Source organism: Gymnogyps californianus, chromosome 13 (genome assembly GCF_018139145.2).
Source record: "Gymnogyps californianus isolate 813 chromosome 13, ASM1813914v2, whole genome shotgun sequence".
Taxonomy (NCBI): Eukaryota; Metazoa; Chordata; class Aves; order Accipitriformes; family Cathartidae; genus Gymnogyps; species Gymnogyps californianus.
This window is the reverse complement of record NC_059483.1, coordinates 12,028,762-12,159,193: the sequence shown is the minus strand read 5'-3', so window position 1 is coordinate 12,159,193 and position 130,432 is coordinate 12,028,762. Positions and strand designations below refer to the sequence as shown.

General features: G+C 43.9%; 4 protein-coding genes across 5 annotated transcripts; 1 reads left to right on the top strand and 3 right to left on the bottom strand.

Annotated features, from left to right (window-relative positions):
• Window positions 1-19,230: 19,230 nt before the first annotated feature.
• On the bottom strand, window positions 19,231-31,407 carry KLF15 (KLF transcription factor 15). The gene is made up of 3 exons (XM_050904883.1): window positions 31,229-31,407; window positions 25,699-26,806; window positions 19,231-19,586 (listed from the first exon to the last, which is right to left on the bottom strand). Exons 2-3 carry the CDS (start codon window positions 26,739-26,741, stop codon window positions 19,418-19,420), a joined length of 1,212 nt encoding a protein of 403 aa, XP_050760840.1. The 5' UTR covers window positions 26,742-26,806; window positions 31,229-31,407; the 3' UTR covers window positions 19,231-19,417.
• A 23,913-nt stretch (window positions 31,408-55,320) lies between these two features.
• Window positions 55,321-68,025, top strand: CFAP100 (cilia and flagella associated protein 100). The gene is given in 15 exon segments (XM_050904816.1): window positions 55,321-55,393; window positions 55,793-55,879; window positions 56,238-56,335; window positions 57,728-57,920; window positions 58,546-58,613; window positions 59,278-59,441; window positions 60,067-60,147; window positions 60,678-61,100; window positions 62,645-62,693; window positions 63,288-63,439; window positions 64,259-64,394; window positions 64,870-65,072; window positions 66,659-66,714; window positions 66,717-66,751; window positions 67,740-68,025. Coding segments are annotated over 15 exon segments (1,929 nt in total). The 3' UTR covers window positions 67,851-68,025.
• Window positions 68,026-68,435: 410 nt separating this feature from the next.
• Window positions 68,436-81,421, bottom strand: ZXDC (ZXD family zinc finger C). The gene is given in 11 exon segments (XM_050904783.1): window positions 68,436-70,644; window positions 71,711-71,812; window positions 73,118-73,290; window positions 75,113-75,197; window positions 75,930-76,615; window positions 77,193-77,363; window positions 78,321-78,451; window positions 78,569-78,647; window positions 79,621-79,773; window positions 80,321-80,632; window positions 80,635-81,421. Coding segments are annotated over 11 exon segments (2,766 nt in total). The 3' UTR covers window positions 68,436-70,557.
• A 1,279-nt stretch (window positions 81,422-82,700) lies between these two features.
• Window positions 82,701-129,748, bottom strand: UROC1 (urocanate hydratase 1). 2 transcript variants are annotated; one of them, XR_007767226.1, is made up of 21 exons: window positions 126,774-126,969; window positions 122,731-122,861; window positions 119,907-120,000; window positions 118,722-118,781; window positions 115,453-115,581; window positions 114,720-114,781; window positions 113,669-113,735; window positions 112,953-113,096; window positions 109,088-109,176; window positions 108,541-108,603; window positions 107,665-107,844; window positions 106,070-106,167; window positions 105,749-105,821; window positions 104,225-104,346; window positions 99,533-99,603; window positions 98,460-98,558; window positions 96,630-96,729; window positions 93,680-93,761; window positions 88,316-88,415; window positions 85,995-86,245; window positions 82,701-82,753 (listed from the first exon to the last, which is right to left on the bottom strand). XR_007767226.1 is itself a non-coding variant. In XM_050904589.1 (20 exons), the coding sequence occupies exons 1-20, from the start codon at window positions 129,746-129,748 to the stop codon at window positions 86,105-86,107; spliced, it is 2,031 nt and encodes a 676-aa protein (XP_050760546.1). In that variant the 3' UTR covers window positions 85,839-86,104. The 2 variants fall into 2 exon arrangements, 1 of the variants encoding a protein (XP_050760546.1); XM_050904589.1 differs by lacking the exons at window positions 82,701-82,753; window positions 126,774-126,969 and adding an exon at window positions 129,623-129,748 and having other exon boundaries at window positions 85,839-86,245.
• Window positions 129,749-130,432: the final 684 nt, after the last annotated feature.

Here is a 130,432-nt window from a genome sequence, read left to right as displayed (position 1 = left end):
TGCAAGAGCTGACAGTGGCTTCCTCCTGTCTACAGTATTTCAGTTAAAAAATGCCTTGTGCTTCTCACTGAGCTCTCTGGAAACTGATACTTTAAGTTAGTTCACACTAGAATGTGAGATGAGGCCTTCGCATCCTTGATCTTCCTTTTATTCCCCCATGCATGGTTTGGGTTTTTTTCGATGCTGCTCTTCTACTTCGAGGGATATATACCAAAAGCCATAGTTTCCAGGAGAAGAGGCAATGCATCCAGACAGGAATCACTACCTGCAAGCAACCTGGGCAAAACATCCTTCCTGCCCTGAATGGGAACTTGGGATGCACCCGGATTTTTTTCACATGTTAAATGCATGTGAGGATTGTTCCACTGAAAGGTGCTGAAGTGGCGGAGACTGAAGTCCTGTATTGATCTCCCTAACAGGCAACAGCAATGCAACATGCGCTGGCCCTGACCCGCACGACCGGCTGCAGGGGTAGCTACTCTCTCTTGAGCACTGGGCCTCCCCATTGAGAAAGCCAGCACAGAGGGCAGGTAATGTCACTGGTCTGATGACCAGGCAGAGGACGTTTGTCTACTGGGTATGTGCGCTTATTCCCATCAGGAGATAGTCGTGTTTAACACTGCTAAACATCTCTGAAGTATTTTTTACGGCTCATAACCTGACATTACAACCTACAGAGGAAATCTGCAGGGTGGGTGCTTCTTATAGAAGGGTGGTATTAGGGCCTACCTCTGGCAATTCACGCAGCAGCACCTTGCCTGCTCCAGGGATGCTGGAGAGAGCAATACCTGTTTTCTGATCACAGACAATGGCGCAACTAGTCCACAGAAAACCTTACCTTCAATAAAAGTTAAGGCAATTAAAAGCTTACTCAAAGGTTTGGTGATGAGATACAAAGTCTTTTTGCCTCTAAATAACTGGTGCTAATTATATAGACTTTATTTTATGATGATGTTGCAAAGTTATGATAGCTCAGGTAGTTCCCGGGTGAAATGAGCGCAGTTATCAGACAGGGCTTCAGGCAATGAAAGCCCAAAAGCGGTTGACTTCAGCCAGCCCTCCAGCTTGTGATCTCAGCTTCAGAGCCAAGGCTTCGCAATCCTGGGACAAAGACTGGCTTTCAAAGATGGCTCTTCCCTGTTGAGAAGCAAACCATGTTTCTGCTATCCTCCAAACAGCACAGTGGTAAAAGGTGTTTTACAGGCAGTCTTGGAGACAAGATCCCCGTGATGAGGGCTTGCAGTCAAAATAAAGAGGCAGAGAAATAAAAGAACACAAGAGGAGAAAAAGGGAAAAAATTATAAAGCAACGGGAGCACACTGATTGGGGTCCTTTGGGATACTCTGCTGGAGTTGTCCTGGGGACTGACAGATAATCCCAGGGCTTTGACTCCAAAAACTTTTGCCAGCAGCATCCTTTGGTCCTAGTAACATAATAATCAAACACCTCAAAAGGGGCTGCCGGGGACATTTGGATTCCCTTGTGGCTAATTGTAGATTTTAAAGCTGTGGAGGGAATGGGTGTTTCCCCCATTAAAAAAAAAAAAACAACTATAATTATATAACTCCACACCCCCTTGCTTTCTAATGCGACGCACATAGGGAATCTCGTACACCAACTACAAAGTGCATATTGTTCTATGTCAGCAGATAAATAATTTACCATCTGAAGTCTTGGAAGCTTTTCTCTTAGTTCAGGATTATTGTTCCACTTGATGCATGAAGTTGGCAGCTTTACTTTCTTCTTCTTCCCGAGAGAACTGGATCACTCTAAGACTTGAATAACTTCCAGGCTAATAGCTCACCAAGATATTTTTGTGTGTGTGTGTATGCGCACACGCAAGCATTCCTATGGAAGAAGTTAGGTGGAGAGGCGATTTCATTTGTCTTTTGTTGTCGTTCATTCTTAACTATATACTTTTAACAAACAAACAAACAACAACCCATGATGTTGCAACTGTTGCCTCTTGAATTTCTTCCAGCCATCTTTAAAATCTATGATGTTTTATCAGCCAAAAATTTCAAGGGAGAAGGAAAGGGCTGTGTTGCTGGTTGAGGGTTTGGTTTGTTTTGCTTTAAAAAAAGAAAAAATTATCAGAGTGAATTTGTATTAACACATGTCTGACCAGGGTATCGCTATGTGGTCATGGCTGTCCTTTATGGCAGCCTATCCCTTGCTAGACTATTCCAGCAATCAAAGAAACACATGCTTTCTGGCAGGCATGAATTAGTCTTTTATCCCATTTTTCAAACCAAGGGGAAGTCCAGATCTTTATCCAATAGCCCCATTCGTATTTTTCATTAGTGCAGAAAAAACAAAGATCAATACAGGCCTCCATCAATAGAGCAAATTCCTAATGTGATTATGCTTTTATTCTGGTATTCTTAATAGTAATTAAAATTCTCTTGAAGAGGAATGTTCTTCATTGACTTCAGCAGGCTTTGGATGAGAAAGAGTCTGGAGGTTTTTGAAAAAAATGTTATTTTGACAGAAAATGCAGACTCACCGAAATTGAAACAGTTCCTAGGAATAGCTTTCACAGTGACAGCTCAGTAAAAATGCTGTTATCTCAGGTCCACGGTGTACTTTTCAGAACCAGAGCAGGAAGAGAAAACATGAAGTAGCAAAGTACTGTTGGCCAGGCCATCCACCCTGATACAGGAGACTCAGAGTCAGGTTCAGACTGTGGATTTAAACACATCTCAGCTTCTCCAAGAGAATCTAGATTACTGGGGCTTTAACTAGTTTCAATGTGCTGCTTCTGCTCTCCTGTTTGGGAGCTGTCAGTCCATCTCAGCATGGAGCAGGACTATTTTTGAAGGTTTCAAGTGTTCTTCAGGATAGGAAAAAACATTTCCTGCCAGCTGTACTTTAAATTGGGCCATAAAGCTTTACATTTAAAAGCAATTGTGAAACATGACTCAAACAAAATGCCCTCAGGGCTGCACACTAAAGACAACAGCAGCTTTGCCATCAGCTTTGATGAGCACTCAGCTATACATCTGTAGCCCTACATTTCATTAAAATATTTATACCTCTATAAGAGAGAAAGGGAGCATTCTACCTAGAAAGAAAAATGTGTGTAGTGCTCATGCTCTCATTCTGGACCTCTGTTCATATCAGAGATGGAGATGCAATTGCCCAGACATAGAAAGAATTCTTGTCCTTGAAAATTAGAGAGAGCGAGCACTCAAACAACAGTGTTAAGATTAACATTCAGAGAAGTAAACAGAACTGAGGAGGTTTCTACTGCTGCAAAGACAACTGGCCAAAACCTCATTTGACATTAAATGGCATACCTGCAGTGAATTCAACAAGGTGATATTGATTTACACGAGCTAAGAAGTCATTCCAGAAAGCATTTGTAAAATAGGACCAGCATTCAGGGGAAATTTTGAATGTTTTAAGTCTGGGAGAGGTCCAAGAAGAAAAGAAAGGACCTTCTAGCCAGAAGTTGTATTTGAAAGGGACAGAAAAGAAGCAGCTGAGATCTGGCATGGTGCTGTGTACAAGCACATGCTGGAAGCAGGGCACAGATGAACACTGTCCTTCCAAAAGTCAGCTTATATCACACCTCAGACACTCCACTGGTACACAGCACATTGAGGGCACACACATTCATGGGCCAGAATTACATTGTGAACAATATTCTTCAGCAAGAAGAACAAACAAGTCTGTTTGCTTTCTTAAAACAACATCACTGAATGGCTTAGTGCATGTCAGAGGAGGGCACAAAATTTAAGGTTTGTTGGGGTTGTTTTTTTTTTTTTTTTTTAAACAGTGCGCAAGAGCTGATGGATTGGGATGGGGTTGCGCAAGGATTGCATTAAACTCTGTGGTACATTTCCAAGCCTTGTTTGTCGGAACAATTGACTCTGAGCACAGACACTTATCAATAGAAGCCTAAGCAAATTTCAGGACAAGCTTTATTTTAATTTTTTTTTGCTGACTTGAACATCAAGGTCTTCCAGGGCTGCAGTTGCTGTAGCAACAGGAAGGAGCTCATTAAATGATCAACCTGAAGGCCAAAGCTATCAGAGTTGAAATGACCAAAAGTTAATATTTAACCTAAATCCTGTTATTTGTTTAAAAGCATGCAGCTCACTTTGTATTAGCAGTTGCCTCATGGACCTCCTTCAGAAATAGCTGCAGAACCATGACACCACTGCAATTTTCATACGTGTCCCAAATAATGTCCAGTTCCTCAGTGGGGCAGGCTCTGACAGCTGCCTGCTACCAGACATCATGCAACAACATACTTAGGTAGAGAGCTATGTCTTCTGATCTTTTGTGTCTGACAATCACTTAATATGCATGTGTCTAAGCATGTCATTTTTAATGATTTCCACACTCTAACAGCATTATACTTTTTTTTTTTTTTTTTTTTTTTTTTTTTTTTTTTTTTTAAGAGCTAAGGAGAACAAGTGTGATCCATTTTTAGCCTCATTAGATTCTGTCCTTTGGACAACCATCCCAGGGGCGAGTTGTGCTTTGCCTTGGGCCCTGTAGGCAGAACCAAATGGAAATAGATTGCTGCGGCAAAATTATATGACCCATCCCCTACTATTGCTTAAACATGTCTAGCCTCCCTCACTGCTGTTTCAAGTGTCTGGCAACCCACTCTTCCACAGCTTTCAATGTTAACTGCTATTTTTCATCAATGAAATAGCAACTGTGGACAGTCAGGAGGGACCTATTAACTGGGGCTACTTTATGCTTGTCCACCAGTAGAACAAGGACACGCTAAGGAAGGACCTCACTTGGTCAGCTTCTAGTTTAGTAACATAAACACAACTTCTTCAGTACATGGATGCCAAAGGACCTAAGTAGACCATTGCTTTCAGTAATTTCCTGTGGCTATGATATGGCCAGACTAGGTCCCACGTGTCTCTGACAACACCCATCCCAATTAAACATAGCTTTCAATGAAAATACTAGGAGGAAAAATGCCTCTCTACTTCCTGCTACCAATCCTGGCTCAAAGAAGGGTTCTGTCTGCCCTGGAAATACTCCTCTGCCTACAGCTTCTATTTGGGAGATCTCATTGCAGGTAGTAGCTGCTGACACAAAACATTTGGATACAACCAGAAACTACTAGGATAGTAATTTGTCAAGTCTGTCCTGTCCTAACACAAAGGCAGAGTTTCTCTAGGAGGGATAGGGGATGGCAAGTCTATTTCACAGGATTTGTCCAGGCTATTCAAGGCTTTTAATACACAGAAGAAATGGCAGTTCACTGCCATTTGTGACCTAATTAAACATCGTTTTGTAATTCTGATTAAACAGCAGCAGATCTCAGGCAGAAAATGCAGGTCATGCAGCCAAATGCAGAGACATACACGTCACTGAATCATAGCACTTTCTAATACTTCTGATCCTCCTTCACCTAGATATCAAACCCAGAGTTAAGACCGTGCCAGTAATTCAAACATTCAGGTTTTGCACATTAACGGTCAGCAAAATCACCATGTAAACATAATCATGCTTCACAGCTTTATTTATCCAACAGCTTCATAAAACAATCTTTATTGCCACTGCTGATGGAGTGAGGGAACTCAAAGCTTTATAAATACATTAGAGGAGCCAGGCCTAGGTGCAACTGCCTGTCATGGGCTCAGACCGTTTTTAGCATGAACCTGACATCTCCTTTGCACCACTACAGCTGGAGGCAGTTAGATGGGAGGCTTTGTGTTAATCCAATGCAAGACTATTTGTTTAATTATAAAGAGGTATCATCCTTAATTGAACTGTTGGGTCTCTTACAGAGCTAGAAAACAACATAGAAAGACCTGAGACGCCCAACCACACAGCCCCAGATTTGGCCACGCATCTTAACATGTCCCAGTTAGACAGTACCTTGCTTGGGGTTTTTTTGTTATCCTTTTGCCCTTTGTTCAGCATGTTTCACCCGACCCTGTGAGGGAGCAGAAACAGTAGTGTGGCTGGGAGAGCTGTACACCACAGCTTGCAAACAGGAATGGGAAGGCAAGAAAAGGAGCCATCACGATGGATGCATCCACTTGGGGTTTTTTTAGCTACCACACACGAACGACACTTGTCATCAGGACAGCCTGATCTTCCCTTCCCAGGGACCCTATGCCAGGCCCTGGCATGCCCTGGGCACACTCTTCCCCCATCTTCCTCCTGTGCCTCCTTCGTCCTTTACCCCCATATTACAGCTCTGCCAGTAAATGACCATGAGTCCAACCAGGAAAGGTTTGCCTTGAATCACCTCTACACTGATGCTGTGAAAGGACTGCTCTGCAAGTCATCAGAGATATTTCTGCAAGGGTAAGGATTAGAGCATGCGCTGAGCCATCCCGAGGAACAACCCTCCAAGCAGTAAACCCCAGAAAAAAGAAAAAAAAGAAAACACAAAAACAAAAACCAGCAACACACCAAAGCTCAGCTTTGCTGTTGCGCTATCTCCTGGCTGCTTTCTGAAGCCAGACTCCAAGGAGGAAGTGCACTTGGACTTTACACGCATACGGTCAGCATGGAGAGAGGCTGGGAAGGATGCCTGCGTGTCCCTTCTCTCAAATACTCCCCCGGTATGATCTAACGGCAATCTGCAGATCTGCAGCTGTCAGAGTCGTGTCTCTCTGTGCCTGGTAATCTGAGGCTCTGCAAGCAAGCGGTAGCTGCTCGCCTCGCCTGCCTTCCTAAGGCAACACTTGCTCAAACACAAATATGTTTACTGTGGAAACTTTGTACTTGCCTTACTGCCCTTGCTCTTTGCCAGGTGTTTTTCTTTTTATACCCACAGGAGATGCAGAGCCATGTTCTAATATAGAAATATAGGTTCATGTGCATGTGTTTATTAATAAACAGGTGGGCAAATCTATTTGCTTACTGCCTCATTTGAGTGATTTATTTAGTTATTTTTAGAGCTGTTAGACATACAGACTCAAAGCAGCAACATCAGGGACTGGCTATTGTAATATAACGAAGCTACATTCACAGACTGATTTTTCCAGAGAGAAAAAAAGATACGTAGCTATAAGGGCACCCAGCACCAGTCAGCCCTTTTTTCCTCTCACCAGTTTTAAGCTGGTATCATTATTGTCTTCCATGATGTTGCCCTGGGGATAAGTTGGTAAGAAATTCAGTGTCCAGGTAGATCAGGACCCCCTCTAAGGGCTGCAGTACAGAATCATGCCTAAGCATCCTGATAACATTGCTTAGCGCAGCATATTTTTGTACTATCTATGGGAATATATGTATACACACACACGTAAGAAATAATGTTTTTATCTTCTGATATAAAAAAAGGAGCTTGAGATACTGCTTTTATAGCCCCAGCTTCAGGGAAGATCAGAAACAGACTGCATAGCCCCTTGAGTAAGGCACACAATACAGAAGGGAATGAGAAGTTGGTGCCAACGTAAGACAAGGGGCTACAGCCCCTGGTATCTCCCCTTCTTCCCCCACAGGAAACCTGAGAGATGCTGGGCATGCAGCCCAAACCAACCCTGATCCCACTGAGATCAGGCTGCTTAGGGATTCTCCCAGCCAAAAGTCACCTTAAAAAACCACTAATATAATTCGCAAGTGAAAGAAGATAAAATGCAAAACCTCCTTTCCTCAGGGGACTGCTTTCACTTCTGAGGACACAGTCCTACCCAGATCCATGAGGACACACCACAAGGAGGGGACCTAACACAGCACAGCCAGGCAAGAGGCAGCTCACGAGATGGGCCACAAAGCAAGAGCTTCTAACCAGTTACGGGTCAGTCAGGGTCCCCCAAAAGCTTTCCGACAAGACTGTTCTTGCTGGTTCCTGGGCCCAGTCTCCCTCTGAAAATTGCACAGGGCCTCCCCAAAGCGGCTGCCATGGGTTTCATACCCCTCTCGGGATGCAGACACAGCTGAACAGGCACTTTCGCTGTTCCTAGCATCCTCCCGCTACCCTGTTGCAATAAGCACAGTTGATTGTCAACTTCAGCCAAATAAGCAAGCATAAATGCCAGTAAAAGAAAACATTGCATACATCCCTCATCTGGAAATTATTTTTGTTTGTATTTATGTTCCCACATGTTGTCAGGGTGATGTCTGGGCTCAAGCCCACATGTGGAAAATCTGGACTGTGCCCTGTACTAGGAAACTCTCTAGCTCAGGGGCTAAACTGTGTTTGCTCCTTCTTGCCTCCCAAAAAACAGCCTGTATGCTTGCCTTTATGTTTCAGAGCACAGCCTCTTTTATCCAGAGAAGAGGAAAATAAAGAATTGACAAGAGGTTTATTTTTACGCTAGGACACTGGAGCAGGAGGAAGCCCTCTCTTCTGTGCCAGGAGAAGAAAAAGAACAACAGGTCCAGAAAGGAGCATGATCCCCTGAGTCACCCTTTGTAGCACAGCCTAGGCCCAGCCACCTGAACTGAACCAGAGACCTAGTCTACATCCCCCTGAGTAAGACCAAACACAACCAGGACCCTAAGCTCAGACACCTCAGTTAGGGAGCACCTCAGCTTCCTCCCAGCCAAGCACAATTCATCACCACCTGGGCTTAAGCACCAGCAAACAGTCTTTAGCCACCAGCCTTAAGCCTCTTTCACCCCTGAATGGACCCTCTTTCCTCAAAAAAAACCCCCAACAACCAAAAAAACAAACCAAAAGGTTCAACCACATCAATCACAGCCTCCCCAACATAGTACCTGCTGAAGGTTCATTCCTCAAAGCATCTCACTACACATGCCAGCTGCTCCTTGCTGTAGTCTGCACCTAAACCACCTTCCTGACCAACAATAAACACCCCATCACCATCCCACCCACTCACCTGATCTCCTCCCCTTATGAGAGCCTGGAGATGCCCTCAGCTGAGACCTCTGATTAGATCCAGACCCAGGTGAGACTCCCAGTTCCCTCCCAGATCAACCCAGCAAGCAAAGTTGTTAACCCTGAGTGGGAAGGCTGCTTGAGTAAAAACTGAGAGTGAAGCCATGGCTCTGACAAATTCAGTAAGACTTTAGCCTTCACTGACAGAGCTGAGGCTTCACCTGGGCGAGAGACCCAGTTTTTGTCTTGGTCTCTGCACCCAGAGCCCGAACATGAGAGGTTCCAAATCCATGTGCTACTTATCAACCTGGCAGCCACAGGCTCGCAGATTAAACTTGAGGCAGGACATCAAAAGTTGCAAATCATGTTTCCACATCTGCCAAGGAGGTCTGCCTCTGTCCTTGTGCCCATCCAAAGAATTAGGGGAGCTAATACCTCTGCATTGCCTCAACAATACTGCTGACCAGAGAAAGCAAAGCATGATGAAGAATGACTGAGCTTAGGAATGACTGAGAATATGACCTTGAAGATCTAAACATCTTCTCTCTGCTACAGCTTTTCTCTTTTCCCTCATGATGGTTGCTATCACATTGCAACACTAGTCAGAAACATCATTCTGTTGCTGCTGCCTCCACTTGAAGGCCCTAAAGACTTTAGTTGAATCTTCACTTCTCTTCACTGTTGCACTTCCCTAGAGTATGCAAACGGCCTTGAGATGGTCTTCATGGGTGGATTCTGTGTGCTGATGCCAGGCAAGGGGAACAGCAAATGGCTTTTATCATATGATTACATTTAGAGGTTGCAGCCATGGGACTCTGAAGTGGATATTTTCCAAAGACAAGCAGGAAACGGTGGACATTGTCCCATGAAAATGTCTCCAAACATGAAAGAAGTCTGTTCCAGTGAGCTGTTCATGCATTGGTCATAAAAATCACATTTCTGGGGTTGCTGCAAAGTGAAGGAAAAGTCAACTTCAAAGAGAACTGCTGACGTTCGAACAAAAACACATAATTCTTGAAATTCGCATTTGACAAAAAAACCCCATACAAATCTTTTACAAAAACTGAAAAAATCTGAAATTCATTTGACAGAAAAGTTTTGACTGGTGGAAGACCTTGGACTAGAAGCAGAAAGGAGGTGCCGACAGCAGAGACAAATGGGTTACGGAGAGCCCTCCACTGCCTTCGCACCCCGTTGTCCCAGGGCTCCTCTGTTAACGTAGACACAGATGTGGCCTCATGAGGGGTCTTCAAGGACAAACTAAGAGAAGATTCCACTCCTCATTCTCTCTGCATAGCTGCGTGACTGCAGCAAGTCTCTGAACAGCGCTTCACTTAAATAAACCCCCAGCTGACTGTGATGTTTTGCACTAGAAACTTTATTTGTCTTTAACATTAGCTCATCAATAGAGTCTTTCTGGTACAATCACAGCATCCTCAGTTCACAAGGGAAGCCTCTGTGGAAAGAAAACAAGGAAGAAGGAGCACCACTTCAAAACACCCAACACTGGCAGGTCCCCGCATCGCTGCGAGGGACCAATCCAGCAGCTCTGGGAACTGAACCAGCACAGCCAGCATCCCCAGTGACTGCCTGCCACCACATTAGCAATTCTGCTGTCTGTCTTGCTCCCTTGCTCTCTCACATCTTCTGGTGAACACTTTCAATTTTTTTCTAATGAAAAGGAATTATTTTTTTCTGAGCAGCCCCAAATGTGCTTTATTTGTCCTGTGCATCTTGTTAGACTGCCAGCTGACTCAGGCTATCTCTTACTCTGCAAATATACTGCATCTATGACACAGAGACTCTATTTGCAAGATTTGTTTGTGAGTTACATATACCTACTTATCACTATAAGGCAGGTAGAAGCCTCTCAACAGCACATCGCTCTAGTTAGTGACTAGTTATTTGCTGATCCAATAAACTGCCTTGAAAGTAATAATTAGAACTTATCACAGCAAAGAGTAGAGTATATTAAATCCCACACAAATTATTTAGTTGCAGAAGTTGAATAAAAGATCAGAATAAACAGCAGAGATTACATTGGACTAGATCTTCTGTACTAACTTTCAAAACGGGCACTCTTATGCAATCTAAAATGTTTGTGTTAATAGATAACAGCTAGTGCATCAGCAGCCGGTCATTTTCTTTAAAACAAATGTGTTTGAGAAGAGTAAGCAGAAAGTATCAAAGTTAAGGAAGGAAAGATTGTAGGTAAATGTATAGGAAGGTACTGCAGCTGAACTTCTTGCCAACATGGTCCCCACAGAAGGTGAAGAATACGAACCCATCTGCAGAGGTCACCAAGGGCCATTGCAAGGACTCAAAAAGTCACAAGCAGATATAGCCAAGTTGTTCCCCTACTGCTCCCCAGGTCCTGCAGCAGCTGCAAGGGCCACAGCACACCTGTGCCAGCATCACTTATGCTACATCAGCAAAATGAACACACTTGTCATTTCTTGTGCTTGACCTCGTGCAGGTCTTAAGCCTATCCAGAGGGCTAAAAAGCATACCCACTTCTCCTCCAGTGTGCTTCAATTAATTGCATCTATACATCAGTGTGTACACATCTCAAAATCACATCAAATAATTAAGCTGTGATTAACGCCTGGGTCTGAGAAGGAATTGGTACCTTTGGGTTTGCTCTACAGCTCTGCCACAAGCTCCCCAAGAACTACTGGTCAAATCATTTAAATCCTTTTTCTGACTTTGCACAATGAAAGTGACAACTACTCTTCAGGGGGCTTGAAAGGCTTAATTCCCTATTGGGAAGCACGTTCTGCTCCTTAGCTGGAAGATGCTAGAGAAGTGCCAAATATTATTATTAACTTAGCACAGCTAATTTGTTTCACTGAGATTAGCAAGAAAATGCAGGAGCAAAGCAAGGAAGGTGGCTCCAGCTCTCTGTGGATTCATGGTCCTCCACCCACCAGGGATCTGTCACAGGGTATCAGGTGACTAGCATGAAGTCATCAGGACCAATTCTAATTTGCTAATCATTCCTTTAGGCATGATACAGATTGATTCACATTAAACTTTCATGGGTGTCACTGATCTCATGCACAAGCCTGGATTATCTACAAGGCAGTGCCAGCAATAACGAGTGAGGGGTAAGCGCTCAGGCACCCGGGCAGTTCTTGAGAAGGGCTGTTGTGAGCTTCGGTGCCAAAGAAAATCCACACTCTCTTGAAGGCAAATGTATTACTAATGTGTCTTTATTTATCAGTTGTTGGAATACCCTGTGAGGAGACTAAAGGTCCTGGGTAGCAGGTAAATGAACACCCTCCAGTTGTGCCATTAATTCCTAGGGAGCAAGAGGGAGAGTTACCAGCAAACTTGTCAGCTGTAACTAACTCGATTTTCTGAGAGAGGACAGATTGCTCGTCACCCCATGCTCCCCTTCCAGCCAAAGCTGACCTTCCCCAGAAGGACTTGTCACTTCCAGAAGGGACGAGCCCATACCAGAGGCCATTTCCACATCAGCCAAGTCAGAGAGGCCTCATTTACAGCAAGGGGCTCCCCACATCAGCCCTGCCCTGGGTGGCCCGCATCCGTGTCTCAGCTCCACGGTACCACAGTGTCCTATTCAGACCTGAGAACAGGCACAGCAGAGCCGAGGTCCAGCACAGGCACTGGTCCATGAGACCACTTGCTACGGCACTGCTGCCGTCAGCGCAGCCCGGGTGTTTTTCCAGCCGCTCTGGCTGCAGGACGACCATTCTGACATAATGAAATTTCCAAGCCCTTTGCCCTCCCCGATGCATTAACTGCCACTAGGGACACCCGGTCTGAATGAATCTAGCTCCAGCCAGCTCTCTGAGGTCCAAGACATGTTGTCCATGGAAAAACAACACACACCAGAGAAACAAAAAGTGAGACACTACCTGGCTGCCATTTATAGACTTCTCAGAAAAAGTTAGCGGTCAACAGCCAAACTTGAACGTTTACGTCACTCCTTCACTTATGGAAGGTGAGTTTACTAAATGCCTGGACGCTTTTCAGCCCAATAGCCCAATCCCTGTATTTGCAACCATAACGTTGGAATAACTAACAGGGCTTAAGCTGGTGCCCGTTGGACTCAATAGGAGAGGCAGATGCCAGAGGCTTTTTTAGATACAGAACAGTAATTCTTTGTACCTTTCTTTTTGTGGGTTGCTGAACTCCACCCTCAGTCACATGCAAAACAATTCCTGGATAGGTGTTTCCACTAAAGATCTCAGAGTGCCTTGTAATTATTGAGGTTCCTGGTATCTGGGTCATATGGATAAATAAAATTTCTGCTTTGGGAAGTGCTAAGACTCACTCGAGGCCACTCCAAGAATCAGCTACAGAGTCAGGAGGAGAAAAGCGGTATCCTTATACAAGGAAGGCAACCTGAGGGACTGACAGCGAGCAATCCCAGCCCCTTCTTTTTATGATTGCCAACTGTCCAAGGCACAACCTGCTCGCTATCATTCACTAAACCCCCTGCCACAAAGCTGCTGTTGCCCCAGAGCGCTGTACACCAGCTGCTCTGATGCTGGCTGCTAGCTCAGACCACCTTCCTCCTGCGCAACAAGCAGAGCCCTTTCTGCAAAAAGAGCCTGTCACTCTATTTGTACTGGAAAAGAGAGAACAGTGCCTGTTTGTTACACCATAACTTGCTTCAGTTTCTCTTTCCCTTCTTCCACTCCCTTCCAGAAAACTATAGGCCACAGTCACCTCAATTTTCTCTCCCTTTCAGGATGGTTATGAATCCAACACAAGCGGGGGAAGAGTTACCAGATGTGCACCAGTGCGAGCAAGAGGAGAGCTGGCTTTCCCAACAGTTACTTGACATTCATGTATTTCACTCCCATTTTACCTAACGCCTCGGCTTGCTGCACTCGGCAGAAATGCAAACACTGCCCTCTGCTCATGATGGCCAGAGCCTTGTCAGGTGTTGCTCTAAATTGCAGGACACTTGAATAGCGAGCTGGGGCTCAGTGGGATGCTGGCCAAGGCATATACGCTCCATAGGGCAGGATGGGTGAGCTGATGAAAACTCTCTGCAACAGACTTCTCCAAGGGCTAAGAGGTTCATCCAGCCTCAGCTCTGTAGGAGATCAAGTACTTACACGGGCTTTGAGTCAGCCTAACCACAAAACAATTCAAAAAGTGATACTCGGGTAGGGAATGCAGCGAGAGATGAAGGATGTGCTCCAGCTCCAGCTGGAGGAAGACCTGCACTGAGCTGGCAGAGCAGATTGAAGCTCAGACCTGTAAAACACTGAGGAGCTACAAACCGCACGATATAGGAACATTTGACCACAAGAGTCATTAAGTCCCATCCTTCTAGCTGTATGCAAACACGCACTAGATGTTAAGGGTAGAAGATTCTTCACAGTATCTATTTTTCACACACCTTCAAACACACCCCCCACCCCCAAAAAAAAACCAACCAAGAACAAAACTAAAACCTGTGGGATAAGAGATTAAAAGCCACAAAAACACAGATGTCCCAGAAGAAACGAGCGAGCCAAGGACCGCCAGGATCTGCAGTCCCTGCCTTAGCTTGGAAATTTTTTCCTTGAATAAGCCATGGCGGTCACTGTCCTTGGCTTGTGCTGAAGTCAGTGGGAGCTTAGCACAACTCATTCTTTAAAAGCAATGTCTCTGAATAACAAGCAAGCAAAGCACGGCAATCGCTGAACCGAGTGAATAATGGGTTTCATAGGTGCTGTCAAAAGGGGAAAAGGAAAATCCCAGCTAGCTCCAAACAGCCTTCTATGTGTGTTAGCAGGTCCTTGGTATTTCTCCCAGATGGGGAGGGCAGGTCCGAGCTGAGCGCCCGTGGTACAGCACATCCAGGCTTACATAACCCAAGGGGCCCAGGGTAATCATTAACGCTGGCTTATTGCCACTGGCTTTGTGCTGGAGTCACCTGGTTGTTTGGATTAAATGTATAGTGGCCATTTAGACAAGGAGAAGGCTCCCGGCACAAGGATTTAAGTGGAAACAACCCCCCAGGGAGGGCGGGAAGCGGGGGACTGTTGCAAACATTGCAGGGTCTAAACCCAAGCACTCCTCCAGGAAGCCAGATTTGCCACCTTTCATCACACCACCGTGCTTGATGGGCTGGTTTGGTTTCCACAGGGGTGCAGCTCCCTGAGCTCCCCCCAGACTGCCAGGGGAAAAAGCCTCCACATAACACAGGTCGGGGGAGCAGGACCCTTCTTAGGCAGTTTTACCTTGGTGACTTCCAAGTGCAACACACCAGCAAGCAAGCTCTCGTTCCTCTCTCCTTGGCATCCTTTCCAAAAGTAGATGTTATCAGTGCAGCCTGACTTTCTCTCATCCCCTGTCTTCACCTTTCTTTGCTTATCTGATGTCTCACTTACGTGTCCTATTACTCTTTGCCTTCTGTAACCCACTGTGTGTTATCGATGTGTGGTCTGTGCCACTGTCTGGGGCAAAGGAGATTTGGTTCTGTTCCCATTTCCCCTCTGCATTGCTCTGTCATCTTGGACATATCACTCCACTGCTCTGTGTTTAGCCATGGGTCACACAAGTCAGGTCACCTTACAGAGATACCACTTTACTCTTATTCCTTATGCTTAGTCCTTACCTCGAGTACAACCTTCCCAGTTGACGGCTCCTCACCTCTCATAACACTATTCCTTCACCACTAGCTCTGACGAAGAGACTATTAACAGCCAGAAATTGCCGGTAAAACCTTTTAGAAACATACAGATATCTCGCAAGTGTTAGGAACCAGATCACGATCATTATGTGAAGGCTCTAACACTGCACACGTGTCCATTCACACCTCAGAAACCCAGTTATAGATGTTTTAAGTCAATGAGACTTAGGCATATGTGTAACCATGCCACGCTGTGCTTTGCCGTACAGAGTTGCTGAAGCAAGGACATAATAAACTTTACACTTGTGGCATCAAAGCAATTAAATATATATTTATCTTCAGGTGAGTAAAGAGTAATCAGGCTTAAGGCAAGGCCACATTTTTCTCATGAATCAGCAAGGCCCAGGCAGGCCAGTAATTCCATATAAAACAAACATCAAAATCTCTTTTGGAAATTTCTACTCTTTTGTGACAAACCTCTGAAAACATCATTAATTTTCATGCAGAACTAACTCTCCTTTTACAGCAAACATGGCCCTACTCTTTTGAGCAAAATGTTGCAACTTCTACATAAACTTAAATTTCCTTACAGGTATTAGCCAGAAAAACCCACACAATCCACACTCAGAAACCGTACTTAAAACAGAAAAGAAAAAAGACGAAAGAGAGAATAAGTGTTTCATGGAAAATATTCCAGGCTAAAACATAGCTTAGATCTTAGATTTCTGCACTGCTGTGCTCCAACAGCAGGTATTTTGCATTACTCCAGCTTTAAGTATTGCCTCTTGCAGAAAAATAATAATTTCTGCCCTGAGTGTCTTGCAGGGTGAATTGCCCAATGTTACAGCAATATCAGAACTCCAGATGAGATGGGGAGGAGACTGAGACGCTGGTTAAAATAAAGCAGCTGGTTTAATGCATGATGTCGATAGGGTGAGAACAGAAGGGAATCGGAGATCCTCTTGGTGCAGGCTTGCTAATTAACGCGTGTACGCAACTAGCACTCTTAAAACAGCTGTCCTTAGGACTCTGGTCTTCAGGCTACATCTCAGGAGGTGGTAACAACGTGGAGTGAACAGAACTTAGTCTGCCTCATCCCTCGGTCCTCTTGCCAGACTCATAGGGGTTCTCTGGGAAAAATAATCAGGAGTCTGGAGAGCCCTGGCTCATCAGCTGGTGTTTTTTGGTGGCTGTTCTTCAGGGGGAGACTTTAATCCCTAAGTGCCCATTAGTCTCAGAGTGATTCTTGCTGGGAGAAGATCTGGACCCACTGCACCATTGCTCCCATGGACACTCAGAAGTGATTTTAACACCAGTAACGTTGCTGGTTTCTTCTTCCAGCGGAGGCCAAGCAACCAAAAACACAGTGCAAGAGATGTCCCAGCTTGCAGATCACAAGAGCATCACATCCATGCCCCTGTTGTTACGAATGGGAAGCAATGGTTGTTGCAGAACAGGGCGTCTTCTCCTCAAGCCTGAGGCATGCTTCGTACCACAGATCCTTCACATCACTCTTTCAGACGTGGGATTTACAGAAGAGCCAACTGACCTCCGCTGTGCCAAGCCTTTCTTTCACAATCTAATCTTGTGACTACTGGTCTTACTGCTTGCTCCTTCCATCCAAGGATCACACAAACGTAAATTAAGTCCCACAATATCACTATGATGCGTTATTATCCCCACTTTACAAGAAAGGGAACTGCGCCACATGGCAATTGAGTCCTTTGTCCTGGGTCACACAGTGAGTCACCGTCACAGTCTCAAGCAGACTCTGAAGCCCTTCCTCCTTCACACTAACCACTAGAGGCTGAATTTCCTCAAAACCTGCTTGCTCTAATTTATTAACCACAGTTTTACTGCAGCTGCAGACCTGTTCCACAGTGGTCAGAAACCACAGAAGGCGTTCGGGTCCCAGCGTGGCTGCCAGGTGAGGCATGAGGGCTCCAGCGAAGGGAGAGCTGAAACATCTCGCACCTCCCGAGAACTTTCTGAGATGAGAAAAACTTCTGAAGACAACTTCAGATCTGTTCCATCATCTCCCTGTTACCCAGCATCTGAAAAATTACATCCAGGTGAATAAAAATTTCAAGCGCTATTGTCCTGATTACAGAGCTGGCTACAAAGGAAATTAATGAATAATAATTTCAAGAAGGGATTTAAAATTTCCATTTTCATTTTATTGTCAAAGTAAATATATTTTTATGAAGAACAAAAGAAAATATACAGAATTGTAACTTATGTACACTGGCTTTATAGGTATTTTTGTTCCAATTTACACAAATTTTGATATGTTATTAAAAGATATTTTATATAGATATGCATCTATGTACAGTTTTATTTACATACATTCATAGGATGTGATATAAACCAGTCAATAGATGATAGTTCATTTATATTAATTTCTAGAGGACAAAAGGAATGCATTCGCTTTAGCTAGATCTGCTGTTCTTGCACAGCGCGGGCTCCTGCTCTGCCTAGCGCTAGAATCGCAGTTTCCTATTTCCCATTTTGCCAACAAAAAGACAAACAGATGCCACCTGCGAATGGAAAGGAAATGCAACATCTATTATAAAATCGTTCCTAATTACTGAATTCTATTTTCTTCTAAAGCTTCTTACAATCGCCAGAGTTCAAAAGGAAAAACAAAACAAGAAGAAACACAAACAAAATCACTTGCCTGCTACCATCTGATTATTTGTTTAAATTCCCTTCTTAGCCAGCTACCACACAAATTGTTTCTTTTGGCTACTGTTCTCACCCATTCGCCCACCCCAGCTGCATGGAGCTCTGACATGGCTGTCAGTAAGGAGGGGATTAGCACTGAAGATCACCCTTGGACAGAAGATCTCACAGTGCTGTCCCACCAGGCCACGATGCCTCCCACCCTCCCCTGGGTACAGCTACATCCTGCAAGACCCTGCCGGCCAGCAGACAAACAGACTTAGCTCCAACCAGCGAGGCACTGACTCGCAGTAGATGCTCGGGATGCCCGGTGCTCACAAGGACCACCGGGCACCTCTGGGGCTGGCGCTCTGGTTTCTCCCCCAAGATCACACAAGAGGACAGGAGCAGAGACAGGAACAGAGCTCAGCCGCTCTCACAAATGTCTTCCTGCTGCTTTACGTGCTAGACAACAGCTCTTCTGCTAAAGACGGTGGATGCCGCGAACCATAGTCAAAGGAACGCAGTGTTTCCTTCGACACATGGGCATCCTTTCACACCCATGGCAGCACAGGACAGGAGAAGCATGCACACAGTACGCGCTCAGCCACACCAAAAGGCTCCACTCCAAGCCATTTCATCCAGCCTGAGCTTCCGGGTTTGCTTGGGATATGCCTTTGCTTAAATATATATATGTATGTATGTATGAATATCTATACATAAATATTTATATATAGCCCTAGCCAAGGAAAAGGTAAATGTGAGCCGGAGAAATCAGAGAGGTGCTGAGGCGCATTCCAGCACTCTCCATGCCTTGCCTCCCCCTGTCCCCGACTCCCACTGTTCCTCCTCCTATGGCCAGCCCCTACAAATCCTTGGCTCAGGCAACCCAAAAACAAAGGAGTTGTTTTCATTTCAAAAGGAATTTGCTGTTTCCAAACTGGACAAATAGAGCAGCTTAATAAAAACTCACAATGAATGGCCTGTACATGAGCAAAGCCCTCAGGAATGCCAGGGCTATAATTAACTAGCAGCAAGCAACTCTTACATTTTCCTGTGCAGCAGAAAACAGCTAAAAATAAAACACTGTAATTTCCAAAAGCAGCAGCAGCAAAGGAGGGAAAGATAGAAAGAAAGGAAAATAACATCCTTAAAAAAAAAAAAAAAAAAGACAAAAAGGAAGAAGCATCCCCCTCCCTTGACCCAAAAAGAACTTCATTCTCAAATCAGCTTTGAAGGACATGGGATACTCAGACACGGTGGTATCACGTAACAGCATTGACTGTTCTGTGGAGACAAATAAATTATCACTAGAAATATAGTGAGCAAAGTGCTGTCATCAGCTGTTGTAGGATGGCTGGGCGGGAAGGGGAAAGCGGGACCAATCAGTTCACGGAGCGGACGGAGCGGTTGCTTCGTGGGAACCGATGCACCTTGACATGTTTGGACAAGTGGTCACTTCGAGCAAACTTCTTCTCACAGACAGGACACTGATAGGGTTTCACCCCTGAGTGGGAGCGCCTGTGCCGGGACAGCTCATCTGACCTGGAGAACCTGCAAAAGAAGAGAAGCCTTTTCAGAAAAATGGGTTTTTACATTGCTATGTCTCTCACAGCAGGAAAAAAAGTCCCCTCAGGCCACTGGGAGACTCCGCTTGTGGCAAAGCCCAAACGCGCAAACTGAAAGGGACACACAACAGGGCCGGTCTGGTCCCAACCGGCGGTCAGCAGCAGCGATGGAAACACACAATGCATGGAGGCAACGTTTGTATGAACCTTGCCCTAAACCCAATAACATGGGTACAGCTGAACTAAAACAGCGCTGCTCTCGATCCCTCTGCCAGTCCCCTTCAAAGCCTGTCCCACAACCTCTCTCCTGCAAATCCAAGCATGGACCATTCTCAAGCAGAGATAACAACCGGCGTCCCGCAGGTGAGGTCTGCTCCAAGCTCCCACTGACACCAGCACAACGGACATCCAGTAATTGCACCTAGTTTGAGATGGACTCCAGATAGCAGCCAGACATAACGACCCAGAAGCTACATGGCTTATCAGATCCAGCTGAAAAATTGGCTTTTGTACGTGCTCCTGCAGGCTAAATAAAGCATCATTAACATCTCAGTACCAGAGATGCCCAACATTGTAACAGCTGAAACCCAGGTGGGCCCCAATGGCCATTAGCATAGTTACTTCATGGGTAAATTGGAATCAGGACTGAGCCTTTAATTACCAAAATTGTCTCCCAGAGTCATTTCAATTTTAGATATTTCCCACCTTCCATCTCCACAGAAAAATCCCCAAACAGCCACCGTGAATCCCACAGGCTTTACTGAACTCAAATCAGCTAATCCTTTGGTCTTAACAGCGGGGCTGGCTCTATTTCCAGCTTGGACCTGACTGGGAGCCACAGGGTTAATTAATAATGTCACACTAAAACAGCCCTGTCTGGATGGGTACAAAAAATTTGCTGCCTCACAAAGGGCAATTAAGTGTTTTGTTGCCAGAGCAGTAACAAAGAGCCGCACAGAAAGAGAGCTTGCAAGAAATGGTATCAGCTGTTTATTTACAATAAATAAATGAAGTCATGGGCACTAGCTGAAGAACATGTAGAAAAATGTGCCCTTCTGGAGCAAAATATCACATCACCAACAGAGTGAATACGCTATTTTTATGAAAGGGGGAAAACAAGACCGCTGGGCTCCTATGAATAAGTCCTTCATGCAAGAAAAATAAGTTTCCACATAAAGGTTTTAATTAGCTCTCATCTCCCGCCACCAGTTGAGGAACAGGGCGCAGGCAGTGGGAAAGCTGGGAATGGTTTCCTCAGTTCCCACAGCTCTTCAGTCCGGTGATGCTACCCAGAGAGCATTCTGTAGTCAGCGCAAAGCAGATGCAGATACTACTCACTGTGGGTAAGATATGGTGTGGACACATCTCTCCCAGAGGCATTTCTAGGGGAGGTTTCACCCATTCTCTTGCTTTTCTGCCTTGTCCTTGCTTTGGTATCGCCATGGTGAGAGAGTCAAATTCACCATTAAGAGCAATAGGCAGATGCCCTAATGGAGCCATCGACCTGTTCCTTGCCTGGGACGCTGCTTCTTCGTAAAGGCTACGACAGGGGTTTCTCTTCGCCCCTAGTACCTGCACGTTTGCCTTCTCTAGCAACCCTGCTCCTTCCAGCCACAGCTTCCCAAAACCACAGTCTGGACCTGGGAGCAGCAGGGCCAGGGATTTCTCCCAAGTCCTTAGCAGTGAGCTAGGCGCAGCTCCACATCCCTGGAGGGATGCTCTTGTGGAGTTATGGATGAGCGGGACTAAGCATCTTTCTGGAGAGGGAGGGATGTTGCCTGTGCAGACTGCCTCGCGGGACTCAGCACTGGACAGGGAACGGACCTGTTGCCAGTGGTGGCAACCACGTCCAGGGAAAAGAGGGAGCAGAGAGGGAAAAGTGCCTTTGCAAAGAGCCATCCTTTTATATACAGGCTTATCACTCAGAGAAGGAGTAAAACCAGATGTGGCCGGGTTGCCTTGTCCCATGTCCTTGGCCATTAAGATCACCATCTGCAACAGAAGTGCAGTAGCGCATGGCTAATCCTGCACAAGAGCTCTGCAAGTGCATTTCAATGGGGATTGCATGGATGGTGGGGGAGAAAGAGGCGCATATCAGGAATGAGCAGCTCTGCTCATACCCTGGGAGCTTGGATGAGTTCATCCGACAAAAATACACTCTGCCTCATAACGATGTCCTTAGCTGAAGAGGCAGGAATGTTGCAATACTGTTCCCCAGCAGTCACGGAAAGATCAACTTACAGAGCCCACAGAAATAAACCTCGAGCTGTCAGTGTGTTTACAAAAAAACAACGCAAAGGCTAGGACAAGGAAGCCGGGAGGATCTGGTGGCCTGGCTCTGCAGTGAAATGATATTTGCAGCATGTTCTGGCACTAAGATCACCCCAAGAAAACTGCAAATAATCCCCAGTGGAACGCCATATTCAAACAAAAACAAGGTACCCCCAAGGAACACCTCACTATCCCAAGTCACTGCCATTTCCAGAAGGATTCCTCCTTCAAGAGAAGGACGGAGGGATCTGGGCAATCCCACAGCAACTAGAAGAGTCTCCTTCATCCTTCTATCTGGTGTGACCCCAAAGGACCTGTAACTACATCTCCCTTGGAGATAAATCCCAGAGCTCCCTGATGTGTAGGATGTGTCCTGTGTCTCCTGGCCAAATGAGGACATCACTATGTGGCTCACAGGGCAAGAAAGTTCAACAGCTTCAGCCTAGTACTCCATGGTCCCTATCATGGCCACCAGCCATTGAGACTGACCCAGGCTGTACCTCTCCTCCCCAGCGGAGGGGAGGCTCTGGATTCATCCTGCCCATCCCCAAAGCACCACTATGGTAAACCAGTGCTCCTCCTGCACACCTGCAAATCCCTTTGCACAGCACCAGCAAAAAAGGCCACTGCGAGATGCCTGCCCTGACCTGTCCCACGTGTGGTCCTCCCCATGCTCACCTGGTCCCATACACGCTCCCGGCCACATGCATTACAGGCCTTTAAACCCTCCCTACCAAACCAGGCAGAGCTTGCTTTGCACGCTGTCACCTTCAGAGCCGGCTGCGGGGAAGTGCCTCCAGCCCAACAACGTGGCAGGGCATTTAAACACGATTGCCTAATCCCCTAGGCCTTACAACAACTGCAGCTTTGTACGCTGCTGCACCAGGGGAGGGAAAGCGAGAGCTTCTCCTGCTCCATGCCATAACACGGCTGCTGGGGACCAGCCCACGCTGCAGCTCAGCTTTTCGGTCGAGGCTGTCTCAGGAGCAGCGCTAACCAGAGGCTGCCGTGTGCCAAAGGTATAAGCCGGCATGACACGGATCAGCGCGCCGACCGGTACAGCGGGGTATCGAACGCAACGGGTCACCAGCCACTTACGAACGCCTCTCTGCAGCCTGCCGAAAACAGCTCTTGCCTCGTGCCAAGGAAGGGCACAAGCAAGAAGGGTTCAGCCTCCTCCAGGGAGGTGCTTGGGGCTCTCCAGCTCTCCTAGGAGTTAGCAAAAGTGTTTGCTCTGTGCACACCCCTACCTTGGTGCATTTAAAGCAGGCAACTTCACCATAGCAGGGCTGCCCAGAGAGCTGGGAAAGCTTTAACCCCCCACAGCTCAGCCACTGTGTGCTAGGCAACACTTTGTTTTGTTTTTGAAATTACTATCTTCAGTGAGGTCAGATCTTAAGTGTCTTCAGTGAAAAAATAAATACGCAAGCACAAGAATGCAGGGAAAGGAGGGGGAAAGCAGAGCCCAGCAGTGTTTTAGTGCTTAAATTCATTTGAGATGATATAAAACTGGGAACAAACAGAGAGTCCAGATGCATTCTGGAAAAGGTAAACATGCTTTATTGATGAAAGGGGACTGAGTAATTCAGTGCTCAATTGGGTCTGGCCTTTGATGTGGGAGCAGCACGTAGGGGATGTGCAGGAATCTCAGGCCAGTGCTAAGGATCGCCGTGAGCGCAGGAAGCAGCTCCCCAAGCGCTGCCTCTCCTGCTGGCCAGAAACCTCCCCCCTCAGAGCATAGCCCTTCCAAAGTTTGGGGGTGTTCGGGATTGGGGTACCAGCCTGGGCTGTGAAATGCAACAAGACAAACAGCAATAGAGAGTTTGACAAGCCCTTCCAGCAGCTGTTTGTGGACAAGACACACGTTCCTCGTAGCTAAGGTGATTAATTTCTCATCCCTGTTGGGCTCCTTATCTTTAAAAAGTTGTGGCTGGCTGAAAGTGAAAGTTCAGGGTGCTCCCGGTTGCAGGACCTGCACTTCTCTTGGCCCACCTTACATCTGCATCCTGCTTTTGATCCACACCATTCGCTGCAACACTGGGAGAAGGCAGGCACCCCAGTGTAAATTCAATCTCCATCCCCTACCACTTAATATTTTTCCTAAATGTTCCCCTTGGTTTTGCAGCCTGGGAAACACCAGCTCTGTAATAAGACAGAGCTGGAGAAGGTCACCCACAGGCAACACTCCAGGCTCCTGACCTTGAGCCACAGAAGTCACTGGGAGCATTGGTTTAAATCTCAGCGTGGAACAGACAAACCCTCACATGCCACATGCATTTGTCACAAAAATGAGAGTTTTCCTCACATCCCAGCACAAGGAAAGCCAACATGACACCCACAGACACGTTCACAGGCAGGAGACACATGCGCTGCCTGTGCGCACATACTCTGGCAACCAAATAAAAAGGAGCGGTGCCTCTACTGCAGGTCAGGAGCAAACCAGCCTGCGGCTTATGGGACCAATCAGCTAAATAACATGGCTTTAATTTCAGTGCATCCTGAGCAGCAAGCCACTGAGTCCGGCTCATGAGAATTGCCACCAGTACAAAAGGAAAGAAAATCACCACCTGTTTGTAGAGCCACCATAAACTGAAACGGAAAAGAAAATCACCACAGAAATTAATTGCATTGATCTCCTCAGTCCTACCAAGAGGCAATCTTCAAACTGGTCCAATTGGGGAGCAGAGGATTCAGCCCCATTCTGACCTTTTCCCTCAAACCAATCCAGCCATCTCTAACTGCTGCATGTCTCACATACTTGCATTTTTATACAAGCCTCTCCTGTTACTTTTTACCTTGTCTGTTCCCCATGATCACAACCCATTTCCTCATTAGACATTGCTCGCTGAAGCTCTGCAGAATATTCTTTGAAAGAAATCCGGTTTAATTTAATACAAGGGAGTTAAGATTTTGGTTTCTCCCATCATAATTTGTGGTGCTGTATATTAACACTTGCCAGCAGGCAGGCTAGTAATACAGCTAATTGGGAAGAGAAGGAAGGCTTCCGTCAAAGTGTCCTTAAAATAAAAAGTTGATTTTTTTTAACAAAGTTTTAATTTTGCAACTAGTATTAAAAAAAAAAAAAAATCTCAAGAGATACCCTCTGCGAAACGTTTTGCTCAATCAAACCTGCAATCTTTCATTCAAGCAATGCTTAACTCCACCTCAGCCTTCTGGTTATGTTGTTACATCTGACAGCTTTTTGCAACTTTGAGTGGCACCCACACATTTTTCTGAATCAACGCAGAGAATAAAACCCAGAGCATGCTGGAGTGTCACTGCCAGCATTTCCAGAAGGAGTGGGATGGAGTGCATTTTCTATGAAACTGCACAGAATACTGCTGCTCTTAACCACACTCGCTTATCACAGCCCTTCAGTGACCACGTTTAGCCCCATGCAGTTGCAGCCGCACACAGTGATTCTGCCCTAAACCGTCCAGTTCACTGACAGCCCTCAGCTGGTACCAGCCAAGCATCTGCTGCAGCTGGTGTGTTGCAACCAGACCAATGTGAACGCAAGGTATTGCCTGCGGTAACAAGCTTAATCTGACCCTCTTGGAATGAAATAATAATTATGATGGACTACTTTTATTTTTTTAAGACACTTAAGCAGCTGGTGCCAGGAGGTGATGCTCTGCTATTTAATTTATCAAAGCCCCTGGATTACTTAACAGGAAGAAAAAGGTCTTAATTCTCAAACCAACCGAACAAGTTTTGGGAACAGAAACAGTTTATAAATCAGAGTGCAAACCTACTTGCTCGGCAAGTTAGGTCAAGTGAGCAAGAAGAAGAAGGGCGATTGGACAGTGCTGCACCCCAATACTAACCTCCATCCGCAACCCGGCCATGTGCATGCAAAAGGCTTTTCTCCTGTATGCCTCCTCAGGTGGGCTTTCAAATGGCTGCTTTTCGTGTACATCTTGGTACAACCAGGAAAAGAACATTTGTGCATTTTAATGAGTTCTGCTGCAGGGTTCTTTTGAAATTTCTGACCCATGATGATTCCCGTCTGACCCTGGATCATGCCTCCTGGCCCAATTGGCTTGGCGGCGATGGGGACGGGAGCAATGCGGACAAATTTAGAGGACAAGTTCAAATTGGACGACTGAACTATCTGAGGCACAAGGGCAAATGTCTGTCCTTGGATGTTGACTAGGAGCTGTGCAATTTTAATGTTCTCTTGTGCTGGTCCTTGGGAACTGGGGCTCGTGTTGGACTCCTGTTTGATCTGTACAGGCTGAATTTGGAGCATAACCGGTATCCCATTCTCCAGGGACATTCCTCCATTTGAAGCTTGGCCACCTTCTGTTGAGCTGCTCAACTGTTCATTTTTACTCTCTTTTAAACTAGCGCTGGGTAACATATGGTCTTTTTGCTGTAGTGAAGCAACAGAAACTTGGCTGCAAGCTCTCAAGTCCTTGGTCTCACTTTTAGGTCTTTCTTTGAGCTCCAACTCCATGTTCTCCTCCAGAAATTCCTCAATTTCCTCAAGCGTGGGCTGAAATGGTCCTGAGTCTTCCATATCCACGGCAAATTCAGGCAACCTAAAGTACTCCTCTTTCACTATCGGCTGAAGTCTCCTTTTGTCCCACCATGATGCAGCAGTGTTCCCCAAAGATGCCTGGGACAATAAGTAGTCTAAGATACTGTCCTGACTTTCCGCACTGGACGTGCTTCCATAGCTGGAGCTGAGAACCTGGGAGTCAGGGCTGGAACAAGAACAAAAGCTGGACGAGTCGCTGTCATCTTCCGACAGGGGAGAGGGCAGCATTTGGTAGGACCTCACCCCTGCTGTCATGTCCCCAAAGTATCCAAGAGAAGATCTTGTAGATGAAAAGGATTCATCAGTAGGCAGCAAGTGATCCACCATTCCTGGGCGATCTCTTATGGATATCCCAACAGCATATACCAGGCGGCAAAAGTTCAGGTGAGAGCCTGAGTGTAGGAAAACAAAACAGCAACAGTCAGAAGTTGGTTTAATCATTTATCTCCATGAACTAAAGCTCGTAAAGCCCTCTAGCTCACAGGAAAGTCCAAAGCATCCAGTCTCACTGAGTACACATGCTGCTACACGCTTTGATACGTCTGTACCACCCCCTAAGGACTGTCAGGGCCAAAGCATTTTGCAGGATTGCACCACGTATTTGCAAAAGAATTCTTTCAGAAATCATTTCCCAACTGTGTGCGCTCTAGATTTACAGCTCCCTTCCAGAATATTACTGGCAAGAGAAAATAAATTATGGGCTTTCACCTAACAGTGAAACCTAGAGCCAAAGAAGGGAATGGGGAGAAAAAATAAAGTGTCGAAATTTTTACCACCCAAAAAACAAATTAAAAAAGTTTATTGCTGGTGGCTATAAAACACAAATCCTTTCCTTATCTTGTAGCTTTCCACCAACCTTATTTTTAACTTCCTCCGTTCCTCAAATATAGGCTAATCAGCATAATGCAAGGATCAATCTGTCAGGAGCCAAAAATATTTACTGTGCTTCAGCATTTACTAGGCGGATTTTCCCCTCCAGATGCAATGAATCAGTGTGCCAACGTCATCATCACCTGCACTGCCCTTAATAAGGCTGGCACTGCACTGAGCTAATTACCGTGTCCTGGCAAGCCAGCTGCTGGCTGGTTTCACCTTATCAATCCATACTCCTCTCTCTCCGGGTACAGAGGTTGAGGTGATCTGAACCTCGTGCCAGTTGCTAAACTGGGAGGGCTTGTACGGACCCCCGGCATCTCAATCTGCCGTGACCCACGGCGGGCAGCCATGCTCCCAGTTTCCCCCCACGTTCAGGTGGCGAGCGGGCAGCATCCCGCAAGCCCCTACTCACATGAGCCACAAACCCGCTGCAAGCCCACGGAGGCACAAGGGCAAAAATCCATCCTTTCTAGCGCAGCCCACCGCAATGCTCGCTGACAGCGGCGACCGTCCGGGCTTTCCCAGTTAAGCCAAGCAAAATTCCTAGAAAGGTTTCTGAGGAGGGGAAGGCAGGAGAGGCATCTGCATATTTGTTTTCTTCCCCCCTCACCCCTCCCCCGAGGAAAAAAAAATAAATTGCTTACGGACAGAGACTATGCCTCTTAGAGAGCAAACGCAGAGACCTCCGGACAGAGTGAACACTGGCCCTCAGTCATTCGCTCAAGGTGACTGATTGAAAACAGAGCTGTATATGTGCATAATAAAACAACTCTTTCTGTGGAAGGTATGTGGACTGCAGAGATAGAAGTCATTTGATCAGCCTATGAGGTTTTGTGTGTGTGTGAATTAGGAGGCATGTGACCCAGCGCGAAGGAAATGCCAGTCAATCTTGTTACACGCTGTCATTTTCCACAGGCTCTGCTGCTGCGCTTTGGACACTTTGCCATGAATAGTCAATAGCTCCCAGTTTTGTGCAGGGAAGGGGATGGTTGTTACTGCTATTGCAGAGCATCCTTGCTCATAGATCTCCAAAATTTGCCCTGTCTTTGCCTTCTCTGGAGAAAAATCAAAAGGCGTCTAGGCGCTCAGTGCTGCAGCGAACGCAGAGTGAGATATTTTACACAACACCCTTAAAGAGCTCCATCCCATTGGCAGCATCTATTAATATTTCACAGGAAACAGGGGGGAAAAAAACCAAACATATTTCTTAAAGATACAGCTTCCTCTTTCATACGCACATGGAGGAAGTAGGGGCAGGTTGAAAGAAAGACTTAAAAGTAAGATTGCACATTTTCCTGGTATGCATGGCCTGTCAGTCAGCTATGCCTCTGAACAGATAATGAAATACCCACATGTGCTGAACACGAGGAAGTTCAAACAGAGGTTAGTGGCTCTGTTTTGTGACCTTAGCCTATAATCATTTCTTATAGTAAAAGTGAAGAGTCAGAAGAGCTGAACTATTTCTAACACAGGACTTTTTTTTTTTTTTTTTTTTTTTAAATCTCTGCGTTGACAGAAAGTTCCTCCAGCAGAAGTCCCAGAGCTGAGCTATTCCCAGGCTTGAAACAGAAAACAGAATCTGCTTCCGAGAAGTTTGTATTGGCTTCCAGTAAGAATTCACCCAAGCAGCTTGTTTCTATCTTGCACCAAAAGTTGGTGACTGCCTTATGAAATGTGGGGCAGAAAGGAGGACTTGCCCTCACATGTTTTCTGATCCTCCCTCCTATGTCTGCATTATTCCAGCTTGAACTTCTGAAGAATGGTGCTGTAAGTGAAATCTGGACTGCAACGTGGGTTTTCTTCTGTTATTTTTCTAAGAAAAGCTGGCATGCTCTGCGTGCAGGGAAAGAGCGTGCACCAATAGCAGTTGGTAAAGTTCTTTTTAAAAAAAAAAAAATTCATGTTTTCTGTAAATGCCTGTGAGAACTAGGAAGCCACATATCAAAATATCCATATATTTCACCGGGAATAGAACTAAACCCTAACTTGAGTAAGGGCTTAAAGGAGAGGGGAAAAAAAAACAACAAACCCCTAGCAACTGCTGTGAGCAATGTATCTCAGCAGAAGACAGCCAGCACGCTTATTTCCCCATCTCTTTTGACAAGGAGCAATGTCACTTGATGTAATGAGAGTCATTTTAAGAAGAGAGGGGACTGTCAGAGGCAAATAGATCCAGGCACATTACGGGCCAGATCTGCTTTCTGTGCACTCTCAAAACTTGCAAAACAGCCAAGAAGATTTTGGGGAATGCCTGGAATGCAGGATCGGGCCCAGGCTATATTTTATCCTAAAGGCCAGACTAACAACCAAAAGGCTTTCATCCCTAGTTTGCCTGAAGACACAGCCAAAACCAGAAAATTAAAAAACAAAAACAAAAAAAGCCAGGGCTGCGCAAGCTATGAAAACTAATGACGCTGTTTACATAAAGCACTTTCCTCTCTAGGAGCCCTGAAACCACGTTAGAAATGTAAGCACCTAGAGAGGGACCTCAGCGCCTGAGCCACTGAAAACCAGCCACTTCTGGAGTGAAATACAGCAGCTGTTCAACAGCACACGGCAGCACGATGGTCTCCAACTTTTAAGAGTTCCCTGGGTTGTTATGATGTCCTTTCTGCCAGAAACACGTTGTTCTGTTTAAAACCTGTCCATCTAATCGCCAGCTAAAAAAAAAAAAAAAAAGGACAAAAAAAAACCCCCAAAAACCAGAGAAGGCATATTCTGACTCAGAGGAACATTAAAATGTTAAGTCCTGGGAACGTGCTGAAACACGGGGACATATTTCCCAGCCTGTCATTTCTGGACGGTCAGTCCAGCGCAACCGATCACACAGCGGTATATGGGCTCAGATATGCTGACAGTCATTTCCTATGTATACTGCTACAGCTTTTTCTAGTTTAGGACTGACCTCTTTAGGGTTTTCTCTTGTTCCCTAGAAGATTTTAAATCTGTTCAGGCTGACTCCTGCTCCACAGACAGAGCCATAAACCAGGCAGTGAACCAGGCCCAGCATTTCTAAGAAATTAAAATAGAAATGCATGGGGGGAAAAAAACTAAAAAAAAATAATAAAAAAAAGAAGCCAACAGCCAGGAGGAAACCCCTTTGCTCTCATCCCTTCTGCACAGTGACTGCGCTGCTCCCCGGACCCGGGGGGGAAGACTGGGGGTTGTTTAGGGTCTCCCTGCTTTTTTTTTTTTCCCAAACCCACCACCTCTGGGAAGCTGCAGAAACGTTCCCAAAGCCTTATTTTCTGGAAACTACTCCCCCTCCACCCCCAAACTTTGGCTTCCACAAGAGGAAGCACTTTCTCTGCAGCCGGCACTGGCGGCCGGCCGGCCCCCCCCCCCCCCCCGCACCCCCCGGCTGACCAAAACAACGTGCGGCATCAGCCGCCCGGGCAGTGAAAGCGGGCCGGGTGGGGGGAACACACAATTCCCACCCCAGCACAAGCACAGCCAGGTTTCCACGGCTGCAAAGCACTTGCTTGTTTGTTTTTTTTGGTTTGTGTTTTTTTGTTTTGTTTTGGGGTTTATTATTATTTTAATTGTTTTCCTGCTCCCTCCATCCCTTTTCAGGAGGCTTTGGGGGCCCGACCCCCCCCCCGGCATGGTCTCCTGGTCGCGATGACCGGGAGTAACCCATACCCCCCCTCCTGTCACACCATGGCACGGCACAGCTCCAGCCTGAAAACAGCCCCCCAGCCCTGGCCGCAGCCCGGCACCCCCCTGCTGCACCGTCGGGGGGGGGGGGGGGGGGAAGGCGGAATTTAACCTTCCACACACCACCCCCCCGCTCCCCCCATGACCGGGCAGCAGCGGCACAAACACCACCAGCCGCCCCCCCCCCCCCCCGGCTACGGGTGCTGCGGCAACGGGGTGCAGGGGCACTGCTAGCGGGACGCGCACCCGCGCAAACCTCCGCGCCCCTCGCACACCCTTACCTGAACTCCTCTGCAAGCCGGGGAGCGGGGGGAGAAAATGCCAAGAACGATGAGAAGAGTGCAAAAACAACAATGAAAATAATAATAAAAAAAAAAACAAAACCAAACCACAAAAACAAGAATAAAAAGCAAAAATAATTATAGAAATGATAAAAAAAACCCACAATAAAAATGCAAAATTTTAAAACAACAACAAAAACAAAAACCTAGAGGACCCCACGATAACCAGAACAAGCCCCGGCGGTGAGCAGGGGAGCGCGGAGCGGCCGGAGGCGGGCGCAGCTCCCCCGGGAGGCGGGTGCGCGGCTGCGGAGCGCGGCCCCGCTCCCGTAGTACTATATCCCCCTCACATGACGGGCGCCCGGCGGCGGCGGGGGAGGCCGGGGAGAGGCTCGACCGCGTCCGCCGTCCCCATTGGCCCCGCCGCGGCGGGGGCCGGCCCGCCACCGGCCTCAATGGGAGCCGCGGCACCGCCCGGCCCGGCCCCCGGGGCGGTGCCCGGGAGGGTCAGCACATGGGCGAGCCCCCGGGGGCGTGCAGGAGCCCGGGGCGTGCGAGCCCCCGGAAGTGTGCGAATCCCGGGAGGGGTGCACGCTCCTGGAAGTGTGCAAGCCCGTGGCCACGTGCACGCTCCTGGAAGTGTGCAAGCCCCTGGCCACGTGCACGCCCCTGGAAGTGTGCAAGCCCTGGGCACGTAGAGGCTCCTGGAGGGGAGCGAGTGCCGGGAGGGGTGCAAGTCCCCTGCCTTTCCCTGCTGCGCACCCTCGCTCCTGCCCCGCGCCCGCATACCTGCCCCTCTCCTGCCTGCCTGCTGGTGGGGGGATTTCCAGGATGCTGGAAAGTATTGGGTTTTGGGGTGTGTGTGTCCCCCAGTGTTATTACAGTCATTACTGGTTTTTCGTATAGATACATATACTAGCTTTTATATATACATGAATATATACACGCTGTAGTTATGCAATGTTCGGCATGGATCAGGATCCATGTTTAACCCCTGCAGAAGTGAAGGCCAGCTGAGGAAGCTTGCAGGGGTGCCAGCTGCAGCAGCAGTGAGTTTTTCTGCTCAATCAGTGGTTTTTCAAACTCAGTTTTTCATTTTTCAGATCCCTGGGAAGGTGCAGTCCAGGATACCAGGATGCAGTCTTGTGACAACAGGTCTGTGCACCTTTTTCAGGGCTACATGGGACAGAGCACCATCCCTACTCCCCCACTGCGGGACTGTGGGCCCTGCGGGACTGCGCTGTCCTGCAGGGAAAATGAAGTATTATCCCATTTTATGACTTTCTGGGGAAACTGAGGCACAGAGGGTTGAACCAAACATCTGTGGCAGAAGCAAGCCGCAGTCTCTTCTCTTTTCAACTCCAGCTCAATGCCTTAAACTGGCAAAAATATCCTCCGCCTGCATTGCTTCAGAATTGCTAGTAACATGTCTCACAGTTTGGCAAACGTAAACCAGCCTCTTCCCAAGACGACGTTCAGCCTCGACCAGTCACGGCAGGCACGGCCCCGCAGCAGCGCAGAGGTGACCCCACAGGTGCTGCCTCACCCCGGTGGGTATCGCCAAAGGACCCGGGGGTGCTCAGGGCTCTGCTCTCACGCACAGACCTCGCTCTTCCTCTCCACGTTATCTCAATGAATAATGCATAAATACACGCTCATCAAATTCCTAGATACTATATTTATACGAATACATCAGGGCCAAATTCTGCATTAGTGTAACTTCACTGATATAAAAAGCATTACATTGGTAAAAATGCTGGCCTTAAATATTTTTACCCAAAATAGATTTTTGGCAAACCTTGCTTTACTGTTTTCTGTCAATTAAAAACCCTTTGTTCCCCGAGTAGGTGAAGTTTAGCTTGATGCAATGCAAAGCACATGAGATTTAGATATAGCTAAAATCCCAAGCCCTCAAGACTGGGCTTAAATGGAATTTGAATTGTTGGCTGTACAGATATGAAATTCCCTTACGATGTTTATTACCGTGAAAACAACCAAAAGTTACAATGTTAATTTTATCATTATTATAACCTACATATGCATTGGGACACATTAGAGGTTTCTCTAAATTTTGTTTTTCCATATGCAAAAGACAATTTCTTTATATATTAGTTACAGTAGTTCCCAACGTTCTCTAAATTGCTGGAGAGGTAGTGAAATCCCATATTTACCTTACATGGAAAAAAAATGGTATGTGTCCCCGTTCTGCTTCTCAAGTGTCATCCATTTTACTAGGCCCACAACCTTTCTGCTTCCCTAAAAGCACCGCTCAAGGCTGGCTGCGTTGCCCACTACACAGCTACAGGACCACACCGTTAGCTGTTGCTGAAGGTAGCGATACGAAGGCGAGATGTTTTCAGTGGGCTCAAGCAGATCCAAACACGTGCTGCTGACAGAGGAGATGCCCAGCCACCTTCCCTTGTGCCGGCGCCAGCCCTTGTGCGGCTGCGCACTGCGATGGAGGAGGGATCCGATGCTTTTTCACATCTGAAGAACCCTACAGAGCATCTTACTCATTCAATGTAAGGCAACAGGGATCACTGTGAGGTGAAATGCAATGGAAATAATCAGGCAAATGTACCTAAGGCGTCTGTATTTCTCCCCAAAATTTCCTTGGAAAAAAATATTAAAAATGCAGGCAGGCAGTGCACAGTGCCTGGGAAGCAAGTCCAGAGCATCTAGGATGAACCCCTGACCTGAGCTCACTCACGCACTACGTGACAAGTGCTGGATGCACCAAACCTTTTGCATATGTCCAGACCCCCTTTGCCGTGCACATAGGATCAGCTGTGCTGGGAACCTTCAGCAAAGCCCTTGTGCACGTGTCCAGTGACTGTGCCTTAGGCATTTCTGGGCGTCCAGCACTCTTGTAGAAATTACTGCTCTGACCAGGCTATTGGACATCAGGACACCCTGGACAAATATCCAAAGTCCTCTTTTTCTGCCCAGACAAAATTTCTAGACAGAGACAAAGGACACATTAAAAACAAACAAACAGGATATACGATAGCACGAGTTCTGATACCTCACTTCAGTACCAACCCATCATTGTACAGCAGAGAATAATGAGAAAACATGCAAAAGTCACTGTCACTTGGAGCCCCGATCTGGGGTTGTCCTTGGTGAAACATGTTCACACCTTCATCCTCTACAGTATCTTTTCTGAGCAGAGATTTTATCTGAGAAATTTTCTTTCCCAGGATGATCACATTGGTTTACCCATGAGTCTGCTAGGAGGGCCTCGAACTACAGTCCTGGTTTTGGGGTCCATAGGCGCAATTTGGGCCTTAAACCCAAAATTGAGAATTACAAGCTCCAGTGGCAGGTGCCAGCCTCTGGACAGACTCAGCCACTTCTCCATCCCTCCACGGTATCTGAATGCACTTCTCAAGCTGTGAACTGATTTACTGATTAATTCTTCAGAGCCCCGTGACAGTGAAAGCGTATTGACACACATCTAAGTTTTGCTCAAGGTTTTGGAAACACTACCAGCCTTTATTAACAGCAGGAGAAATGCACAGATCTAGACAAATATAATGACTTTTGATCACTTTTGGCTGCTAACTTTTCATGAGAACCAGGAATGACTGTTGGGCTGGGACAGGCTTTTGGGGATGAGTTTTTGTGGAGTTGTCACTGATGTCTCACATCAGCATCCTTCATTTGGTACAGCAGCAAAACCGAGCTCTCACTCCCTGCTATAAAATACATTTGTCTTTTCCCCTGCCTCATCCTTTTTGTGCATCACTAAGAGATTTCCTTCCCTCTGTTCATCTCTTCACCAAGTCCTTTTAAAATCTATTATTACCTCTGTCCCTTGATCCTGCTTGGGGATTTTCCATTCTCTCTTTTGCCACCTTTCAGGAGAGAACTTCAGTCAAACTGGTTCCCCTGCTCAGACAATCTTTCTAGCATTCCTACAGCCCAGTCAAACACTGGGGCTAACATAAAGTTAAGATCCTTTTCATTGGCTTTTGTCTGATGGCTGTGTGTTAAAGATCCAGTCAGGAAAGGCAAATAAACCTCGGTATTCAAGCCTTTTAAAATTTTCCTGGAGGTAGCAATAGCACTGCATAATAAAGTTAAAAAGAAACCGTAGGCTGAAGTTGTCCCTGAGTTGTTATGTCACGTAGCACAGACCCATTAAAGTTGGGAAAGGCAGCAAAAGGCTCGTCCGCTCCACGCTCAACAGTTTACACCTACGAATTGTTTGGCTCTGCCTACACTTTGCCTTTCCATATGTGGCTGTACAGAGGCTGATTTTTCCTGCCTCAGGTTTTCCCATCTTCTGTACGTTTTTTGCGCAGCTTTGTGTTACAAATGACTTCTCGTTTTTGCGGGGACTGGAAGGGAAAGTGTTTGAACTTCATGGATGGGCAAAAAGAGGGATTGTGCTGCACAGGGTAAGTGCTTTGCTGTCTTTAGAGGTCACCTGCGGTATTTCTGCCCCAGCCCCTGCTATTCCCCATTTACTGCAGCAGCAAACTATTAGTAATCTGATGAGCCAGCCGGCCACTTGGCAAAACAAGGGTTAGTCAGGCTGAATTGATTACTTGCACATTTCCATGTGATTTACGAATCAAGGCTGTTCTTTTCCACTGAAAGAAGCAAAAATAATCAGGCAAAGAAAAAATTTAAAGGAAGTTCAAATTCTATTTTGGGATTTTTTTTTTTTAATTAGCCTCCTGCAGATGGATCCCTTCCGTGTGCCACAAAGCCGATGGCTGTGTCCGACCAAGCTCCGCTGGGCTGCAGCTTTCAGCACCAGAACAGTTACATGGACACAGAGGGAACAAAAAAGCCTGTCAGACTCTCCAATAATGTTATGATCACTTTAACTTAGCAGTCCTTGACACTTGCAGATAAGGACTGCAAGTTCTCTCAGTACTACAGAAATATTGACACAAAGAATATGTTTATCCCTGACTGTGGTTCTGCAGGACAAGGTGGAAACGGCAACAGCAATCTCAGGACTTAATTTCTTTGGCCTTGCAAGGGCATCTGTGCTGCAGGGCCAACAGTTTATTGGTTTTTTTTTTTCCCTTTCCTTCACTTGTTTGGAAATGATGTTGTCTTTTCAAGTCAGTCATAGGTCCGGGGGGAGATAAGTTGGAAGAAACTCATTTTAGGATTTTTTATATTAATACTCTTTGGACTATTAAAGACAGTGGGGAGCTGGGGAGAGTTTCTGATTTTCTCCCAAACTTTCTGTTCATTAAGATACTGAGAGAGAAAACATCGGCTGACTTTCTGGCTGGTATTTCTCTAGGCCATCTTTAACCAGGTCCAGCTCCAACCTCAGGTTTCCGTGCACAACCCCTGCTTTTCAATCTATTGGCAAAAGCACCCACAAGCAGAGCTGCACCTGCAAACATTATGAACGTCTGAGGGAATCAGACCACCTTCTGCAGGGATATGGGTGCGCTGAGTGTGTGACAGACAAGTTGTCCCATCACTGCCTCCCTTGGCTTGATGGTGAGATGAAGCAGAAAAGCTGGGGCTTAGCTGTTTAAACCCTGGTCCTGAAGCTGCACAGAAGCCGATGTCTTCAACATGACACATGAGGCTCACCGCGAGAGGTTCAAGAGCAAGGGGAACAGCCTAGTCCAAACTATCCCTCCGGAAGACGACTCAGGGACAGGCAGGTCTGTAAATGTGACAAAACCCCCTGACTCACTTCGAGGAGATTCAGCACCTACCTCTGCTCATCCAAGTTTAGGAAAGAAAAATAGACTAGAAGATGTACAGGAAGATCTGGGACATGACAAATGTTGGCTCCAGTTCAGGAGTGGATCTGCAATAAACTGTATTCCCCTGCCCTCTCCTGGAAGGAATAGGCCAGAGCTGGGTGTGTTTGTGCAGGATCCTTGTGCTGAGCCCTCCAGGGAAGTGGCTCAATGTGGTGAGAGGAGATAGTGATTTTGAAGACAATGTTTACAGGAATGAACAACTATGACTGTGTTGTGTCCATCGTGCGTTGCCAACACCACATCTGCCAGAAACTGGCACACCTCTCAAGAGAACATGAATGTTTTCAAGGAAGAGCTGCCTGCCTTCCTGGCCGTTTGCATTGAATTGGGAAACAGAGAGGATGACCCAACCGATGGAATCCAGAGCCTCTCGCTCACCTTAAATAGTAAACACAGAGCCTACATGGAAACACCAGTAACCTTCGCTCAGGTCACAGTGGAGCATCGCCAGGTCAGAAATGCAACATCGTGGCACCAACAGATGGTGATCCTGGGGGTACCGGTGCAGAACGGGCAAGTGGGACCCCATCACTTGGCCAACGATATGGTGAGAGCCCAGCAGGGAGGTTGACTCCATCTCTTTAGAGGTTATAGAGTAGAGACAGCGCCAAAGCACAAAGTCCTCAAAATTGGGAAGATCCGGGTCTGGAGGTCTGGTCCTGAACCTTCAGCTGTGATGTTACTGTTAACCCTCCAGACACACAGTTCAATGAATATGACCCATTTACATAGATTCACACCTGAATATATTAGATGTTTTTGCAAAGCTTTTTTCTTCTCCAGAGCCACATGAATTACATTCTTCTTTTTTCTAAACACCAAACATCCAAAGCAGTACTAGTCCTGTTCTACAAAGAGGACTGATTAGCAAATTGCTGCTGTTGAGATAATAATGGGAGCAATGAACCACAAAAACCAAGTGTAGAAACTCTACAAATAAGTCTGTAGTTCAATAGTTACAGCACAGGACTATGAATCAGGAGCTCTGGAAGGGCAAGACCAATCACATGTGTACTATATTACCTCAAAAGTGTCTCACATGCTTCGAATTTTCTTTGCAGTTGTATTTCATCAAGTCTTTGTAAACCCAGCAAAGAGGTATGCCAAGATCCTCCAACATGTTGGGTAGATGAATCACCTCCTTGCAGCTGGGGTGCTGCTCAGCACAGGGGAAAATGAGACCATGCGTTGTAGACAGGCTGTGAGCAAATGTTGGCGGGGCATTATCTTTTAAACCTTGGCTAATTGCTCTGTCTTCATGATGCAGGAGTCGCTGAAGACCACAACAGATACTACATAATATTTCGACCAGTTCCACAACTGGTTTCTTTCCCTGCTCCACCCGAGTATAAGTCCTGTTTGCTGGGTTTGCAGTATGTTCAGTACATTTCTTTACCCTCTCCTTCACCCTCTTATCAAAGAGATGAACTTCAATAAAGCAGTTCCAGCTGCCTTAAAAAGAGAGAAGGTTCCTATTTCCTGCTTCAGTACAGGGGTTAAGAACAATGTTTCTGTTCATCACAGAAATAAACATTAAATGAAAGTTGAGTTATATCCCTCCTGTGACTAATGTTCTAGCTTGTTTTCTAAAGTTAATTCTTCATACACTTTTTTTTCCCCTCTTGTTCTGTCTTACATTTGTCCAGACTCCCGTGTTCCTGAGGGACTAATTACCCACTCAGCAGTTACTCTGAAGTCCAATTGTAATAGTTGGCAAAACTCCGTTCTTCCATGCAAGCTTTCAAAATAATTCCTCAATTTATTTCAAATAGCACCACTCTCTGGAGCTTCTTCCCAATTTGCGTTGTCCTGGACTGAGACTTAATTTCGCTGCTGTTGAGAGCTGACTGCTTTGCCTGTCACAGGGCAGATATTCTTAGCAGAATAATTAAAAACAAACAAACAAACAAACAAACCACCCAAAACAAATGGATTGCTCATTTAAAAAATCATTGTGATGTAATCTTCTATTTTCTCATCTAATAAATCCTTAGCAGCAATGTAAGCAATGAAGAAAACACTGATTCAGACCTGGATTATTCTTCCTCAAAATACAGATGTGATTATAGCAAGTGTTTTCCTTCACACCAACCTTGGACTTGTCAAAAAGTTTGGGGGAAATTTAGTTATACATTCTGAGATCTAAAGATGCACATTTTCTTATTCTGTAGGTGTTTGGGAGCAAAATATTCACCCCTACTGGTGTCACAAGAAATAATGGAGAGCTAAATTCAGATTACTAGCATATATTTTTTCCCACAAACACTGCTTGAGAGGAAACCATGTCCTTTCCCAATTCTGCTACTATTTAATTGTCTATACGGCCAGAAGCAATTCACCTCGTCTCCTTGCTCTTTGGTTTTTCCACCTGTTCCCTAAGGATAATAATCTTGACATTGTACAATACTGAGCAAACTGATGTTCATAAAATGCACTTCGATTGTTTGGTGAAGAATATATAGAAAAAAGATGATGACAAAGCCTTTTTTTCAGGATGTCTGAATTGTGCCAATGGCACAGGGAATATGGCAGCTCCTATGAGAAGAACCTGTAATCACTGAATGGGAGAGAACATCACATCTTATTTAATGATTTCATTCTTCCATAACCTCTACTTAATGACATGCTAATTCATTTTTTTCCTAGAGAAAAGATATGTCTAAACATCTGCACATCACCCAGTATTTGACCAAGTGGACTTGGGATGTGTCTGCTGCAGAGGCACGGCGCAGCAACTGCCCTTGGCTCTAAAGCTGATTTACCCCAATGCTTGGGCAACATTTAGATCTGGATTTTTTTTAATTTTTTTTTTAAGTTTGCATTTAGTTGTGATCATCCTGTGAACTAATGCAGGCAGTAGGGCTTCTCTAGATAGCACTACGGCTCCTGTCAATCAACAAGTATCAACTCTCTTATTACAGTTAAGCATTGGTCATGCAAACTTGTCAGAGTTAGCTGATGTTCACTATTGTAATTCTCTTTGGAATTCTTGTCTAAGTATCACAGCCCCTAAGGTAAATACTGGCTAATTTCTGACTTGCAAAGAGCAAAGTATTGTCGTGCCAGCCCTTCTTCTCACAACCTCGCTAGCACAACCAGTCAAGAAAACAAATTTTGCTTTTACACCCAGAAATAAGACAGTTATCACTATCAGAGAAGACAGAAAGGATGTTGGTTCTGGGATGTCAAGTTTCTCACTTTTAGCATGCAAAATCAATTATGATCACAAGTGTAAATTATTTGCTGATGGGACCCACAGCAACACCAGTACTAACCAGGAGTTTACTGGTGGGCTCAGCAGAGGCTAAAGAAATCAATTACAAACTCTGAGTCTTTATCAAAATTGATCCGGTAATTAAATATTTACTTTCAAGACTTGTCTCAGCCCTATTTCCAACTCAAAATTACAAATTTTTTAAAGATACCTTACCTCTGCTTCTACACGTTAAAAAACAATCTCTCCCATTTTTGTAAACTAGCAATTCTTTTTAATACAATTTTCTACATCTTACAGTTTCTTCACTTAATGAGCCATCAAAAAAGTTCCTGCTAACATTACAGATCGTCTTTTTTTACTTTCCCCAGGGTATTCACCATGTGTGGCAGCGCCCAGGGAGCAGCTACCGCTGAACAGCACTGAGCTGCCTAAAGGAGAGGACGCTGTGCACAGCCACAGGCATGCTGGAACTCCTCCTGCTGGATTTACAACTTGGAAAATCCCAGTATTTCCAAAATCAAAACTTGGGAGCTGTTCTTAATCTGTCAGCACCTTTTTAAGAAGAACCTAAGAACTGCCTGGGCATTCATATAAAAAATTGAAACAGTCAAACACTCCTTCCTTCCCCCTGACCTATGTGCAGAGCTGTCAAAATGGACCGTAGCTTAGGCCAGCGCACAGCCGACCGAATCAGAAACATCGTTTCATGGATCTAGGGCTGGAATCAGCCCACCTCAAACTGGGTCTGGCAGATGTGAAATGTCAGCAGCTGCCTTACCAGCGGGTAGGTCCGGCGAAGGGCCGGTGAGGCGCAGGCAATGCTTGTAATGATGCCAGGAGGTCACAGTGAATCACGTCCTGCTGAGCAGCACAACGGCATTTCACAACTCTCCTGCCCTGCTGTAGCCTCTGGGGAGCGCAGCAGGCTGGGGTGTCTCGGGGCGCAGGGAAGTCAGTCTGCGCTGCCCCAAGGATGTGCCGGTCTCTTCCTTCCCTGCAGCACTGGGAAACCTTCCCTGTTGCAAACAGTCAGATGTAGCAGTGTATCTGTCACCCTTATTTCACCACGGCTGGTTGGGTGCAGGCTGAGGCTGCTGCTTTGACTGTCACTGTTGCCTTCAGCAGACCTCAGCACCAAGCATTCAGAATAGCTGCTTGTAGATAACGTACTCCTATTCTCCTAATCAGTGCCACGGAGAAGAGCGCCAAACCACAGCCAGTGATTTACTGGCACCCTCTGTTGTGCTGCCTGCTGCAGCTCTGTGATAAACGGCATTTGCTTGTGCCAGCCTGAGTCCCAAGCACGGGAAAGGCTGTGAGTTTGCTGGAGTTTTATCTGCTCACAGGTCAACATCGGAGGATGCTCCTTTTAAAAGCAAGTTCCATTTGCGTTCAGTCAGAGGTTTCTGGAGCAGCAGGAATTTGCAGGGAAGAGCCAGGCGTGTACACAGATCTCCACCGTGCCAAGCAATGCTGGCCACCTGTGCTGCCATTTGGTAACCTATTAATTGCGCTGCACGGGTCGAACCGGCAGCAGCCGCGCGGCCTCAAGCGCGGCTGCAGCCACTGCAGTGGTACCTCGCCAGGCCGGGCTCTGCCAGCGCTGGGAAGAGGTACAATATTGCAGCCTTTGACGTCATTCCAGTGGGATCAAGCTCAGACGTCTGTCCCAATCGGAGATTGCGCACGGCCCCCCTGGAGAACAGACACGTTGTGCAATGCTGAAACAGACTTTCCTGAGGAATCAGGCATAACCATGCCTCGCAGCAAATCGGCTCAGCAGCCCCAGGATCTGGCCTTCAGTGTGTAGAAACGGCAAGAGTTTGGCAATGAAATCGGTGCAAGTCTGCTCAAAAAGCTGTTTAATAATTTACCTTCAGGCAAAAACATTTTAAAATAGAGGGGACATCGCTGTGCAGCAGCAAAATGATGGACAAAAGACCTGTTTGCCCTCACAAGCGGGGCTGTTTGCATGGGGTGGAGGAGAGGGTTTGAACAATCCTTGCATTTTTTTGTTTTGTTTGGGCACTGCTTAGTACAAATGGGCTTGGGCAAGAGAAAAAAAGGCTACAAAAATCCCAGGGACCCATCGGTCAGCATGAGTGCATGGAGATGTTTAGGTCTTCTCTGGGATAAGAGAATCAAGGAGGGTTCATGGGGAAGCCAAAAGACAGTGACAGTTTTGGGGGTGATGGGAGGGAGAGAAATCAGAGCACACAATGCAAAAAGGCTGTGAGGCAGCCAAAGGAGCTGGACACAGGCAGGAACAGAGAAAGCCCCGAGGGCTCCCAGGCAGCTCTGCTGGCTGCTTGGGGCAAATGGTTCAACGCTGGACTCAGGCATGGGATGTCACTTCCAAGGAGAACGCTGAGGGCTAGCATTTCTGTTGAGACAACAGAAGATGAGCAACGGAGGAGCCACTGGGTTCAAAGATGAGCCAAAGAATCGAGAGATGGAGGCTTTGCAGAAAGGGAATGAGAGTCTGCAAAAGTTTTCCCAGAAAGGGCTGAGCTGAGCTGCCGGTGGAGCTGCAGCCTGCCGGGGCAGAGCCGGACCGTGTCCAGGCGTCCCAGCTGAGGCTCAGCTGCAGCATGGCTTTTCTGGAAACAGGGGATGGGAAGGTGGCCCAGCCATCAGAGCCCAATGGGTGAGATGAATTCTCATAAAAATGCAAGCCAGCAGAAAAGCTTCAGCAACCCAGAACAAGAGGTGTAGAAAGGAATAAAAGTGCTAAAAAAAAAAAAATCACCTTGAGCAGAGGCTCCTGAGCCACACTGGAAGGCAGCCTCTGCGTGGGACAGGGCCAGCCCGAGGACTTGGCACTTCTTGACCCTCTTTTGGAGCCCACTGAGACCCAGACAGGAGACAAAAAAATTTGTCAGCTCAATTACTGCAGCCTCCTCCTCCCTCATCCCCACTTTTGAGACACAAACGTGCCAGGAGCCTTCTTTGGCTGCCTTCAAGTCCACGTGCCTGCTGAGGAGCCACGCGGGCTGCTTCAAGGGGCGGGATGGAGCTGCAGGATTTACCATCTGAAAAGAGATCAAGCTGTGATCCAGGATGAGCATAGCCCAAAGTCCCAGGTCTAACAGAGTGTACGGGGAGTGGAAGGTAAATCAGGCAAACTGCTGGAGGTTTCATTGGGCTTATCCCAAAGCAATGCTATATATTCAAACAGGGAAATTTAGAACAACGTAAGAGACCTTCGGTTAGGAACTGGGCTCTGTTACTTCTACTGTAACAAAACATAGATATATTGTAGTGGTAAAACTCCTTGCTTCACCATTTAACAGTGCCAAAGGCAGAAGACGATTTACAAGACGCTAGAAAAAGCATCAAGAAAATAAACAAGTCTTTTAACTAGTCCTTGAGAACAGTTTAGCCATAGACCAGGCTCAGAAAGCACTGTAAGGTCTACAGGAAACTAAATATGAGGATAACAGAAATCTAAATGCTCTTACTTTACAAGACCCTTTCCCACAGCCACCACCGATCTGAACAGCCTTAACAAGCTCCATTAGATTTTATCTGGGAAGCTTAGAATCGGGAACTGGCAAAAGGGGCTGGATCTGAAGGACAAGCACCAGATTGCTTTCCCTTCAGGGTACTGTCTAGGGAAGTTGGAAGCAGTAAATTTTCATCCATATAACACACACGTGTGGTGGGCCATAGGAGAGGGTACAGCACGGCAAGTATTTTCAGCCTGTTTTCCATACCCGGATGGTGTCCTGCTGCTATATTGAAAAGGTTCACAGCAAGACAGAGGCTGCCAATCTGAGCTCAAACCAAAGCTGTTCCAAAAAGAGGTAATTTACCTTGGACATGCTGTTGCTGACAGGGGAAAAAGCCATGGGCAGGCAGTGAGCAGAGTCCCTGCCAAGCCAGCCAGCGCCCGGGGCCCCACAGAGCTGCTGGTGCTGGGATGGCTGCTCCTCTGACACTGGGCTGACCAGTGGGTTTGCCAATATTGCACAACCTCTGTGGAGATGGGGTGAGAATGGAAACCATTGCAGCGGGCTCCTGAATGCAACTGAGCCTTTCAGCAGCAGAAATGGCTCTTGTCCCTATGCCTGACTCAGCCTCCCAGTGTTGCAAAATCCCTGCTCGTATCATATGCAGGTGGTAGGGTTTCTAATTTAGAAGCTGCATTGGAACAAGAACAGAGAAGGCATTCAAGGGTGATGGCTTAACCTGGCACAAGTCTGCATTCAGCAGAGTGAGATTGCTGCCATGCCCGAAAGAAACTCCCATCAGAGGCTCTGAGCACCGCTGCCCCCGTTTTCTGCAGGGAAAAGTCTGGGGTCGGGATACACCTTACATCTCTGGGGCACACAGGGAGAGTTAGCAACCACAAAAAACAACTCGAGAAGCAATCATAAAACCTACCACCAGCCCAAATGCAGCAGCGCTGATGCTCTCTCCAGACAGTTCAGCTGCAAACACCGCTCTCGCGGGACTGCAAGGGAATGACTGCCCCAGGGGAGTGCTGTACCCAAGACGGGGGGGCTGCCCTGCAGAGGTGGGGATGGGCTCCAGAAGATGTAGTAGGAGTTCGTCTCCTGTTGGAAGAAAACAGGCAGAGTCTGAACCAGAAGCTGGCTGAGAGGGAAAACAGGGCAGGCAGCAGACCACCACAGAGACTTGGGAGGGCAGTGAAACTGGGGTGGGTGCTGATAAGGTGAGATGCTGTCAGAACAGGGGAGGTAAATATTAGGAGACAAATTTCCATGAACTTCATCTCCTAACCTCTAAATGTCTAAAAATCAGACCTCTATCAGTGTGTGAGCCATTCACCTGTGGCTGTCAGTACTCAACAAGACACATCAGAAAGAAGACAGGCATTGAGAGCTCAGCGCAATGAGAACTGAGTTAGGAGCCACTCACCTAAGCCACCAGCCTCAGGAGACACCTGCCCACAGCTGAGCTGGGCAGAAAGAATTTTCCTATGGGCTGAAGGAACCCATGGGAAACGGGTGTCATTTAGTAACGACAGCATTCACACCTAGGAAAAGAAAGCAGCCGAAAAAAGCAAAATTGCATTAAGACTAGTATTAGCAGCATTGCTAAGAGAGAAAGCCCAGAGGAGGGAGAGAGTTTTTTGGGCAGGGTCCTGGCTGCCCAAAAAGGGATGGGGGCTGTGAGCATTTCAAGCATGATGAACTCAGCATTGCAGGAAAGGGACCTTTGCCCTGTCTTGGGAAAGAGGGTCACCTCTCAGAAATACCCACCTCCTCCACCGTTGATGGCTCTCAGGAGCTAATTCCACCTGCGAGCAGTGATGGGGTAAGTGATCTGTAGGTTGTTTTCAGGTGAGAGGCCTTTGAGTTAAGGGCAGGTGTAGGCAGCTGTCTGCTGTGTTAAGTGAACTTTATTCCATTTGCAAAACAACATGAGCTCCACATGCTGCCACTCAGCTGTCTGCCGGCTGCATCCGTCAGGTCAAATTGTGTCGGAGGAATCTGACTCACTTCTTGCATCAGATCTGCAAGAAAATGAATCAGAGATAATCTTAAATATTCCAATCAGCCCCCTAAGCCTCTATAGATCTCCTGCCTAAATTCATCTCTCTCTGGCTATCTCTTTCGGAGCCGAATTTGAGGCTCATTGAGTGCAAGTAGGGGGCGAGAAATGACAACAGTTATCACTCAAGGAAGTTGGCAAAAGAAAAAGGGGTTAAGGGATACATACCGAGGAAGCGGGGAGGAGTTTGCACCAGGGATTGCTGTCTTTGCTGCTCTTGGTCCACTGGAAGCCAGAGCATGTTGCGTTTAGATGGGAGCACTGGTGCTCAGGAAATCATCACAGGACAAATCTCAGCAAGGATTGCCAGACTCATGATGGACTTGGTGAGCCTATTGAGGAAACAGGATCTGGCCTTGATGGAGACGGAGGAAACTGGGGGTGTGGGAATGAAGGAAGCAACAGGAGCCTGGGGGTGGTGTGTGAGCGAAGCGGTAGGAAAGAACCGGGGCTTGTAGTTGTGCCGAGGGAGCCTCTGCCTGCAACAGGGGACTGGACCAGGCATGGCAGGGAACAGTGGAAGAGCCTCATTACTCGAATGATGCCTTTGCCTCATCTCTTAGGGAGAAATCAGAGACTAGGACAAGACTGAGGAACTGCCAATCTGGAACAGACCAGTGGTGCCTGCAGTCAAGTACCCGGCTTCCAGCAGAGGCCAAATTTGGATGCTTTAGAGGAAAACCTTCGATAGCATCCCAGTTCCAGGAAGAGCGCAATACGTCAAGTGTTTGCTCATGTTGGGATAGCTACAGAACCGTAGCAGGGCAGACGGGCTATTTATAAGCATATCAGATGTCAGCTGAGCTCTTTGCACTTTCTATAGATCATACATCAAGTCTAATGAGAAGGCACACAGGCTGAGGGGAACAAACAAGCACAGGTTAAAGAAGAGGTGTCCTCTTAATACAATACATACGGGGAAGAACAGCAGCTGGCCCTGTGCCCAGCACTACTTACAAGGCCTCTGAAAGCTGAGCAAGATCACTTTTCTAACAACACCGTGAGAAGGAAGGGTTGAGAATGCTGGTTGTGATGATGGTTCTGCGTTATTAGACACAGAATTGTTTGCGCCTGAAAAAAAGGGATCCAAACTTATTCATAGATGTTTCATTATGCTCTTTTCTAAGAACATGCTGTGCCTAACAAAATAGTAAGCCAGCTAAAGGGTTAACTCTTTCGCTCTCCAAACCTACTACGAGAGAGCTAGAATACAGATTTAAGCACAGACAAAAGATGATAGTTGTTCCAATTAATGTTCCAGCTAGCATCTGCTCTTCTTAATTAGTTGAAGTTTGGTTTTGTCTGGAGACAGAACTGCTGAGCAGAAGTGTGCTGGCTTCTTTTCTGCTTAGACGGCTATTCTGTTCTCTCTTGGTCTTTGGAAACTTCTCCATTTCACAGAGGCCAGAGCCTATTGTGCATTGATACTTGGTACGTGCCCACAGGCTGTGTATGCGTTTCACTGCAAAGAGCTTCAAATCTGTGTTTCCCACTGGAGGGAAAACTAACACAGGAAGATATTTTACAGATGTCCTCTCCCCCCTACAGACACATATCTGTGCATTGCTTCACTTATCGGCAACTCAGTTTTCTTCTGCAAACAGGCATTATCCTAGAGCAGATGCAGGTGGATGGAAAAGGGTTCCCCAGAACCTGTTAACCTTCCTGGTTTGCTTGAAGCTTGCTGATCCTTCGCCTCAGTCTTTGTAACAAGACCTTTGAGGATCTGTATGTTTCAATTACACACAGATGAATAATTTACAAGTCACGGCTGTTGCAATAAACAAGTCCTTCTGCTCTGTCCAAGCACTCGACAGCTTGTCTTAAATTTCCCTCACTTTGCTAAAACCTCCATGACTTAAGCGGCATTCAAAAACCTTTAAAGGAGAAGCTGATGAGGGAAGAGCAGTGTGGCATATCACAGCAGCAAACAGCACTCACAGCAAGTATTTCCTCTTATCTCTGAGCAGGGCATTGACCTGTTGTACAAACTCCGGGTAGGAAAGCCACTGGCAAAGCAACCCCAGATGTAATATTTACCTAAGAGGAGACATTTCAGTGGAAAACAAGCTACAGGATCTGCTGACATCCTGGTGGGGAGAACAGCGGGCATTCACACAGGTGCAGGCAAAGGAATAGGAACGGGATGTGGAAACTTTCTAGCATTTCCAAGTAATAAAGCTGTTGTTGCACGAGGAGCATGTTTGTGCTGTCCGTGATTCCAGCTAAACAGATACAAGACATGGATTTGGGGCTTGTCCCACCAAAGACCCACTGCACAACATCGGCGGAGTCACTTTGCTTCTCTGTGCCCCAGTACTCCATACTTAAAATAGAGATGCAAATAGGCGGATCCTGCAAGAAGACAGCCAGGCTGGCACCAAATGTTCCTGAACCATTGCAGCTGGTACCCAGTGATGCCTCATTCTCTGGCAAGGGGAAATGGATCCCATGAGCCACCCTGGGGATATGAGCCACAGTTTTGGATCACAGATAATAGTTTCTGTACAAGCTTCTCTGGAGAAGACGACAGACAGGACTGAAACAGCTCAGGAGCAAAGTGAATAACAGGGTTGTTTTTATCTTTAATCCATTCCACATGAGCAGAAAGAGTTTGGAGCCATGAAGCATATGCTTTCTTTTGCAGCTCTTAGAAATCAGCATGACCCATAACTTTACTTTATGAATCCTTTTTGGTCTGCTCCATACATCCCTGTTGAAGGAAATTTGTGTGCAGGGCTTGCAGGATCAGCCTGTTTTACCACCGCAAAGCTGCAGTTTCATTATCTCCCTAAGATGATCAAAGCACAGGCTGTCACTGAAAGGGGCAATTCCACCTTCCCCCAGCCTATGTGCCCCTCTTCCTCAAGCCATCACAGTGATCATAATAAAAAGGATCTTTTCCTCAGGCAGGGTATTTTTCAGCTGGATCAGTTCCCATGCAGTCACAGCAGCTGTAGTTTTGCCACAAAGCAAGGGCCAGGAAAAAGGCTGGAACGGTGCCTTAAGAATTTAATGCAAAATCATGAAGTTGCAACCTCAGGTTCCTGGGTCATTTGTCCCTGCAAATAGCCTGGATTTATAGCCCTGGTTAGGAAAGTCTCCTTGGCTGCAGCTTTGTGGCTCTCTTTACAATGGGCCAAATGCAAACTCCTAGGTTCCAAAAGTGCTGAGCTCTGAGGGAAGTCTGGAACTAGTTACAGTTTTCAGTTTGGGATCAGGTCTAAATGGTTACTCAGAACTGGCCTTGAAAGTGCAACCATATAATTTATTTATATCCTTACCAGAGCAAACCAGTGGGGCCACCCCACTGAGCCCAAGCTCAGCCTCCCAGATCTCACCCTCCATCGTCTGGAGAGTTTGTGGAGTCTCCATCCTTAGAGGTTTTCAAAACAGCTGGGCAAGGCCTTGAGCAGCCTGATATGACTCTGAAGTTAGCCCTGCTTTGAGCAGGAGGTTGGACTAGAGACCTCCAGAGGTCCCTCCCAAATTGTATTATTCTGTGATTCTGCCACCTTCCGCTGCATTTGCATCAGGCTCTGCTACACCACCACCACTCGACCGATCAACAAGCAGTCCCCCACATTGACTGATCCAGAAGTCAGGGAGCCTGAGTCAACTGACCCTTCATGGCATTGGCTGTGTTAGCTCAGGAGCTAGAGCAAAGCACAGAGCTTATCTGCATGCACTTGTCTGAGGAGAGCACTGCTGACAGTCACTACAAGAAAGACTCCTTGCCACCACAGCACACACTAGAATAAGCTTTGCATTGCAAAAGAAACTGGCCCAGATCTGGCAAGGATCCCAAGATGAAGATTGCAGAACATTTTCTCTTCTTCTCAGCAGGAAGGAGTCTGCATTCTCAGCAAGAACAAGTGTGAAATACAAATCACTGAGCACTTGCTGCTTTTTGTCCAAGTCATTACATGGCACCCATGCATACCTGCAGTAAAAGGACAGATGACAGGGGCTGTCTTGTTATTTCCATGGGCCCTTCAGAGATTTTAGCAGCTTTCATCCACTAGATTGAAATCAGATCAGTTGAAAGAATACTACAAATTCATTTTGGATGAGACAGCCCAGGAACACACTGGGGGCTGGGGATCAGTGGTAGGACACAAAGATCCGAGTGAGCCCTGCTCCATCAACCTGTTTGCAAAGATGAGAGTTGAGCTCACAGGTCTTCTTGGAGACCCCCCTCTGGGGACACTTGTCCTTCAGCCCAGAGGATGGGCCAGGGTCTCTCGGTGCTTGTCAAGTCTGGAGACCTCATCTATAAGGTAAAAGGGTCATGGAAAAGCACGAGTGGGAAATGTGGGTCACTGAGCCAAATCCCCAGCCCTGGCAATACAAGGTTGCTGCCATCTCGTGGCTGGCTCTGGCCATGCAAAGGTTACGGGACACATTTTTCCAGCTGGAAAATTTTGCATTGAGATAAAATCTTTCCTGGAAGTAAGCTTCAGCTGGAGGGAGCAGGGGGTCAATAGCAGTGCCAGTGGTTAGACCCCATGGGGCCATGGCACTTGGGTATCACAGCTTTGCTGTTCACAGGAGGTCTCCTGCTTACTTTCTGCACTAGCTGCTCGCCCCTGTTTGGGATGGCTCCACCCCAAGCCATAGTAACCCTTTTTCTGTCAGCCATCACTTCTTTGTGCCATATAAGCTAAGGAGACAGGAGACATCCCTGTTGCTGTCAAGAGGCCCTGGATTTGCTGTCCACATGCAGCAGTCAATGCATGTGGCCATTCAGCCTGGCCTTCACGACGGTCTGGTGCTGGGAAAGGAGATGATCTGCAGGGAAACAGAGACATGCTGGGATCAGATGAGATGGATATGGTCTCCAGTACTGTTTCTTTTGGCATCTTTCATTGAGCTGTGGTGCTGATGCAGGGATTTGTACTGTGAGTAAAGTACAAATAGAGGAGAACCACATGGTCACTGTTTCTCCCCCTTTCAGCCTCTCTGCAGAGCTCAGCAGCATGCACAGACCTTGCAAGAAGTGTGTGAGCCACCATATATTCCCCATGGGATCTCCATAACCATCTTGAAGGTGCTTCCCCCCAGGCAGGAGAAAGGCAGGAGAACAGTGTCCCAAAGAGACCCACCAGCAGAAAAACTTCTCCTGACAGCTCACCAGAGACCATACTGAAGCAGAGAACTGGCTGCACTGCCTTCAGCAGAGCTCTTGTAGGCAGTGTCTTGTGGACACTTGCTTGAGGATCGCTCCTCCTTCCTTGTGTCTAACCCTGGGAATAGGCTTCAACTTCCCCTTCTCCTTCCTGGGATGCTCCGGGTTCTGCAGCCACACAATTCACCAGGAAACAGAGGAACAAGGGCTCCAAAAAAGAAAAAACTGCCAATCCATTCAGTATTTCTATGGTGTTTGCTGATTACTGCCAGACTTTTCTCTTTGTGTGGTACGTATTGTGGCTCACGTCGCAGAAACTGAAGTGAAATACTTAAAAAAATGAGTCCCCTTGAGAAGACTCCAGGCAGTGGGGAGACGACTGCTCAGTGACCTGGGCAGTATCCTGGCTACACAGGGAGTTTCCTGTAATGATAAGACTACAAAGGAATATTTATTTATCTAGATACTTATTCAGCTTTCATCTTTGGCAGCGTTTCTCAATCAGCCATTTCAAAATGTTTTGCCAACACTAATTAACCCTTGCAGCACCTCTGTGGTAGGGATCAGCATCCCCACATCACAAATGGGGTGGCTGAATGGAGAAGACAAGTAACCTCTTCACATCACAAACTGGGTGACCAAGGAGCGGAGAAGACAAGTAACCCTTTCAAGAAAGAAATCAAGGGAGCAAAGAAATAACGATATCCTGAAATCCCAATCCCATGTCCTAACAAAACCACCCCCTACAAGCCCCCAAATCTGCAGACATCCTGTTGGAAATGTAAGCAGCAACCTGCCATTCTTATCATGCAAACTGCCTGTCTTTCTCAGCTGGGCACCAAGGAAGCACTGTCCGGACATTTAATAAGCCCCAAAAACGTGGTGCCCTGAAGCGACATTACACAACCCAGAGATCCCTAACGAGCTGCAGCACTGCTCAGCTGCACAGCCTATGCCACCAGGCAGATTTTCCCATGATGTTGCACATGCTATTTATTCCATTCATTAACTGGCTTAATGGTGGCTAAGAATAGATCCCAGATGTCCTTCTGGCCTTAAAAACTTCTTTGCCCTCAAGGAAATGCAAAGCCTAAGTGGCTTATGCCATGTGTGGGACACAAACAATGAACCAAAGCTATCAAGAGCTTGCACATTTCCAAGAATTCACAAAATACATCTCTGCTTTTAAATAATCTCTGTTCCAGTCTGGGGAAATAAGCGTTTAGCAAAGATAGCACAGAACAGAGCAATGGATATATAAATGTATCATTCATTGATATAGAGATTATGCCAGACAGAGCCATAGCTGTTCAAACGTCTTAGTTTTCTGTTGTCTATTTCTGTGATGTTACCACTGCAGCAAATTCGCAATTCTGTAATAAACTGGTATTTCTGAACAAAGACCATTTGATATTATGCCTTTAGAAAAATGCATCTTAAGTACAATTTATTCCCGAATTATTTTTTTGGTAATGGAAATTATTCTATAGTCTCATTTTTTATACATACTCCCCAATACATTTGGGAAATTTCCCAAAACAAACTAAAGATAGCACTATGGTTTTCTGCATCATTGCTAAAAATCAAAGCATTCATGTGCAGAATAAAGAGAAATTTCTTTCTGTATAAGCATTTTCCTTCTGTTGCCTGTATCCAGTCTCTCGATAACCAGCAATTACAGAAAAGAACTGTAACAATCAAATGGGAGTTTGCACTTACAGAAAATCATGCTATTTATTGCATGAGTTATTCAGATGGAGAAAGCTGTTTGGAAACCTATTGGTAAATGAAAGAAACTTCTATTTCAGAAAGGTGAAATCGTATTAATAGAGAGTCTAAAGAGTCTAGAGAAGACCATGATCCATTTGGAATAGATTTGGTCTTCTCAAAAACAGGAAAGAGAAATATGGGGATTTATGGATCTTTTCCTCCATTAAAATGCATTACTTTTTTCAATTGATATTTTATCAAATAATCTTTAGAATTATATGACATTTTAGAAGGTGATATTTGGGTTTCTGTAGCACTATTGACTTGGGGAACCTCCAGTAAATGACAGTTCATTCACCCATACCACACTTAGTCTCCAAACTGTGACTGTTCAGACTTTACAAACAGAAAGACCAAGGCAGAGGCTGTGGAATGAGAAATTACAGTCATTTTCACAATCAGGGGCTCCAGCTCCCATTCCCTCAACCCACTGCTTTGCTTGCAGAGATGGGGTTAAATACCAGATTCCCAGGCCATGTGGACTGAAATCATGAATAAAGAACCCAGCAAGCCAGAGAGACCTCTTATAGCACAGAAGTTTTCTTCCTTTTCCATCCAGACATCTGGTTTGAACTTCAGCGAGCTGCCTGCTCAGGAGACCTACCGATGTGCCTACATTGCAGCCAGGCGGGTGATTTTGCGAAGCCTCCCGTGGCGGCCGGGCTCTGGGAGGACCCCCCTGGCTCAGCCCCACTCCATCGGGGTAGGGACACTTGTCCTGACCACAGGGGACCCAGGCCTAACGCCAGAAGGGAGCAATGCATCCCTCCCCTGCGTGCGGGTCGGATGCCACCCGGCAACGGAAGCGCAGGTTTCCATGGCAGTGCAAACAAGAGACGGGGGAAAGCCCAGGGCTGAGCCGAGCTGCACCGCGGCCACATCCACATCCACGTCCACGTCCACATCCACGTCCCCATCTGACCACGGTCTTCCCGCAGAGAGGAGCCTGGAGGAGCTCTCCTTTGGGTGAGAAACCAAAAAATAAAGGGGTGAGGGCAATCACAGCAATTTCTTTTCTGTTTTCAACATCAGATATAGTGTCTCACTCAGACAAGTGGAGTTGCTGGTGTGTGTCACCAGGAAATCACACGCACTAACCATCTCCTTCTCCGTGGGCGACTGGGGGGGGTATGTATTGGGAAATGGCACACATCTGTCCCTGGAAGAATTGCTCTTGGAGTGGTTTCCCAGCGAGCATAACGAGACTTCTCTGCAAGCAATGGTATCATTTAAAGCATTTGAGCATATAAAACATACGCTCATCCAGTGCTCTGGGAACATGGTGGATGGATTTTATTGTATTATTTTCTAGAAATGTTTGCATGTTTACTTTGGCGTATTTTTTCCTGCACAGCAGCTTGATGCTAGGGAAAAGCACTGAATAAATGTTTCGGTAAATTAAAACCATGAATGCCTTATCTATTGATTCACATACTACTGGCCATTGGTATGTAGCTACTGAAACATAAAAATGTCAGAGGCAGTGAAATATATGCCAAATGATTCTAGCAACAAAGCAATTTTTTATTTGCATTATTGAGCTTAATAATTAGCACAACCAGCACTTCTGTAGCTTTTGGCATTATTTCGAAAGTGATGTGCAAACAATCTATTAAAAAAAAACCCAAAACCTCAAATAAAAAATACCTTGATAAAATGAATATTTGTAAGTTAATCTTAAAAACAGATCCTTATACTTTGCTAAAATTATATTATAAAGCATTTTTTATCTCAGAGGGTTGCACTGACAATTATTTTCCATATGCCAGTATCCTCTGTCTAGTCCTGCTTTTCAGTCCCATTCCCTGTAGCAGGAATTTAAATCAACCACATGAACAAGAAGATTTTTATGAGAAGGCGTTTAGATTACAGAAGTGAAGGTGTGCACTAAGAGGGCTGAATATCCAGGAGTTTGCTGCAACTGCTCTGCATATTTCACAAAGTGTATTCAACTGAACGCTGCAGGCATTTGACTGCCTTCCTACCCCTGCCCTGATGGGGTTTTCTCCAAAACTCACATCATCAGCAGGGGTTATGTTGTTCCAGGACGTAGATGAGGGACCCCTAGAGAAAAATATCCCATTAAGTTATGCAAAGTTCAGAGAGACATGAAATCTAAGCAACCAGTCAAGGAGGCTTTTGGAAAAGGTACTTCAAGAACTGAAAAGGAGAGAGAAAACATTTGGGATGTATTCAAACAGTCTAAATTCTACCTCAGCCTCTGTGTCTCATCAACAGCAAAAGTTTGACACCTCCGAAGAATAAGATACTAATTGGGCAGCTGCAGAAACACAGCCAATAGCAAACACAAAGCACCAAGGACGTACATGGAAATTAGGCCAGATGAGTTTAGCTCAAAATACATAAAAACTGGAGGCAGTTCAGAGGAAGAAAATGATGTTCTAAAATAGCCTTAAAACTAGTGCAAGCGGAAGAGGGTATTTTCTGCTGTGTCTTATACCAGTGCAGATCAGGAATGCATCGATTGAACTAATACCTCACTGGACCCAGCTTGCTGCCTTTGTTGATTGAAGGATAACTTTAACAATGGTCTATCTGTTCTTTGTAAGTGAGATCATTACAATTATGCCTTTTCCCCTAGGACCCATAGCAAAGACTACAAAAAGAGACTCGATTCAGAGAAACAAAAAACTAACCTTCAACAGTTTGCCAGCCTAAAATTAAACACGACAGAGCTCCCTACAGCATGTCTGTGCTGTCCGACAATCATTCAGCCTTATCACAAGAAACCCACAGTGCTGAAGCAATTACTGGTAAGAGCTTTAGAGAGTAAAAATGTTGCTTGTGAACCAGCGATAGGAGGATGAAAAAGTATGAGTGTGGATCAGAGCTGGAGATGCGGGTGGAACAAGAGGCAAGGGACTTGAGTTACTTGTTATCTCCAAATTGTTTTGTCTTTGCTTTCCCATCAGTGTGTGTGTAAGGAGGACTGTGTTTTACACAGCTTTCACATAAGCCAGGCATGAACACCTCCTTTTGGGGGTCAGAACTCAAATATTTTCCAGTTTACTGAAGCTTTTTGTTAATTCCTACAGACACAAAAGGCTCAGTTGTTAAGATCCAGAAAGCCCCTAGGCCCATCACTGCTGTAAAACCTACTGCATCAGTTACTGGCAGGTCCCAACTGATTGATTTGTTTATGGTTTTCCTTGGGCTAGGGTCAAACATGCCATCTCCACATACAGAGTCAACGTCTAGAAGTCTCTCTTCCAAACCTGGAATGGAAACCCAGCTTGTGCTGTCAGGTAAGGTCACGATGCTCTGGCAGCTTTTCGTTGTTATGTCAAAGGAGAGGCCTGCACTCAGACTCTTCTGCCCACAATCAGATGAGATGGGTAAAATAGCTCCAGACTTACAAAAATCCCTGGCTGAAATCCTGAGCTGATCAGCAGATATGGTCAAGTGACATAAACGATACTTTGGCTTCTTATAAGCCCTATCCAGCTCCCTGCTCTTGACTCAGCATTTTTAGACACCTGCAGCCGTGAGCACAGCTGCCCACCCTTCAGGCATGATGCAGCAGATCAGAGTCCCTTTGCACTGGGTCCTGATATTCTGCCTCACGTCTTCTACATCCTCACCCATTTTTTGCAGAAAGCCCAGAAGAGGATGAAGAAAACCCAATGAAAAATCCATTTACAATTCCTCCAGATATCGATATTTTCTTAATAAGGGACAAGGAAAGAAAAAAGGCTAAGGCGGTATGTATACGTGCTTTAGGCCAATGTATATACAAGCGGTTCACTAGGGCAGGCAACCAACCAATATAATACCAAAATTTAGTGCATGAGAGAAATAACAGCTGTCAAATTTCACCCCAGATCAGCTTCAAGTCCACTGAAGTCCATGATGAGAGATTAACTTTACCAAGAGCAGATCTGAGCACAGGCTGGCTGGTTGCTAGTGCAAAATCTGGATATTGTCACTTTGTTTACTTACTTCAAGGTAGATTTACCACTCATTCCTGTTCCTGGAGATGATACCTGCCAGTGCTGTTAGCATTGATTTCTACATAAAGTTTGGTGCAAGATCTCTTGCTTTCCACTTCAACAGGCTTGGCTTTCTGCTTGGGAAGCTGTATTCCAATGTTTGATGTGACCTTCTTCTGAACTGCCAACAAAATGAATGCCCAGGAAGAAGGACGACATGGGTTTCATGCCTTAGGTTTCTCTCCATAAGATAGGGAACTGCAATCCACCAGATCAGAGAGCTGCGTCTCAGGAATGTCTCTTTCTTTCTTATTTCTGCAGTGGACTTTCCTTAGGGCATGCAATCCAAAGGGGGTGGGAAGTCATGGAGAGGTTGTTGCACCTCTGAGAGGTCTGATTGTTGCACGTGGTTGCAGAAACCAGGCAGTAGTGTGGAAGCAAGAGGTCTTTGTTTCTAAATCACAAAGGGAGGGCTCCAAACAAGCTTAAGCAAGTCTTTTCACCTCACATTGATGACTGATACAGCCTGGTTTTCGCTTGGGTTGAAGGTCACTATATAAGTATGAGGAAAGACTTAGGAAGAAGTGCACTAAGGATGTCTGCTGAGTGATGTCCTCAGCCTAACCCATGCCCAAACTGTGCAGACAGCCATGAAATACACTTCAGCCCATGTGAAAGCACTGAGTATGAACAACCTTATATCCCCCAGAAAGCTCTGGAGTGGGTTTGAATAGATCCTCTCAATCCGAACTTGAAGGTTTACATGCCTTTGTGAAAGTTGGCCTGAGTCGGTATTGAGCGTGGGCTGTCCTGTTGTTCCCTTTTACTAGGGGACTTGAAGGATGAATCTCTGAAAATTTCCATTCTGTCCCAAGAATAATCCAGGAAGGAAAAATGAGGACACTGAGTAGGTACAAACTGGCACAGCTGGTGGCTGGATGCAGAATACAAATCAACAAACCAATGAGAAAAAATGCTAAGAAATCAAGTGTTTTGGTTGCCGCAAGAGAGAATATCATTGGGATTAGTCAGATAAACTAGGCAAACATGCATCAGCAGGGTATCAGTAGCCTGCAAATTTCTAGACTGTGAATAACCACTCATGTCTTTAGAAACCACAGCAAACAAAGCGCATAAACTGTCCACGTAACTGACTTCTCATAGGAACGTGAAAGGATGAAGACCATGAAAATCCATGAGAAAATGACTTACTCCACTAAAATAAAAGCAAAGCAGAAAGGGTTCAGGAAAGCTCTGCAAAAGGAGGAAGAAGAGGAGGCCAGAAAACAGGCAACAAATGAAGAGAGACTGAAAACTCTTCAGGAGAGTCTTTCATGGAAGATAGCCATTAAAAAAGGTAGAGAACAGTTACTGTCTTTGTAGTGGTGCTGCTCAGCTGGGTAACAGCCTAAAGCGAAAATCAAAGAGGGGATGGGAATAGCAGTTAGCTCTAGCTGACTTTGGTGAGCTCTTGTAGACACAATAGCTATATGCTGCATATTGCCAACCTCTATGTGGCTGGGTCATCTCCATCTCATGCATTTACATACAGAGCATGTGTTACCCCCACCACAGTAGCCTGGGTTCCACCATCCCCTCTGTCCTTCACAGTAGCTGGGAGCTCTCGGAATCAGCTGAGAGTTTGCAGGACCTTGTGTCATGGTGACATTTCCTAAAGTTGGATTTTAGTGGATGTGGGCCTAAATTTTCTGCCTCTGACGTGAGGAGTAGCTTTGTCATTAATGTCTAGAGGACATTGACCTTTGTAAGGACCAGATTCTCCACTCCATTCTACCTGGTTTTACTCCATGAAAGCCCATACGAAACTGATCCTAAACAAGGTCAAAACTATAATAAAATAATCAGTATTGCTGACTCCAACGCCAGCCACATCCATGCTCACAGCAGCCTACATATTCACTATGTTTTGCCTTGGCTGTATTTCCCCCTCTGGTCTGATTAACTTTATATCCTAATTTCAGATTACCCATTAGAAAAGGAGACCTTCCATGACTACATAAATGACAGAAGAGAGATATTTTTACTTGAGGTACTTGGCTTTAAGAATGTTACTTTCTGTTAATTTAATTATTCTTCCCTGTGTTGCTTTGTTTTGTTTTTTTTCCCGAGATCCATTGCCTAGAGATCATACCAAGGAAGTACACATCAGACCTCATGAAACGATTGTCCAAGTCCTGTGTTAAAGACACTCATAGTCTACAGCCCAGCAACCCCCAACCAAGAAAGAAAGGAACATAGGTCATTCGCACTATCCAGTAGCAGCCATGCAACTATTTAATTTGTGAGATGCACAGATATACTGCCCTTTTGGCTCCTGCTGTCCTATACATAAATTATAGCTGGGAGCCATTCTGAACTCAAAATAAGGGAGCTGTGCTGGAATATCCCCATTATTCACCTCTATCATTGTGCTGTAACACAACTGAATCAATCTTTGTCAGCCAGGAGTTAATGCAGTGCTGGGACTTCTGCATTCTGTCTTTAATTTCACTGCCTATTTGCTGTGTTACTTCTGAAATATCTCCTAGCCTCTATGTACCTAGTTTGCACTAAGACACATACCTTGGTTTGAAATCCTTACCCTCTCCGCCAACAACTATAAGGCAATAAGGTAACCAAGAACAAAGCTAAACCAACATACCTTTAAAATCAACCAACCAATGTAACTGTGTTGCCTTTTGGGTTCATTTCAGTATGCCATGGCAGTAAAGCGAGATGAGATTCAAAGGATGGAGAACGTAGCAAAGAATGAGGAAAGAAAACTGGAAAAGGCTGAATACTACCTGGAGAAGGATGCTGCCATGTTTGATGAGTTCCTGAAGGAGAACCATAAAAACTCTGTTCAAGCCCTGAAAATGTAATGAAAGTTGAGGGAACCACCCGTGTGCTCTTTTGCGCTGGACACAGGAGGTCTTTTGCTTGACCTCCCTGCAGAGTTTTTGCTAGCAAATGCTCTATGTCTGAGTTGGCCCAGAGTTACGTCCTGGTGGCACTTTTTCCCCACACATTCAGTGAAAGAGAGGAAGGAGAACAATAGCTGGGGAATCCCCTCATTGCAAAAGCCCTTGATTTGGCTGCAGTGAGGAACCTGCTGTTGACCCCACCACTTCCACTCTTCTCACAACACCCTTACGAGAGGAGGATGCTTCTGCCCAACCCCTCACAGCAGGAACAGTCCCCTAAGTGAAGCAAGTTGAGCACTTTGGCCCATTACAGGTATCACAAGGGCAAAGCAGCAATTGATGCTCAGCAGCAGCCAAATTAGGGAGGCCTTAACCTGGAAGCGTTGCTGGGACCCCATACTCTCTTTGCCAACACAAGCAGGACCTTCAGGCAGGAGCCAAGCATGACCTGAGACACATCTATAAGAGAGATTTCTAGCACTCCCCCCGCATCTTTTTCTCTGTTTTATAGGCACCTCATTTCACTACCCACTTACTGCTAAATTGTTTTATGGCTTACGTTTATGCATTCTTGCCTAGTGCTGAAAAAGAAACTGCAGCAAAGACAAAGAAAATAACGGAGATCCAGGCAATCACTTCCCAAATAGAGAACCTCCAAAGGTAACAGTTGCGCACTATTCCTGCCTAGCCTTTAACAGCCCCTGCGGTGCTATACCCTCACAGTCCTTGGCGAAAAAGGGAATCGGGGAAAAAGATTTCTAAAAATGTTCAATTTTAAGAGGCAAAATGTTTCAGCTTTTGTTTTCCAGATGCTGGCTTTGTTTCTAAAACAACTCAACTAGTTTTTTAATGATATTTTTAAAAAGTATAAGTATTCCAAAACCAAAATTAAATGCCTGGTCTCAGATTAAAAACCAAACAAAACTAAGTAATGCATTTTAATGGTGACATGGGGAAAGATATAAAAAAAAAAAAATTATAATTCCCAATATGAGTTGAGCTGGCAAGATTTCTCATTAATTTTCAAGTAAAAATTCCCAAATTAGCAAGTCCAGTGCCACAGCAAGGGTCTGGCCACAGAGATGTGACCAGCTTCCACATGAGGAACCACAGAGAGAGCATAGAAAGAACCTGTTCAAACAGGGGCTTTCCTCCCTGCTAACAAACTTTGTCCACTTCTCTCAACCCAGTGATATATCCAGATTCAAGAATACTTTGCAGGAGTATAAGATGTACAGGGACTTCCTCTATGAACTATCTCCGAAAGAGTGGCAGGAGGAACATGGAAAAAAGCACACAAAGGAAAAGGATTTGGAAACAGCACCCAAAGCTAATGAAGAAAGTGTCTCGCCTCCCACCACCGCAGAGCAGGGTAAGTGCCAGGGAAGAGCTGCCCAGTCCTCACTGGGACAGCCCCATGCTCTAAGTGTACATCTCTTCTTGTCTCCAGGCCAGGGTCTGATGGCCAGGACAAACGCTGCCAGTCCCTATAGTACCAGTTATATAGATGTGTCAAGTTCGCTGCTGTCTTCAAAAAGTTTGGATTTCAGGTCATTACATGAGATCAGGTCACAGCTCAAAAACTTCCTGAAGCCTCTATCAACAAGAAAACTGTGAGTACAAGACAATGCAAACAACAGACTTAAGTACTGTAGAGAGCACTCAACTGACTGGGATTCAGTATAGAGGAAACCTACTCCTCACCTTCGCTGTGAGCATGCTGAGATCTGGGTCTTATTGAAACAAATCAAAATACCAGTAGAAAGCCATCAGGCGTGCAAGTCAGTACCTATGTACCTACTCCAACAGAGCTCCATCCTCAAATCCTCTGCTGAGAGCCTTGCCCAAAGAATTTGGGCCTTGAGGTAACCCCAAGAGGAATCATAGACCTTGGGCATTTGTCCTGGAGCAAAGCTTCTCTGTGGCCAAGATACTGGTTCCCACTGGTGGTCACAGCTGCCATGCAAATAGCTGCCTGTTGTTTTGCCATTAATGAAGGTCCAAGGTCACTGTAGACCCACATGGCATTGACTGTCTACTTTCAGTAAGAGCCTTCAGACAGTATGTGCCGGGATGCAGGCAGAGTAACACTGCTGTAACGTAGGCAGGGCCAGCCTGAGAAGAGGAGGGCCAGGTGGGAGTATGAGACAAGTATGACCAGCTCCAGCTTCTTGAGGCAAAGAAAGCAATTGCTTGGAAAAGCAAAGTGTGAGTGGCTGGTGAGTCTCCTAAGGCCAAAAAACCTGGCTATCAACAGAGTTTGCAGTAAGTCATTGCTTGCAGGGCCATTTGCTGTGCCTCCACTCAAAGCATTGCAGGTGCCAGGTTCTCCCAAGCAGGGCTGCTGTGTGCCACCCCTTGTGAAGCCACTGCAATTACTGGGCTGCTGCCACATGGCAGGAACGATGCGGACACAAGTGGGGCTGGCACTAAGAGGATGCAAATGGAGGTTTTTCACCCCTCCATGGCACAGGGTGACACCAGGTGCAAGTGAAGGTGATGAGCAGGCTCTGCTGCCAACATCAGTCAGGCACCTCTTGCCTTGCTCTTGTAGCTCTTGTGCTGGCTTGCCCCTGGGGCTGAGCAGGGAAGAGGCTGCACTGCTGGTTAATGGTAGTATGCTATGCAGAGGAAGAACCATTCAACAACCTTCTCCCAGGGCAGGTAAAAACGCCAGACTCCCATGGTGGCTACACCATGTTGTTTAGAAGCAGTACCATATCCCACACGGAGCACAAGGCTTTCTCTGCACTTGCTGCACTGCTGCCTGAGCCTTTTAAATACGGCTTTTACCTCTGCCTTCTCATTGCCCAAGAGCCAAAGCCTCCCATTGAGTTTAAAGGCATTTGGATCAACACCCTCAGTTCAGGTTTATGCGTCACGTCCCGACCCTGCTGGCCAGCAGAGCCCAGAGCAGCTCAAAAGGCAGCTTGCTTGTGGACAGACACAGCTCCCACGCCACATGTTTGTGTGACCCCTAGCTCCTACTGACCTCCAAATAGCCCACAGCCATGGGGGGGCCAAACATGTGAACGTGCAAAGGACTGTTCAGGAGCAAACAGCTACAGCAAACAACAACAGTGTTCATAATTCACTAACAAGGTCTCCTTTGAGCTGTCATTTCTCTAAGGGCCTGATACACAAAATGCTTTTTCAGAAGTTCATTGGAGGATGCAGAAAGCAAAACCTGCTCGGACGAAGATGAGGTCAGAAGTCTCGTGTTGAAATACTTGCACTTTCTGTTTGTCCTGTGTCATTTATTGATGTTACTAATTTCTCTCACCTTCTAACCATTCATTATAGTATTGAGGAGTTACTGTAGCCACTAATTATAAATGTATGTTTACACATTCATAAGTGTTCATGTTTTAGCAACGCGTATTATAAATACCTTAGTTTAACTTTCCTCCTCCACTTTCCAAAAACCTACCATCATCTCAAAGCTTGCCATCCCCCAACAAGTTATGACATCATATAATGGGAAATTTTGTTATAACAGCATTTGTCGTAACAATGAAGTTACTGTTTTATGTCTGAAATTGAAGTGTTCCCACTCACAGGTGTTTGCACCACTTTTTACTCCCCAAAATGCAACTTGTTTTGGGGGTGAGCTACTGAGGCAGGGTAAAGCTACGCACATGGCAGGAAGGTGGGAGACATTTGTACGTGGACAGTCACAGACCTCGCTACATGGGAGAGCATTTGAACAGCTAGGGCTGGTGCAGACCAACCTCCATGTAGTTTAATGGAAGAGAAGCTAGAGAGGGACAAAAACTCATCATATCTGTTTTCCACTGCAGGAGCCTGAGTTGTATTTTACTGATCCCCAACAACTGCTGTCTATTTTCACGGAGATGGAGGAAGAGAACTTGTCCTTCATCCAGAATTCCCAGGAGATTGAGGAAAGTTTGGACAAGGTCCAACACACTTTCCTCACCACACACGAAAGCATGTAAGTATAACCCTGCAGGTGGTGGGAGGGGGTCCCTGTGCCCCAGCTTTCAAACATAAGGGACCCCGTCTTCCCCCTACTAGCACCTCACCATCAGGCTGCATGCTGCAGACGACACGTAATGCTGTTCATGCAGCACACAAGAGTCTCTTTCTCATAGCTTAGAGCCCAGCTGCAGCCCATCCAACTCACCATCTTGTGAGCTCCTAGGAAAGTGTCCCATCTATGTAATTTAGGAGATAGGACTTGAGCTTGGGACTAGTTCCTTAGTCCTCAAGGCACAGGTGGGGGAACTGATGCATTTAGCATCCTGCAGTGGACATAAGCCAGAAGTATCGTGTAATTCTCATAAAGAAAGATCAAAGGAAGAAACAAGGCACGTCCTGGAGCGATCCAGACCAGCACCTATTCCAACTCAATGCAAACCCTTCCTAGAGGAAGCCAGCAGGGAACCCAAGTGTAATTACAATATAGTATTTCAATGGCGGGTAGACACACATATTCCCATTTGAAGTGTAGCTTATCCCCTTCTGAAAGTTTTTAAAGGTAATCTACTTCCCCCCTTGACTTATTAAAAAATCTTGACTGTTTAGCTATGCTACTTCTCCCTCCCCCACACTAGCACAGTAACTGTTATTCCAGAAAAATCACAAGTTCCCTCTGCTCTCAGAGCTGTGGGTGCAAGTTCCCTAGAAATGGCATGAAGTGTTACCTCCATCTGCCGGCAGCAGGAGGGACGGGCCCAGGCTGGAAAGCAGCAGAGGAGTCATGTGTTTCAGAGATGCCCTTTCAAAATACCTCCTTTCTCTCTTGGCCTAGGGAGAAGAAGTTAGCAGAGCTGAAACAGCAGGTAGTCACCCTCAAATCCTCCATCGCCAAGGAAGAAGAGAGAGTAGCAGATCTGAAGTTCAAAGTTCACCTCTTTTCCTCTGGAGAACACAAAGCTGATGACCAGGTACATCCTGAGATCAAGGCAAGGGAGGTTAGCATGTGCATAAACAGTTCCTCTCCACCAGCCATATCCATCCTGGGAAAAAAGCAGACGGTTGGTTGCACTGGGGAGGGATCAGCACTGTTTCTCAGCAATGGAGCTAGAGCAAGGGCAGGTTTGGGGCACTGCTGAGGCAGCAAGCTCGGGCAAACGTGTCTGCTCCATGCAGCTGCTGCAAGGTGGGAATAGGGCTCGCAGAGGCAACCGGGCAGCTGCAACATGTCCCAGGCCACAGCACAGCTGGGAAGATGAGACCAACAGAAAAATGGCTCAATAGACATCTGTCCCAGGCACTGGTGCTGAGCAAACCGGGAAACAAGCAATTGAGTCTTGTTGAGGGAATTAAAGTGTACTGATTGCCTTTGCTTTTGGAGGGATGTTGTGGTTCTACTGGGCAGAACCCAGCTGTGCCTCTCACCATATCTCCTCTCATCTCTAGGACAAAATGCTCACAAGCCTGAACAAGAAGGTGCTGGATGTCTATTGCCACTGCACCGGAGAAAATGAGGCAAACTTGCAGACAGTGCAGATGCTAATGGTGATAGAAAAACAGCTCTATGATTTACTGGACAACCTGGAGAAAATCCCACCAGCAAAGATACAACAGGCTGAGAAAGCCAAAAAGAAGGAACGGAGGTTAAGGTAAGACAAGACCCTCTTCTGGAAATGGGGCCTCTATTTTTAAATGTTTACAGCCAAAAGCAAAGCCACTGAAAGAGCCAAATTTGTCAGATCAACCCAGGAAGCTGTAACAGCAATCTGAAAGCCCATGTGACCAATCCATCCCATTTTATTTCTGTAAGGGTTTCACGTTCATAGTACTTGCATCTCCTGATCAGCGAGCAGCAGCCCACAGCTACATTAGAAAAGACCTGGAAGCTACATTAGAAAAGGGCTAGATCTGGAAGAATAATAAAAAAAAAACCACCCAAAACCCCAAACAAAAACAGATTCAATGATGAGAATCATCATTTTAAGAAGGCAATTTGCAGTAATAATATTTAAACTGATCAGATAGAAAATTACTCCTCTAGTTATTTAACACACTCAAAGTCTGACATGCCCTGATATTTTGTCAGGCTTCAATAAGTACATAAGGGCATTTGTCAGCAATGCCAGCTTTCAAATGTTTCTTCTACAAAATTCTTAAGTTTAACTTGTATTATTAAATAGTGGCCAATTAACACAATAGATTTAGGTTCTGAGATGAGACACATTCCTTTTGGCTCAGTTACACACATCAAATTTCCTCTCACAAATAGCAAAGATGCAACTGGACAGCTGATTGTATCTGGCCATCCTCAGGTGAATCAGACCCAGCAGAGAAAAGAAAAAAAAAGTAGCGTGAGGATTTAAAGCCAGAACAGTGACATTTCCCCCCTACTTCCTCTCTTTCTCTGCATCTTTCTTCACCTTTATAGTAGAAAGGGTGTGATGCTTCTTCCTGATGTTCTGTGAACAGTTTTGCACTCTTAACTTACAAAAGAAATAAGACACACATTTATTTTACTCTGGGGATGGAGGAGAATTCAGGAAGGAATCTGACACACACACACCCACACACCCCAATAAAAAGCAAAACCAACCAAACAAAAAACAAACAAACAAACAAAACCTTCAAAGAGCACTTACAATTTTCCTGAAGATCACAAGGTTAAGAATTCATTTCCTCTCCACCGCAGTGTTCCATAGCTTGAGCCCATTTCTCTTCCAGCACTTCATTTCCACAGGGAATTGGAGCCAGTTAACAGTGTTGGCCTCCACTGTGCCCATTTAGGCAAAGCGTAGCTCCATGGATGTAAAACTCTCCTACTCAAATCTGTACGCTCCATACTTGGTTGCACTGGTGGGAACTTAAGACACAATAAGCATCGTTCACCCACAAAGCTGGTGAGCATCCCGACCAACTGTAGAGCATGTCACCTGCTGAAGGTGGTACAGAGCATGTCTGTAACAGAGAACAACTGTCTGACGTCTCCATTTGCAAAGCTTGACATGCTTTTTCCACCCCTCACTCCAGAAAGAGTAGGATCAACTGCAGCGTTTCCCTCTTACCGCCTTCACAGCAACAAACTCCAGCATCGGCTATACCCAAACCCCTGGGCTCCAGTGGTCTTACACTGTTAGACGTAAGATGTAATGTTAGATGTTGATGCTGTGTGTCAAAAGCATATTCGGTGTAGCTGCACACCACATTTAACCCATCCTTTATCTGCTCCCTTTGAAAGGCTCAGAGAGGAAAAGCTGAGACAACAGAAGCAGCAGCAGGAGGAAAGATTGCAAAGGCCCTGGAAAGATCACAGGCAACTATAAAAAAAAAGGTAAGTGCAGTAATCCATAGGAACACCTCGCCTCAATAGCCCACTTCAGAGAAGCTGGGGGTATTTGAACATCAAGCGTTTAAGGGAAGAGTGTTACTAGGGGCCTCTGTAGCTGGGTGGGGATGGCAGCCATACTCAGGTGTAGCCCAATTTAAAGGACTGATGTAACTTAAGCGACTGCTGGGAAGTCAGTTATACTGCGAGTTATTCTAGCTCAGTGTCCTTCCATCATCCTTCTCCTGTCCTTCTGTCTTGACCACATGGCCCCCTCCATTATTTGCCAATTTTCTCAGTAAGCTCATTTCAACTCGTTAACTTGGCAGTATTAAAAAAAGCATGAAAATCAGCAAATGAGGAACCAGGCAGCAGCAAGACACTCCTGACAATGGCAGCAAGGCCCTAGATCAGCCCAGCCATACCATCAAACCATACCTTTTTTGGCATGTTCCGCATTACGCCAAACTGAGCTTTGGCTCCTCAGGAGGCACAGTGCGGAGCTTCAGGCCATGGCTCCTGCTGCACGTTTCAGAGGTCAACACGACAGTGAGGACATCCCAGTTCTCAGTCACACGCCAAGCCGGTGACAGCATCGGCCATTGAGAACAGGCGCCATGAGTCCCTGCCCCTTTACCCAAGATAAAATATTGGGGTTCTGCAGGCTCCCTCAGATATTTCTTTGTACTCGCAACTTCCCTTCCTCTTGAGATAGCACAAATAAGGCTTTAGTCAGAAACCAGTTGCACGTGCAACAGTACGTTGTAGAAGCTGAAGCACGAGCACATGCACGGCCTTCAGGTGCTTGACACTCATTTTCTAATAGAAAAAACACACTTAACAGACACACTGAAACCTGCCTAGAAAACAGACAGCAAGGGGCCATGGCGCCTCGCAGCAGGAGAGCCTGGCAGCATGAAGCAGCTTTAGCTGCGTGGTTCAGACATGCTACTCCAACACAGCACTGATGCACGCGCCGCTTCTTCCTCTGCAGAGCGGCAAGAGGCCGATGTTTCGTTCCAACCCACCTGCCAGGAAGAAGAAAAAGCACAGCCAAGAACAAATGGATAAGGAGAAGGAAGAACAATTCTATTATTTCACTTGACACCACAGCATGTAGGGCTGATGCTGCTCTAGAAAACGTTTTTCATAGATCTACATTGTTAGTCTTTGCTCCACTGATGAACTTCATGGTCCCATGAAATTCCCTTCTCCTCCTACCCTAAAATCTTCTCCTACCCCAAGATCCCAGGGAAAGTTGCTGTGTCAGTCAACCCCTTTTTCCCCTCTACTGATCTTTTGCCTAAGAAAATAAATTAAAATTCTCTCACTTTGCTTCTGAGGCTCCTGCTAGCAACGATGTTTTTCTTGTTCAGTTTTGGACGCATATAGCACTATCCCTACAAACCTCACTACCGAGATCTATCGCAGTCCTGGGTAACAATCTTTGTTAAGGCACGACTAAGCCAGGCACCTGCCAGACATTTATGATAATCACAAACCTGTTGAAGGACTATAAAAAACAAAGGCTATGCTTTAATCCAAAGGATGGGTTTCATTATAGACTCCACCCCACTACTGTGGAGAAGACACAAGCGAAGGAAAAACACAAGCTCTGCAGAAATCAAGCTGCTAACAATTAACTTTATGTGAGATGCATCCATACAAAGAACAATACCCAGTGACAAACTGACCATAAAAAAAAGCTTTATTAACCCTTTTGCACCAGCAGTTCTTCAGGTATCCATTGCCAGCAATGGAGTTCAAGCCAAGTGATCCAATTTTCGGCCCCAAGAGGTTAGCACTTTACATTCACTTACAAAGCTCAGTGAGGTACATTTTCAGAAGTAGAAAGATTTGGTTGCAAGTCCCATAAAAAGATGGAGTGTTCCTTGGCCATTTTAATAGATTAAGAACTGGTATGGTCCTTGAGAACAGAATAATGCAGGCATTGGGAGCTCGAGGTGTCTCAGCTTCCAGGGAGAGCATGGTGACCACTAGAGCAAGACCCAGTAGTCCCTTCAGCATGATTCCTCCTCAACCTTTCTACCTCTCCGGAGTGGACTCCGTGCTGCAGTCACAGCCACCAGGTAGAAGATCTCATCTACCAATTAGTTTGGTCTGGAAACCCAACCTGAGAGGGTTAAGAGATTCCCTGGACATAAGCTGTAAACTCAGGATGAGAGGAAGAGAGACCTCAATGCTCAGTTAAGCTAAAGATAGAAAAATAAAACTGGTTCAACCAGAGGATATAATACTGCCTACAAATCAGGATCTGAAGTTGAATGTAACCTGTATGCTTTTTTTCTCCCCAAGTCTTCAACCAAAAAAAGCATTTATCTGGACACATACATAGTTTAAAAGGCACAGGAATTAAAAGCATTTCTGAATGACCTCATGTGAATTCAACATCAGTATAACTGTAAAATAAATAAATATGTGCAAGATTAGAAAGATCACAATGTTCTCCTGCATGACATATCTTACTTTGTAAAAAAAATACACATACGTGCATACACACACACCTCATTGAGAATAAAAAACAGTACATACACCCTTTTATCAAACTCCTATACATAATTTTATAGGCATTCAGTACATCACCATAAGAAACATTTAAATTACTACCTTAAAATGTAACCAAAGGTGGTTTTTTTTTTCCTATACAACCCTATACTTATTTAGGTGTCTGCAATCCAGGTAAGTACAGTACATACCACCTCTCCCCTCGCCCCCAAAAGAAACTGCAGTTTTTCAGTGGGGCAAATCTTCCTAAGTAACAATTCTTTTCCCCTCATAAAATACTCTGACAACTGCATATTCTGTAAACCAGCCGGAAGCTCCACGTGCACGTGACACTCTGGGATATCAATAAAGAACAAGTGTTAACAGTGTTCAATTGAAAAAAAAAACCCAACCCAAAATAAAAAGGTAGTGGCCAGTTTACAGGTAACTTGGCAGCAGTTTATAATGAGATAAAATCAAGGTGCTTAAATTTACGTGACTGTCAACATTCCTCCCAAAAAAGGGAACACAAAGATAAAACAAACCTCTCTCAGACGCTGTTGGACTCTTAGCTAATCACTTACAGTGAGTACAGTTCTATTGCAGTTTTCTTTTTCAAGTTTTGCTGGAAGAATTCAGCAAAGTATTTGGGACACAGGAGCAAGGAAAGGGAGAAACTCAACATGAGCTACAAACTGATTCACAGCTAAGTTAACATTTAGAATCTAGTTTTCTAAAACAAAGATTTTAGAGCATCTCATTTTCATGGCATAGGACATTAATTTTGTTACATGTGACACTTTATTCCAGTTTTCTGCCAAAACACAGGGGCCGAAACAATTATTTTTTTGTGTGTGGAAAACACTTGCAAATTTTAGCTTTTAATTCCTTGATGCCGCTGGCTCCAGCAGACCAACAGAAGGAAAGCTTTAACTGTCATAGGCAGGATTATAAATTTGTACTTGTTAGCTGTAGAATACTTGCTTTCCTGTGAAAACAGTAAATATTACCTCAGTTTGAAGTTTAATACAGTACTTCTCCCTGAAACAACACTGTACAGCAGTCTGCCTCAGTCTCTCCAACCACCAGGCAGACAGGGTATCTTACACAGGCACATCAAGTGGGATTTACATTTTTTAAGAAAATCTTGCAGCTGCAACTGTCCTTAGCAAATTGCAAAGAGTGCAACCATAATCCAGTAACTCCTAGTTTTCATCTTTTCCTTGGAAAAAGGCCCCACACAGTTATCTCACTCTGTCGAGACATGATTGCCCAATTTGTTTTCAAGTAACTGTTCTTAATAATGGTCATTCCAGATCCTGTAAGTTTATTGTGCTTCCAGTGAACTGCGAGTTATCAGAACCTGCATCATCTTCGGTGGAATTGTGTGGTTCCTGTTAAAGCAAAAAGACAGCATGAAGAGTTCAGTGCTTTCACCTCTAGATGCTTTTAACGCTTATCAGCAAGATTACCTTGACATTTATCCAACACCAGAGAAATGCTTTTAATGGTTTAGAGGAAACCCAAAGTTCTCCTACTTTGGGGACCCACTCAAACAGTGCCGCTACAGTTTTTCTTTGGAACACTTCAGATGAGCATTACTAACAGAGATAAATTTAAAATCACTGACTATTTGCTTTTCCTCTATTAACTCTCTACCGTGGTCAACGATCCTAGTACTCTTCTTGTATTTCTAGGTTTATCACAGTAAGGTGCTCCTCTCAAAAACAAAAGCTTTACTTTCTATCCAGGAAAAGCACACTTGGTAAGAATAACTGCATTGCAGAGTTCATCAAAACTGAAGCCCCACACGGTCAAGTAGAAAATGTGATGTATGTACATGCTAATCATTCATTGCTGCTCAGCTCTCAGCTGCTCCTACTCACTAACATGAAGTTTACCAGAACAGCAGATAATAAAACATTTACGCAAGAAGCTATATGAAGCTTTCTGCATTCAAACAACACTGACACTCAGTAGTTAACAAGGGCAAGTAGTGAAACCAAAGACTGTAGAAGCGAGCAGGCTTTTTAATCTAACTGCCAGTCCCATATAGACACTGTTCTGAAATCTAGGCTGAAGATTTCATTTCCCACTTCCCACCCTTCCTGTAGCCTGTTACATACAAATTCTGACCCTCTTTCCTAACCCACTTAATATCTGCAGGATGGGATCAGGAAAACAAGGATGGGGCACTTCAGTAATAAATGAGTAACATTTAGTTATTCATTACTCGGTAACAGAGGAAGAAAGACAACCACCTATGATGTGTCAAAGGTTGGTAACATACACAAGATAAATCTTGCAGTGCAGCTCTCTGCTTACTACTTCTTGTAAGTGAAATTAAACCCCCAATGGAAAACAAGGTATTTTCATTAGGCAGAATACCAGAGTGTTCACAGTAAACTGTCTTCACTTTCAAGCTAGGCAATAAAACCCAACGGCTCTGACATGCTGTACCTGAAGTATGTGAACAGGTAAATCCACTGTAAGCTGAGAATGTGACGAGGAAGACTGAGAGCTCAGTTGAAAGGGCAAATCTCCCTCTCCCGGGGAGTCATCCTGTGAATGCAGAAACATGATGCAATTACAAGATCCCCAAGCATCTCAGCACAGTATGGCAAATTTCACTCAGCCTCACATCTTAAAAAATCTGATAAAGCTACTGCACTGTACTAGTAAGGCCTAGATCCACAAAGATATGTGGAAAGCTAACTACCACTTAAATCTGAACCTAACTTAGTGTACAACCTATTATCCTACCATAATCAACTTGGAAAATTGGCAAGATCTGAAAAGGAAGGAATGGTTCATCTTCCAACAAACGTAACACTCAGAAACATGCAACAAGTTTCATCATGTTGTGTGAAGCCAATACTTAACATAAAAGTTACAAACATTTACACACATCAGAAAACTAGATAGATGGGCAACTCTACCCATAGCTTCCTCCATACCATATGTTGTTAAGAAGAAAGTGGAAGGAACTTACCCTTTCTCTGGATACTATACAGATATACAACTGGCCTAAAACGTATTACCCGCCATGCTCCACTAATCAGCCCACATCGATTACTAGGTATTTTTAGAAAAAAATCTTAAGCTTTATTTCAACAGTTTAGAGAAATAACAGTTTAGGCTGAAACTTCATTTTGCAGGAATCTTTTCATGTCAGTCTCATTTACCTTGTAAATGAGAGAGAGGTGGACTAATGTAAGAATTTGAGGGGGTGTCAACAAAGACTGGAGGAAAAAGTCATACTCCCGTGCACCCCCTAAGTTAATGCATGCTAGTAATCCTTTCCTTTTGCAAGAAAAATTACCTCATACTTTGGGACACGAATGTAGCATCTGTTTTGCTGTTCTCATAACTGCCTGTCCAAACTAGGAAATTCCTAAGCCCTTGAAGGACCACAACTCTCACATGCAAAATGGAAGTTTGCTAAAACTCTTAGTTCCACCACAGTGTTTCCTGCATCAAGTATCCAGCCTAAGAGGCTGAACAGGATGTTCCCTACAGTTACAGTGCCCATATGTTCCAGGCCAGACTGAATATTAATACTAAACCATAATAAAAACATCTTACCCATTTCCAACAATGCATCTGTTTGGGCCGCCAGCCAGTGGTATGACTGAACCAGCTCTGTTTTCAGACATTTCTAGATCTCTCTAAAGCCAGTTTTATATAAACTTCCCAGGAAAGTGCTTCTTGCAGGCAAATGCCCTAACGGACACGGTACATACTGCAGATCTCAAGATCCCATCTAGGGGCAGTAGTACCTGAGTTCACAGATAGTCAGAGTCTTCCAAAAATGTACCAGTTTGGGTAACAGAGATGATGAGCATGTTTTTCCTCCTCAGCTCTTACCTGAAGAAGCTGAATTTGGACATACTGGGCTCCAGTGGCAGGGTCCCTTATTGTCAGCCCTCCATTTGGCAGAACTATGTTGCCACCCAGTCGACTGCCAGGAGTGGATGATGAAAAGTTGGTAGGGCTTACTTTACCACCCTTGCTTTTCCTCTGACCAGAGCCAGATGCCCCTAAAAGAGAGCAATTTTAATATTTAGATGGTCAGAAGCAATTTGCCAAAGTTTCCTGCTAGTATTTTCCAATTTTATGCAATTATTTACACTACACAGCAAATGCCTGGAACAGTGCAATATAATTAAGCACCATCTGATAACTGCTAAAAAGGCCAGACAGCAATCAGCTGATGAACTCCAACTGCTGACTGAGCATCTTTTTACACAAATGCCATTAAAACCACATCACAAACTGCTAAGCTTAGGGCTCACCCCTGTGGTAGCACAGAAACAGCAGCATATTTGTGGAGTTATAGAAAGGAATTAGGAAGTAGAATTGCATTTTCTATTTTTAATTTTGCAACTCATTTCCTGAGAAGTCACATACATCATTTTTCCAAACTGTAAAAAGAGCATAGTGAAGCCCACCTATTTCCAGAAAGATTTCAAGGACTGTTAGGTCGAACGGGCTACAGAAGTACAACTATCACAACCTTAAGCATTTTTCAGTTTAAAGCAAGATGAACCAGCTGCTTATATCACAAGCTGAAAACCAAAAACCTAATCAAAATAAATGCAAGGATACAATCCTGTCAGCTGTTTCATGTTATTGTTTTGTTTTGTTTTTTAAAATCTATAGCAAATAAAAGGCTTGGATGACTTCTTTTTAAACACTGAACTTCCCTCTACAGCGTTCATTCAACCTAGTTAAACCAATTAGAAATACAAGACTCTTTAGACCACTTTGAGAAGCGCATAGTAGCATTAAGGCAACAGCTGGTGAAAAGCGGACTACTGGGAGTCTTGAGTAGGAACAGAAATAGGAATTTTCTGAGGTCATTTTAGGAGACATGCAGATTAAGTGCAATCATCTTTTTAAACTAATGTCCAAAAGACATGTTTGATGATACGTGCGCATGTTTGATGATACAAGCACACTTAGAACTAGCTTCCTAAAGCAGTTATCCTTCCGTGTGACGATTCACTGAATCAGACAGAATTTATGCAGGTATGCCCTTTACAAATACAGAAACATGACAGTGCTCAATTCAGAACTAGTCTCTTAACTCACCTTAAAAATTATCACCTTGATTTTCAGAGGTGGAAGGTCTAAGAGACAGCAAGGAAGAACTAAAATATATATATATGATATTCCACCCCAGCCCCAAGGGTAGACACAAGTCAAATGCCTGAGCTCATGCAAGTCTAATGAGTCATGGATCATGTTTGATCTGAGAAAGTAATGGTGTATAATTCACATCAGACAGCTTTGAGTCAAACTACAGTTTAGAAGACACACCTGAAATCATGACCTAAACCTCACCCTGCACAAGAACTCTCTACAAGGCTAAACTCTAAGAGAGAGGTTTGAGTATTTCTGGATAACTCAGAAATAAATTCCTTATTGCTGCATACACACTGTCACTAAGTGAAACACAGAAGCAAAATAAATCCAGCTGATGTTTTCATTGTCTGTACTGAGTAAAAGAGAACCCACTAGGTAAGACCAAAAGCATAAACAACAGAAAGCAAAGTGACCTTACATTTTTTTTGTTTTAATAAGAAAATAAAAAGCAGATGAAGAGATGGAGGGATAGTGTCTTGTTAACAATCATGAAACATATGGTACAGATTTCTTTGCAAACTTACTGTGAATTTGATATTCCACAGAATGTGATTATCCTGAGTAACAGATGGTACACCACACGCATAATTATTTTAACTAGGAATAAACCGGATGGGATATTTAAGAATGTACTCAGCTACCTGCTCCCATTTCACTGACAAAAACTCTAAATAATTGTATTTAGTAAATTTAACAAAATTAATGGCTTCTCACCTGTGCTGCTCCCATTCCCTTTTTGTTTTCTTTTCTTGGCTAGCTGAATGGCTCTGTAGTCTGTTCTCGCAGACCCACTGCTCTCCTAGTAAAAAACAAAAAGCCAAGAGATGCAAAGTTTTTTGAATGCAAGAACAAACCAAGACAATGAACACAGACTAATGAGTTCTCAATTGCAGTTATCTTTTACTCTGCAAACACTGAATTCTAGTTTCCGATGCTCTTCTGATTAGACTTCCAATAAATTCCCTGTATGTACTTAATATCTGGAGTTCAACACAAAAAGAAGTTAGCTTCACATTTATAAGCGTTCAGATTTTAACAGCGTAAACATTTACTTTGTAATGTAAATAAAAAGTCAAGTCTGCAGTAACATAGAAAAGCAGAAAGGGAAGAGTACTTAAAACGGGAATGAGGGCTGAGATGAAAATGTTTCAGTTACTCTCCCAGCCCAAATCTTTCCCTGGAACGAAATGCACAAGACATACCACGTATTCTTGGGTATTCTTGTAAATTCCATTCCATCCTCAGACAGGTGGCCGCTTATTTTTTAATCCCTTATTTTGAAAGGTTCTCCCTTCACTGTCCCCACCAGAATTCCAGTATTTCTTAAGAGAACTTATCACCACACTGAATCTACTTCTGACAACACACTATTCAACAAAACGTTCTACATCCTTCATCAAAAAAAGCCAAAATGCATGATCTGCAAAATCTGAGAGAAACGTCTCCCTATAAGGTACAAGTAGCGATGGATATCCTCAAAGTCAGAGTGTCTCGGTCATCTAGGGGTAAAATGAATACAGTTACTGCATACCAAAAATGAGCTGCCAGTCACTGTGCCAAGATCCATTTCTTTCTGTGCACTGTAGCTCCCTGGAGGGTTGGAGAAGACGAACTGCGTCACTACTTTGCTGCCCTCTTGTTGACCAACAACGTCTGAGCTAGGAAGCAAATTCTGTTCAACTTTAGTTGGTGTTAGTAACTCAGGCACATTGGTACTGCTGAGGCTACTAGAAGGAGTCAAAGTGGCTGTGTCGATTGTTAAATTATTGCTGGACGTCAAACCATGCAGATCTTGACTGGAATTCCTCACCGACAGAGATGCTAGCGAACCCAAGGCTTCTGCATTGACAGTCTGTACATCATCCAAATTTAAAGTGCTTTGCTGTAGAACTGTTGCACTGGTTCCCAGCAGTAGAGAACTGTCCAGGCTCTGCGGCATATCGCTGCTAGCCACCAGTATCAAGGGATCGACTGCCTGGCTTAAAGAACTGTTACTGACAGGCAGGTTTCCTCCGAGCGTTGAGCCCACCGAAGCAACATCGATCGTGACAATTCCAGAGTTCACTAGCGCCATGTCTGTTGCAATTCCAGAATTGTTACTAGACACGTTGGAGAACAGGGATACGAGGTCTATGTTGCTGAGATCGCTCTGTCCCGAACTAGTGAGTTCACTGCTGGGTGTGAGGGAGCTAGTTGCTTCGAGCTGAGTTAGGAGATCTGGAAGAGAAGTGTTTGGTTTTAAGACAGACCTTTCATCAGACAATGGGGAGGAAAAACTTGAATGATCAATGGAGGAAGCTTAAAACTCTAGATTCTCAGTTTACAACAACACTTCCCAACTTCACTGAAAGCAGATTTAAGGAAAAGAAGGTTACTGAAATAAGTTCACTCCTTCACTGAGAAATTTCAGTTACAAAAGCACTTGCAAAAAGATAACACTAAGGCAGTCCAGACTAAGTTAGGTTGTAGAGGAATGGAAAAAGGAGTGCAAAAAGAAGTGCTTTTAGTCCTTGCTCATATTTTACAGATGGCATAGAGAAGGACAAGCTCTACTTCATTCAAAAAACCTGCAATTTCTCACAATTGCACACAGGTCAAGCTCAAGCCTCTCAGAGACTCAGTTACAGTTCCCACTGAAAAGTTTAGGGGGGGAAAACCAACTCCAGTCTCAGTAAAGATTCTACCATTCATATCAATGGGGCTCGGATTTCAACATCAGTAAATACACATTTTCCTTAATAAAACATTTAGTTTTTCCATTGCACCGTCCTATAGTTTGAAACAAATACTTTACCTGGGCTGAAGTTATGCTGTTTGACCATGTGCGTCTTCATACTGTGTTTGGAAGTGAACAATTTATTACAGCTGGATACAGGGCAACGAGTCTTTAATGAGTCCACATCCTGAAGATGTTTTTTGGAGTGGATATACAGACTACTTCGTGCTGAAAATTTTGCACAACAGCCTGCAAGAAGATATACAAGGCTTTAAAGTTTCATCTAATTTCAATTTGATGTTCATATTCAGTGTCTTAACAAAACAAATCAGAGTAGCTCTGCAGTACTCTATTTGCTATTTTGCAGCGCCTGTGCATACATTCAGAGGAATCAGAAGAAAGCCAAATACGTATTTCCTCATTTCACATCAAGGACATCTCAGCAGGTAGGACAGTTCAACAACCTGTTTCTGACAACAAGAAACTCTTCAGTCATTCAGTGGAATGCATAACCTTTCCCTGCTATGGCATCCTAAATGTAAACTCTTCATGATGACTGCTGGCAAAACCATTAAAAGGAGAAACAATTACCAAGCAGAGCTGCTTTACTTTATGAAGCAGAATATTCCAGATCAGACCCAAAATCTTTGTTCCTGGAGTCCTACTGAAATGATGCAGGTAGTGCTAAGAAACCCATGGAGCATCAGCGAGGCTCCCGTACAACCACAACAGATACCATTCACATGGCCATCCACCGTCCCAGCAGCAGAGACTACCACAGCGCAACCACTGAACACTCGAGATGACATGTCACAACAGCAAAACATGGCCTTGAAGGTGCTGGACAGGACCACTTTTCACTACTTCTGACGAATTAAGTGAAAAAGCTGAGCTACAGAAACTGAACACCAGAGGTAGGATTTTCCAGAATAAAGTAGTTCTGTTCATCATAAAGAAAAAAAAAAAAAAAAAAAATCAAGCTAGAGCATGAACTGCAGAGTTTTCTCTGCAATCCATAAATTTGAGAATGATCACTCCTTCAGTTACAATGTCTTCTGTTTAGTTTTACCTCTTCAAACTCTGTTAGAAGACTCACTCTACATTGTTCCAGTCCTGTAACAAGCTTGCATTTGGGGAAAACGCACACAATCTTTAGGCAATATATACACTGATTACCAGTTAACACATACAAGAGTGGAACAATACCTTCTACTGGACACTCAAATGGTTTTGTACCAAGGTGAGTTATACTGTGGCCTTTCAAGTGTTCTGCTCTTGTGAAGGACTTCCCACAGCCTTCTACTGGGCACATAAATCTCCTGTCATCTTCATGTTTCCTACAAGGGAAGGAAATTGCCATTGGCATGATTAAATCCACTGCTGCTTAAATACTGGAACAAAAGCAAACAAACAAACAGCAAGTGACTTAGGGCAGTATAATCAGAAACAGCTACCTTTTATGTCTCAGCAGCTTGGACATACTGGTGAAAGACCAGCCACAACCTTCAAAGTCGCAGATAAAAGGCCTTTCTCCTTAAGCAAAGAAAGGTTACATTAATGATCTAATACAGAAATACACACTGCTACTAGAAAATCTCAAAAGCTGCTTAAATTGAATTAACTGAAGACAAGAAGACTCAACCATCCCCTCCTGCAATTCACTGCAGAGTACTGTGATGCCCCTTCCCTCTCGTACAATCTGAGCCTTCTTTAACTCAAGGCCATTGCATCTTTCCTTATGCATCAGGGAGCACAGATAATTATCAATCCATCTCATGTTAATCTGAGCTATCCTGAACATGCTCCCATAACCAATAACAGTATTATTCAAAACAGAAACACAACCGAAATATTTTTTCCTGTTTTCATGACCTGTGACTACACGTTGATTACAATACAGTGAAGTATGTGAAGTTGGTTTCCATCACGTCTATGAACTTTCACTTAACACAAGCGACACTAAAAAAATCCCCAAAACCAAAACCCACACTGTGAAGCCATGAAACCAGGAAAACAGAGGACGGTAGAGAGCACACACAATTGTCTTTAAAACATTAAAAGGCTGGATTTCAGCTTAGCAGTGGTCCTTGCAAGTCAGGAGTGCTTGCTTGAGTTGAAATTTATCTTCTTGCTGTTCCAAACCTTGGTACATACATTCCACATGTTCTGAGAGTTTTTTAGCCGTTTGTTTTGACCAAGATTAGAATTTACACAACGTTTTGAACGTCTATAAACTTGGGAATAGAGCTAGGATAATTTTTTTGAACAGAGTTCACATGCCAAAAGCCACAGCTTTGCATGTCCATAGCTATGTCGCATTTGCCAAGTTCATTCAGCAGACTCCTACTGCCCAGAAGGCCAAGAATCAAACGTTTTCACTGACTCCAAATAACTCATGTCACCCTTTCTCCCTTCATGACTGCCAGTTTTTCCAGCGAACTGAAGTTCACTCTCCACATATTATTGTCCGTGTATTTCCCCAGGTACAAGTCACCCTCATGAATACCTGTGTGACTCCTCATGTGGATTTTCAGTCGGCAGGCTTTGTCATACTGCTTGTTACAGCCAGGGAATGAACAGGAGAACTGCTCCTGCTCTCTGAAGTGGGCTCGGTTATGGGAGAATAACGCACTCACTGTGATAAATGTTCTTTCACAGCCTGGGGAGAGAAGGGAAACAGCGCAACAGCTTGATACAAAACTGAATCAGGAAAACTGCACTCTTTTCTCCCTCCCAACTTTTAGTGTGGGACCTTTGTGATCCTTTTTCCAGGATATTACATCCTGGTACATGGAAAAACCAAACAGTGCAATCCTAAACCACATTACTTCCAGGGATTACAATTATTTAGCCACGGTGGGCAATCAAAACGTGTACAGCCTGGTTTAAGGCATACTACTGAAGACTTGCGCTGTGACTTAAGGCACTCCACCACACCTGCACAACGCCACACGCAAGCTGCCCAGCGAAAGCACAGCATCCTCCAGCTCCCTAACTTTCCCCGTTGATAACTGAGGTGGCGTGGAGCGGGGGCCTTCCTCGAGACTCGGGGGGCGACCCGAAGGGGAAGGAGGGGCAGCGGGGCGGAAAAGCGAGCTGCGCCGCTGCACAGACTCAGGGCTGGGATCCCATCCTTACCCGGGCGAGGTATTTTTTGGCAGGGGAAGGGAAGGGAACCAAGCCCCAGAGGCCCGGCGGCGGCTTACCGGGGAAGTCGCAGCGGTAGGGCCGCTCGGGCTCCAGGTGGCTGCGGCGGCGGTGGGCGGCGAGGCGGGCGGCGCTGGGGAAGCGCTGCCCGCACGCCTCGCACTTGTGCGCCGCCTCCTGCTCGTGGGCGCGGCTGTGGGCCCGCAGGTTGTAGACGGTGGTGAAGCGCTTGGCGCAGCCCGGCGCCGCGCAGGCGAAGGGCCGCAGCTTGTCGTGCGAGTGCAGGTGCCGCCGCAGCTTGTAGGCCGTGGCGAAGGACCAGGCGCAGCCCGGCATCGGGCAGCCGAAGGGCCGCGCCGCCGCCGCCGCCGCCCCCGGCCGTCCTCCCCGCCGCCGCCGTGCGCCGAGAGGCGGTGCAGCCGCAGCTGCTGCTTGCGGGGGAAGGCCTCGCCGCAGCGCGGCTCCGGGCAGGGGAAGGCCGGCGGCGAGCGCGGCGGCGGCCCGCCCGGCGGCTCGGCGGGGCTGGCGGCGGGTGGTGGCGGCGGCGGCGGCGGGGCGGGCGGCGGCGGCGCGGCGCCCGCGGCCTGCTCGGCGCCGGGCCCCAGCGTCAGGACGCCGTTCTCGATGCGCACCACCAGGCTCTGGTTGTTGATGGTGATGGTCCCCGAGAAGGAGCCGTCCTCCGCCCCGCCGCCGCCATCGCCGCCGGCGGGGGGCAGCGGCGGCGGCGGGGGAGGAGGCGGCGGCGGCGGCGCCGAGCCGGGGGCCTCCTCCGGCGGCTCGGCGGGCGGCTGGCCGGGCTGGGCGCGTCCCGCTTCGCCGCCGCCCGGGCCGGCCTCGGCCGCGCCGCGCACCACGTTGAAGACGAGCAGGAGCCCGTCGTTGTCGGGCGCGGGCCCCGCCGGCGGCGCGCAGGAGCTAGGCGCCGGGTTGGCGCCGGGCTCCGGCTTCTCCTCCACCAACAGCACCGGGAAGCTCACGTAGAGGCCCGACGCGGCGGTGCTGGCGGCGGAGGAGGAGGAAGCGGCGGCGGCCGCCGGCTCCCAGTCGGGCGGCGGCGGCGGGCGGCGCGGGGCGGCGGGCGGCGCGGTAGGGCCGCCATGTTGGGCGCCGGGCCGGGCCCGGGCCGCCTCCGCGGCGGGCAGCCCCTGCGTTTCCATCTTGGGGGTCCCTGTAGCAGCGGCTGAAACCGGAGCCGCGGGGCGGGGCCGGCGCGGGCCAGCGGGGAAACCCGGAGCGTGGTGATACGGAGCGGGCGCGGCGCAGGAGGCGCCGGGGAAACCCGGAGCGCGGATTCACGGACGGGGCGGAGCGGGGCCCGGACGCCGGCGGGGCTCCTGCGGGCAAGGAGGGGCTGTCCCGGGGCCGCTCGCCCCTGTCGGCGTCCCCCTGCTTGGGAAAGGCAGCCCTGGTGGCGATCGTACACTAGCGAGCTGCTGCACAGCAGCTTGTACCTTTAATGCTACTCGATAGCCAAAGTGGCATAGTTGGAATTATTTCAGCATTTGGGGATTACTCCGGTATCTGTCTATTCCCGTTAATAGCAAGGAAGAAGCTGTGCCAGAGCAGAGCAATTCTAAGCTTGCAGCCACATTTGGAGAGTTGCAATAGGTAAATACGTTAGCAAAATATCCTGTGCACCTCCAGTGGAAATACGAAAATAGCATTATGGACCAGCCTCGAGTGATGCAGATCTCCTGTTCAAAGCATGGCCGTGCCCCTCCAGTCAGACTCGCAGAAGTGGTCCTGAGTGAAGGAGGGCGATAAGGAGTGCTGCGGTGCTCTGCAGAGGGAACACACTGCAAAGGAGGGAGGGAAAAACGACAAACACTGACAAAAATATTGAGGGCAGGGAAGAGGCTCTCAAATGACATGCTGATGCTGAAGTCAGTTGAACCCAGGCAAAAACACCCTACAAATTCAGCTAATGCATAAAACAGTTCTTTTCATTCTTGGGCAAAGCTTTCTTTGGGAGAATGTTCACCAGGCTTCTGGCACTCTAATACTTAAGGAAAAGGGAAAATTATCCTGTATTTGGCGTGGAAATGACACGAGCCCCCCTCCAGCTGTGGGACCGACGAGCAGTCCCAGCAGATGGTGCTGTGATCCTTCCACTGGGTAAATTATTTCTGCTTTCCGTTGAGCAATTTCGCATCGAATCTCCAACAGCAAGGATGGGAGACTGCTGGCCAGGCACACTCAGCTCCAGGGAAGCTGGTACTTCTTGCCATAGAGCTGTAGGTACACCCAGAGCTCCACTGTGCACCTTCACAGCCATCTGTGCAGAGTCTGAAGTCCCTGGGTGCTTGAGCTCAGCCTCCTCTGACTGTCACCAGGTGTGGGTCATTCCTGTTCTTGGCTGCCCCTAGCCATCCTGATCTCCCTATGGAGGTCTTTGCAGTACCTTCCTTCATGTTCCTAGGAAAAGAAAGGTCTGCCCAGGAGTCTATTGCTTAACGCATAGGTGCATCCCTGGTTGAAGGATGTCAAACCTGAAGGAGAAAAGAAAAAAAAAGAAAAAAAAACCCTCAAGTCACAAATCCCTTATGTTTGCCACAGCCCAGAGAGATTCAACAAGACCCTAACTAGGAGAGCTAACAGCTCTCTCATGTCACAAGCTTTATACCTTTAAAAAACACTGTAGTTACAGACATATGAGTGTCCTGCATGAATTATCCTTCGTCACCAAGCTCTTGCCTCTACCTGCAAGCCGGCACAAACTTTTTGGGACAAGTGTCTGTGTTTTGAGGAAAGCATTAAGGTACTAAGATTCATAGGAAGGATGCTTCAGCCTGTGGCAAGCTTGAGACCTCACTGCAGAAATTCACTACCTCTACATCTACTGTCTGGATCTGATCTGATGCAATGCTTACAGATGGATGGCTTGAAGACTGCTCTCCCTGTATTGGGTTTGTCCAGCAGTGAGGTCAGCTACCTAAAAATGACTTCAGCATCCCCACAGAACAATAGCCAATTCACAGTCCCAGCTTCTCTGCAAACAAGTAGAGAACAGATAAAACGAGGCTCAGCAGAGCTCAGAAAGGGAATCTTCACACTGGGCTTGTTTATGGTTCCTGTATGCTGGAAACCACCTGCTGTTTCATCCCAGGCAGTAACAGGTTACTGTTTCCCTGTGCCCTCCCAAAGGTATTGTAAACCTCAGTTCACATTTGTTAAGTGCTTGAGATATGCAGTTAAAAGACCAAAGTAGATTTAAATGTATACACATAACTATATCTACCACATAATTAAAATAAGCAGTGAATAGTCATAAATATGACCAACTGCTCATCAGTTCACTGCCTTTCTGTAACCCATTTTGCCTTACTCACGCTACCTTTGTTAATAAAGACTTTATAATCTGAATTTCAACTAGTAGCTCTTGTATAGCGCTCAGACATTCAGGTTCTGCATCTCCCTACAGGTAGTCCAGAGTTATAAATTCCCAGGGACTTGAGTGGCATTAAACACAGGTATACTTGCAAGGTTATGTCCTCTGGTCAATAAAGCTACAAGGATTAAAATAAGGTTCCTTTTTTGTCTGGGATGTGAAGGTGAGCATGCTGGCAGGTACCCCAGTACTAAACAATACAAAGGTGAAGAATTCATAATAAATATTTCTTCAACATTTTGTCTTTGGTGGATTTTCAGTTCAGAATTAAGATGAATCTATGGAGCAGCTCTACATTCCTTAGTACAGAAAAGCCAGTGTATTTTCTGGTTGTTCCTTTTGACAAAACAGTCAAGCCCTAGTGCTTTTGGGCTATGAAGACTAGAGTGGTTTTGTACAATACCAAGATACTAACTTTGGACCCAGTCCAGTGTGGTTGTTAATAATAGGTAATGCATAACATATGTCAAAGTAAAGGCTGTCAAATCTGGCTGACAACTACTCGCATCTCAATCGTATAACTTGGCAATGTGGGCGTTTTTTTCCATAATACAAAGCAATTCCGATCAACTGCAGATTGCACTTCACAGAAGGTTCAGTTACAAGCAGATGCCAGACTTTCACTATTCATCTGGAGACACATACAGTACGTGAACAGAGTAAAGAACTCATTTGTGATTCAAAATAAACCGTTTACTTGGCACCAGAGGCAATACAGAGTTGCAGAATGTGCTCACCTGGCAAGTACCACAGGGTCTACCAGTTGTATAGTTTCTTGAGACCTCGCAGTCCTGAGGACTGCAGCTCATCACACCTCACCTGCAGCAGCCAAGGCAGGTTTACCTGTGTAACCCCTTTCCCTTCCAAGGGGTAACGGATACAGTGCCAAGGAGATTGAGTGACAGGCCAGATCAAGTCCAGTACCCTGTGCGCACCGGGGCAGGGATTGCTGATGCTCTGTGTTCATGTCTGAATGAGGCCCATATGCAGGGGCCATGCTTAGCATGAGACATGAAAGCTAAGAATTATTTTTGTACACACACACATATAGAGATGTGCATGTAAAATATGTTTCTGTAAATGTATATATGTGTGTATCTATCAATATGTATGTGTATAGGGGCTTCAAAGTAAGCCTCAATTTTTGGTTCAGCATCACAACTGATTAGAACAAAATACTTCAGTGAGCTACTTTTAACACAAATACAATAGCAGGTTCAGTTGCAAAATATGCATTCTTTCAGTTGCATCTAGGCACACTGGGTTCTGTACCTTCCTAACTCTTCCTGGGAAGAAGGGAGACCAAAAAGACCTTCCTATCTCTGTTTTACTTTATAATGAACTTCTGTGAGAAGGAAGCCCACACTGTCTTGTCTTTGGTGCTTTAGTATGTTTTACATCAGTTGTGTTTTATTTCAGAAGGAAAGTCTACATGATCATTTTGTTATAGTGCTTTACTAATTGCACCACTCGCATCCAAATGGGTGAGCAGCCCATGATTTTTCATTAAAAAGCAGCGGCCAGCACTAAGGATCTAGATTTTCTGGAGGTTTCCATCCATTTAGAAGCTGCTCAAGTACAATGGGCTTCTACAGAAGAACAAACTCATCACTGCGAGGCAGCAAAGTGCACACAACATCAGATTCAGCAGAATGGCACCATCTCAGACTGATGCAGAATTTGGCTCACACTAATGTATAATGAGTTGTTCCATATTTTCCTGGCCTTGCTGGAAGCTGTTTGGAAATGGTCTAGTACTTACTGCCCTCAGGCTTTTCCACCCACTTACCTGGCACTGCATTCTGTTCCTGCTTGTGGTCAAAATCTTGGGTGAAAATTTCAGGGAAAAACACATGCAGGCTAGCTGCGCTTAACCAGTTACAGTTTATCTGTTGCTCTCTATTGCGATCGCCCAACACTTTTATGGCAATACAGAAAAGCTTGAGTCTAGCACATGTGATATCAGTACATCCTCCACCAGCTGAAGAGTAAGTTTGTTTACACACCCACATGTTTGGCTACTGGATTTCATGGCTTTTTGCTGATAGCAGCAGACTCTGAATTAGAATGAAGAGTTCCAATTCCCATTCCACATTTGATCTACCAGACCTAAGAGTCTCCTTAATTTACGATTTATGAGGAATAAGTGGATTTTTTTTTTTTTTTTTGCCATTTAATTTTCAGGGACAAAATTACAGTTCCTTTCCTTACAATGAATAGGTTCTTATTGCAAACATTGTTCCAAATATGTTAGTGAAAAGACTGTTCCTGACATCAGTGGACCTGTCAGACAGATACAGGTTTGCCCCATTAACAAGTTAAATGGGAAAAAAAGAACTCACATGGAAGAGACATTTGCAAGGCTTTTATCATTTGGCCAGAGAGCAAAACGGGATATCAAGGAAGCAACTTCAAATGTATCTGCAAGGACAACATTGCACTTGGAATACCACTAATGTTTCACGGCTTGCTCCAAGATGTTCTCGTCCACCACCTTGTGAGGGAGAGTCACCTTCAATGTGGCATTCTCTTTCATTGCTTGGCAGATTGTCTCATAAGCGTAGTCATTACCCGACCAGCAGCGCCTGGCAACCTGTCAGACCAGAAAATCAGTGGGTGTAAAAATTGTACATTTCTCTTGCCACATCCATCTTTCTTACACAATATTTGTGCAAACACCGGCACCCAGTTTCATGACAATAAATCTTTCAAACCTCTGCCAGTTTCTAGTTTCCTTACTGATTTTGGAAGTAATTTTTGTAATACCTACTTCATTTTTATGAGTAGTATTTAGGTAGACTTGGTACATTTTCATGCAGAAACATAACATTGGACAGCTAACATTGGAAGAGCCAGGTATCTTATAAACTTTACAAAATTCTCTCACTCAAAATAATTGTGCACTCCATCCTAGCTCTGGAAAACTAGCACTTGCTTTAGATAACAGTATCATTTAAGTAATTGTTGCTTTTGTAGTGGGATAAATATTTTAAAAGGAAAATGTCACTCAATGCATTTTGAAACAATGAAATCAAGGAGCCAAATTCTCTGCCAGCATGAAAGGATGAAACTCTATGGACAGCCAGGGAACTGGTAAACCCCCCTTCCGCTCTGCGTTTTGATCTGTGTACAAGCAAGATTCCCCAGATGAAAAAAGTCAAGATTTGGCACAAAGGAAGTAAGTCCTTCCCTCTATTCAATGCCTTACAAATCTCTATTATGAATTGCAAATCAGTGTCTGAAATAGCCAGGCTCGAAAGTGTTCAAGAAAGAAAATACTTAGGTTCCAATTTAGCAAAATATTTAAGCATATGATTAATGTAAGGCTAATAAGTTCCCAGGATCATAGCAGTAACAGCTAGAAATGACCTTTCAAGTCAACAACTCAATTTCCCTGCCACTCACCTATGATTATTCCTGGCAGTATATTTTCAAGGGTACACTCCAGTTTCTTTCCAGTCTTGTATATAAAATGGGTAGCATTCTCAGATTGTCCTTTTTCAACATGTGTGTGGAGGAGTGGGGCTTTTACTTGCAATAAATCAGAGCAGCGAAAGATTTATTGGGTTTTTAATAGGCTGTCTCTGATATACACTTCTTGCTAAGGGTTTGTCTTCATTACTCTAATCTACAAATTAATATAATTGTCCTCCTCCTTCTTCCTTAATAGTTTACTACTGTGTTATTTCAGATCTGGGACAGGGAATATGTGCAAATTGTTCCTCCTCCTCTCCTACCCCCAGTCATGCCAGCTCTTATGGGGAGAAAAAAACCTGTTTAGGTCTAAGGCAAGAAGGAATTCTGCACTTCTCTTGAGAAGTAAAACAGAACAGATCATGTCAGCATTGGCAAGGAGCTCCCTCAAAACATCAGGTCCTTGTGAGGTTACGTGACAAATGCAACAGGTCTTGTCCTTTAATTGGACTGTGCATCACTATGTCCTGTTGATTTGGTTCCCTGCAAGTATTGAATCAAAACCTCTCTGCCGTTTCAGAGATGGGATCCTTGTCTTAAACCCAGACAGGATCTATCTGGATGCTAATAGAATGCAAAAACTCTAATGGTAGCAAGGGCTGGACGAGCTGGCACTTAAATGACAAGCCTTTCAAGATACCTAGATCTAGAAGTTAGGAATAGCAAGACTAAAGTTCATATAGTTGTCAATTGTATTATGTAGGCAAATAACAATGCCAATATGTCTAACGAAATTATAGTAAGCATGCTTCCCTTTCTGCTTAAAAAAATAACAAAACATACACTGAGACGTGGAAATTGTTGGGCTCCAATATGTTGTAAAGTCAGAAGGGGTGGTCCTGACACTTTACAGTAAGTTCCTTACCCAAGAATTATTCAGCCTCTTTTATTGACTTAAAGTCCTTTGAAGTTGGTTGGAGAAAACAAACAAACAAAACAACTGATTGACTCTAGTGGAATCAGGCTCATAACCACCCATATTAGAAGCAGTGAATAGGATGAGTCACTCGATCCATTAGGACTATTCCTGGGGTACAAAAAGCCAGATCCTAAAAACTCCTGCCTGAGTGCTCATACTCCCCATGCAGCTAAAAAAAAAATAGGAGCACTGGAACCCAAGTACCTAAATAGACAGAGTCCTGGAGGCAGGAAAACATTAAAGTGAACATATATAATGAGTTTTGCTTACTCCATTGGAAACATCCCAACTGAGCATCATCTTAGCCCGTTCTTCAGCCTCCTTGGACCCATCCAAAACGAGGCCAAATCCCCCATTGATCACTTCACCCCTAAAAATATAAATGTAAGAGAATTAAATCGAGATAATTCAAAGCAATCCCACAAAATTCACAGGAGTTAATTTGTTCAGTTGCACTGCAGGAAGAAGGATGAGAACATAGAAATGGTGCTGAATAAGAGACATTATCTCTTTATACTTACAATTAAAAAAAAAAAAGGGGGAATTTAGCAGGGCAAAGGCTTAGTTTCCTGACCTGCAGCAAACCTATTCCACCTTTCTCGTAATGCCCAGCTAGCCATCAGTATCTGCTCCAAGCGGGAGTGCCAAAAACTAAGCTTGTGCTGCATCTCCTGAAGATTGCAGTCTGTACTGACTCTAGAAACAAGTAAAGAAAGGTTAGCACTTCTGACGGTCTGGAGAGTTACCTATCTGTGGGTATTTTTAAAGGTTAAGCTGTTTGTCTTTGCTACACTAGAGCCTGCTATATAGATAGGATCATGAGGAGGACTGTGTACTTATTGAAGCATACAGATGGATCTATTTATATTCTCTCGGGACAAATGAGAGCGCAGAAGTATTTTATTAAAAAAGCGTTAACCACCACTTCATGCACATCTGCCTTGATCATTTCAAATACAGTCATTAATTTTGTGTGAGATACATAGATGTTTAAAGACATCAGTGCCAACTTTTCAGGAAGCAGACTTATTGGCAGAAGAAAAACAGAAATATGTTAAAACTAACAGATTATACTTGGGAGAAATACCAGTCTGGTTTTAAAAGGACAGGGAAAACACAGAGCAAACCATCTCGTCTGACTTCAGAGTCTGGCCTGCTCAAGTTCCTGTTTCATTGCATATGGTGAATAGTGGTGAACGCAGTTCAATAATTATCCATTGCTGTAAATCTATGAGAGTTCTGGCATTATAACTCAGCATCAGCAATACCTGAGGGACGAGGCATATCAACACCTGGGATGAGAGACTACTAATGGAGACCCCGGAGGCAGGATTTCGTCCTCTGTGTTTTATAGTTAATATAATGAATAAGTTCTCAAAATTTACATATAATAACTTCAGACATATCCATGAATCAAGCAGGAGTTAGGTGTCTTCCAGTCCAGGAAGGAATCGTTTCTTACTGTATATTTTCCAGCAGTAACTTAAGTTTCTCAGGAAATGGGGAAATGAGGCTACATTGGAGCCTTGTAGACCTGAGATCTACTCCCTGAAACTAGAACTCACATTTTCTCGTTTTCAATGTAAGGTTGTTACTTACATGATGTTAATTCCCTTTCACTGGTTATATACACTACCTGTGTGCTAAGTAGGACCCTATCCCATAGCTGAGGGAAGAACTTAGAGCTCCAGATCTCACCATCATGGTACCATTCTGTGAATTCCCTCCACTTTACCATTATTAGATATATCATTATTACAAATACAGTTTCTGTTGAAAGGCACAGTTTTCTTGAAACTGACAGTTCTCACAGCAGAATGTCAGTGAATGCATGTTTCTTATCTTTAGCAGGAAAATTTAAAACAAAGTCATGTTTCAATTGAGACGTTTGAATATTGTAAGCTCTGACTCTTCAAAATAAAATATTTCTTTTTGATTGACACTGTCAACACTTTTCAGCCTGGAATTTAATTCCGAGGATCTTTTTACTGTGTGAAATCTTTCATTAGTTCTGCTCTTAGTCTCATTTTAGGATGAAAACAAACATCCAAACATCTGCATTTCTTGCAAATTCTACTTTTTGAATAGCTCATGTTGTTACTGTTTTCTCCAAAAGAGGGGACCAGACTGGATGACAACATTACAAACGTAATTATATCAAGACCAGGGCCAGTTACCTCACCATACTCTGCTGCTTCTGTGTACAGAGACCAAATTAGCACTATTCTTTACCGTCAGAGTACCAAGCTAGAGTACACTTATGAACGTCAGTGATGCCATTGCCATATAATTGGGATCACAGTATTAGCACACCTCAAGGCAGCCTATTGGCAATATCAGACAATAAGAAAATCAGACGTCTGGACCAGTTCTTTATAAAGATATTCCATATGGGAAGATGATGTTCTTTCAGTGGCAAAGATCCCCTCTGTGCCCAGCATCCCAAAGAGCATCCTTTGAAGCTTAGGCATGAATAGTGAGCGTCTGATCTCACTTGCACTCCATAAATTTAGAGCCTCTCCATCGATTTCCATGGAGTTACTGCAGTGTAAATCAGAATCACTCATCAGAATCTGTCCTACTGTCTAAAAATCACTCATAAATTAAATGCCAGTGTTCGTTAGGATGGATTTTCTAGCAAAACCTCTCACTTTTAAAGGGGAGCTCTCTGCCTTCATTAGCATTGGGTCACATCTTCAGGTAATTAAAGAAACATGTGGCATTTTGACCTAAGCTACCTCCTATAATTTCCAGATGTCTCCTCCTAAGGTGATCAAAGAAAATAAGGCCTCTCTCACAATCAAGATGTCACACTGTCAACAGTGCAGTTCGATTCTTAAATTGCTTCTGCCTTTTTGTTACTACAGGTTACTCAGGCTTTGTGCTAATATACATTCTCCTGCAAATAAAGAGGCAGAAAGAAATGAATAACATTCATTTGCTGTAATTATAGTCAAGACTATGTTAATCTTAAGTCTCTCAAACAGCACATGTGATGCAGATTCCAGCTAAATAAATATTAATCCTGCTTTTTCTGTTTGTCCCACAAGGCTATAGCACAAAAAAAAAAAAAAAAAATCAAAGCAGGTAAAAGGCACTTCTCTGGTCTCATAGGGAAGACAGGTCAGATCTGTCAGCAGTTCCAGGCAAGCCCAGCCTCTGCAGCGAGGACTGATAGCTGAACACAGTGCAGTTGCCATTTCTGAACTCCCTGAACAGAAACTTGCCAATGACAAATTGATTTCTCCCTAATCATGTGCATATTTGTTTATAAATATATATAAGCTTCCACATGCACTTTCATATTTCCAGATCAGCTGATGACAAGAAGATTTTATCAGGCACATGGCGATTTCTTTATGGCAAAGTCAAATGAATTTTTAGCTCTCTAGAGAAAAAGAAAAACAGGGTCCTAAAACTTAAAGGCATCTCTCTCTTCCAGGCAAAGAAAGTAATTTGTTATGGTTAGGGGTTTGTTTCGCTTCTTTTACCACCTTTAAATTGTTCCTCTCTTTCTCCTCAGAAGGCAAAGGGGTGCGGCGCTTTAACTAGCCAGGGTGGTGCCATGATTAGTTAAGCCGAGCAGAACTACCTGTCGTGCCGTGGCTTTCAGGGGCTCTCCAGACCACTGCACCTAATGACACAACATTGCTACTACATCTGAGTCTCAGCATGGTGGCTTATTAAGGCTCATGCAGAGACAGGCCTAATTTTCAGGCTCCGCATTCTTCACTGAAGCACAGCAATTTAATCACAGAGGGCTATGACTGCTCCCAAGAACAAGGTGAGCAGCTACCGTTCCACAATGACAAGCCACTCGGCAGCCATAGGAAATGTCAAAAAGGATAACCAAACCCTGTTTTTTCCATTGCTATTTTGATTTCAGTGAACAGCCACGCGCTAATTTTCTGATGCATTGCATAAATGACAGCACCTCTGCTCTGCCTTGGGGAAGAGGTTCTTTCTAATGATGTAACTCCACTTAAGAAACAACTGAAACAATATAACTGAAATGGCAGTGTGGTTAGTGCCAGTTTTCCAGAAGTAAGGGCAGTCTCACCATTCAGCCAATCTCTCTTTGAATTGCTCAGAAGGCATTGGCCTTACAGAGGCCAGAGAGATAGGGAATGTGATCATTTGTATCCTTTGAATTCAGCATCATCGATGCACGGAACATTTGTGGCATAAGCAATTATTTTAGCAATTCTAATAATTATAATTATCATAAAAATATTCCAACTATTTTGCACAACATGTAGCAGAAAGTTATTTTCTTTGCTTGTATTTCAGAAGCAGATATTTTAAAAGGTTAAACTCAGCTAAGGCAATTCAGACAGAACTAGTCTGCTGCTATCTCTGGAGTCTGAGACTGAGATGAGCAGAGTAAGAAGATACTCTGGTATGTATTTTTCATTCAGAGTTATGGAAGTTGTGAATAAAATCCTGGCCATGGTGGTTATCATCACTGAAATCAGTAAAGGCAAATTTTCACTCCATGTGTCTAAGCCCTCAGAAAGCTTTCTTATCCCATTGTTCAATTTTGCTCTCACGTACCTTCTATTCAGTAGTTACTTCAATGAAATCAAAGGAATTAGAGTACAAGAGAGGAAATTCTCTATCTGACTTGAAGGGATATTTTTGAGATTCATCTCATCTGGATGAGTAACAATTAAGTGCCATCAAATGTCTCTGAGGATAAGTTCTCTGCTACAAGTTCTTTGGCTTGCTGTTGTTGGCATATTCCAGAGCTGGATGGAACAGGGAAGTGGAAGGGTTCACTACAGTATTTAATAGAGGGTTGTGCCCCTTTTGACTGCCAACACCACCATGACATGACTGTAAGTGGGAGAGGCTTTGCTGGACTATGCTGGAAAGAACACAACAGAACTAAAGACTCTGCAGTGTGGCCAGGCTCTCCTTTTCCCTACACCTCTGCCAATCCAGAGTAACCTTTTAGTGGCATATGAAGGAGATCAGTTTCCCTCTCCATATATAATATTTCTTTCATTCTGCTTCTCAGTTTAGGCATTTCTCTTAGTTCTGCATCTTATGTGAAGGAGGTGTTTAATCCAGTCCTTACTTGGCTGTGGTCTTTTATCTTACCAGGTACAAGCAAGGGGAGAAAGACTGGGGGGTTTGCTGGCACCTGAGCTGTTTTGTATCAATAACCCCTTGTTGCACTTTAGCACATGAGCATTTATATTGGGGTCCTAAGGTCACAGATTTAAATACAGCTTAAGGGGAAACCTAAACATAATCCATCCACTAACACTCTGGCTGGGCATGTGTGAAGACAACTTTGGAAGCAGGATCTGTTCAAAAAGACCAAGGCAGACTGTCTTTGTTTGGCAAATTAAGTTCTTCAAACTGTGCTGTGGCCAATGTCCAAAACACTTTTTCTAGACATATGGGCATTAATTAAAAAAGCCTCATACTACACCACACTTTACCTTATAATACGTCCTTTCGGCCCTTGTTTCCAAACCCATCCTTCCCATGATCACGACATTGTACTACTGCAGTAATACACACATCTTTTCTGCAATTCCCCTCCTGTCTCTCCTCCCCACACACATACATAGCAGCAGTAACAGGATTCAGAGTCCAGCTTTAGAAACATAAATAAGTTCTTACCAGCCAACTCCACCACCATTATGCAATGCGACCCAGGTCGCTCCTCTGAACGCATCTCCTACAAAGTTTTGTACCGCCATGTCTAGGAGGAGAGGAAAGGTGTTATGGATCTGACATGCTGCATTCATTTTTTTGTTGTGCTGCTCACTCCTTCCACTGACACCTTGATTATGGCTGTATGAAGGCAGTGTGGGAGGCAGGGTTTACTCACAGCTATACACTGAACATCTCATTCTTGGGAGGAACAGACAAGAGAGATTTTCCTCCCACTCTTTGCCCCTACACTGGAGGAAGCACATGCCAATTTTACACTGGTTTGTGAGGACTCCGGTGCTTTCTGCATTTGTGATCCAATTCAAGCAGCTGAAGAACGTATCACTCCTCAGCTGGGAGATACCTCCTCAGGGTGGAGAGAAATGCAACCCTCTCCTTTGGGATGCCTCAGTCATGGAAGAACAGGCTGGACACATCCATGTGGAGGGTTTCAAAATAGGGGGCACACCTAGAAAACTACACACCTTGCAGTTCTCAGAAGCCTGAAGTATTTTCAGATCAGACTGCAGAGTTAATTCAGCCCTGTGCAGAAAGCCAGACTAAAGCTAAGGAGTTACATTTTGGGAACAAAGTTGGGATGAAAGTGATATTAGCCCCAATTCTCTGGACATGGGGGAATTTCACCCTGAACACAAACTGCTGAAATCACACAGGAGGCTTCTTTTGTTTTAAAAAAATGAAGAAAAATAATTTAGCAGACAAATGTAATTTGACTAATGTCAAATGCATGATTTCCACTGAAATGTTCACTAGAATTTTGTATATTCACTACAATTTGTGCTAAAGCATATACCCAGAGAGGTGGAAAGAGGTACACACAGAGGATAACAGGGTAAAGTTTACTGAAAACATTTGTCCAGATTTAATTCAGGACAGATTTAATAGATCATTTGCTGTGCTTTTAACAGCAAAAAATAAGAGACAAACAGCAATATCCCTACCAGCCACATTTGCAGACCCACAATTGTTACGTGTCTGATGGAAAAATTAGTTTACTTGAGCACTAATCTATGTTAAACCCTGTCAAAAGCCCCATTATGGCATCTTTTATCTGGCATTATGTCACTTTAACAACCCAATTATCATAATTACAGTGCTGTCAAGAGGGAATTGGAGAGATCAAAATCCCCGTTTCTAAAATATACAGATTTCTTCCTCAGCCACTAGCATGATAAGAGTGGAGGTTGGACAAGGAGCATGGCAAGTGGACTAACGATGTAATAATGTGCTGCTCCTTGGCTTCGATAAACGTCACTAACTGTGCAAATGTCTGTGCTGAAATACACTTTGCAGAGCAGGAATGACCCATGTTTGCCAAGGATCAGGCTGAGGTACTTACTGTAAAACCAAATGAGACAGGCAAACACTCTGGAAAATTCCTGTGTTCTAGAGAGGAGCCAATTTCGCCTGAACCAGCTCAAATGTGGTGTTAAAACAATAGGAAAGAAGGGAGAGAGGAAGACCTAAGATGTTCTTTTATTACCTCCAGAGGGTCGTCTGGTAAAACAGTTATGCCTGGTTTCAAAGACCAGTGAAATCAGTGGTCAATAGGCTTTCGATAAGCCCTTGGAGAAGGCAAATAGTTCATGTAAATCACAAAATGCAAAGAAAAAACACATAGCATGATGAGCAATGGGGTTTAGCAAGTCTTGTTTCTATTGCCCTCTTCTGAGGGCATTGCCTGAGGTTTACTTATGTTGCTAAGCCCTTTGGTGGAGACGTTTCTTTGGATGGCTGTTCTTTGTGCAGCTGCACCATTTTCTCACAGCTTGTCAGAACAAAACATTATTCGAGGCATCTTTCCATCTGGCCTATTAGAACTAGCCAACATACTCAAAAAGTGTTGAAGTGGGACTGATAGACACAGCTAAAAGCCTCATTTCATCAGGAAATCCAGTTAAGATAGCAGGGAACTTTTCTCCTTAAAATTGAGCCATAATTTAGTTCTATTATGAATTCCCATAATGGAAGTAATTCAATATGCTCAGCTACCTCTATCATAATTTCTCCTTCTACAGCAGCTTGTATCCTCCAATCTCACACCACTTTGTGATTGTCAGTTCATGACATGCGGAAACACTACTGGGCTAAAGCTATTATCATAATTTCCACTTTATGGATGGAAAATTGAGGAAGATTTAGGTTAAAAATTGCTTAGTGCTTCACTCATTTTTTTCAGGTCTCCAATCTGATGTTTTTGGGTTTATTTCTCTAAAGCATCATTTAACAAACTTAAAAGCAGAGTCTGGTTAGCTCAGATCAGGTTTGCAGAATTAAAGGCTCCTTTTGTACAGCAAACCTACATGATTTGCCCACAGTCACACTGTAAGTGAGCAACAAGGCTTGGAGTCTAATCCAGAATGCCTGACTTCCATTCTTATGCTTTTACTATCAAAGTATGTTCCCTTATGACCAGAAAAGTTCCTTTCAGAAACTCCAGTCTGTTTTCTTGAGTCCTTGGGCAATGAAATGAATGCAGCTGTGAATCTTTTTGCTTTAAGCAAAATACTATTATAGACCTGATTTTGATCTTGTGGAACTCAAGGAAATACGGCTGTAATTCTGCTCAGATCACCTCTTTGAAACAGAGGTGCAAAATTAAAGTCAAACAGAAGATACAGTCCTCCGAGATAGACTGCTCTCCATTTTCGTTCAGGTAAATCTGGTGCATCTTCATTGAATTTTCAGCATTGTTCTGGACCTCTCCTATTTAACTAGCTCCACATTCATGTCTGTATCACTGTTAAATCCCACAAAGCTTCTCAGGAAATCCGATTAATTGAGATTAAAGGGTTAAACAAAAACATTTTTAAAAACGTTGCATAAAACCCCAATTTCTCTTTTAAAGCAATTTCCTTGTTTGCCCAGACAGACAAGCCTCAGCTGCTCTGCTGACCTGCGCAAAAGGCTGATCCATCATAAATGTTTGACGTTTCTCTGTAAGGACTGTCGGTCCCACTCACATCATGGTGATCTCGGCTGAGGACTACTGGAGCCTGCAAAAAGCCAAGGACAAGAAAATGGAATCCTTCATGGACTGTCAATGCTACCTAGGATCATCATTTGCTGAATTCACTTCTGTCTTAAGTCATTTCAGACCTCAGCTTTGCCCCCTCTCCTAAACGCCCTGCAAGACCTTCTCTGCCTGCTATTATTTATTATAAAACATTTGTTCACATCCTGTTCATGAAAGCCACCATCCTTTCAATAACTAAGAACAAGAGCTTGTTTTTATGCCAATGGCATCCTCAAAGAAGGGCAGGGAGAAGAGGGGAAGCAGTAAGGTTATTTCATCTGAGCATTTCTTTGCTGAAATTTGAAAGACATTTCAGTATGCAAAAATCTTCATTCAAAAATAGTTCTTGTTTGCTGTTGAAAATGAAAACTAACAGTAAGAAGCTTTACACTTTTTCATTCTTTTGGAAGACTTCAAGACTAAAAAAAGTTAGCAATGAAAATCAGTGATTTCAAACAGCTCAAACAAGTCCATTCTTGATCTGGAATTTAACTGACAGTATGAATGTCGATCAGCTTGCAGGTCTTCATTATCATTTGCCATGCACAGGGTTTATATAAGAATAAATCACTCTTGGCATGGTGTGGTCTGGAATTAGCTGGCTCTGTTTTATGCTGGCAGTGAATTAGAAAATCATTGAAAATAGACATGAGCACCCAGCTTGCAAGAGGAGGAATGGAGATTTGCAGAAACGAAAAAAGGACGCAACAAAATCTGAAGGGCCTGGGAGTCTGACCTTGTCAGTCATAGCTCCAAGGGAGTGCTCTGTCTGGTCAGGTTTATTTTTTGAGATTAGCTTGCAGTGACGTTCATTTTTAACCCTGAGAAGGTCAACAGCATTTGAAATATTTTAACAAACATTTTCTGAGTAACAAAAACAGACCTTTCCTCGCTGCAATCCATTCTAAGTTTTACTTGAGTTTGCCCCTTTAAAAAGGGTAATTGTAACTCAGCTATAAAAGAGATGGAGATGAATGAGTGACAATGCCTTGGTCTGATGCTGCTGTACACGCAGCAAGTAATGGGTATAATTACTGAGTGGTGCCTTCAAGATTTTGGTCCCCCCCGGATGTCACATTGTGCATCTACCTACAATATTCATGAAGAGCTTAGAAAATCCCTATACAGTCTTGCCCATAGTATGTACTTTTACCATCCACCACATATGGTCAGTGGGATTGTACCCAGAGGAGTAAGATATTACTCATTATTCACTAGAGTGGCAGCATCAAGCCTAATGATTTTCTTCGTTAACATATGCAATGCAAATGAAAATTGACTGCAGAGCTGGCTGTAGCCATAATATGGCTGAAAGTGAGGGATCCAGCGTAAGAAGCACTGGGGAGTGGCACAGGCTCTTGTTACTTTTAATGTTTGGGGCACTGCTAAGGAGTTACAGTCCCTGCCTTGTGCTTTCAGCAAATCACAGCATTGTGTGTTGTGCTTGTAGATGCCCAAACAGAAAATAATGCAGATTCTCAACATGAAATAAAAGGTAGCATATTTCAGAGAGTTTCTAAACCCGTCTCTCTTCTATTACGTAGCACAATACTGGTGACAGGCAGAGAGGAGGACTGAACAGAATACTGGTCCCATGTAAACGGCAGGCACTTCTGCTCTCACTGGTTGAAGCTTTCTCCTTTCCCACCTGCCACCCCAGTCTCAGATATTAAACACAATTACCGGACCATATCAAGACAAAAGACAAACCTTAATCCTTCCTTCGGAAATCGCTCGATTGATAGCCACGGCTATAGACACACGACCCCTCTGATCAGAATATAAGATTCTAGCCTGAGAGCCAACAACCTGGAAAACAAAAATGCAAGAGTGATAAGGTTCTCTGGGCAACTGGCTTATCTTCAGGCCCCAGATAAATGGAGTCACAGGAGTGACCCCTTCCCTTCTGTAGGAGAAAGTGCAGATTATTTCTTTGCCAACATCCAGCTTCCAGGAAAAAAAGAAATTAAAATCCCTGTTTGAACTGAGTTTTATCTCCACTCACACAATCAGTGAGATGTATTTCTGTATTCAGCTGCTACTGTCCAATAAATCCCACTTTTTAAATCAACCTGATTGCTCGGCTATAATCCCCCTATCAACAAATCCCTTATCAACAGCTGAGGAGCAGAGGTTTGGAACTGGCAATGGTGGGCTGGAAGGGAAGAGAAATATGGAGACAAAGAATGGCAAAGAACATCTGTCCTGCACAGCTATGTTCCTCTCCAGCTTTTACCCCACAGAGCAATCTGGCTTCCAGATAAGGAGAGCACATATGAGCCCTACCGTGTTACCGGTTAACTTCACAGGGAGAGCCTGCCCTAAAAGAAAAACAAACGATGCTTCACTGGCATTCTGCTTCCCACAATACAAAAGGATGGCTGTTCTTTGGCCTCATCACCTGTTTTGAAAAGGGTACTGGGAACTGCAGACGTGAAGAGGTTGGGCCAAAGCAGTGCCAAGCGGGACATTTTGAATAGCTCTCTGAAAGAAAGGTAGTTGCAAATGAGGTGGAGGGTGAATCATTGATGTGTTTCACTCCAGATATAAGACTAGATATTGCTGGATTATTTGAACATTTCCAGATGAGGAAGTGAAGGGAAAGAACCGCTTCAGCTCACCCTAAAACTTAAAGCGCTCTCCACAGCAGGGTTATCAGCCCTGGGAGTTAGATCCAGTGTTTTCATTCATGCCCATTCCTGCTTTTCACTCCAGCATTCAAAAACTACATTCTGGACCGGACCAGGAGAGGTCACATGTGCTGAAGGAGGTTGTGTACTTACCAAGCTGTGCCTGCCAGCTTCCCGAATCCAGCGGATGTTGTCATGGTACTGCTGCTTCACAGATGTGCTCACTTGCAAGAGAAAGCAAGAAAGAAAAGAGGTTTTGAAAATTAATGCAATATGCTCTAAATTTAATTTAATTCATCTGACAGCACTAGGAAGTCAAATTCTACTCTCAGATACAAGAACACATATAGGAAATGCTATATAGAATCCTCTGTGCAGCTGATGCAGTAACTGGTTCTATATATTTAGAGGAAGGTATGAGATGTCGCCCAGGATACAGCTGGAATGTAACTCCCATTCAGATCTTTAGCAAACTCAATTAAACCTTGAAATATGGGTTACATGTACTGTTCATTTTTGGTCACCTGGCTTGCTGCCTACTAAATGCCAATCCCTTTCCGAGCCTTTGCTAATTTAGTAGTTTTAGCAAACTCCATGACATTGGGTACTACAGTCCAGTCTTGCATCAGGTAGTAAATAACTCCTTTGAGTCAGCCAAGAGAAATTCTCAGAAGCAGCTGGCAATACATACTTGAGGATAAATTACACCAATGCTCGGATATAGATTTATAGCACAGCAGTTGCTCTGTACTAAATGGCCCATGTGAATGTTTTTATCCCAAGATAAAACGGATGTCTCTCATCCTACAAACTGAGGTATGTTGCCCCACATTACTATGGAGCACAAACTGCACAGAAAAACTTGTTATGGAGTAACTACTTTATGTGTAAATCCACCCTACGCCTTGTTTAGATATATATGTTATCTAAGAAGAGAATTATATATAATGGTTTTATATTCTCCAGCTTCTCCTCTCATTTATAATTGTGCCATTCCATCTCAATCAGCCAAACCAAAAAGGAGTAAGAATAAATTTGAAGTGAAAGACAGTGAAACATGGCATGTATCAGTCAGATACATGGTGACCTCAGCACAATCAGCTGCCTCCAAAGGCATGGCACCATCTGTAGCAAGTGAGTAACAAAAGGGAGAGGGGGTATGGAATGGGACAGAAGCATTGTCTTACTGTCTTAATTTTGAGGGCTTTTACAGTTATGCCTTTCCATGCAGGCTGAGTGTGAGCTCAGATGAGGTTACAGTAGCTGAAGAAGTTACTGCCTGTAGGCTCTTTCTCTATGGGCTAAGCTACCTCACATTACCTTGTCCTGAGAGACATGGTCAGCTACCGGGGCTCAGCTGGCATGTGGCAACATGCGAAGCCACAGTGACTTGCTCATGCATTGGAGCTTCAAGTTATAATCATTTCTACAGATGCCAAGATAGCATGTTCCCCATCACTTTCCAGCTCTCACCCGTTTTCAAGTCAAATTATAACGTACATATAACTTATGTTTGAAAGTCAGTCAAACTGGAGAAACTGCACACTGCTAACTTGAAATTGTCCCTGGTAACTGAGAAGAGTGTTTAGACTACTGTCTTTCCACTAGGCAATATGTCAGCAGATATGCATAGTAAAACTACAAAAAGGAAAGAGGAAAAGGCAAGATAGGCATATTTAATTTGGGTTAAACACATTGTTAAAGGGAAATGTATAATATGCTCATTCCTGCAGAAGCAGGCCTTCCATACAGAGAGCTTTAACGATCCTAAAAAGACCTGTCAGTGCTTTAGGGGTTGGCTTCAAGTGATAGCTTCTAAACTCTGCAATGAGGATTAACATGTCAGCTCCTAGCTTCGCAGGGAGTGAAAGATGAAACATCTGCTAGTACTGTCCTAGTAGGATTGTGCTGCCATTCATGACCTTTAAGGAAGCATTTTCTAGAAGGTAATGGGTAGTATTGACTTAGGTTATTATAGATATTTAATGAGAGTTTACAGGAGTTACTCTAGAAAACCAAATAGAGAATGAGTTCCTTTCTATCACTTTTATAAGCTATCTCAGAGAGTACTTACCATATTTTATACTTCACAGTGCACAGACTTATAGAAAAGATCTTACTGTCTGTTAATTCTACAGAACATATCCAGAAGAGAAGCCACATGAGAATACTGGCTACAAGGACATATCTCAACACAGCACATCTGTCCCTCCCAGCCAGCTCCAATAAACAGTCATATTTTCTGTCCTAAGCTGTGATGTGTCCAAAGCTGGATTTCATCAGTTATCCCTGGGGAAGTGAAGAATCGTCCCTTTTATTTAGTCTTACTTCCTGCAATTGAAAAAATCTTACAGCTTTTTCTAGAAAGACCTTAACTTTAGAGTAGCTCCTTGTGTCTCATTTGCTAAACTGCTGCCTCCACCTCCCCACCCCAACAGGAGTATGTTTTGAAGTCAGGCAAGCTACGGTGTTGCTTCTGGTATTTCATAGGCGCTTGTACTTATTTAGTATTTAAAAGATACTAGAAAGCATTGTGCACTCAGAGGAATAGTCCTCGTCAACACAGAGATTTGTATTGTTGTTATGCATCAGCTCAGCCTTCAAACCACCACAAAGATCGTAAATCCAAGTTACACTCCAATCATCAGTGCTGCATCTTTCGTGCAAAGGCTAACTTAAAAGCTCGGGTGCCTTAGGATTGGAAGCAGATAATAAAACTACATAGGACTTTTCAACAGTTTGTGAGGTTTAAGCGCAAAAATTCATCTCCACAAAAGGAGAAGAATGGTTAACATTGGACTCAAGGCCAGGTCAAAAGTTTAGACTTGGAATGCAACAGACTTCAGCTCTGCGGAGTTTTCACTTAGCCTTCATAACAGATTCTTTTATAAAATTCAAAGGTAGGTTCAGATTTTAGATGTATATGTGTGCAAGGATATCCAGACCCTGGAATTTGGTCCAAGCCCAGGTCCCATAGGAAGTGGACAGCAAGTGGAATACTCAAGAACATGAATCCATGAATGGCTGTTTATTTTCTGGCCAAATTCTGTTTTCATTTCTCTTTGAAATCCTATTCCCATTGTCCTGCCAAATTCAACAGCAAATCCAATAATAGCCTTACCCTTAAGCCTGTTTTCACCTGTTGGGATTTTTTAAATATAATTTTTCATTTAAATTAAGAATATACATGCAAGAGTTCAATGCTTTTTGTCTGTGGAAGAGTCTTCTCTCCCCAGCTTTACATTACCATCTATATGAACACCCACATACTGTTGTACACACAATAACCAATTCATTTCCCAGTCTTGCAATGCAAACCATCCAAAGGTCATGCATCAGTTCAATCTTGAGAGAAGATTACTGGAGATTGCAGTACATGGCAGAAAAATTACTGCAAATTTTTGAAGATAGATCCAGCACTACAGTATTGGATTTCACCCTCCCTTCAATTAAGCTGAGGGACCAGGTTTAAAAACATGGAAGTTTCAATATCTGTAGAACAGGGTAGGCACTTCTGGGTCATTGCATTAAAAACACCTCATGCTCAAGTACTATTTCTTGAAGATGACTCCTAAGGAAAGTTTAGGAGAACAGCAGAACTAAGGACCTTGCAGGGTCAGATCCAGTCTATCAATAATTCACCTCTTGGGAAGAAGAGCAGGCTGGACATCAGCCTTACATTATAGGAAGACAACAGTAGTTTTGTTTCAAATAAGATACATTTGAATGCGGTATATTCTTTTCAGAAATACCACCCTAGATCCTTGCAGTGCTAACTGTTCCAGAACAAATAGGAGAGCATTCAACATTTTCACACTTCTATTCATATTTCAATGACATCTTTCATGAAAGAAGCAACAAATATTTCAATATTACCAGACAAAAATATTATGCTCTCCTCCCCATAAAATATACTTTGGATTTGTGATCCATTTCCTTCTGATCCCTTCCTTGATTCTGAGAAGCACAAAGCTCCACTCTGTGGAAATGGAAGAGCTGAGGACTTCAGTGCTAGGGGACAATGACACTTAAGTCTTCGAGTCTGCTGTTCAGTTACTGTAAAAGTAGACAAAGAAAGGGAAAGGAGTAGGGCCTTCCACTGCAGCCTGGGAGATTAGGATTCATGTTTGCTGACACAAAATTAGCTTTGTCTCAGTTCATATTCATAAGCTGGGGGTAACAGTAATAGCCCACTTTCACGGATATGGAAGAGTGAAAGGCAGTGTAATACCTAGATACTCGAGTAGCATAAAGAGCCATGCAGATATTCCAGATTGGTTCCACCAGTGAGTAGAAACAGCTGTCAATTTATTAAAAAATGACAAAAAAAGAAAGACCTCAAAATTGTAATCACAATTAAATGACACTGGATGGAGCACCACACCCATGAAACCTGGGTTTCCTGCCACTGATCTGCTTGCTAGCCTCTTAAAAACCTCCCTAGATTCCCAAGCCTCATTCTCCTGTGAGACAGGGCAAAGCAATTTGACTGCTTTAAAAAGCTCTTGGAGACCTGTTAATGAAAGATACGGTTTGCCTTAAAGTTTCAAGGTGACAAAGTGCAGGAAAATCTGTAACAAATGAAAAAAAGGCTCTTAGCCAAAATTGCAACAATAGCTTTGGGATCAATAACCTCTCTACGTGGTGTTTTTACATTTTACCTACTGGTTACAGGAGGTAACTCCTTACAGGAGTTTGGAGAACAGCAAGATTTCCTGCCCATATAGAACAGGCAAGAGACTGCTTTCTATGGTTTCAGCCAAAAGCTAACACACATTTCACAACTCAGTTTCCTTTTCTCCCCAAAAGCACCCCCAGTGATGGGGGCATGGGATGGTGTCTTACCTCCCTGACGTATAGAGTCTTCTAGCACAGACATGGCAATTGAGTCAGTGGTAGCAAGATCCTGTGGGTCACCTGAGGTACAAACCCAGCGGAATGGCCCAAATCCCAGGGAAAAAATGTCCCTGGGAAGAGAACATGTTTCATTAAGAGATAGTTGAAATTCTTTCCTTATTTATCCTGGCTGCTAGCAGTGCTTTTCTTTCATTAGCTGGAGACGGAAGAATTTGAAACATTTTCAATGAACTAATCTAAACAGAAGCATCAAGGACCATTAATTGAGAAATTGGTTTGAGAAGTGCTGTTTCACGCAGCCATCAACTGGTGTATAAAAATACAGTCAGGCCAGAATTTTGATAGGAATGTTGGGCAGTTCAATCAAACAAGTGCATCATCAGATGAATTACAATTTTTCTTTTGTTTCATCAAATATACTCTCCCTGCTGCCTGGTCTTTTCATCCTTAATCCAGGCTAACTCTGAGTGCACCTACACTATCAGACAAGTGTAGGTTCTGAACAAGTGCCTGAGTTCAGACTCATTTGCTGTCCACATTGTTTACACACAATAGTAAGACACGCTTCAGCTGAGTTCCAGAAAAAGAGATCTAATCTGGTTGGTGCCTTACTCTATGTTCAAGCTCTTATTCACATGGTATAGGCAAGTTAAGCATGAGTCAGAGGTAAAAAGGTGTTATAAACCCAGTCCCTCAACAAATCTCCTGAGCTCAGCTTTTTCTACAAGCAGTATGCACAGCTTGGGTAAGAGGTACACATGGCAAAATGGGCAGAAGAGTGCGTTTAACTTCAGTGTAGACATAGGCTTTGATGATTTGAAATTGAGCTCTACTGCTTTGAAGAGACAAGCTCTTCATTTTTAGCACCTAGAAGAGAAATTGCATATAGTTACAGTTTGAGGCTGTGACTTGGCTATTCTCTTGAGTAGAACTGCTTAAGGAAAACTGATGCAGCAAAAGAGAAAATGCAGCTATTCATGTAAAGGAGTGAAGAGTTTTGATTTGGCAATGTTTTAGTTTACTGTTCACACATCTGGTGTCTGCTTTCGTAAGACCTTCTAATTCTAAAAAGGATAAAGCTTTACATCAAATTTTCAAGACATGTCATGCCTTTCAGGACAAAATATTAGCAAAACCTCTGCTGTCAGAGTTTACTTATGTTAATCACATACAACATGTCCCTCCAGGTCTGTCTCTTCTTTTCCTCTGCACACAGGAAAATGCACGGAGTAACTCTAAGGAAGCCAATAGAAAACATGAGCATGATGCTTACAGCCAACAGGACATCTTCCTAAACCACGCTGGGCATTACTCCAGAGTGGAGAAAAATAAGACTAACTCTGGCATAACACCTGTGAGACCAATTTTCCTACTGCTAACTCTTGACTCCTTTTCATCATTTACAGTACACTGCAAGATTTGCACTAAGTGGAATCTCTGTAGTACACTCCCCCTAAACAGAGGGAGTCACAAGGCATTTGAGTGCTTTATTCCAAACTCTCCCCAACATACCCCATGATGTGCTGAACATAGGAAGGATATCGAAATTCTGTTTTATTGGCTCCTCTTTTCTCAACATCAGCACCTATAAAAGAATTTCAATAGTCAGTGACTTGATGAAGAAAAGCTATAAAATGTAAAACCAGACTGCACCTGGGTTCCCATGAAGGCTCTACCTCAGCCACAGAGAAGGTCAGGGGTCTCAGAGAACAAGAGAAAGACTAAAGAGTTAGCATAACACAGTGGCCAACCCTATCCTACCAAAATACACAACTGGGAAGATGCATGCAGGATTGTCCTTGTTTCCACCTGACAACTCCAGGATCTACTCACCAGCCCTTTGAGCTTCCAAGAGAAAAGCATTGCCATAATCCCAAAAAAACATGCCCTTATCAGCTAGTCTGTTAATAGCAGCCACATGTCTCTTCAGACTGAAATAAAGAAGGAAACAGTTATTCTTGAGACTGATAAAATATCAAAAAGAATATCATCATGAACTCACTAAAGGCATGGGAGTAGGGGGAGACAGGTGGAACTGAAAGACCCCAGAGAAATTCAGACATAAACCCATAATATATCAATTGAGATGCTTTCAGTCTCTGTAGCACCTGTTATCCCCAAATCTTGAAGTGATTTACAGTCATCAAGGGCACTTCATTAATTAGCAGAGAGGGGTCATGTCTTTCAGCAAAGAAATGCAGCCAGCTCTCAGGATGGAAGGTAATAACAAAAAACAGCCTACAGAAAACTGCAAAACAGTTTAAGAAGTTCACAGAGAAAGTGAGCAGAGACAGAAAAACTGAAAGTGACTGAACATCACTGTTCTGGCCTCTCCCTTGGACAAAACAGCCCAATTTTCCCTTTGTTTCCAATAGTGGACCACACTCCAGGACTGCTCTCTGTGATACCATTTCCACTTAATATTATCTAGTTCTAATCTCAATGCATAGTTGCATATGGAGTTGTACATGCATACGTGTAACTTCTTGGAATTCTAGAAAGGTAAATCAGTGCCTAACAAATGAAAACTGGATTTTTTTAGGTCATAGCTAGCTTGCTAGAAATGAGTCCCTCCTAGAAATTTACCTTTCTGTTACCTTTGTCTTAGAGTAGTATGATACAGAATTGGGAAACTGGAAAGGTCCTTGTAGGTCCCTCATCCAAAGTCAAGTAGATTATATGCCCATATTATACCTTCTACTGGAAAAAGGTCTCCAGCAGGAATGTTCAAGGTGAACAAAACTAGAGTAGGAGCAATAAAAAGTACCATTTGAGGACAACAGTACAGCTTGCTGCCTCTGTTCCACAGTTCTTTATTGATATATAAACTACGCCAAATTGCTCCCTTTATAATGTCCAATTCCAATTTCATTTACAAACTTGTAAATCAGGAGCAGCTCCCTGAAATCAGGATGCTAAACAGAACTTAGTTACAGTTGCAGCAAGCTGGGAGGATTGATTGGGGGAGATTGTGCCCTCCTTATATCCTTCCCTAAAAAAACATTACTGGCCACAGCTGGAAGCATGGTAGGCCAGATGGACTTTCTGGCTTATCTGTTGGGGTTTTATGCTATATTCAGTGAACCTAAACCAACTAGTAGACTACGTGGAATTGTACTTACTGTCCCAGATTTTAAAAGCTAATGCAATTTAGAAATTTATAGAAGTGAAATAAATCATTAGTGTTCAGACCTCTGATCTTATACACTAGACGACTCCTAAAATAGCGGGTAAGTGATGTCTGCCAGATTCTGAGTGATAGCTGTATAAGTACAAAGTTGGGAGTTATTAGTACTGTAGCTCGATCCCAGATTTCTACTGAAATATCAAAGAACAGAAACTTCTTGTGAGAAAGACAAAGATCTGATCACTTGCAGAGCAACTAAACTTACTTAAAGGTTAAAAACATGTATCGCCAAAGCATTTACCTCTCTTGTACCAGGGTCCGGAACTTCCTCGGATTGGTGGAAAGGAGCTGCTTTGCTTCCTCAAAGCCAAGCTGTACCGGATAGTATCCCCCACTGAATGGGTTATGACACGAAGTTTGGTCAGACCCCAGATCAACTAGCAGCTCTCCTGTTGTGTCCAACTCACATACTAGCCTCTCCCTTGGGAAGACAATGAATGGAGTGGTTGAACAGAAGCTGTCATTTCACATTCTAGCTCCTCCTTCAGGTGAACTTCTGCCATCCCAAGAGGATGTTTATAAAGGTATGCCCTTGGCAGGCTGTCTTTGGTTTAGCAGTCAGGAGGTGGGAAATGATGGTGACAAAGATTTAGGTGTAACTTTTATGCTTCACATTTACCTGTGCAGGAATGCTGATAGATGAGTCAGATACCAGTATGACATACCAGTCTCATTGGTCAGTCTCAGCCCTTGGTATATGGTGTAACAGCAAGATTTACCATTGGATAAAGCCTCAAGAGTGCCAGAATTATTATTTTTATTCAATCAATACCTCAATACTTCTATTCTTCACTGAAGTCAAAGACATTTTCTTGCTATCCAATTAGTGAAAGGTTAGAAGGGATAAACTTTTTCTTCATCCAAGGAAGAATCTTAGGGATCTCTTTCCCTAAGAAATTAATTGTTCCATAAGGAAAGGAGAAGGTGCATGGGAAGCAACTGGGAACTGGAATACAAGGATGAAGACCGCTCTTTTGACAATACAGTTTTTCATGAGCGTCTAGAGTAATGAACTCACCAGATTTAATGTCTCTTCTCTTCCAAGTTTGGGAACTAATTCCAGGTTGACTAACAAGCAAGAGCATTACTATATCCATTATCCATATATACTACTTACCATAGATCTACCACATTCCCATGGTAACCCAAACTAAGGGCAATTTTATTCTTTCTTGCATCTCTAAAATAGATTAAAAAGATTGGTTGAAGAAAATGCACCTCATTTAATTCCATCTTGCAACGTACAAATCACATAGAGTCAAACCCAGCAAAAAAGTCTATATGTGGTTTCCAAAACTCATCGAGGCAACAGATCTTTCAACCTTTATGTAATTGTTAATCACTGATTCCAGAAAGCTTGAGTGATGGTTCAAGTGTAACATTATTTGTAATTGCTCTATGCCTATTAATGAAACTGACTGAAGTCACGTTTAACATATATGAAAGATACGAAGCATTGGTAGTGGCTTGCAGTAAGCATTGGTAGTCACTAATAATGACTGCTGCTGTTTGGAAGGATGGATTCACATTCAAAAGCAGACCTGGAATAAGAAGGTGTCCCTCAACCCCTTCCATATGCACACTAAAATGGCACAATACAGAAAGATGTAAAGTGAGGATTAGGAAGCAGAGATAAACTCCCTGAATTATGTTACAAGTCATACCTAAGGCGAGCAATGCAATGGTCCAGGTTGTTAGAGATTTCCATCAGCCATCCCTGCTTGTGACGTTTCAAAAGTGCTGCTTCATCAACCTAAGAGAAATAGCAGAGATCTTAAAAATCCTATTTCCCCTATCCAGTCACTTTTACCTTTAGTTTTTCAATTAGCTTCCAAGAAAGAGTAGCAAATAGGTAAAGGGAATAGCCCTGTCTTGGCCTTAAGAACATGGAGTAATTGTTCAAATACTTTTTTTTCACCTCTGATTTTTTTTTTTTTTTTTTTTTTTTTACACTTTTTGTTCTCTTTTACTCCAGGCTTGAAGCAAGAAAAAGACGACTTTTTGATACACCACTTCCCAAAATATTTTACAAACCAAAAGTTATCATTAAAATTGTACAAGAGGTAATATTCTTCTGCCAATTTGAATTATTCTTATTGTTTCTTTTCATGATTATATTGAAAAAAGTGAAAGCCAAAATGTTTCCAATTTATTTTTCAAAACTGGCTATTTTCTGTGAAAATAAAATTTCTATTTAATTAAGGAAGTATTTTCTTTGATCAGCTCAGAGATAGACATTTCTGCCAGACTGCCCAGGATGAAGCAATGCTTTGCTGAATAAAATTGACCCTCACTTTTGTTCTTCGACTGCTGGTTGAAAATCTCAACCAAATATGGAAAAGAAGAGAGGAAAGCATTTTCTTGTCCCAGCTGGCTAATGCCTCTGAAAAATGGAATGGATCAAAACAAAACTACATCTTTAATTCCCTCTTGTTTGAACTTTGAAGCTCCAAACAAGCTCAATCCCAAATCTGTACTCTCTTCTGGGCTCAGCTTCTGTGTGTGTCAGTGTGTATATGCATAAGAGACAGCTGGATAAAAATATAAATGGGTAGACAAACTGTGGAGGCTTTGGCACAGAATCCATATTAATGGTTCAATGTACAAACTTGCATGTCATTAATACTTTTATAATGAGCTATCAGTGGCATAAGGCAAGTGGCAAAATTAATTCAAGCCAATTTTCTGTGGTAGCAACGGATTTAAACACCCACAGTGGTGTGCGTGCATAAGAACACATAACCTGAGTATCTTTTAGTATTTCATTAAAGCATTTTTACTTCTCTATAACCCACCCCCATCATTTTCATTCTATTATTTCTCATTAACAAAGTATTTATATGTAAATTAAATAAGTTCTGTATTCAGGAGTTGCTTGGACACCAGGAAACCTTTTCTTTCCTAATTATTCTTAGCATGAGAAACCTTCCATCATTTCCCACATCAGTAATAAAGACTATCCTTCCAAAACCCCAGATTATGATAATATCAGTGTCACTGCCAATGGAATTATTCAATAGTCAGGTGCTGTGAGGGACAGCTTCTTTGGGAGTTATTTAAATCAGCACAGGAGGAAAGATATTAAATGGTCTGTATGAATTACAGGAATTGGGCTCATTTAAAGCTCAGCATAACACAGATCAGATCTATTTAAATCTGTTACCACATCCTACATGTTTTACTTCAGCCCTCTCTGACAGTCTTAGTCTTTCACAGACTTGCTAGCATACTCAAGAAAACTAGCTTCCTTTGAATCACACTTTCAAAAATATGCTCATTTTTTGATCAGCATCTCAGTAGTTTAAAAAATTGCACAAACGTGAGCTAATGTCACCTCCAGTGTAACCCTAGAGAGCTTAGTGCAGCTCAGAGGAGATAGTCTGGCCCTCCACACAATTATTTTATAAATTTACAATCTGCTTCATGTCAAACAGAAGAGGTAAAAGACTTGCACCATTAATCCCTTCTGTCTGAGCTTCAGAAGCCCTGGCTGACAAAATGACATCTCTTGCACAATTCATCGATGTCATTTGCATAAATAGTTCCTTAAATAATATGTACATATATATAGCTATCCACATGTGCTCCTGAGACTCATTTCCGACAAGGATCATCTCACAGGAGATAAAAAACAGGCGATTTTCAGTCTCCTGAACAAAATCATCTGCAGCTGTAGAGATGAAAAGGACAAAGGACTGCTGTGAATAGCATTCACTGGAATCTTTCCTTTGTATTCCAGCATTTGAAAGTTCATGATGACAGAGCAGAAGTCTGAATAAAGATAATTTATTCAATAATAATTTATTCAATAATAACTTGAATAAATTTATTTCATCTGCAGGGAGTTCCTGATGAGATCTCAAATACATGCAAAACTCATTTGCTAACAAAAAGACTTTTGCACCATCATTGTAAAACATGAAATCCTAACCTTCCATGAATAAGACCTGAGCTAGCCAGAGCAGGTCAGATTTACTGCATGCCATGTGGGCAGTCTGACCCATTATGTTTTGAAGTTTAATTGTAATTACCATTGGTCAGATTGCAATATTCTTACGCTTTTCATTGCAGCAAGTGACATGCCCACAGCAGAGGTCTGCCAGCTAATTCTCTCTATAAATGACTTTGGCTGAGAAGGCTAAACTCCCACTTCAGTCAGCTCCGACTGAGTTTAGTTCTAAAAAATCTCTTCTCCTCTGGAGCAGTAACAAGAGCTCATCACCTGCAGATAGCCAAAAGAGCTCAATGCATTTTGGTCAGTCCTATATCTGCTCCACCAAGAATGTTTCCCCAGTGTATTGAACTCAAAGGTAGTCCTGAGGAAAGAAATGCACGGAAATGTTTATTGTTTCTCAATAGTCAGTATCATTAAAGATATTCACTACCATTTTCACAGAAACGCAGAACGACATTTTCTGTTAAAAATTGTTGCAGTGTTTCTGTAGTCCATCCTTCCATCTGATTTGTTACAACAGAACCCTCTGAGAAGCACAATAGCTGAAAAATGCAGGTATTAGGAGAACCTAATGTTACTTTTTAATATGAAAATGTATTTCACTCAAAACTTACAGGCATATATGCTTACCAAAATTATGATGTTGGTGTTTTGCATTATATATGATACTTAAGGATCTCTGTGGATCCAATGGATCCTATCACACACTATTCTGATTGCTTGGACATTAGTAGTTTTTGAATCACAGATCATTATTAGATTCTCTTTGTTTATGGGAGGAAATAGCTGGGCTATTTTAACATATTTGGAACAGAGAAACATTACATCAGGATGAAAGACTCTCTACAAAGTATATATGCTGTGGGTGAGCTTCAGGGAACAGGGAAAATGGTACTACAGAACTTCTCCCCCATCAGCATTTTCCCTTAGCAGAACTTACCTTCATTGTCTACAAACTGGAATTCTTGTAAGTGCTTGTAATTAGCCTCACCATCTCCATACTGAAGCCAACTTTAAAATTCCCAGTTTTACAAAATCCCATTGACTTCAAAGAATCACAACACCAAGCAACTTCGTTAGTCCCAACCTTGATGAGTGAATCATACCAACATTTTTAACGGGTACTTTCCATTGCACCTGATAAGGGTGCCAGAGGCATTAAAGATTAATTGTAATGTAACTAACACCTTTTTAACATAGACTTTTTTGGCATAAGAGAGTGCAGTTCCCATGGGAATTGCCTGTGGAAGTTACACCCTTTCACACATGAAATGAGGGTAGCTCATGCACTGAGAATGGCTCATCTGACAGCATCATTCTGCATTATTTGTGAAGCAATCATAAGAAGGTACAGTCCATATCCTCACAGTCTGATCCAGAAAGTGAACAAATAGAGTGGAATAGCAGTGAAAAATGCTCAGCAATGAAAAGGACAGACAGATCTTAGAGAAGAGTATCTTTTTTTGAGTTTGGCTTGTCAGGGTTACTTGAGGAACATGTCAGATGAGGAGAATGAGGGTTCTGATTCAGCACATGAAGGAGAGAAGACAGAATGAAAGAAGCATTGCTCTCACCTCTGCAATGATCCCCACACACCCAGCAATGACTGCAGCCTTTGCTTGAGCCCCACTCATCCCTCCGAGACCAGAAGTAACAAACACCTTTCCGGACAGGTCTTCTGCCTTCAAGTAGCGACGACCTGCATTGAGCACTGTGAGCTGCACACAACACAATATAGCAATTATCAGGAGCTATTTTTCTTAGAGTCCCTGAAATTTAAAGATCTTCCATCCCTTTTGCAAACAGAGTTTGAAACTCAGGGGTCATTGGGACCATGAAACTGTTTTAATCTTTTAAGAAGGAAACAAGTTAAAGTGATGTTATGAAACCATCTGTCCTGATTATGTTTTTCTCTCACCATGAAATAGAATAGAATAATTAGTGGTTCCCAACATGCTGCTCTTGGGGTACAGAGACTTATTCAGGATGGTTGCAAAAGACAGCTAAGGAAAACAGCTAAGAAAACAAGCTAAGAAAATGTTTTTATCTAACACATTTGGTCAATTCATACTTATTGTAGCTAGATATGAGCTCAGATTGAGACCTTGAATGCAGATTCCTTCAGGTCTGTGTTCTGGATAAGATGCCATGGACTATCTGAGTGGAAGGACACTAATTTTTTTAAGGAGTGGGCAATGAGAATTTCTTTGGTAGCCAGAACATCCTCCACAGCAGGGAGATACCCTCCTCCAAAAGGTATCGACAAATAGACCTTTCCCCAGTTTCTTACCACAGTCCCATGGACTATTCCCTGAGGCCCAATGTAGCAGTAGCTCCCTGCAGTCATCTGACCGTACCTAGCAATAGCAATGAACGCAATGATACCACATGTTACTCAGGCTGGAATGAATTCTGTACGTGTCTACATATGTTTCCAGTATAACAAAAAAATATCTGTGTTTCGATTTGTTGTTAAAGATCTGCTATTATCAAATTCACAACTCAATTGAGTTTCTTCATTAGCAATGCACCAACATGTTTTTGGAGGAGCATTTAGCTCATTAAATTGAGTTCAAAGATGCACGGATCAAAAAACTGAGTGTAAACTTGTCTTGGCATTTAGCATAGTGACTAGCATGCAAGGAGACTCCTTTTCACCTTGTTGGCATCTTTATGCCATTGGTTTTCAGTGGCACTCGTGCTTCTAAGTCACATAGTCGCTTTTGAAGTTGTTAGCCCAAAATTGTTGTCCACATTCCTACGAAATTCCCAGGAAAGTGGCAATGGATATTGTCTATTCATGCCCTTTCATTTCTTCCAGGTTCCTTATCTGTACACACCCAGCTCTCCAGTGGTTTTAATTTATTCTCTCCATGGTACACAACAGAATAATAATCCTATGCTCATCAACTAGATCAGCAGTAAAAAAGTAGGTAAATAATCATTAAAAAAAGATAACTTTCTACTTCAAAGCTTTCTCTTCGTGTGAAGGAATGTTTCATAACTTGTGTTTTCTGTAGATTGAAAAACAACCGCTGCAAAGCCAGTGCTATAAGTAGGTTATGATTAAGGCTTCAGGCTGTAATTCAGCCAAGTCCCACATATAAACCTAATACTAATTCCTAGCAGACCTCAATTACATCCTTATATATGTAGCTGAACATAACTCAGACTCCTAAGTAATTCCACTTAAGTGTGCATTAATGCTTTGCAGCATCAGGACTTTATGCAGCACAGTTGAAATCCATCTGCATTAGAAATTTTAACCAGCCACTGCTTGATGTCTGAATTACATTTTAGTTAAGTATTTGATATATTTTAATAGTGAGGTATCATCTTACATTGTTACTCCCAAAGCAAACATCTTCTCATATTCATCTCTGGTGGAATAGTTGGGAATAACCTAAGAAAACAATCAAAAGAAAACCCACATAAGCAAATTAGAGATTTAAGCAGATCTTTTTAACAGCCTACATTTCTCTAACTATGGTCACACACATAGAAAAACAGTGAAAACCAGGAGGAGTAAATCAGGTGTTTTATTCCATGCATTCTAGTACTAGAAAAAAAGATGTCTGTTCTTTCTGGCAGTGTGACTGTCATGCAAGTTTTCAGGAAAGCTGTTCTCTAGCCACAAAACTAGCCTGCAGGGGAATAGACATAGAATGGCTCAAAAGACTGGCAATGAACCAGTATGTTCACTTGTCCAGCTTGCCTTCCAAGCAAAGCAATCCAGATACCTGAGCATCTGATTAATAATCATCTGTTTGCCTATTGAGGGCTTTTAAATCTTCCAGACTGAGTCTAGCTGAACTGTTTTGTTCAAGAACATGTACAGCTCAGGCTCAGTCAGAACAGAAGTCATCTAATGAGAAGATCGTTCCCTCCATCACTGCAGATCAGCACACTTGAGGGGAGAGTGACTGTACGGAATAAATGGTGCAGAATTTGGACCCCAGATTCTCCTGTGTGCTGTTGTAAGTTCAGGTAGTATAAATAATATTTTAATTCAGCAAACACTTCAAAACTAAACAGAAGAGGAAGAAAAAGACAAAACAAGATGCTAATACCTACCATGCCATTAGTAATGATTAATCGAGGAGCATACTGATGGCTGGGAAAGAGTCCCAGAGGATGTCCACTGTACATTACTAATGTTTGCTCTTCAGTCATCTCTGACAAATAGTGCATTACCAACCAGAACTGAAAGGAAAAGTAAGGCAAGTGAGGGATTCTGTTTCCATCTTACATTTATGTTTCTTTGTGAAGCTGCTAAACTTTTAATATAAAGGCAGCTGTAGAGATAATGAGGTGTATTCACATATGGAATAACAGCCAGAGCTCTCAACACATTCTTGCTTTTAATAAAGTCCATTAAGAGACATCACTCAGCAGGAAACATAAATCACCAATTAGCAAAAGTCTGAAAAAGTTCCAGAATAATTTCTCCAGTACAAACCCCAGAAACGCTTCATTTTTAAAGCTGTTCTAATTTTATCTTGAGGTTAACCATTTGGATCTGGCACTTTTCTGGCAATCTTTCCAAAGCCCAACTGCAAAATTTTCCCTATAAAAGTGATTAAAATACCCATGCATATTGTCGATCCTAACCTGAAATGGATAATTCAGCATCTTCTGGTGCTTGTCATCTTTTCAACAAATGAATATTACAATGTAAACTTAGAAATGAAATAATTTTTCTGCTCAAAGAAAAAAATCAGCTTTCATTGTAGACAGTGAAGAAAGTCCTTGAGGCACCCAGAAGTATACAAATAAATGCATCTCAATGTTGTCTGCATAATTCAATAGTTACTCTTGATCTATGCCAAAAAGTAGGCGATGGCCGTCTAAGCTGCCTATAGATTTGACTCACATCCATCATTGTCTATCACAAAGCCCATTATATTCCAAAGGACTTTTAGTATGTGACAACTAGGCCTGAGAGGAGCTTTCGCATGCAATGTTGGAATTCAACAATACCTTGAAACTAGTTTCTGTAAGCAGAGACAAAATTTTGAGGAAAAAATGGAACTGCTGAGCAAAGAGACAGCAGTATCAGTTGTCATGGGCACTTAACCTCTCTGTGTCTTTGATCTGAATTAAAAATGGTACAGATTTGAAGCCAGTCCCTTCTAACACAGCTAATTTCCAAGCTGCAAGTTAAGTTGAGCAGGAAAGAGTTACTAGAGTTACTGTCTTGCTTTTTACATTTCGTTTTTGTTTCATGAAAAATGTTGAACAAGCAAATTCTGGTCCTAGGACAGAACAGGTAACTAGCTGAACTCTCAACTCTTTAGCAGGCTGGGAAAAACATCATATTAAAACTAGAAGCTGTAAGATAGTTAGATCTTTTTGCATTGAAAGGCACAACTAGTAAGGAGGAGGCAAAAGCCTTTCCTAGCTTGAAGAACAGTTCTGTTGTCTGTAGGCTTGTAAAGTTAGCTCTGGACATGGTTGGTTCTTTAAAAATTATTCAGAAGAAAGCACAGGTCTGCATGAATGATATAAACCAAACTGAACCTTTTCACTAGGAATTTTGCAATGATAGATTTCCAAAAAGCTTGTTGTTTTCAAGCCACAAACAGAACAAAATGTTCTGTCATAACTGAATCATTCATGTGATTGTTACTCTAAGTAAGCAAAACCAAAAAGGTTTTGTTTGTTCTGCTGCGAAACAACTGCAGGTCATAGCTCTGGTTTGGATGAGAACAAGAGAAAAGAGGATATTTCTGACTTTGGCAGTGCTTCTACTTCACCTTGCAGCCCAGCATCTGCCTAAGAGACATCAGTCCAATAAAGGCTACTATGTAAACTGCTGGCACTGCTCACATCAAAAATGCTGCAAAACTCATGTAGTTAACAGGCATTAGTTAACTGGCATTTACTAATTAATACATAGAATAAAGAAATGGTGTGCACTGCCGTGGTACCTTTCTTTTTAAAGTCAGAACAGTTTTGCCTCAAAAGCTGCCCGAGACTTCTATTTAACTCCCATTTACCAGATTAGGAAACTGAAGCATGAGTTTTCTCTCAGCCACAAATGAAAAATCACAGTCAAACTGGGAAGAAAACACAGGTCTCTCAGTTCCATGCTGCCGTGAGGAATCCATTCCTCTCCCCTAACTAGGAACTTCATTACACATTATTTTTGCTTAGATTTTTTAATAAGCAAGAGGCCAGATTCAGGTAATGCCACAACAAGGTGCATACATGATCCTTTATGACAGAAGTTGGCTTAAGTCAGCTTTTGCTTATGTAAGCTACAGAATCAGAAATCAATATCTTCCCAGCCTTCGGGAGTGCTGCTGCCCTGCAGGGTGATGTAGCTTTCTACCTGTGCCTTATTTGTTCTACACTGCAAAACTCAATGCCACATCTCCACCCGTCCCCACTCTGTGGCCTTGGGGCATACCAGAGGCTGCAGGGATGGCGTGGTTTTGGCATTCACAATAACCGCATTTGTGCCTATCCACAGACACACAGGATGGTTGTTCATTAAATGTTCCTCCTGCCACCACACACCTGTAAAGCATTCAGATCCAGAGCATTTTTTTTTCTTGAGAGAATAAGTTGAGCTTATACAAAACATAAGTCTAAATATGTTGCTGATGCCAAAGATCTCCTGAAAATGTTTCCCACATGCATTTTGCAGTACTTGGATTAAAGTGTATTTATTGCCATTTTTTGATAGAGAAGGAGAACAGCGATTATACAACCACACCTTAAACATCCCAGCTCCAATTTTAGACAGGCTTTTACCCACCTGCCATTATTCTCAGAAGATCAGGGATAATGTTGCTAGGCCTGACAGTAAAGTGCAGTATGATCTGGCCAGCTAGCATGTAAATATTTACAGCTAATCTGATTTGCTTGGAAAAAGACTCAGGATTGCACTTTCTTTAATCAAAGCCTCTTTTTTTTTTTATTCCACTACTTGTTGTGGAAAACGTTGCAAAAGTACCAGAAACAAGCAAGCAAAAGATATACTTTTTTGTTTCCTAGAATTCATTTTGACTCTAAAATTATCTGTGCAAAATACACAGGCACATACAAATGCATCAGAGAAAGACAAAGAACTGGTCTTTACATCATCATACACAGCTTGGTATGTTTATGGTATTATGTTTAGTATTTCTATTGGGCTGTCTGTGCTCTCTTTACTAAATAAAGCTCTCCCCATCTATGCAGTTCATAACTGAGCATTCCTCTATCCAGACAGGATGTTTTGGAGTATTTTGAGACAACGACTGCCAAGAATTACCACAAACTGCCTAAGCAGAATGTGCATGGGGGAGGGTGAAACTGGTTTTGTGAAACAAGTTGCAAAAGCAGCAATGTCCTACCTGCGCCCAGTTGCTGAAGACCTGCCCATTTCCTCCATAAGTGACAAGCTCCTGGGGAAACTGAAAAAGGCAATTTAACAATAATAAGGCAAGCACTTTTCTGAAACACTTCACTGTATCTCCGAGCTATTTTTTTAATCTCAATAATAAATCGTTTCTAGAGCTTATTGCATCAACACTCTCTAGATTCTTGAAATCAGAAAATACCATCAAAGTGATAATTTAAGAAAAAAAATTAAAAATTCTTTTTCAAAATGAGGTGTTTGTTATTGCTACAATGGTATTTTGGATGCAGAATGCTACAAAGTGATTCCTTGATTGCAGTTTCCGTATTAGACAGACATCCCAGTAAAATCCCTAAAATAGGGACTGAGTGAGCTTATCGTTTGGTTGCCATTGGCATTTACAGCTGGAAGAGTCTATGAACAGCAGGGCATAGTTGCATGGCCTCTTCCCTGCCATTTGCAAACAGATGCGTTACACTGGGTAGTGCTTGTAAGGATGGACTTTGGTCCTGTAATCCTCTACTCAATCTGTCCTTGAGGGACAAGCTTTCAAAGATACAGGAAGCATCAGCACTAGTTTTTCAACATAAGTTGTAGAAGCAAGGTACTAAGAACTGACCTCTACCTATCTCACAGACAGCGACCAAGCTCCTGTATATAGTGGGAGCTGGAGTGAGCCTTGTTGGTGTTGTAGGAGGCCTCAGAGGTCTGCATTAGGACCAGGACCCACTGTGCAGAATGAAGAACTGCACACAGCAGGAAACTAAAGAACTTGATACAAAAGACCCCAAACCCCAGGAATCAAAACGTAACCACAAGAAAAGTATAGAATCACCTTTAGTCCCTTGCAGGCTTAGCCTCACAAAAATGGACATTCTAGCACATCACCCCATAAGGAGGCTGCCTTGGCACTACTGAAATTGGCCTGCTTAGCTAACACACACAGCAGCCAGTGCTACACGTACAGGGGCTGGCATGTACCTTGGGACACAGAACCAGCAAAAGGCCTAGGAACAACTAAAATCCTATTCAATCCGTAGAAGGAGGATCATCTGCATAAGGATTATTTCACCTATATGCCTGAATTCTTCAGTTTTTATGTGAGAGCACATACAGGAAGTAACTTGCAGATTTGCTGCTGCCCTGTGAATCCAGCTTCCTTATTGTCACTGGACCTTACCTGAGCCACTGAGGGATCCAGATTATTCATGATCATCAACATAATGGCAGCAGCTGATTTGGTCTTGCAAGGGTATTCTCCTATGGGGTACGCTCTGAAACGGTAGTCACAAAAATTTAGGGGAGAGACTCCAACTCATAAGGGCAACCACAACAACATACTCCACAGAAATATCCCTGCATGCCAACACATTTGTTTGAGTTGCAGGCTTTTATTCAGGAGGGAAGAAAGAAAAAAAAAAAAGGAGAAAGTGCATATCTGAAATGACATACGTACCTTAACAGGCAAATCAGGTTAACTGTTACCAGAACTAAGCAAAGAAAAAAAATTGTATTCAGCTTATCATTTGCTGAATCAGTTAATCAGAATTGGTTATAAATATGGTGGCCAAGAGCTCTCATTGCTTTTTAACTGGAGTATTTTGGGATGCTGGGACTGGCCTCTAACACAGTTGCCAGGCCAAGCAGCTAACTCCTGCAATGCCAAGGAAAAGAGCATCAGCAGAATTCGGGCTCATCAGACCTTGTTATTTAAGATCCTATCTAAGAAAAAACACCCAGCTTGAATTTCAGTCCCAAAGAAGCTCTCAAAAACTGAACTAGTTAGGAGAAATATGCGCCTTTTTACTGAATAAGATACATTTCATCCAGAAAGTTGAGAGGTGAGGTATGGGAAACCCTCACAAAGGTATTCTGAGTCAGGTTTCCTAGCACTAACGTGCTTCAATGCCAACTGCTGCGATCATCTCACTGTTATCTTCTCCTCCACCATCTGTTTGTCATATCAAATTGCTCTAAAACTTCTAGTCCTAGATTAATACTGTAGCTCTTCAGGGCAGGGACAGTTCCTTTGCTGTGTTTGCACAGGTCTTAGCACAATTGTGCTGAGGCCTCTGAAGTATGATACCAAAAGGAAGTATAACCACTGATCAAGAGTTTTGCTCTTTCCCCTTTCTGTAAGCAACAACACCATTACAGATGCTGGAAATTCCTAAAGGTAGATAGGATCATTTGACATGGTTTCTAAATGATCTTCATTTTATTGGACCATAGATCTTCAGTGGCTGGACACGTGCTTTGTACAGGGAAGACAGTTACACTGAACAGGTAGGCTAAAGAGTGCCAACTACAAAACAAATTGGACATCGGCTGACCAGCTCATGAGCCAAGATCTGGAATGTATATTCTACAGATTTAGCAAATGGGCTCCTCCCATGATCATATGCACTTTATCCTAGCTTTTTAGATCAGGATACTAAAGCAAATGCCTTGTAGTCATTGCCAAACCAGGAGGGAAAGCATTTGAGTTTTTCCACAATACTTTTTTTATTAGTGTTTTCTGCTTTTCTAAGCTTGATGTAACAAAATAACAGGATTTCTGTGGAATGATACCAATTCATCAAGAGGAGATATTTCTGTGTAATATTGCTCAGAACATAAGAAACCCAAAGTTCAGATATCAGCTGAGTGTGCTGGTATGGGAACATGTCTGTTAAATGGAACAGAACCAAGTTGGACTGTGCTCCCTGGGACATACGGAACAAAAATCAAATACTACCAAACTCCAGAGAACAAAAGGCATTTTTTTAATCTGAGACTGTAAGAATCTAATAGAAAGAGTGATCAGTGAAATGGTCAGAAAGAAAAAATATTTGGAGCTATCAAAGAGTCACTGATGCCAGTGATGGAAACAAGCTGGTGGACTGTCTCATCCAAGCCTACTTGGAAGGTGCCCTCATTCTATAGTTCAGGATTACGGTCCTCTGAAGTCCACCTCTGCAATATCTTTCAGATAGTCTTCCAGTTGTCCTCCCCTTAGCTGAATTCTGCAAGAGCTGACCCCAGACTAGTATGGACAGCACAGAAATATGGATGTCTGTGGAAATCAGAGTGCTTTCTAGTTGCTTGCTTTATTCAGATTTCTGTACAGACATTAACCAGGCCCCTGCTGGATGCAAAAAGGAATCAATCAGTCTAAAGAAAGCAGCTAGCCCCTGGCAGCCCTCTCTAAAACTGTTCTGCTTCACAAACATTAGCCCCATCAGCCCTAGAATGAAGTGATGCTCCAAGATCAACAGGCACAGCATATTACAAACCAGGGTCAGATACAGGTTCCAATGATGGAAAAATGTGCTGTCTTTCTTTTAAGTCCAGAAAGCCTTCTCTGTGAGACTGGAAACAACCAGCCACTCACAGGAAGTCTCAAGCCATCCAGTCATCTGATCTTACCTCTTGGTTCAGTTGAGACTTGACTTGCAGCAGCTCAGGACTATTGAAAGTTTTCTGTCCAGGCTGCAATCAGAGGTCTCTGAGTAATGGCTGGCCTCTAGAAACTAAGACTTGCCATGGGGCAGAGTATTTGGGATCTCTGTGTATGGTAAAGCTGGCATTACCAAGCACACAACCTTGCACAATCCTTTCCCTGTGTTGAGCGGTGCTGAGCTTTCCAGCAGTGAGACTGTCCTGGCCCTGCCACAGCCTATCCAGAAGGGTGCACGCTGTCTCCCTACTAGTCCCATGGGACTCTCATGAGGACAGAGAACAGGATGAAAGCTGGAGGCTGAAGGATCACTGTTATGCAGCTTTACAGAAGAGCATCCCAAAACATGCGGTATCCCTCATTGGAAGTGAAACCACTGCCATCTAATGATACACAGAACATCCAATTTATTCAGATGATGCACTTCATTAATTTGTTATGACGTCACTTCTACAAGAGGTAAATTAGGACACAGCAATGCTACTATTTAAAGGTCAGTTCCACAGGTGAAAGCCGGTAAGCAAATGGCAGCCAAATACAATGATGTGAACCATCCAGTCCTTACCTCATCTCAATATCTGGAAAGAATCTGTACATATAGATATGGCCGTACAGCCTGAGTTCTTCAGCAAATTCCAGCACCAGCTTCTTTTGTATTTCAGGTGGGAAATAACGCAAGGCATTGCGCAAAGCCAGCTGCCAAAAAAACCCAAGAGAGACAAAAATGGAGGTAAATGGGTGGCCCTGAACTTTAATCAGACTCTGCTGGAAGCCTGCCTAAGCTATCACAAGGATGATATAATTTAAAAGGCCAGCCTCACACCAGGGGAGCTCCATTCCTGCTCTCCTATTGAAGTGTTTCCACCTGCATCTTCCCTTATAGATTCAATTGCTGTACACATGTAACTCTCTCCTCCCCGCCCCCCCAAATCTGCATGGAGAGACCTTGGAGATTTGTTAAGTAGTGCTCAATCCTACCAATATCAGACATGGACAAATTCCTCTCACAATGCTATGGGGCACTGAACTACCAAGGGAAAAATTGTTCAGAAATCCTTAGACTGAGACCCTGAACTCCTAGAGACACTGAAGACCCTACTGTACTTTCCGTTCAAAAAAGGGATCTTAGCCCTGAGTTATGTGACATACTCCCAGATGAAGATGTTCTTGGGCTAAATTTTATTAAAGATTCACTACATTTAGCATCATAATGTATTGCAGAGGGTGGTGGTTTACATTATTTTATTGATGCTACATGTATCACTTCCAAATTAGCTAAAGTGATTACTAGGCACTGAATTAAATTCTGCAGATGATACTACGTGGCTTATACTCCCTATTGCCTTCAAAGACATTACCCATGGTTTGCAAAGTACGGTATGTCCTTTTGGATGAAAGAAACCATAAATAAATCACTATCTTTAGTAACAGCCTGTTAAGTCATGTGTCTCTATTTCATGTTCCATTTGATTAGAACCATAATGAGAATAAAGACTTTGTAATCTTTAAAAAGCCAATTTCATGCAAAGATGCTAAAAGATTTGTAAGTTCCCTGACAAATGGCGACACTATCCAAATGACTTTTAGTTGGAGAGATTCACAAATCATATGGAACTTCACATCTTCTTTAGGCTGATTTTTAATGGCTGTGGAAAGAATAGAAAGGGATCAAGTTTGCTTCCAAATCTGGTAACAGTCTACAAAACAACCAGAGAAGCCCAGTTTCAGAGAGGGCTGAGTATAGCAAGGATACTCCATGTTTGTGACACCTGCCATTGGCAGTTCAAAGAGTTATGGAAGCAAGTATTTTCTGGAGGAAGTGAAGGGGTAGGCTTTAGTAGAGGAAATAGGTTTCTAGAACAAAGGCACCTAGAACCATCCAGTCTAGGTATCATCACCATCCATCCTGGTAAGAAGTCCTGAAAAGCCCTATAAAGCCCTTAGCTCAGTAATAAACCTCCTCATTCAACTTGACTATGGTCTGGCTCTTATGGCTAGAGCTCTCCAACTCCTTCATTTGAGCATGCTGGTCTCACATACCTTAGAGCAGACAGGAAGAACAGTATCTCTAAATCTAAAAATGCCCCATACTAAGAGAGGTTTTTGTTGGCATACTTGCTACTGAACAGGCATATGGTTCAGACCCTTTCAGATCAGTGAAGCTATACTGATTTACACCAGCTGAGAATCAGACCAGTAAAACCCTACAAATTAGATTTGCCCTTCCACACAGAGAATGACAAGGGGGAAAACCTATTTACCAGATGAGCAAATGCAACTTCCATCTCCAAATACCACCTTATTCTTCTCCAGTTAGATAAGCAGTCATTTTTCAAGGGCATGTTATTAATAAACACAAAATCCCAGCTATATCCACACCATGACAAAATATGTGGGGATTTTCAAAGTTAATCTCAGAGGCAAGCAGCCATCACAGTGTGTTCTAGATCTAAGAAATTTCTAAAGTAAGAATAAAATCACCTACACCCCTTACAACAACAAAATCAAGAGAAAAACATTGCCACATTTGGCATTTTGGTTGCCTATGAGAACTACAGAGAACTATCAGGATGAATGTTTTGCTTCCAGTCTGGCAAGGATCACCCAGTCTTTGATCAATATATTATTTGTATTATAATGAAACTGATGGGCAAATATTTTTCTTTGCCCTAAAAATATAAGCAAGCAAGATCTGTTTGGATTTTCAAATAAATCCACTTAGACTGAGCCTCTATCCTATTAATGTTACACATTAGCAGAAGCCTGAATTTTGATGATGCAAACATTAATGAAACATGAACTTGGATGTTACATGAAGGGCGGGAAGGGCGCCTGGTTGCACAGACAATAGAGATTTTATAAAAGAGGACTAGACTGTGGCTTGTTTAGCTTAACTGAAAAAGGTGACATTTGATTGCTGTCTCACTGCAGAATAAATGTCAAAGCAGGAAGGAACTTCAGGGAAATGCTGGAAGAGGAATAAATAGCTGTGAACTAGCCATAAAAAATGTAGTCTTGAAATGAGAAGAATTTAACTATAAAAGATTCTGAAACAGTCTCTCAATAGGAGAGCTGGGGCACTTAAAATTGCTTAGATGGAGCCTGGCTGCTTTATGAAAGGGCAATTGCCATGTGCATCAGGAAGAATTTTGCATATTCATTATTGAGTTATAAACTGAATAACCTGAGAAAGGCACTCAAGGAGCAAATTCAAACAGGCTGATCATCATCCTTTTGTGGAAAGGCAATACAAGGTCATTATTCCTTACATTTCATTAAAGCAACATATAAAACATTATTCTAACCTTTAAGTAGGATTGATTTACCTATGACGCATTGCATTCTGAATATTAGATATTATGCATTTGATATTTAGGTGTTCTTCCTGTTCATAACTTCCACTGACAGAAGCTTAAGCTCAGCACCTCTGAAAAACCAGGTCCAGAGTTCATTAGTGTCTTAAAAAAAATAAAAATCAATTGCACTTATACTCCTGAGCCTGATAGGTTGTTTTAAAAAACCTGCTCTGAATTTGCTGAGTTACTGATTCAGTTCAGCTCAGTGCAATGCAAGCATCAGATGCAAAGTCTTCCTCTTAGATCTGCCAGCTGGATCTAACATTTGATTCTTGTGTTTAAGCTCTAGTCACTATTAGGGTGTCTTTTTTTGTATTCACTGGCATTTATACTGTAAAACATGATCCTGCTGCTATTTAATCAAGATTCAAACCTCTCAATGTCAACGAAATTAGTCAAAAGAACCCATGAAATCCTGCTCCAATTGATCAGCTGTAAATATCTTTGTTGGGAGATTCTCTTGAGAAATCAAGTGTACCAGCCTCTTTGTTAATTGGTGTTTGTTGAAGAACCAGTGCCTCTTTGGAAGGAATATATCATTCATTCCATTTTCTAACAAGGTCATCAGAACTTCCAATTTAAGGATCTTGAGACACTCAAACACTAAGATTTGCAGTCTCCCTGTTTACTGAGGGAAAGGGAAGCATGACGAGAGGAAGTGACTAGCTTAACTCTACAACAGTTTCATTCTTAGTTCTGCCCCTTTTCCAGTGGAGATGTTGCTTGCCTCCCACCTGTCATCTTCTGCCTGATGATATCCAGGCCCAGAATCTTTGGTGGCACTATTCTCTAAACAGCAACTGTAAAAGCAAGGTTGTTGTTTCATGTATTCTTCTTCATAGGTCCCAGTTTAGATCAGCTCAGCTGGGAAGTAAACATGGCAATTTCTGACTGGCCATTGCTATAAATGCTCTACAGGATGTGAAAAGTTTAACCAAGTTCTTTATTATCCAGATGTTCCAAACAGGAGCCAACAAGTTGGCCTTCCCAATCCACATATAAACTTTTAAAAGTGGCCTCATTTCTAGATGTGTAAAGCAACCGTTAAGGTCAAATGTCCTGCTGCTTCTCCAGAAAGTTGCACAAGAACTTCAGGTGCTATGTGACTTCACAGGCTCTAGTTTTCAGCATTTTCTACTAGGATGTCATGAAGCAGCAAGGCCCAGCTGGTCCTTAAGGGATAGAAAGCCAAGCAGAGTAACACAGCCAGCAGGACAGGCACCTCATTAGCCAGGGTCCAGCCTCATAGTACCTGAGGGAGGTGAGTAGGGCAGCCCAGGGATGGCAGCCACATTCCACAAGGAGTCCAGGTCATCAGGCAAGATCACAGTGATGTGCAGGTCCAGGGCCAAGCTAGGAGTACAAGTCAGGATCAGGTCTGGTGCTGGTTACCACAGAGAGGCAGGGCCAAGAGATCACCAGGAAGGTTCATAGTGGCAAGTCAGCCCACAGGTTGGCGACCAGATCAGTGAGGTCCATGGCTGGGCACAGGGACACCCTGTGACAGAACTAAAGACAGACACATCTCCAGCATAACTGAGATTGAAGTCCCAGGCCTGAGCTTAAATAGAGCCCCTAAGCCTAGGGGCAGAGGGGGTGGGTGGAGATCTCAGGTGAGGCTCGTCAAGGTCATCAAGGCCCATTACTGACCTCAGGGCCCTGTGACAGAAACCCAAGTGATACTGCAATCGGGTAACAGATGATCATGCTGGGGTAGCAGGAAGACTGTAACATGACTTGGCTCAAAGATACATAAAGGAACTGCTGCACGGATGGAGGCATACCATTTTTTTCTGATTCTGAGCAACACTGAGAAGTGCACATTCTTCCCAAGTTGCTCCAGCTTTACTGGAATGTCAATGAGTATTGAGCACGCAACGTCCTTGTTCTGCAAAGGGCACACCACACATAAGATTTTAAGGGTAGTTTCTTTGTAGCATATTTACATTAAGATACAGATGCTGAGAAACAGAAAGCTAGGGTTTCCTGAGCTGTGGAGGGAAAGAGAGAGGATGTGGCTGTTTCAGGCCTCAGGCAAAGAATGCCAAAGGAAGAGAACTCAGGAAACATATGAACAGAATCAGTTCTGAGAAATGGCTTGATTTATCCAAGAAGATTAAAGTTGGTATGATAGGAAGAATTATACACCTCTTCAGCAAGTCCCAAAACACACAGAACTTTATAAATCTCACTTACAGGATTTCTAGTATAACCACAAAAGGAGGCCCAAGAAAATAGAACATTGGCAGTGCTAAGGTTTATTATTGTAGAAAGGGCTAAAATTGGAATGAAGGCATATGAAGAGAGGGACAAATCCTGCGGAAATCAGCAGAGCATTATTAACCTCACTTCTGTCAAAGCTTCCCCTGAGTACTTCAATTAAAAAATGAACACAGTGTCATACATAAAGACAAGCCTCGCAATATGCTAAGCATTACACACTGTCAACAAAATCTGGAAGCCTGTCTCGAGACTTAAAAACCAACTTGTAGACAGACAGCCTTTCTGTCTACATGCTTTTCTAAGCATGGAACCTCTTAAAAAAAAGAGATTTGACCTTTCAGATATAAAATAAATACCAGCTGAGCCTCTAACTCTGTTAAGAGTTTAAGGTGGAGGATTAAAAGTAAAATAAATCAGAAAGGAAGCTTTTAAATCTTTAACAGTCTAATAAAAAAACGAACTAGCATGACCTCTTACCACATGTGGTAGGTAAGAAGGAGAGATGAGGGTAGGATGTCAGACAGTAGACTGGGCCAGAAAATCAGTCTACTGCCATCTTCCTGCAACACTTAAAGGAGGCAGGAAACTATTCCAGTTTCTATATAGGGAGTGAGGACTTTGTCATTACCTTTCTCTCCCCACGTAAAGATTAAGGTTTGGCATCCTTTTGAGAGATACCATCTCCTCTCCTGCAACATGGACTCCTTCATGCCATAGCAGACTTCTCCTGGGGAAAAGTGATTTAGCAAAGGCAAGGAATAAAATGGAGATGATTGGCAATGTTCTGACATGCAGTGAAGCTCACTCCCCACTCCTTTATCTTCACAGCCATCACCACAGCCCTCTTCTGCCCATTTAGTAGCCACACTTCCATGTGTCTGAGCTGTCCCAGGCACAGACAGGATGCCTCAGCCATGAATGCTCCTGACATTGAAGTAAATCCTCTTTGGATATCTCACAGCTGTTCCTCTTTCTACCCTTTGACTAGGCGCTCCTCTGCTTGTGGAAGTGGACTTTGAAAGAATTTGGCTGCTGATGCCAGTGGGGAACTCCCACGAAGGCAAGGAAGTTGCGTGCAACTTGTTAGTGGGGAAGGAACTTCTGTGTTCTGACCAGAATGTCACATTGTAAGTGATGTTACACGTGATGAAGCACAGACTTTCAAACTAAGGAACCCACCTTATCTTCTCCCACACAAATTCCTAAGGATCTCCACCCATTGACCATTATTTTCTGCTGCTGATTTTTTTTAAATCTCTAATATGAAATAATGCAATGATTACTTTAGTGTGTACGTAGACTATTCAAACAAAAAGAGACAGGAAAAGAATTACACAACTAAAGACAAATAATTAACTCAACTCCCTACAAAGTTGCCTAAATTCCAGGATGCTCAGACTACTGGTTAAAATAAATTATCTTTGGATCTTTCATGCAAATATACAGAAGTGTAGCTTGTACTGTGATGCTGATTCATCACATTTGATGTTTATTGTATTTGAGGGGTTAGCTTTCACTCCCATACATATGCAGTGTTTTTGCAACAGCATTCATAATTTCATCTCCAAGGAACAATGCTGGATTGACAGCATTGAAGTCTAATGTCTCTTGTTTAGCCATTTAAAGTCACGGAAGCTGTTTTGCAGCAAATCTCCCTCATATCAACCTGCTTATCTCTGGGGGAGGAAGAAAGACAGCAAGCAGAAGAGTTTTCAGTACTTTGTTCCATTACCCGCTGAAATTACAACACCAAGGAAATACATTTGCCACAAAGTTAGGTGCGCACTCAGAAAAGCATTTGAGGTGATCAGGTCTGCTGCCCCGAGCTGCATTTATCTGAAAGGAAGAGAAGTGAGGCCCTGTGAAATCCCATGTTACCTTTTTCTCCTGAGCAGTGAGATTAGGGGTTCTCACGGGTGCATGGGGTATTCCTGTCCTCCGACCTCTGTTTTCAGGCAAAGGGTATAGAGGAAGGCCACGACAGATTTCCTTCAGGCTGGTCATAGCTGCTGAGGAAACAAGAGGAGGAAAGGCAAGGCAAACTGGAGAGGTACGAGGAACGGGGAACAAAGGGTGCAGGCAAGCAAGATGCTAAGCACTTCAGATGTACCACCACTCCGGGGTGATCTCAAAGAGGACAGCCTGTCCTCTGGCTTTTGCAAACAGGCTTGTCAAGCAGCGGGCAGGCGGCACAGGTGACACACCTCCCCGCTCTGGGCCATGCCATTGGCTCTTCCCTCTTCCCCCAAAATGAATGATTCACAGTTTTGCTGTTTATTCTCTAGATGCTTTGTCAGCTGGTGCTGTGCTCAGCCACGAGAGCAAATTCAGTCACTTTCCCAATCATCTGATTCCCCCGATGTCCTAGTGAGAGTCATGGTCTGGAGCATGAACCTTGCCTGAAACCTCAAGGATTGTGCATTTACATTTCTACAGTTTAGGAGCTGACTAAAGTTAATCATTATTATTCATGTCACTGTTCATACACACTGTTCAGATAAGATGGGCATTCTCTGTTTGACACGTCTAGGTATGGGCTGTTCCTCAGATCTCATCAATTCATCTTCTAGACAACAGCGGTTGTCAATGATAACAGCAAAATATCCCCCTTAGTTGTCAGCTCCTCTTAGCTCACAGGCATGAATGGATTTTAGTAGTATTAAACTGGAAATGTACTCATTAGCACTG

What these genes read in the sequence shown, in the direction of transcription:
- UROC1 (XM_050904589.1), bottom strand. Translation starts at nt 129,748, where the DNA reads ATGACCAGCCTGAAGGAAATCTGTCGTGGCCTTCCTCTATACCCTTTG. An exon ending in TAATCATTACTAATGGCATG is followed by an intron (nt 114,782 to 115,452) that starts GTAGGTATTAGC and finishes TTGTTTTCTTAG; the next exon opens with GTTATTCCCAACTATTCCAC. An exon ending in CGGACCCTGGTACAAGAGAG is followed by an intron (nt 106,168 to 107,664) that starts GTAAATGCTTTG and finishes TCTTTATTTCAG; the next exon opens with TCTGAAGAGACATGTGGCTG.
- KLF15 (XM_050904883.1), bottom strand. Translation starts at nt 26,741, where the DNA reads ATGGTGGATCACTTGCTGCCTACTGATGAATCCTTTTCATCTACAAGA. An exon ending in TGGCCGGGTTGCGGATGGAG is followed by an intron (nt 19,587 to 25,698) that starts GTTAGTATTGGG and finishes CTTCTTTTGCAG; the next exon opens with GTTCTCCAGGTCAGATGAGC.